The 144179-nt window shown below is 40.2% G+C and overlaps 1 protein-coding gene and 1 non-coding gene across 3 annotated transcripts; both read right to left on the bottom strand.

The window, feature by feature from the left end:
- Positions 1-49657: 49657 nt before the first annotated feature.
- On the bottom strand, positions 49658-135819 carry WIF1 (WNT inhibitory factor 1). 2 transcript variants are annotated; one of them, XM_004006493.6, is made up of 10 exons: positions 135319-135819; positions 134629-134768; positions 80533-80641; positions 71457-71597; positions 70466-70561; positions 64836-64931; positions 60272-60367; positions 54466-54561; positions 53857-53952; positions 49658-50511 (listed from the first exon to the last, which is right to left on the bottom strand). In XM_004006493.6, the coding sequence occupies exons 1-10, from the start codon at positions 135464-135466 to the stop codon at positions 50390-50392; spliced, it is 1140 nt and encodes a 379-aa protein (XP_004006542.1). In that variant the 5' UTR covers positions 135467-135819; the 3' UTR covers positions 49658-50389. The 2 variants fall into 2 exon arrangements, with proteins under 2 accessions (XP_004006542.1, XP_012030003.1); XM_012174613.5 differs by lacking the exon at positions 64836-64931.
- LOC114114191 (U6 spliceosomal RNA) lies at positions 61800-61911 on the bottom strand. Its single transcript, XR_003589028.1, has one exon. It is a non-coding gene; the product is annotated as a U6 spliceosomal RNA (small nuclear RNA).
- Positions 135820-144179: the final 8360 nt, after the last annotated feature.

The following is a 144179-nucleotide window of genomic DNA, read 5'->3' as shown; positions in this document are numbered from 1 at the left end:
GTATGCCTCAACTTCAACTCTAATGTCTCTCCCCACAAGGCTGCTCCTCTTGGAGCCTTCCAATGTCAGTTGTAGCAGTTCCATTCTTCCCAATTTCTCAGGTCGAAAACCTTGGTGTCACCCTGATGTCACCCTTTCTTTCACATTCCAAATCCTAATCATCAAGAAATCTGACTGACTACCTTAGAAATGTATCCCGAATCTGACTCTTCTCACCTCTACTGCTATCACTCAACCCAGTCACCCCCAATTTCCACTTAAATTATTGAAATATCCTCCTAATCAGTCTCCTTATTTCTAGTCTTGTCCTTTTTCCACTTTAGCCTGTTTCAAACAGCTACCAAGGTGGACTTTAAAACATAAATCAAATTATGCCACTTGTCTGTTCAAAACTATCCAGGACTCCCTATATTTAGAGTAAAAGCCTGGTATGGGCTGAATCATATCCCGTAAATTCATATGTTGAAGTTCCAACCCCCCAGCACCTCAGAGTGTGTCTGTATTTGGAGATAGAATCTTTAAAAAGGTAATTAAAGTAAAATAAGGTGGTATGGGTGGGCCCTGATCCAATATGATCAGTGCCCTTATAAGACGAGGAGATGAGGACACTGATAACACATAGGCCAAAGGACAATCGCATGAACACACAGCAATAAGACAGCCATCTGCAAGTCAAGAAGAAAAGCCTCGGGAGAAGCCAACCCTATCAACACCTCGATGTCAGAGTTTCAGCCTCTAGAGCTGTGAGCCAGTTCCTGTTGTTTAAGCCACCTACTATGGTACTTTGGTATGACAGCCCTCGAAAACTAATACAAAGCTCAGATCCTTTCAATGGCCCATGAGGACCCGCATGATTTGGTTCCCAGTTCTGTGTCTCACCTTGTTCCCTCCTCTCCCCCTCTCCCATGCTATGCCAGCCACACTGGTTTTGAGCAAGCCAGGTATACTCTTGCTTTAGGACTTTTGCTCAAAACTGTTCCTGCCTGGACTACTGTTCCTCCAAGTATAATGGGCTCATATACTTTCCTCTCTCTAGTCTTTGCTCAAATGTGACTTTCTTAATGAAACCTACCCTGAAGACTCTACTTAAAACTTCAATATTTCCCCTCTTCCTTCCCCAGTATTCACAAGCCATGTTCTCTGTTCTGTTACCTTCTAACATGATATAATTTACTTGTTATAATTTATCTTCTAACATGATATAATTTACTTGATGTTTGATATTGTGCCAGAAGTGTCTATTGCTCCTCCATATCCACTCTTTACCATTCTCCGTCCTGCTCTGTGCCCTGAGAAGGTGACATCTCTGGGTGGTATCAACAATCTTCCTTGCCCTCTGGCTTCTAGTTGAGTTCAGTCACGAGAGGCTCAGTCAAAAATTGGATGTGGGGAAAAGAGAGAGTTCAGGCTGTGTATTTCCCCCAATTCCTCTGTCAAAGGAGACTAGACTGGTCAGCAGTGTCCCCTTGCTGTTGGGGAAGCAAGGAGTTGAGGGATTGGCAGACTTTCAGGGGCTCTGGTGGGCTGACTTCATCTGTGGAGCCTGTTACTCACAAGAGTGTCATTAATTAGTTCACTCTCAGAGGTATGTTTCCTGAGTGAGTCTGAGCTTGTTCAGCTGACTTTCAGGATGAAGGCCTGACTATAGTTGGCTTGCAAAACCATGTTTGCTGAAGTGTGTTTTTGTTGATTATTTGAACTAGTTTAAAAGTGGTTCTGATGACTACTTATTACCATGGCTATTACTTTCTCTAACTGAGTGGCAGGTTCTGGATTTTCACCTCTCTGCCATGCTGTGCTTTCTTCTTTTCAAGCCTCCAGTAATAGCTTCCTCCTGTTGCTAACCTCAAGGTGCTTTATTAGGAAAGCATCATTGAGCTATGCGTATTCACTCCATTTGAGGGTATAGTCTATTTTCTGAAGGATCCTAATACACTGCTTGTTTGTTTCTTCTTCTGCCCCTCCTAGAAAGTACACTCCGTGAAGACAGGGACTCTTCCCCCTAGTTTTTCACCTAAGTGCCTGGAACAGTATCTGGCATACAATGGTGCTCAATACATATTTGTTGTTTACTTGATAGACTTATGCTAGAGTTCTTATCAGATATAAATCGATACCTCTCAATCCATACTCTACACCTCTCAATCACTTTTTAATATTTATTTCTCTTTTTGTTCTCTGTATAAATATCTCAGTACTATTTCCTGATTTTTATTTCTCTCTTCATCTTGTCCTGTCCAGAATTTATGTCATCTAATGAATGCTTTCTTTCAATGACTATATATTTAATTTTATTTCTAATGGTTCATTTTCTAATCCATCTGTTCTGTTTTCATTCCTGGCTGTTTCTGCATCACAATTCTTTGTTTTTTTTTATAGCTACTATGGCTTCTTTCTTCTCTCTTAGGCCCATAGACATACTTACATTAAAGTTGTTTTTAGTTCAATAGTATTTTGCTTGGCTTGATATTTTTTCTCTCTTGATTGTAGATTTTATCGACTACTTTTCTTAGTTTTCCTCATTTGTTTTCGAATTTTGGTATAGAGGCTCATCTCGAATTGGAATTTTCTTTTTATTCTTTGGTTTTGCTCTCTTTCTCTCTCTGGGCTCACCTTACCCTAAGTAGGTAGTTCGTTTTGTGGTTGACTCCATTCAATACTCAAGGGATTTAATAGAGAACCAGGTTGTACTTTGGACTCCAGACCTATGGTGATGTTAAAGAGAGAGTAAATCCTATCAGTAAGCATGTGGACAACTTGGCCCTGGATTGGGGATTATAGCTGCATTCTCCTACAATAGTAGATAAGTGGGCATAATTAAGGCACAGCTTCAGGATGTGGTTAACTGAAGTATTTTCAGCCTTTTTAAGGGCAGAAAACCATACTCCAGTCCCTGGATTTAAACAGTGATTTGGCTTGGGTCCCAGACTATCTACAGCTTTACCACACTTTCTGGTTTGTATTTCTATTCTGTCTGTGGTTCACAAAATGATAATATTCTATTTGAAGGAGGTTAGGCTGTTTCTATTTTCTTTTCAAAAAAATATTTTGTCTATCAATGCTGTGTGATTAAACTAGGGACAGTACTTTGAAGCATAGATTTCTAATACATCTTGATTAGGAGTCAAATTGTCTCCCATAACAATTTTTAATGAATACATGATATTTCATGGGGCAACTGCAGATTAAGCTTTGCAGACTAGATACATACATTTACTTCTACTTCTTCAAGTCTCACAAAATGACAGTTACGGTCCTATTTAAGAATGCCTGTGCCCAACCCTCCTATTCCACTTCTCTGCTTGTCTTTCTCCAAAGGGTTTATATATAACCTTTGAACAAACTATAAAATTACTATATATTTTATTTATTATCTGTCTCCTTCCACTAGAATATAAACCCCACAAGTGGAGGGCAGAGATTTCGACTTCTGATTCATATCTGTATTCTCAGCACATTGGATAGTGCCTGATATCCTGGTAGGTCCATAAATGTTGGTTGTATAAATGGATGAAAAAGGGAATTAAAAAAGCATAAGTCACAATGATGAGAATGAGAGCAGAAACAACTGATGACCATAAAGTCAACATCTTGGATGCTGAAAAACTCAGAGATACTGATACATTGATTGCAAAAATAACTACTTCTTCTTCACTCCCTTTATCTATGCTCATTGCAGTGTGACTTTACAGGTCCTTCCATGAAGAAATGAAGTCTATTTCCCTGTTTCTTAAATGTGAACTGGCTTTGTCATTTGCTTTGACCAATAGAAAGGGACAGAGTGGAATTTTACCAGTTTCAGCCTACACTTCAAAGGTGAAAGTGAAAGTGAAATTCACTCAGTCATGTCTGACTCTTTGCGACCCCATGGACTATACAGTCCATGGAATTCTCTAGGCCAGAATACTGGAGTGGGTAGCCTTTCCCTTCTCCAGAGGGTCTTCCCAACCCAGGGATCGAACCCAGGTCTCCTGCATTGCAGGCAGATTCTTTACCAGCTGAGCCAAAAGGGAAGCCCAGACTTCAAAAGGCCTGTCTATTTTTGCTCTGAATCTAGGAATCCCTGCTTCTGCCATAAACAGTTTAGGGTTAATCTGATGGAATATGTAGCCTATAACTGAGTTAACCCAGTCATCTTCATCAAGATGAAGAGTATATCAGTGAATTTAGCCAAGACTGGCAAAACTACCTTCCAGACTTGCACCTGACTGCAGATGTCTTAGAAAATCCAGCTGAAAGCAAAAACATTGGTTCATAGACTCACAAGTAATCATAAATGATTCTTGTGTTAAGCAATGAATTTTGGGGGGTAGTTTTTAATACAACGATGGCTAACTGATACAATAACTCATTTAGCAAACCAGGAAAGGCTGAAAACTAAGCCCACAGTGAGGAAGTCAACTGGTTCCTGTTGCCAGATTTCCCTGTAGAATCAGAGCTATCATGTTCCATTTCAACATAGAGAAGATGGTTCAAAGTCTTTATCTATTTTATGTTTTATTTTTAAATTTTATTTATTTTTTATTGAAGAAAAATTACTTTACAGAATTTTGTTGTTTTCTGTCAAGCATCAACATGAATCAGCCATTAAGTGAAGTTGCTTAGTCGTGTCTGACTCTTTGCGACCCCATGGACTGTAGCCTACCAGGCTCCTCCCTCCATGGGATTCTCCAGGCAAGAGTACTGGAGTGGGTTGCCATTTCCTTCTCCAGGGGATCTTCCCAACCCAGAGATCGAAGCCGGGTCTCCCACATTCCAGGCAGATGCTTTAACCTCTGAGCCACCAGGGAAGTCCAACAACAGGATTTTGTTGTTTTCTGTCAAGCATCAACATGAATCAGCCATAGATATACATATATCCCCTCCCTTTTGAACCTCCCTCCCATCTCCCTTCCCATCCCACCCCTCTAGGTTGATACAGAGCCCCTGTTTGAGTTTCCTGAGCCATATAGCAAATTCCCATTGGCTACGTATTTTACATATGATCATGTAAGTTTACATGTTAGAACCCTAGATCTTTTTCCCCAATGTATGTATCCAAACAAATATCCCTTTTGCATTTTGGCATAAGTTGAGAGGTTTACTTTCTGGAGATGTCTTTGGACTCAGACATATGAGGTACATTGGGCACCAGAGGTTGTGAAGGAATCATTCTAAAAACAAGAAACAATTAAAAGTCATCAGAGATCATGGTACAAATCTGAGCTCCCAATTTGTTTCCCAGGACAATAGCAGACAAGCTTAAACCTCTACATGGGATATTGGAGGGAAATTTGACCTGTCCATGGAAAAGAATTTATACACATGACCAGGTGCCACCCAATGACCCTTCAACAAAATCTACCAGTCGACAAGTTCTGGCTCTCTATCTAGAGGGTTTCTAATCAGTGCTTAAATATGAAATTTTAGTCAAGAATCATTGGCTATGTGAGGGAAGTCTTTTGTACGAAAGCCAGCTGCTGCTGCTAAGTCACTTCAGTCGTGTCTGACTCTATGCGACCCCATAGACGGCAGCCCACCAGGCTCCCCTGTCCCTGGAATTCTCCAGGCAAGAACACTGGAGTGGAAGCCAGGGTCCAAAACAAATAAACAGAAAAAGTGAATATGGACAAGATGGAGACACTGAAGGAAGCAGAATAAAACTTATAAAAGAAACCAAAATTAATGTCTAAGAGAGAGGAAAAAATATTGTACCCTCAAAACAAGACAGACAGTACTTAAAAAGAAATAATCAGATAATAAGAACAAGCTTTTAGAAATAAAATACTGACAGAAGAAATAAAAAATTTAATAGGGGAGTTGGATGGTAAAGTTGAGGAAATATTCCCAAAGGCAGAAAAAAAGACAAAGAGATGAGGTCATGAATAAAAAAAAGAGTGTTTAGAAGAGAAATCCAGGAGGCTTAAAATAGCATTCCATAGGATCAAAATTTATTTACTCAGCATTTTTATGGCTTAATATTAAAACTGTTTTCGATTTTTACAATTATCGGCAGTTCTTGCAGTGAATGCCTTTGAAGCTAAATTTTGATCTGTGCCATGATTATTTCCTTGGGATAAAATTACAGAATGAAATTACCAGATTAAAATATATAAACATGTTAAAGGCTTTTGATACGTGTTGCCAGACAGAAAGATTGTTTCAATTTATAATACCAGGATATGAGAACAGTTGTTTGTGACTTTTTCTTAAATTCAATCATCTTTGTCTCAATCTATCTGGTAATGGGTTCCCACTGTATCAACAATAGGTATGGGGATTGGCAGTTACAATTTACTTTTATTTCCCAACAGGATAAAACAAATTATCATTGGCTAAAATCCTGACTTGTCTGGGTACATTCTGCTTTGTTCTATAAATAAAAAACCTAGAGAAATCCAGTATTGCTTACAAAAAAACTCTGTGATGCCGAGCTTGCTTACTTTCACCATTGCTGTTTCAGTGTTTGTCTATTTTTATATTTCTCTATAAACTACATATTTTGAACTGCTTATCAGGGTTATGGACTTCTTATTGGTTCATAGAAAAGACAGAGCTCCTAGTTTAGAACAAGAAGACGAGGTCAGTCAAAAGGAGGTGACACAGGGGAAGGAAAGACATTCCCTGCATTTCCAAGTATTTAGTTTTTTTGGTAACTTTACCAGTGAAACTGACTGGAAAAAAGAAACTGATTAGACATGAAACTTGTAGCTTACCAACTGGTATCTGGTCCCTGGGAAATCACCCAACCAGCAACTCTTAACTCAGTAAATTTAATAAAAGGCAGACCTGAAAGGGCCGATATTGATGGTCTGTCCAGATGAGAAAATTGGAGTGCCCCTTCCCTTTAGAAATAAAGAGACTTTTGTTAGTGGGTTCACAGATGCAGAGAATAGTTGCTATACCAGTTTCACATTGGTTCCCATGTTTGAGCCAAAACTAATTTCCATGACGCTGGGTTTTTCCAGATAATTTTCCAGGAAAGAGAGATAGGATATAGGTTACATAAGAGGCTGTACTCAGTTGCTCAGTAGATAAACCTGAACATAACTCCCTGTTACTGTTAGGCCAGATTGTGACTTTAAGGCATCCAAAAAAACTAAAAACCCCACAAAAAAATTACACACTCACTCACCAAAAACCAACCAAACAAAAGACAACACCAACATGGCCAGACTATTTTCCTTGCTCCTGAACATACCACTCTCTTTAGTTTTTGAGCTTTTAAGACACACTGTCCCTCCTAAGCATCCTTCTTTCTGTTTATTTCAATCCAGCTTTCATTTCCACCATTCTGCCACGAGCGCTCTCATCAAGATCATTATAGATTTCCAAATTATAGATTGCCAAAGGCTGCATATTCTTTGCTCAACTTCTTGTTGAGAAATGAATGAATGGGCTACTTTAAAATTGTGGTTTATTTATTTTTAGCTGGAGGGTAGTTGCTTTACAATCTTGTGTTAGTTTCTGCTGTATAGCAAACTGAATCAGCCATACGTATACCTATATCCTCTCCTTCTTGGACCTCCTTCCCTCCCCCAGCTGCCCCCATCCCACCTGTGTTCATCCCCACAGAGCGCTGAACCAATCTCCCTGTATTATACAGCAGGGTCCCATCAGCTGCTTATTTTACACTCAGAGGTGTACATATGCCAATCCCAATCACCCAACTCATCCCACAGTCCTCTCCCCCGCCACGGTGTACACAAATCCATTCTCTAGATCTCGAGTCTGTCATACAGAGTGAAGTAAGTCAGAAGGAAAACAAACGTCATATATTAACACATATATATGGAAGCTAGAAAAACGACACCGATGGATCTATTTGCAAGGCAGGAATAAAGACAAACAGGCTGTTTTTCATTCATTTTTCCTTATTCTTACCTGTCTTTTAAGAAAATATAGGTTAATTGTGCATACTGATGAATCTCTTAATTCAAATTTGTGAGATGTAGTTTTGACTAATAAGTGACAACATTTTGTCCACCAAATCTCACTAATTTAGATGAAACCTTTTCCCCCTCCTTTGTCTCTTCCCTCCCTTCCTTCCTCCTTTTTTTCCTTCAACTTCCTTCTTACCTCCCCTTTTCCTTCCTCAGTTCTCTACTTTCTTCTTCTCCAAACATTTATAGAGCAAGAATACTTACTCTATAATACCAAAGCTACTTAAAACACAAACACTAAAACACTTTAAAAACAGAGCTTCCATATGATCTAGCAATCCCACTCCAGAGAAAACCATAATTTGAAAAGATATGTGCAACCCAATTTTATTGTAGCACTATTTACAATAGCCAGGACAGGGAAGCAACCTAAATGTCCATCAACCAAGGAAGGGATAAAGAAGGCGTGGTACATATACACTATGGAATATTACCCAGCCATTAAAAAAAAAAAAAGAAATAATGAGTAACTTTCATCAGTAGTGGCAACTTTCCAAAAGGACATTTTCATCGTGTCCAAAGAGAAAGTTTCATCATGTTCAGTTCTTGTATCAAGAAGGTAGTATTGCAATATATTTGCAGTGTGAATTACAGCTAATGTTCTGAAAAGATACAGGAATTTGGGGGATGCCTCATATGGCAATTAAGCTCTGGAAAGATTAACATCATGCCTCTATTTTCTGAAAAGTGCACTCACTTAAAAAAACTTTTAAAAATCTCCAAAATAATGCTTACCTGTTACCCATTACAACCAGCGGAGAAGGAAATGGCAACCCACTCCAGTATTCTTGACTGGGAAACCCCATGGACAGAGGTGACTGGTGGTCCACAGTCCATAGGGTGGCAAAGAGTCAGACATGATTGAGCGACTAAGCATAGCACATTGCAATGAGTAAAACCATGCAAAAATATATAAGTAATAAGTGTGAAATATCCACCTTTCCTATGCCCATCCTCTGGAGATGATGTTAATAGCTCACTGGGTATTCTTTATGATTTTCTCTATCCTTAAACAAAGATGTGGAGCCATATGGAGAACTTTTTCTTATTGGCTCATGTTTTACTAAAACTATAACATTACTCTGCTACTTGCATGTGTGATGGAATAATGTATCGTGTACATTTTCCCCAGATTAATGACTTTAGGTTGAAGTGTATACTCCAATGTATTAATTTTTTCCTTTTTTTAAAATAAATATGCAAGTTTGCTAGTGTTCTGCCTTAAAAAAAAAAAGCTTCAGCAAATGTCCTTGGATGTACCTTCTCATGTGTTTTATTTCCTTTTCATAACATCCCCAGAAATGCTCTTGGTGGTTTGTACTAAGAAAGCCCATTCTGGATTTCAGGAGCAGTGAAAAATGCATCCAACAAAGGAGCAAGTGTGGGATAGTGCTTCACACGGGGAGCAGCGTGAGAGGAGATCTGAAGTGGATCCTGAGCCGTGTTCTGTGTTTGCTGTGTGTTGGGAAAACCTCCATGACTCCATTCCTTCCTTTGAAATTAAGTTATTCATGCTTTCCTTGTCATCAAAATAGCTCCTCATTTCTGCTATATATAAAATGCTGCTTATTTATCACATATACATGATTATATGTAGAATACAAATGACTGCTTGCTCAATAGCTCCCACTCACATTTCCCCTAAACCGTTTACTTAAAAATTTTTCCAAAGGGATGCTTATATGCTGCTCAGAAAGCTGGCTGAAGAAGCTTTATGCTCACTTGCCATCATGAGGTGACAGTATTCTTGTCAAGGGGCTGACTCCAAATGCTCCATGCTTCCAGTCCTCTCAGTCCTTAAAGTCCCAGGATCTGCTGTCTGCCTTTGGGACCCCTGATGACTCTGCTATGTATAGTCACACAAGGTTTTTCCTGAACTGCACCCATGACTTTCTGGCTCTCTTGTTTCTCTAACCACTAGGCCTCAAACTCAAGGGACTGGATGGAAAGCAGTCACCAAACCACCCTTTCCATTGTTGATTTCTTCTTTTGGAAGCTCTTATCTTTGGGGCAATCTATTGATGATGTCCTCTTCCAAGACAAATTTCAGGATAAAGGTTTATATGCGTACAAGAGGAAGCAAATAGATGTATTTAGAGGAGGAGGGCAACCTCTTCCAAATGCCCAGTTACATACATACCTATGAGATATAACTATGTTCAATATTCTGAAACTGAAGTGTTCTGTTAATTAAATATGAGGGTTTTTTATGAATGATGAATAGGAAAAGAAAGAAAGAAAGAAAAGAAAACCCCAAATGGAAATCGTTACTTTTACTGCATTAATACAGGTGAAGAGCTTGTTTTCATATTTGGTAGGGTTTCATATGCAAACACATATACAATGAGAAAAACGTAAAGAAAAAAAGTATAAGAAGGGATTTTTGAAAATCTTACTTATTTTTATTTGAAGGTTAATTGTTTTACAATATTGTATTGGTTTCTGCCATACACCAACATGAATCAGTAATAGGTTTATGTATGTCTGTCTCCTCCCTCTTGAACCTCCCTCCCACCTCCCACCCTATCCTACCCCTCTAGGTTGGCAGCTTATTTCTATTTAGTGCCAAATAATATTATCTTATATATCCTCTGTGTGTGTGTGTGTATGTGTGTGTGTTAGTTGCTCAGTCATGTCCAACCCTTTGCAACCCAATGGACTGTAGCCTTCCAGGCTCCTCTGTCCATGGAATTCTCCAGGCAAGAATACTGGAGTGGGTTGCCATTCCCTTCACAGGGGATTTTTCTGAACCAGGTATTAAATCCAGGTCCCTTGCATTGCAGGCAGGTTCTTTACCATCTGAGCCACCAAGGAAGCCCATTCTTGGTATACTACAGTTTATATATCCATTCACCTACTGAAGGGCATTTTTGTTGCTTCCTAATTTTAGCAATTATGAATAAAGCTACTATAGACATCTGTGTTTAGGTGTCTGTGTGGATATCAGTTTTAAATTCCTTTGGGTAAATAGCAAGGAGTGTGACTGCTGAATCATGTGGTAAGTATAAACCACCAAACTCTCTTCCACAGTGGCTGTACTACTTTGTTGTTCCCACCAACAATGAATGAGAGTTCCTGTTGCTCCACATCCTTGACAGCCTTTGGTGTTATCAGTGTTCCTGATTTTGGTCATTCTAAAAGATATGTATGGGTATCTCACTGTGGTTTTAATTTGCATTTCTCTGATGATGTGTGATGTGGACAGTCTTTCTCAAGTGCTCATTTGCCATCTGTTTTTCTTCTTTAGTGAACTGTCTGTTAAGATCTTTGACCCAATTTTTGATTAGAGTGTTTGCTTTCTTACTGTTGAGTTTTAAGAGTTCTTTGTATATTTTGGATACTGTCCTTTATTAGATGTGTCTTTTGCAAGTATTTTCTTCTATTCTGTGATTTGTCTTCTCATTCTCTTAACATTGTGTTTCACAGAGAAGTTTTTAATTTTAGTGAAGTCTAGCTTAACAGTCATTTCTTTCATGAAGTATGCCTTTGGTATTATATCTAAAAAATGTTTAACATACCCAAGGTCATCCAGGTTTTCTCCTATGTTATCTTCTAGGAGTTTTATAGTTTTGTTGCTGTTCAGTTGCCAAGTCGTGTCTGACTCTTTGCAACCCCATGTACTGCAGCATACCAGGCCTCCCTGTCCTGCACCATCTCCTACAGCTTGCCTAAGGTCATGTCCATTGCATCAGTGATAGTTTATAGTTTTATGGTTTACATTTAGGTCTATGATCTATTTTGAGGTACTTTTTTTGAAGAGTGTAGGTCTGTGTCTAGATTCTCTTTTTTTTTTTTTTCCATGTGGATGTTCTGCACCGTTTGTTGGAAAGACTCTTTGCCTACTGTATTGCTTTTATTCCTTTGTCAAAGTCTGGATCTATTATATGGATCTATTTCTGGGTTCTCTATTCAGCTCCATTTATCTATTTGCCTATTCTTCCATTAATTCCATGCTGTCTTGGTTACTACTGTAGCTTTATGGGAAGTCTTGAAGTCGGATAGTGTCAGTCCTTCAACTTTGATCTCTTTCTATAATTATGTTGTATATTCTGGATCTTTTCCCTTTCTGTATAAACTTTAAAATCTGTTTGTCAATATCTAGAAAGAGACTTATTGGGCTTTTGGTTGGGGTTGCATTAAATCTGTAGATCAAGTTGGGAAGAACTGACATTTTGACAATATTGACCCTTCTTATCCATAAACAAGGATTATCTCTCCATTTATTTGATTCTTTGATTTCATTCATCAGAGTTTTGTGGTTTTCCACATGTAGATTTTGTACATACTTTGTTAAATTTATACCTAAGTATTTAATTTTGTGGGTGCTAATGTAAATGGTATTATATTTTTAATTTTAAATTCCACTTGTTCATCGCTGGTGTAGGCATACCTTGGAGATAGTGTAGATTTGGTTTCAAACCACCACAATAAAGAAAATAAGACAATATAGTGAGTCACATGAATTTTTTAGTTTCCAAGTACATATGAAAGTTATATTTATAAATTACTGTAGTCTATTAAAAGTGCTATAGCATTTCTTAAAAATAACCTATAAAATACTTTATTGCTTTAGTTAAAAATATTTTATTGCTAAACAAAATGCTGAACATCATCTGAGCCTTCAGTGAGTCATAATCTTTTTGACTCTTTTTGCTGGTTGAAGGTCTTGCCTTGTTGACAGCTGTTAACTGATCAGGGTGATGATTGCTGAAGGTTGGGGAAATTGTGGCTGTTTCTTAAAGTAAGTCAGCAGTGAAGTTTGTCACACTGACTAACTCTTCCTGTTATGAATAGTTTCTCTGTAGCATTCTACCAACAGTAGGACTTGTTTCAAAATTGGAGTCAGTCCTCTCAAACCCTGATGCTGCTTTATCAGCTAAGTCTATGTAGTATTCCAAATCCTTTGTTGTCATTTCAACAGTCTTCACAAGCATCTTCACCAGGAGTAGATTCTGTCTTCAGAAACCGCTTTCTTTCCTCATCCACAAGAAGTGTCTCCTCAACTGTGAAAGTTTATTATGAGATTGCAGCAACTCAGCCTCCAGTTCTAACCCTAGTTCTCACGCTGTTTTCACTACATCTGTAGTTACTTCTGCCACTGAAGTCATGAACCCCTCCAAGTTATTCAGGAGGGCTGGAGTCAACTTTTTCCAAACTCCTGTTCATGTTGATATTTTGACCTCTGCCCCTGAATCAAGGGAAGTCCCACAAATGTTCTTAATAGCATCTAGAATGGTGAATCCTTTCCAGAAGTTTTTCAATTTACTTTATCCAGATCCAACAGAGGAATCACTATCTATGACATCTGTAGCCGTATGAAATGTATTTTTTCTAAGTTAATTATCCAACTGAATCCATGGACTGCAGAATGGATACTGTGTTAGCAGGCATGAAACCAGTGTTACTCTCATACATCTTCATCAGAGACCAAAATAAAGATGCCCATCTTTATGAAGTTAACATTCGAACCAATAGACATAAAAAATAAGTAAATTATATAGTATACAAAAAGTTCATAAATGGTACTGAAAAGAAAGGGACGGGGAAGTGGGGTGGGAAGTGTAGGGCTGGAAGACAGGTTGCTGGTGGTTGTGTGACGGGCACACAGCCAGGAGATCAGCACTCCAGGGAAAGAACAGCAGTGACTGCAGTAAGAAAGCTTATGAAAATGGGGCAGGATCACGTAATCATCTGTAATCATTTTATAGAGCTCATTTTACCATCAAATTTTTAACTCTTTTAGCCAAAGTATGTTTAATATATTTTTTTTTTTTTGCTGGCACTGGACGCATTCAGTAATTACTGGTTTTTTAAAGTAAAAACACGTTATTGAAATTTACCATATTGTGTTAGTTTCAGCTGTGTTAGTTCCAGGTATACAGCCTGGTGACTCAGTCATATACGCATACACATATTCCCTTTCAGGTTCTTTTCCCTTAAAAGTTATTACAAGATATTGAATATACTTCCCTGTGCACTATAATAGGTCTTTGTTTATCTATTTTATTTATAGTAGTGTGTATCTGCTAATCCCAATTTCATAATTTATCCCTCCCCCCTACCCACCTTTCCCGTTTTGGTAACCTGAAGTTTGTTTTCTGTGTCTGTGAGTCTATTTCTGTTTTGTAAATAAGTTCATTTGTATAGTTTTGTTTTTTTTTTTTTTTAGATTCCACATATAAACCATATCTATGATTTTTTTTCTTTTTCTGGCTTTACTTAGTATAATAATCTTTATGTTCATCCATTTTGCTGTTTTTTTTTAAAAGTTAAAAAAAATAAACTTGGGGGTATTATTTGAGCATGGGTCTAGAGTGACAAAGTGACCAGCTAAGCTTTTTTTTTTTTTTTTTTTGCAATTCTACGTATCTTTAAATTCTGGATAAGGGTTGCATTTTGTTTTGAATTATGCTGAAACATCTTCAGTTTCCATTCAGATACATGTGTTCTGTTGGCAGAGCTTCAATGAGTCAGGTTGGAGTGAGAAGATACTCATTCAACATTGTGCCTTTATTCCATAAGACACTTAGGGACCACATTCTAGGAGATAAAGAAGTCATCAGGTTAACATGGCACTTAGCTCAAAGGCACAAAGGCTCATGGGTAAAATGTTTTTACCTAAACTAGAGCACCATTCTTATTTTACATTTAGGTAAAGAAGACAGCTGTTAATGGTCCTTCTGAGAAATTTATTGCAGATCATTCCTGACCTGTCCCACAGAGACACTTCAAGTCAGTGATATATATTTTATATCTTTGGAATTGACATCTGTATAGCAAATCTAACAAAAAGTAACAGGTGCCAGTCCTGTCCGGTTGATTAATACAATGTCTAGCCCCAAATCCCATCTTACGTAAATCTTTATTTGAGTAGATATTACTTGTTTTCTTAAGGGAATCTAAGTAAGAAGACAGGAACTGAGCATCTAAAAAGTTACTTTTATATATTTGAACAATTAGAGAAATGTAATGAGCATATTGGAAACAGAGGATTGCTCTTCAGTGTCTGTTGAAAATTAGCTGTCTTTGTACTGTATACAAGTACAATCTGTAAAATATCACACTCCTCAAAGGTGGATTAATGAAATTCTGAAACCATCTAAATATGATACACCTCTTGGGTAATCTTACACGTGTTAAAATTACTAGAGACATTTCTGCATCGTCAAAATGACCATTTGTGTGTGTGTGTGTGTGTGTGTGTGTGTGTGTGTGTGTGTGTGTATGGAAAAAAAAGGGAAAGAATTCATAAAAGTAATGTTAAGTCCTCAGCGTGTGGTAAGTCCATCAGCTACATGGTAAATCTTTTTCAGTGCTGTGCTCTATAGGGTGAGAGCACCTCTTCTCCTCTTCTGCTGCCTGGCTTTCAAAAACCCAGTACTTCAATATAAAATTGAGCTTTGCAACTAAGCAAATTGCCATAGGTGCCCAGTGAGCAGTTTGTTTCTTGCTGAGAACATTTTAAGGTTGTACTCTGACTTGTTTGCCCTTCCTCCCCTTGAAGGACATGAAAGAGTTTACTAGAGCAGAGATGCTTTTATGTGTCCTTTCTCTTTCATGTCCCTTGCTGGCTGGCTCTTCAATAGTGTGGCCGTTGGCATGAGCCGCAATGCTTGGGTAACTGGGCAAGCATTTAGTCGAGTCAGACAGATCTTCCTTTTTTTAGCCAGGCTCTCCTGGCTTCTCCAAACACAGCCAGAGAAACAAAGACCATGGGAAGAAACCAAACAGTAAGTCACTTGTTTCTTTAAGAGAAACAAACTCAAAACATCATTCACAATTGCCATTTTGTAGTTGAGGACAAGCTGCTTCAGGAACCAATGCCATGGGGATAATGTTGGAGGGAATGGCTAGATGCCATCCTAGCCCAGACTTTCCTATGCTGATTCCTTGGTGCCACCCTGCCTCCACTGAAGCACATCAGCTTGGGGAAAACATTCAGATTTCACATCACCCTATGGCTAGTGGGAGAAGCTTCCAGAAATCTCCACAGACATATAAGAAGCCAGCTTGAAAGGGAAAAACTCTGTGAGACACCTCTTCAAACATTTTAGAAACAGATGCCAGATGAGTGCTGGAGCTGTTCTGAGAGCCTGAGTAGAGGTTTCTTCCATCCTGGAAACTGAACCAACTAGAAGAAAGGGAAAAAAAATCCAGATGTAACTTATAGACACAAAAGGAACAGTTGAATTAGGAAGAGTAGGCAAGAGCTCAAAGGTAAATCGGGGCATGCATTCTTGTAGGCACAGGATCAGATGAAATGTATTTTTTTTTCAAAGCTTTTCAAACCTCTGAATCCTGTTGCTTTTGAAACACAGTTGAAAAAATGGAAAAAGCATAGCTAGAAGCTCAGTTGCAGCCAGGAGAGTGGAAATTCTTGGATCTAGCAGGCTGAGCTCGTTTCAGGGATGGGGAGTGAAGAGCAAAAGGAATTGTGTTCCCACATCATCCCTGTGGAGTACACGAGAGCTGGAGCCTCACCCGTCATCTTTGTAGACACCATGTGGGATCAATCTTGGTGACTGATATTTCCCTTTAAGATCATTCAGATTTGACATGAGACTGGGGTGGAATGGAAGGGCAGAGAAGAGGAGGGAGAGAAAGAGATCATTGGGGATGAAAGAGGGTAATGAATTTCAAACAAACCGCAGAAGGACAAACAATTGGACTCCTCAGAAAAGATTCAATACTTCCAAGAAAAGTAAGTTAGGGAAACCTCATGAAATGTGCTGCCCATAATTTAAGGTAGTAAAGGAAAGGGTTCTTTTGTATTGTGCTTTCTGAAGGCTGGAGTAATTCTGGTGGATACTTTTGCAAATAATGCTGTAATTCTTTCTTTCTCAACTTGCTGGTGCTTGCCACAAAGCAGCACACCTAGGATGAAGTTTTTTCATATATTTTTCCAGTTTACAAGAGCACTCATGAAGGGAAGAGCACCGAGTTAGGAGACTGCAGATCTGGGTTTCTGCTGTGACTTCTGCGACCTTAGGCTAGTCAGATAGCATCTTTAGACCTGCTTTCTAATCTGTAAAATGAAGGCTTTGTGTTGGATGACCTTTCGGCACCCTCTAAGGTCCTTACGCCCTCAGATATAACATTCTATGGCTTTATCTTATACCTTAGTTATCCCTCTGGCAGCTTCCTCGAAATTCTCTTGAAAAGCAAAATTTTGTATAAAATATTTCTCATATAGTGATGGCATCACTACTCAATGGACATGAGTTTGAGCAAACTCCGAGATATAATAAAGGACAGGGTAGCCTGGTGTGCTGCAGTCCCTGGGTCACGAAGAGTCAGACATAGCGACTGAACAACGAAAAACAAATATAGTGAAAGAGTTCAGAACACACCACCTCCAAATATGCTGATCTTGCATATTGGTTATTTTGAGTTAATGGCACTTAAAAAAAAGCTGATGGAAGAAAGGCATTCTGACCTTCCTTTTTCTTCCTGAAAACAGGAGATAAAACTTGCATATGGAAGATGTTCTCCATATACCAGGAGGAAAGAAATATTTTTGTCACCAGGGATGGAGAGAAATTTGTTCAAACTCTGCTAATGTCATCCTTAACCTCCTAGTCACTTCTCCACAATTAACTATTTAGTCCAAGCCCCTTTGCCTTGTCATTTTCACGATTTACTCCAATTTAATTGTCCAACTTAACAAATAAGCTTTCGGCTTTGGCTGTTTCTTTGGATCTTCATTTCTCTTGTGAGTCCTCCAATGTACAAGTTAAAAAAAAATGCAACTTGTGTGCTTTTTCTCTATTAATCTTTTGCAATTCTAATTATTTAATTAGACCCAACTGGAAACCCAAGGAGGGCAGAGGGGAAAGTTTTCTTTCCCTTCAATGGGCAGTGTATGGCTCTAGTTTTTATTTGCTAAAGACATGTGACATACGTTGCCATCCATAGGCATGTGCTTCTCTTCCCTGTCTTTCTTCTGGGGGCCAGGCTTCCTTCCTTTCTGTTCTTAGCAATTGCAAATGATGAAGTCCAAGTAGAACCCTTAAAAATAATATAGAGTGAAAGAAAGAGAAAGAAGGGAAAGGAAGAGAAAAGTGAAAAGGAAAAGTCTGGTTAAAATGAGAGGAAAAGGAGGAGGATATGAGGGAAGGATTGGTGAGGGAAGGAGCTCCCACCCTGCCCTAAGGAATGGACGTGGTCCCTGGGGACCCGTCAGGATGAGGGGAGCTCCACAGTGCTAAGTCCAGCAGCTCTCCAGTGGGTCAAAATTTCTAAAAAGAACTAGAGATGCTTTAACTAGCCTTTTTGTTGTTCAGTCACTAAGTCATGTCTGACTCTTGGCAACCCCATAGACTATAGCAGGCTAGACTTCCCTGTGCTTCACTATCTCCCAGAGTTTGTTCAAACTCACATCCGTTAAGATGCCATCCAACCATCTCATCCTCTGTCATCCCCTTCTTCTCCTGCCCTCAATCTTGCCCAACGTCAGGGACTTTTTCAATGAGTTGGCTCTTTGGGGGGCTCCTAAGACTCATGCAAGCCCCCCAATTGCTATTGGACCCATGGATAAAGCTCGCTCTGCCTCTCCATTCACTTTCCCAACCCAAACAACTCACACACTCAGGGTTGCCACTAGACCTTTGTATGAGATGGACACACAGTGTCCCGCCATGGTCTATCTGGGCTGACCACAGGGGCCAGGCTGGAGCTCAGCAAGGGCCCCCTGTTGGCAGCTGAGTTCAGCAGCCCTGCAGCTCTTCCATATGGGCATTCTTGTCCAAGTGCACGGGAGGCAAATCTCAAATCGCCACCCATTAATCAGCAACTCACGGTGTTTCAGAGAATTAGAATCTGGTAAAGCGCAGAGAGTACAGTGTCAGTGCTACTCCCCTGGAGGAGCAGCTCTGTTTGGAAAAAACCAGTCCTTAGTTTTCCTCTCTTAAATCTCCTTCAAAAGTGAACTTCTTTCTGTAAAACTTGGCTTTGTTAAAGGTCAGGAGAGTGGTTAACCTTGGCTGGGGGCCAGGGAAGGAGTGGCTATGACTGGAAAGAGCAGTGAAGCTCCTGAGTGCTGGTAATGTTCTCTTTCTTGATTTGGGTTCTGGTTACACACATATGTTTGGTTCAGGACAACCATGATTCATGTGCTTTCGTGTGTATATGTTACAGTTTAATTTAAAAGGTTTTGTTTAAGAGGTGCCCAAGTTGCACTCTTCTTGAGGCGAGGGACTATGATGCTATTCACATTCTATCCCCTGCTTTAAGCACAATGTACGGCTCATAATAAATATTTAAATAAATACTTTTTCAATGAAACCAGAAGGAGAGAATGTCTTTCCTCTGGTACCCCAGCAGCAACCATTTGCCATCCTTCGAAGCGTTGGCTTCTGACCCAGAGAACTTCTACACCCTTACAGTTTATAGAAGTCAGAGGGTGACAGCCTCACAGCACTACTTTGATAAGGAAACTCAATAGACAGGTGCCTGCCTTTTTGTGTTCCAAGTTCTCTTGAGCAGAGGATGGATTTTCAAGCCTGGAGAAACCATGCTGATTATATATGTAAGTCTTTCAGGGCAAGGGCGCCATGGTGGAAGAAAAACCAAACTTCAAGTATAAAGACCCAGCCGTTCTTGGAAAAGCCAAGAGAACTGCCCTGGGACGTTCTGTGTTACCCATAGTGGGTAGAGCGGCCGGACACCTGATGTTTCCAGGTCAGCCTTGCTGTCAGACATTGCGTTGTCACCATGGGACATATTTGTCCAGGCACACACACCAAAGTTACTTAGAATCTCATTGAAACAACCACAGACTTACAGAAAAGTTGAAACTATGGTATGAAAACACTAAAAAATGAAAACAAACCAGAAATCTATCAAAAGGTTAATAAATAAGCACATGGTGGCATATTCATGGCAATGAAGAACTACTTAGGAATAAAAAAGGAAGGCGATAAGAGGAATAAATCCCAAAAGGATCATGCCAAGGGAAAGAAGTCAGACCCCTAAAAGTACATGTTGTGTGTTTTCATTTAGACAAGAATTCTAGAAAAGACAAATCTGCATTACGAGACAAGCAGAACAGTGGTTGTCTTGTGCCAAAGGTGGGATTAGGGATCAAAGGGGATGGGCACAAGGGCCTTTCTGTGATGAACAAGATGTTTCATATCTTGATTGTCATGGTGATACTATGGGCGTATATATTTGTCAGAAGTTCTTGATATATATCTTAAATTGGTACTTTTTATTGTATGTAAATTTTAACTTAACAACATTTTTAAAAATTGCAAAAAGAAAAAGAAAGTTGAAACTGTGGTATAAAAGCATTTTTTTCTGAACTATCTGAGAGTAAGATGTGGATTGGATGCCCCTCATTCCTGAATACTTTAGTGGGTATTGCACGCAAACAAGGGCATTTTCCTGTCTAGCCACAGTACAACCATTAGGTTGGTATTAGGTCAGGGTATTAGCAGATACATCACTGTCACCTAAACTGTAGCCTCCACTATAGTTTCACCAGCTGTCTCCATAATGCCCTTTATTGTGTGAGGAAAGATCCAATTCAGAACCATGCATTGCATTTAGTGATTATACCTCTTTGGTTTCCTTCATTTAGCTGCAGTTCTTCAGTCTTTCCTTGACTTTCTTGACCTTCATACTTTAAAAGAAACAGGCCAGTGATTTAGTAAACTGTCCATCTATTTCGGTATCTCTGCTGTTTTCTCGTCATTAGATTTGGGTTACCATTTTGGGCAGTGAAATTGCAGAAGCGAGGCTGTGTTCCTCTCATTGCAGCTTATCAGAGGCACAAAGACTTGAATTTGTCCCATGATTGCTAATATTCACTTTGATTACTGGATTAGGGTGGTGTATGCCTGGTTTCTCCACCATATGGTTGCTTATAAGTATTTTGGGGGAGATAATTTGAGACTGTATGAAACTATTCCATTGAAACTATCCCATTCATCATCAAACTTTCAGTTTATTCATTTATGAATTAAGTCTGTGTGGACTCATCCTTTCTGTCCTCTTTACTCAGTGGGCATTGCTATCATTGTTCCTTTAAAAGCTTTAATTTTCAGGTCCCTCAATTTGATCAGTGGGCCTCCAAGCTGACTTCTATGTCCGTTTGACATGTAAGGCAATTGCAACCCACTCCAGTACTCTTGCCTAGAAAATCCCATGGACAGAGGAGCCTGGTAGGCTGCAGTCCATGGGGTCGCTAAGAGTTGGGCACAACTGAGCAACTTCACTTTCACTTTACACTTTCATGCATTGGAGAAGGAAATGGCAACCCACTCCAGTATTCTTGCCTGGAGAATCCCAGGGACAGAGGAGCCTAGTGGGCTGCCATCTATGGGGTCGCACAGAGTCAGACATGACTGAAGTGACTTAGAAGAAACCATTCTTTGAGTACTTTTGTTTTCTGGTATAACTTTTGTTTCTTCTAGGCATATCTTGTGTTTCCCCTGCTCCAGTGGGGAACATGCCTTTTCTCCTAGGAACAAGAACAACACACACACACACACATCTCTCTCTGACTTTGTGCTAGTGCTAAGTCGCCTTAGTCATGTCCAACTCTTTGCCACCTTATAGACTGTAGCCCACCAGGGGTTTTCTCCCGGTGGAGAAACTCCACGGGGGTTTTCCAGGCAAGGATACTGGAGTGGGTTGCCATTTCCTCCTCCAAGGGATCTTCCTGACCCAGGGATCGAACCTGTGTCTCTTGCGTCTCCTGCATTGGCAAGCGGGTTCTTTAGCACTAGCGCCACCTGGGAAGACCCTTCTATGACTTTGTATGTGCAAAACTATGAGTTCACATCTGTCAACTAAAAAACATATTCAAAACCTAAAAGTTGAGAGTTATGTTTTATTCGGCAGGAACTTTTAGGACTTCAGGCCCAGGAGGCAGCATCTCAAGTCACCCTGAGAGACCTGGTCTGAAGAGGTGGGGCAGGGACAGGGGAGCTAGGATATAAAGGAGTTTTGCAACAGAGGGCACGTTAGTCTGAACTAAATGAAGCCAGATATCTCAAGTTAAGGAATTTAGTGCTTTCCTATGTATGGGAAGATGCAAGAGTCTGGGCTCACTGAAATCATTCCTTTGATATTCCCTCAGCTATTTGGGGCCGTATCCTGTGTTTTCGCATCCTGAGTTTCCTCAGGGCTCACCTTAGGGTGTGGCTGCCGTCTGATGGCACATACTCTTTATTTTCTTCCTGCATTCCCTCAGGGCTTATGAGCTCACCAGCTCACCTTCCTGGTAGCTGCAGTCGCAGGTGACTGCGACATCCTCTGTTGACTGACAAGGCAGGAAATATTCCATTCATCATGTTCATGCCCCTAATTCTAGCCCCACACCAGCATCACACAGTTCATATCTGTAGTTTCCCTCTCCAACAGTGAGAGACTTGACTCATGAGCTTTAACATATTTGCTTATTTGATCTATCTTCTTGAAGATAACTGATCTCCTTTCTAGTCCATCTCCTTCTCTATAGGGTACCCCTTCAAACCATCACACCCTGCTAGGAACCCTATATCCTTTGCTGGGTCACCTCTCCATGTGGCCCTTCCTCACCCTTCTTGGGCTCTGACATCTACACTAAACCACCTCACATGGGATGCCCTCTTCTGCTACTCCACCTCTGGCCATCTGTGCTGCCCCCCATTTCATATTCTGTGCTGGACTGCTCTGCATGTGGGGACCCTCCTTACCCCATCTGAGCTATGACACCCTTACATAGCTGCATCCATGTACGGCGCATTTGCATCCCACCTGGGCACTGACCCTCTGCTCTGGGCTCTGCAGCTCCCATCTCTCTCCCACTGCCAGTGTGGAAGTGAGGCGGGAGACAGATGGGCCCCCCAGGGTAAAGCAGTTGGAGATTCATTCTCTATTGACCAAAACTCCAAAATATAAATAACAGGGCAATTAAGAGAGGAGACTGGGCCCTGCCCAGACTACATATTTCTTTTCTCAGAGTCAGGAGACCACCTCGACCACACATGCACAGAAAAGGCTCCCTGGAGGCCAAAGAGGAGTCATGTCAAGAGATGTTCTACTAAGATGGCTGTTTGGTTGGATCCATCTTGGCTATGAGAGGCTTGGACACACATGGGAGGATCCAGAGATATACCAAATATGGGCTGTGAACCAGACAAGTCAAAATGATTGGCCAAAGGAAATCCAGAAGAAATGCCCCATAAAAGTAATTCAAACTGCCATGAGGGTGTGACTCAGTAACTCAGGGACTCTCCCTCTGAGTCCGCTTGTGTGTCTGTCCACACACACTTGCTCTTTTTCCTCCTAATAAATACTTTGCTGCTTCACCACTTTCCACTTTTGTGGAAATCTTTTCTACAAAGTTGAAGGGCCAGGGCCCTTGTCACTGACCACTGGTCCAGTGGCTAGGATCTGGTGCTTTCACCACTGCAACCCAGACCCAGTCTCTGGCTGGGAACCCAAGCCCTGCTCCAAGCCGTTGCAGGCTGAGACACCTTGAGATCAGAAGCCTGCCTTGGTCTGCCCCACTTAATGGCTTTAGGATCAAATTCTTCAGGAAAGGAAGGAAAGAAAAATGAAGGGGAAGGGGAATTGGGGAGAAGGAGAGCTTTCTCCTAAATTTTGGCCCCCCTTAAAAAAATTTAAAAATGTGTTCAGCATAACTGTTTTAACAGCATATTATATTCAATTTAGATACTGAAGGAAGAAACAGAACAGGCTCCATCTTGAAAGCAGGACTCCATCTTGGGCTGGACTGTGGACTTTGAGCTATGTGCCCAGTATCTATGGAAACATACCAACTGGAAAACCAAACCCCCAGGATGGAAGAGCCCCAGGGCTCATACATAGACTCTCTGTTGCCTAAAAGACTACCCTAATTATCTGTGTAACCAAATAGAATAATAAATTCTATTATGCTTATTGGGATATGACCATAGGCCTATTGATAATTGTCCACTGTTAACTACCTAGGCTTAAGGCATACGAATCACAGGTTAACTTTGATTGTATCTTCCTTTTCCTTTGTTCAGACTAGTTTCAGAGAATGTGGGGAGGTGGGTTTGAGCACGTACACCTAGGGTATATAAGGTTCTCACAAAAATTGGTCGGGGTCCTTGGCTAAGAGGAGACTCTGCCTTGGGCCTGCCGGTGTAATAAACTGCACTCCGCTGTCTGCATTGTCCTTCTGAGTGAGTTTGTTTCCGGAACACGTGGCTACAATACTTCACCCATATATTTTGACTTATAACTGAGAAACAGATATCTTTTCAGACTAGGAAGGAGAAATATCTGATTCTTTTTATCATACTTTTCAGAAAAGAGTTTACCATGTAAGTCTTACTATGATTTCAAATAATCCTGATCAATCCATCCAGGCGGAGAAAGATTGAAGAAGTGGGTAACAATTTCAGTGAGAGCAGAGGAAGATGCTGCCTTTAATGTGTGGCTCTTAAATAAGAGAGTCGCTGGAACCCAGCTGGCCATCCTTCCTTCTCCCAGAGGGTTCCTGGTCATACCGCAGAATCTGTAGGCAGTGTCTGGGCAGGAAGGGGGTGGGGTGAGAAAGGGGTGGGGTTCTGTTCCCATGAACCCAGGGATTGGCATTCCAATGGCGCTGCCTTCCCACACACCTTACTTTTCCCTGCTTCTTGATCTTGTTCTATTTCAGAAAAACCCTTCCCACCTGAAGGCACTCCCCAGAAGTTTGGAGCCAGCTTTTGGGTCTTTTTTCCCATTTGAGATGTTTAATCTGGAGTCCTAAGAAAAAATATCAGAAGCAATGCCATCATCAACATTTCTTCCAGAGATCTTTTATGCCAAAGTTCTCCTGGAGACTTGTGCTAGTAAGCCAGAGGATCACGCTGTCTTCTCTAACTCTCCCTGTTCTTGTTGTTTAGTCGCTAAGTTGTGTCTGACTCTTGTGACCTCAAGGACTATAGCCCTCCAGGCTCCTCTGTTCATGGGATTTCCCAGGCAAGAGTACTGGAGTGGGTTGCTATTTCCTTCTCCAGGGGATCTTCTGCTTGATCAGGAAGGGATCAAACCCATGTCTCCTGCTTGGCAGGCTGATTACCACTGAGCCATCTGGGATGGCTGTAACCCTCCCTACATTTGCAATAGTCAGGAATATCAATACTGGTTTTAAAAGATGCAGAAATGATGTAGTAAGAAATCTCACAATGAATAATAACTGCATGGAAATAATACCTGCATGGGAAAAATGCAGGCAGAATGATAAGTAGTGACCTTGTTAATGTGTATTAGTTCCTTTTCCTTTAAGCCTACACGTTAACTAAAAATTGAATTCCTAACCATTTTTTTGGACTTCAGTTAACCATCATCTCTCCCCTGAATAAGGTTACACAGGGTCCATCACCCTAAACTTGTTATAATAGCTTACCTAATTGTAGTCAATTAGTCATACAATTGTTTATTTAATGGCTACGTTTTCTACTAGACTTTAGCCTTCTTGAGGGCATGAATTTTATTAGGCTTATTTACCACTTACAATCCCAGTGCTTAGCACAGCACTTTGCCCATAGAACTTGGAAAAAATATTTGTTGAATAAATAATTTATATTTTCTGAACTATGATATTGTTGCAGGAACCAGTACTCGAGAAAGCAAGCACCACACTCAGAGAGTTGGAGAACTCAGGTTTACTAAGCCGGCAGGCCCAGAGGAGTTACCATTCCAAGCTCTGAGCCCTGAACAAAGAGATTACAGAGTTTTTATAGACAGATTATAGTGGGCAACACTAGCTGTTAATAGGATGGTTTAAACTAAGGGGTTTCACACGCGTGGGAACAGCAATCAAGATGAGATGACCTTTACACTGACAGGCATGATTAAGCAGGTATGCAGCGGCCGGGTGATTGCAAAGAGTGGGACAAGGGTGAGTGAGATAAACTGCAGTTCCTAGTATTGCAAGTCCCCACTTTCTGAGACTACGTGACCTACGTGATCTAGACTTTGCAAGGGGCAAGCTGAGTTACAGAGACAGGAGAAGGAGGTTATGTAAAATTTTAACTCTTCCTCCTCAGTATTACTGGCTTCACATTATTTAATCCCAACAATACCCAGTTTTATAGATTGGTAGACAGGCTCTGAGAAATTAAGGAATTTATGCAAGTATGTGTAGAATTTAAAGAGTTGACTCTGAATTCAAACCCACTTAGAAAAAAGATAACTTGTAGTGATTAAGAGCATGGGTTCTGTAGCCACTGCCTGTATTCAGGAATTTTACAGGCTGTTATGAGGACTGGATGAACTAATGAAGGCAAAGCACGCGGAAGAACAGAGCTTGGCACGGAATCAGCAGTCAGGAAACATTAGAGATTAATATTATTTTGCTTCTTATCCTGTGTCTTTTGTGTTCTAACATGTTGCCTCCTCACCTTAGTGAAGAGACTAGCCCATGGGCTAAACCTCTTCTCCCTTATTATCTAAAAGACTATTAATCAAAATTAATATAAATCAATATACCATTTATGGGCAATAATAGAAAAATAATCAAAGTCTAGAGTCTAAACTAGAAGATGGAGGGAGCCTGGGTCCCTGAGTCACTGTGTGGAGGAAAATTACCATCCAGTAGGTGGGTACCCACCACCAATTAACTTATACAGGTCTCCAGATCTGTCTGTTTATTTGTTACAGCAACTAGTAATACCCTGATTAATACATCTTTTTTGTACAAACAGTGGGGTGGGTAAACTCAACAATAGTTGCTTTGAAAAATGTATTATTCCTGTCTCTGTTTCTCTCTCCCATTCATTCTCTATGTCTCTATCTTTGTCTCAGTTACTTTCCTGTGGAAATCTCACTTGAACATTATTTAGATATTGGAGGAAGTGGAGAAAGTAAGCAAGAAGTCCTATATAAATTTTCACATCCAAACAAACCCTATATTGGAGTATTGGGACTTGCATAGATTTTGTTCTAGTTATTAACTTTTTGCTATTATTCCCTGTTAGTATGAAAATTCTGCTATGAAGAAGGTGGTGGTTAGGGAAGGATTTGAAATTCCTGGATCTCCACTGGTAATATGATCAGAAAAACTCACCTCTAAGCTCCATAGGAAGAGAATTGCCTATATGTTCCAAAGAGGGAATTTCATTTAAAAGCTAGCTGCTTTCTGTTCCAATTAACCCCACATTTGGAAAAAAAAGATTATGAGATGATCCCACTTGTAGACTAACAACCCAGGTTAAAACAATTGGAGTCTCAGGCTTAGTACCACAAGTGAACTACAAGAGTTCCATACTTAGCCTGAATTACATTTATCACTAGAGGAAGAAGCTGCTTTCATAAAAACAAAACAATGGCAGTAACAATAAACCCAGAAGTATCAGGCTTACTGTGGGAATGTCTTACGTCAGACACTCTGAGAACCATCCTATTGTCTTCTCTTCCATCTGTCTAACTTGTTTAGGAATTCACTTGATTGATGGACATATTTCCTGACATTCACCATAGAAGTTACAAAGAATACCATGTGGTTATGGTAGGTTTTTAAGTACATATTTTTATTATGATTATAAAACTAATACATTATTATTATTTTAAGAAAATCCATAAATAGCCCTAAAATGCAACAAATACTATAAAAACATCTGTAACTTTACCACTTACTCAAAACCCTTTTGTATTTGATATCTCCCTGTGGTTTTTTCTTTTTTTTTTTGAAATCTGTTTCTCTATTATACATCTATCATCTACATACCTACCTATCTATTCAAAATTGGAGTCACAACTTACATATGATTTTAACCATATTTTCTCATTTAATATGCATAAGAAATTTTCCATGTCCTTGAATGGTTGTGTAATATTTCAATATAGATATATTTGTTCTCCAAATATTTTCTGAACTCCTACTCTGAACAAGCAAAGATTTGCTGTAATTTATTTAGTCATTTCTCTATTGTTTGAACATTGTTCAAACTTTTAAAAACATAAGTCAAATCATATCTGTCTGCGCCAAATATGGTTCCCCATTTTGCTAAGAGTAAAAACTTATGTTTTGAGTTCCCTGGTGGTCTAGTGGTTAGGATTTAATGCTTTCACTGCCATGGCCAAGGTTCAATCCCTAGTCTGACAACTGAGATCCTACAAGCTGTGTGGCATGGCCAAAGTTTAAAAAAAAATTTTTTTTCTCTTTTTTAAATTATTTTTTTAAATTTAAATTTATTTATTTTAATTGGAGGCTAATTACTTTACAATATTGTATTGGTTCTGCCACACATCAACATGAATCCACCACGGGCGTACATGTGTTCCTCATCCTGAACCCCTTAAGAGCTTACATCCTTATGACGGTCTTTGAGGCTCTTCACCAGTGCCCCCAACCCTTACCTCTCTGGCTTCTATTCCTCTCCTTGCCCAGCCACACCAAACACATTGGACTCCCTGCTGTCTTCCTAATTGCCAGACAGGCTGAGCTCCTGGGCCTTCACACTAGCTATTCTCTCTGCCTGGAATGCCCAAGGACCCACTAGCCAGATTTCTTACCTCCTTAGAATTTTTGCTCAGGCATTCTCTTCTTAGGAAGCAAACTGTTCCTTTTTGTCTAGCCTCTAGCCACTCTTGCTCTCTTTTGTCTTTTTAATTTTTCTTCAGTATCGATTATTTTCTCACATAGGATTCAGTTCAGTTCAGTTTGTCACTCAGTCACGTCCGACTCTTTGCGACCCCATGAATTGCAGCACGCCAGGCCTCCCTGTCCATCACCATCTCCCGGAGTTCACTCAGACTCATGTCCATTGAGTCAGTGATGCCATCCAGCCATCTCATCCTCTGTCGTCCCCTTCTCCTCCTGCCCCCAATCCCTCCCAGCATCAGAGTCTTTTCCAATGAGTCAACTCTTCACATGAGGTGGACAAAGTACTGGAGTTTCAGCTTCAACATCATTCCTTCCAAAGAACACCCAAGGCTGATCTCCTTTAGAACGGACTGGTTGGATCTCCTTGCAGTCCAAAGGACTCTCAAGAGTCTTTTCCAACACCACAGTTCAAAAGCATCAATTCTTCAGCACTCAGCTTTCTTCACAGTCCAATTCTCACATCCATACATGACCACTGGAAAAACCATAGCCTTGACTAGGCAGACCTTTGTTGGCAATGCAATGCCTCTGCCTTTCAATATGCTATCTAGGTTGGTCATAACTTTTCTTCCAAGGAGTAAGCGTCTTTTAATTTCATGGCTGCCATCACCATCTGCAGTGATTTTAGAGCCCCCCAAAATAAAATCTGACAGTTTCCACTGTTTCCCCATCTATTTGCCATGAAGTGATGGGACCGGATGCCATGATCTTCATTTTCTGAATGTTGAGCTTAAAGCCAACTTTTTCACTCTCCTCTTTCACTTTCATCAAGAGGCTTTTTAGTTCCTCTTCACTTTCTGCCATAAGGGTGGTGTCATCTGCATATCTGAGGTTATTAATATTTCTCCCAGCAATCTTGATTCCAGCTTGTGCTCTTCCAGTCCAGCGTTTCTCATGATGTACTCTGCATATAAGTTAAATAAGCAGGGTGACAATATACAGGCTTGACATACTCCTTTTCCTATTTGGAAGCAGTCTGTTATTCCATGTCCAGTTTTAACTGTTGCTTCCTGACCTACACATAGGATTATACTTTATTTAGTAAGTTTACCATTTAATATCTTATCCTCCCACAGTAATGCAAATTCCATGAGGGTAGAATATTTGTCAATTTTGTTCACCAGTATATTGCAGGTGCTCCAAACACTGCTTCACACATGGTAGTTAGTTGCTCATTAAATATTTGTTGCATGAATGTATAAATGTTTTTGCATTTTTAGCTACTTGTGAACAATGCTATATAGGGTCTAAATCTTTGACTGAATCTCTTGTGATTCTGAGATTTCATGGGGTTACTGAGTCAAAGGAACAAATTTTAAGGCTTTATGATATATATCATTAAATAGCTTTTTAGAAAAGTTGTTCTGATTTATGCTTTTAGCAGCATAAATATTCATCTCATTACATTAATACATGCAAAAGTTAACCTTTGTTAATCTGAATGCAGAAGAATGCTACTTATTTTAAAATTTTACATTAAAAACTTTCACAATTATCTGCCTACTAATAAATTTGAAGATTTAAAATTTAGCTTATTAGTTATTGATCACCTGGTCACATTCCTTATTGATAGATTGTAGCAAATATTAAGATTTATTTTCATTTTTGTTAGGGATAATTTGTGCACACCAAGTGAATATATTTAGGGGAAAAAATACTCTTAAACCCACCACCCAGTTTAAGAAGTAGGACATCATCAATTCTTTTGAAATCCCCATGAGTGCCTCCCAGTCCCATTTCTCACCATCTTTACAGAGAAACATTGCCTTTTTTATGTGTCCCAAATGGTATATTGTTTAGTTTTGCCTATTTTGAAGATGGAGTCATACTGCACTTCAACATTGTGTTTCTAAAATGTTTGATTTCTACAACTGCAATTCATTTATTTTTACTGCTTTATACTACTCTCTTATGTATATATACCACCATTTATTAATCTAGTGTCTTATCAATGGGAAGTAGGGTTGTTTCTGACTCTTTGATATGATAAAAGACACTGCTGTAAACATTTTGTTTATGATTTCTGAGCCATTATATGCAAACTCTCTGTAGGGTATATATTTAGGAGACAGATTTCTGGGTCATCGAGAATGTGGAGGTTCAACTTTTCAAGATAATGTGAAACTCTTCCAGTTTGGTTGTATTAATTTATGTTTCTAATAGCAGTAGAGGGCTTCCCAGGTTGCTCAGTGGTAAAGAATCCGCCTGCCAATGCAGGAGACCTAGGTTCGATCCCTGGGTCAGAAAGATCTCCTAGAGTAGGAATCGGCAGCCCACTCCAGTATTCTTGCCTGGAGAATTCTATGGACAGGGGAGCCTGTCAGACTACAGTCTGTGGGGTCACAAAGAGTTGGACAAGACTTAGTGACTGAGCATGCATGCACTAGCAGTTGACAATATGTTCAGTTCAGTTCAGTTCAGTTGCTCAGTCATGACTGACTCTTTGCGACCCCATGGACTGCAGCCTGCCAGGCCTCCCTGTGCATCACCAACTCCCGGAGTTCACCTAAACTTATGTCCATTCAGTTGGTGATGCCATCCAACCGTCTCATCCTCTGTCGTCCCCTTCTCCTCCTGCCTTCAATATATTACAGACTGTATTTCTTCCAAATGATGACAAACTGTATTTCTTCACATCTTTATAACATGTGACTTGAGACCCAAGGCTGCTGCTGCTGCTGCTGCTGCTGCTGCTGCTGCTAAGTCGCTTCAGTCATGTCCAACTCTGTATGACCCCAGAAATGGCAGCCCACCAGGCTCCCCTGTCCCTGGGATTCTCCAGGCAAGAACACTGGAGTGGAGACCCAAGGCTAACAGCGGGTAATTTGGCGGTGCATAGCTAATTTCTAAAGTTGACCCTAGGTCTTTCAGAGATTAAAAAAAAAAACACTGATAATTGTATGAAAGAAAAATTTCTAGAGTTAATCTCCAGAGCTATTTTCTTGTTATGTTAGCAGAAAGGAAAAGGTCAATGGCATTTTTGTCACTGTATCTAGAATGATTTAAGAAATCACTTACATATCAGAGTACCAGCTGGAGCAAGGTACAGCCCTCTCTCAGAGGGATTGTCTCCTGAAGAAACCTATTTTTTTTTAATGAATATTTTTTCCTGTTGGATATCCAAAGGGGAGTTGGCTGATGGTTATACAGGTCTGGAATTTTAGAAAAAGGGAATGTCATTATTGCTTCTTTTGAACAAATCAATCTGCTGCTTCTGCTACTGCTGCTGCTAAGTCGCTTCAGTTGTGTCCGACTCTGCATGATCCCACAGACGGCAGCCCACCAGGCTTCCCCCGTCCCTGGGATTCTCCAGGCAAGAACGCTGGAGTGGGTTGCCATTTCCTTCTCCAATGCATGAAAGTGAAAAGTGAAAGTGAAGTTGCTCAGTTGTGCCCGACTCCCAGCAACCCCATGGACTGCAGCCCACCAGGCTCCTCCATCCATGGGACTCTCCAGGCAAGAGTACTGGAGTGGGGTGCCATTGCCTTCTCCAACAAATCAATCTAATCAGCATCTATTTTTAGTCTGCTTTATAAAAGACCCTAAGACCAGAGATGTTTGAGAGAAAAGAGAATATTACTCCCATTTCCTCTCTGTTTCCTTTTAAATTCAGTTCAGTTCAGTTCAGTTCAGTTGCTGAGTCGTGTCCGACTCTTTGCGACTCCATGAATCGCAGCATGCCAGGCCTCCCTGTCCATCACCAACTCCCGGAGTTCACTCAGACTCACGTCCATCGAGTCAGTGATGCCATCCAGCCATCTCATCCTCTGTCATCCCCTTCTTCTCCTGCCCCCAATCCCTCCTAGCATCAGAGTCTTTTCCAATGAGTCAACTCTTCGCATGAGGTGGCCAAAGGACTGGAGTTTCAGCGTTAGCATCATTCCTTCCAAAGAAATCCCAGGGTTGATCTCCTTCAGAATGGACTGGTTGGATCTCCTTTTAAGTTAGAAGATTTCAAACTCTCAAAAATAGGATTCATTCACTTTTATTTATTGCAAACAAGTTTTTTGTCAATGATGTGTACCTCTGATGTGTAATCATTAAGCCAAGGTTAGGTTAGGTGGCCTGGTTGATCCCTAAATACATGGAAAGTCATCATTTTAAGAAATGTTTTCAATAATACTGTGTTAGAGTTAAGCAACCAGCCCAGAGCTTTCTGTCCATCTTCTTGTGAGAAAACCCATAGGAAATAACATGGAATTGATCCAAGGGGACATGGGAAAGTATTATCATTCAGCTATGGAAGGCTTGGGCTAGACCACTGCAGACTAACCATGTCTTGAGCCCCAGAACCCCCCTCTACCTGATGGAGGAGGCTCCAGCTGGCCTGAAGAAGAGCTATATATGTGGAAGTAGAGATGGGTGACTTGCTTTGCTGACACTCACCTTTGGGTCAAGCTAAGCTCAGTAAGTCCACTGGGCCACAAGACTCCTGGTCTGCAGGAAACTGGTCAAGGGTGGATATGCAGGCGATTAAGAAAAGAGCAGAGGAAAGAATGACCCCAGGGACCATGGGGCCAAATCTGAACCTGACCTTTCCCATTGCACCTCTGAGTGAGTCTTCTCCTCAGCTGTGCTTTTCTGCCAACCCAGATTACACACACAGCATTGACATACATATATTCCACACTCACATTCTTTTTTCAACCTTTATATCACTCACTTGACCTTTAGCATATGTGGCCTTGTGCTATATTCACTTCGAAAAATAATTTCATTGAAGCGTAATATGCATACCATGAAAGTTACCCATCTTAACTGTATAATTCAATGATTTTTCTGGGGGGTCAGTAAGTTTAAAGGACAGAAATGGTATGGACCTAACAGAAGCAGAAGATATTAAGAAGAGATGCCAAGAATACACAGAAGAACTGTACAAAAAAGATCTTCACGACCTGGATAATCACGATGGTGTGCTCACTCATCTAGAGCCAGACATCCTGGAATGTGAAATCAAGTTGGCCTTAGAAAGCATCACTACGAACAAAGCTAGTGGAGGTGATGGAATTCCAGTTGAGCTGTTTCAAATCCTGAAAGATGATGCTGTGAAAGTGCTGCACTCAATATGCCAGCAAATTTGGAAAACTCAGCAGTGGCCACAGGAATGGAAAAAGTCAGTTTTCATTCCAATCCCAAAGAAAGGCAATGCCAAAGAATGCTCAAACTACTGCACAATTGCACTCATCTCACATGCTAGTAAAGTCATGCTCAAAATTCTCCAAGCCAGGCTTCAGCAATACGTGAACCATGAACTCCCTGATGTTCAAGCTGGTTTTACAAAAGGCAGAGGAACCAGAGATCAAATTGCCAACATCTGCTGGATCATGGAAAAAGCAAGAGAGTTCCAGAAAAACATCTATTTCTGCTTTATTGACTATGCCAAAGCCTTTGACTGTGTGGATCACAATAAACTGTGGAAAATTCTGAAAGAGATGGGAATACCAGACCACCTGACCTGCCCCTTGAGAAACCTATATGGAGGTCAGGAAGCAACAGTCAGAACTGGACATGGAACAAAAGACTGCTTCCAAATAGGAAAAGGAGTATGTAAAGGCTGCATATTGTCACCCTGCTTATTTAACTTATATGCAGAGTACATCATGAGAAACGCTGGACTGAAAGAAAGACAAGCTGGAATCAAGACTGCTGGGAGAAATATTAATAATCTCAGATATGCAGATGACATCACCCTTATGGCAGAAAGTGAAGAGAAACTAAAAGCCTCTTGATGAAAGTGAAAGTGGAGAGCGAAAAAGTTGGCTTAAAGCTCAATATTCAGAAAACGAAGATCATGGCATCCGGTCCCATCACTTCATGGCAAATAGATGGGGAAACAGTGGAAACAATATCAGATTTTATTTTTCTGGGCTCCAAAATCACTGCAGATGGTGACTGCAGCCATGAAATTAAAAGACACTTACTCCTTGAAAGGAAAGTTATGACCAACCTAGATAGCATATTCAAAAGCAGACATTACTATGCTGACTAAGGTCCGTCTAGTCAAAGCTATGGTTTTTCCAGTGGTCATGTATGGATGTGAGAGTTGGACTGTGAAGAAGGCTGAGCAGTGAAGAATTGATGCTTTTGAACTGTGGTTTTGGAGAAGACTCGAGAGTCCCTTGGACTGCAAGGAGATCCAACCAGTCCATTCTGAAGGAGATCAGCCCTGGGATTTCTTTGGAAGGACTGATGCTAAAGCTGAAACTCCAGTACTTTGGCCACCTCATGCGAAGAGTTGACTCATTGGAAAAGACTCTGATGCTGGGAGGGATTGGGGGCAGGAGGAGAAGGGGACGACAGAGGATGAGATGGCTGGATGGCATAACTGACTCGATGGACATGAGTTTGAGTGAACTCCGGGAGTTGGTGATGGACAGGGAGGCCTGGCGTGCTGCAATTCATGGGGTCACAAAGAGTCGGACACGACTGATCGACTGAACTGAACTGGACTGAACTGAAGTTTACTGAATTTTGCAACCATCGCCAAAATCCAGTTTTACAGTAGTCCTGTTACCTCAGTAAGATCCTTCATGTCCACTGGCAGTCAATCCCTGTTTCCCACCCTCCAGGCCCAGAACCAACTACTAATATGCCTTCTTATAGATTTACCTTTTCTGGACATTTCATATGAATGGAATTGTGCAAAGTGTGGTCTTTTGTGTTTGACTTCTTTTCAGTTAGTGTGAAGTTCTTGCATGTTGTAGCATGTATCAATTTTTCATTCCTTTTTATTGCTGAGTGGCTGGTGTTCATTGTGTTTAATCACTTTCCAGTTGATGGACATTTGGGCTACTTCCATTTGGGGGCTGTTATGAGTAAGGCTGCTGTGAACATTCATGTGTAAGTCTTTGTATAAGCATAGTTTCCATTTCCCTTGGGTATATACATAAGAGAGGAATTGTTACATTATATGATAAGTCTGTGTCTAACTTTTTAAGAAACTGCCAACCTGTTTTCATATCAGCCACACCATTTCATGTTCCCTGTGGTTGACTTTTTGTGAGCTCTGTTTCTGTTGGTAGGCTGTAGCTTCCTGGGGACAGCACTTCCTGCCTGTAGCTCTGGGTAACCATAATTCTCAGCATAGAGTAGTCTGTGGTTCTTAATGATGATCACTGTAGTGGGTTGAATGGTGGCTCCAAAGATATATTCACATCGTGACTCTTGGAAGCTATAAATATTGCCTTATATTGTTGCAGGAAGGCGGACCTCTTCCAGGACCTGAGAATGGGCTTTTGTCTAAACTCGGAAATGAATTGTCCAATGAGACACATGTGCATACAAACCAAGAGGCTTAATTGGGAAGGGGCACCCAGGTGGAGAACAGCAGGGTAAGGGAACCCGGGAGGACTACTCTGCCACATGGCCACATGGACAGTCTACAGTCCATGGGGTTGCAAAGAGTCAAACATGACTGAGTGACTAACACTTTCACATATAAAGAACTATAAAGGCTGAAATTAAATTTTTTTCTTTATTATCCTGGAAAAGTTCTATCACTAGCTTAGGATCCTGTCTTGTTCCCAGGAATGATTAATTGCTGTTAGAGGAGACCCATATTTAAGGGCATGAGCACCCAAGAACACCAGTGATTGAGAAGCAACGTGAAGGGAATGCTAGCTGCTCCATCTCTTTATTAGAGTGCTTGATGCATTCAGAGCACTTTGGGCTTGAGAGCCAACTCTTAGGAATAAAGGAAGGGCCCAGAGAGGGGCATAAGCTGGGCAACATCTACCTTAAAATGTGCCATATTGGGGATCTTGGGTAAGAATGGCCTCCTAGAGAGTGACAGAGCTGGAGCTTTTTGTTCCCAGTCTATTAGTCTTTAGATGTTCTCTGTCCACCCCCTCCACCTCCAATTTAAGCTTGACTAATTTTTAAGATGCAGTATGCCAATTAAAAATTGATGAATCACCATAAACACAGTAGCAAGGCAACTGACTTAGAGACATGTGCTTTAGCTAGGTAATTCACGTGGGCTTCGTGAATGTTGGATGTTACTTAAATATCTAGAAAATTAATTCATGATAGGGATTCATTTATCCTTCTGTTGATAAAACTAGTTCTGTGAACTACAAACTTAAATCTAAAGTTTAAAGTACTTACAGTAAAGGAAGTGTCTTTTAATACTCCTTTAAATGAGTGAAGCCAGAATGCTCAATTCATTCTGGAATACATTGTGGGAAAATAAGCAAATTACCTAAAACCAACCGATTTATAATTTAAATTGGAAGTTCTTTGTGTTGTGAGCTATAAGTTTCAGTTTTCCTTGGATTACCTTCAAATAGATAGGATAACATTAAAAATTCTATGGGAACAAAGGGTGTGGTAGAGAACCCCCTCTGGAGTCTTCAATCTGTTCTAGGGTTTTGCTCCCCTAAATGTGCTGTGTGGAATTTTATTCCTGGGAAATGATTTAGGGCAGAAATATCTCTGATTAAATAAGTTTGGGGACTGCCACAGATTAGTCCCCTCTTGAAGGTATACAAGACTCATTAGTACAATCTCTGAGCAGTGCTATCATAAAGAAGTGAAGTGAAGTGAAGTCGCTCAGTTGTGTCTGACTCTTTGCGACCCCATGGGCTATAGCCTATCAGGCTCCTCTGTCCATGGGATTTTCCAGGCAATAGTACTGGATTGGATTGCCATTTCCTTCTCCAGGGGATCTTCCTGACCCAGGGATCAAACCCAGGTCTCCTGCATTGTAGACAGACGCTTTACCGTCTGAGCCACCAGGGAATTTCTGTAACTCTCCATCTCTTGGGCTTCCCTGGTGGCGTTAGTGGTAAGAAAAAAACCCACCTGCCAGTGCAGGAGATGCAGGAGACACGGGTTTGATCCCTGGGTCAGGAAGATCCCCTGTGTGTGAAATGACAACCGACTCCAGTATTTTTATCTGGAAAATTCCATGGACAGAGGAGCCTGGCAGCCTACAGTCCATGGGGTCACAAAGAGAAACAACTGAGAGTGTGTGTGCACACAAGCACGCACACACACACACACACACACACACACACACACACACACACACACTCCATCTCTTAGACTTATTTGACCCCAGAATCCTGTTTTCATGTAACTCTTATTAACATCTTGAGCAATCAGTGTTCTCTAGGACACGATTATTATTATTGCTTCTGAATTATTTTATGATCTTCAGCAACCCCTAGCCTCAGTTTCTCCTTTGAACTAATAACCCCCTCACAGACATGCTGTGAACCAAAAGTTCCACAGAAAGGTGCCCTAAAAACTTCGGCATGCGATTTCTGTGTTGGACTGAGTTCGCTTACCGCAAAGCCACCCTGTTGGTTCTCCTGTTACCCCATTCTGCCAGGACTGCCAGTAATGTCCCTCTGTGGAATGTCCATCTCGAGTTGGCACCCACATAAAAGCATGGACACACGGCAAAGCCAGGAAGGCTACAACTTGCTTAAATTTCAACCTGATGGTCCATTTCAAAGGTCATTCTTTTTTCTTCTAAAGGCGCAACCGCGGCAGTAATTTCCTTTTGAGCATTTTTAGCCACTTACATCGAGACGAGTTGTCATGGAATAACCTGTGTTCACATCCTCCTTTCAAGGGCGGCTTAAATGTGGAGCCAGGAAGGCTGTAGCCTTAAGGCTCACCTCGGCTGGTTACTCTGAAGCTGCTGTCTCAGTCTGGTTTTGGTTTAGAAACAAGGTAGTACGTAATCCAAGTAAACAAGCCAGGGCAGAAGACCCAAATGACTGAAGAGCAAACCAGCTTTAAAACTCCACTTGGATCCTCGAGGTTCAGCGCTGGTGACACAAGCCAAAGACCCATCCGTCACCAGCGTGCCCCGTGGACCAGGCGCCCGCGGCTGCTTTGCTTCCTTCCGCAGGGCCAGTGTTTGCTGCTTCCCAAAGTGTGTGATATTTTAGGTTTAAATGCAAACTTTGAGTAAATATTCATCTTTACAAAGTAAGAAAAAGATCACAGATTTGCTTTTCAGTTTTGGGGTGTTTCCTGGAAGTGAGGAAAGAATAATTTGGACTCTGAGGACATTTGTCTTTGGAGTTTCTGGAGCGTGTCATAAGGCTTTTCATTGAATCAAGCTTCCATGGGTGGAGATGAACTTAATTTTTATCGCAAGGCTTAAGATCTCAACTCCAGCCAGGTTTCTGCCTTCCTGTCTCCTAATAAAGAACACCAGTTAGAAGTTAGAAAAACCCAAGATTATCTTTTTGGTTAAAATGGATTATTCACAGAATTCTGAAATGCAGCTTTTCCTTGTGAGCTGTAAACTTAAAGCTGTAAATTCCTTCTCAAGCAGGAACTGAAGAACTTGTCTGGATTGAAGCATAAAGCAATAAGTATTTGTCCCTTAATTTGTCCTCTACTTTCCTTCCTGTTTTTGTGTTTGTGATATTAATACAAGGGAAATGTAGTAAATGGTCACTGACTTTGGTTTGATAGCTACCAAGTCTTTCATTCTCAAGGCTTGAGTTCTAGAATCGAGAGAAGGAAAGACAAAGGAAGAGCTCATTTGGTCAGTGTCTAATGAGGGGACGATGCTCTATGTTTTACTGAAACCGCCTTGTCCATGGACCCAAGGCCTCGCTCCAGGACAGGGCCAGCTTCCTGGGTACGCGAACTGTGCAATTGCGTGCGGACCCACACAGCGAGGGATCCCAGGCTTGGTTCAGTGCCCTGTTGTCCCCATCTTGATAGTGCTGATACTTTTTTTTGAACAAGGGGCCCACATTTTCACTTTGCTTTTGGTACCTCAAATTTCACAGCTGATTCTTGCCCTGGATTATCATTAAGGCTCTCTCCTCTCTCCTCTCCCTTCCCCTGCCACCATGACCCCAGTGAAAAGAAAGTGTTAAGTGTTAGTTGCTCAGTCATGTCCAACTCTTTGCAATGCCAAGGACTCTAGCCCGGCAGACTCCTCTGTCCATGGGATTCTCCAGGCAAGAGAACTGGAGTGGTTTGCTGCCATTCCCTTCTCTAGAGACCTTCCCGGACCCAGGATTGAATGCTGGGTCTCTCACATTGCATGCAGATTCTTTACTAACTAAACCACCAGGGAAGCGGTCCGTGACCCCAGATTCAGCCTCAAGACCATGCTCAAGGCTGGACTCTCCAGTGTCATATCCGTGAAACAGGAAGCCAAGTATTCACCCTGAGGTGAATCAACTTTCAGTGATCATCCTGTGGATTTTACAGATTATTTTGTCATTTCAGGGTAGCTCTTCTTGGTTTGCATTTTTGATACATGCCAGATAATTTCAATAGTCATTCAAGCCAAACACCATTAGGAAGAGAAATGCGTTACCAAGGAACAATCCTGTAATGCTGATGCTTAATACAGAATATCTTCCATTTGTAATTTTGATATTCTTAAGATAAACCAGTAAACAGGTGCTAAATCAATTTACGTTTTAAGTTTACATCAGAATTTTAAAAAATCTTGCTGAATACCTGAATACTTTATGATGTCATTTCCTGTATATGGTTTCTATTTTTTTTTATCTTGAGCCATATGGAGGACATTTATTCAATATGCCTATTAAACTTTTATATTTGTACCACTTGCATAAACTGCCTAAAATTATGATGATGAAACTCCTGTCTTTGGGTAGTCATTTGTTTTCCTTCCTTTTCTTTTTCATTGCCTCAGGAAATTCTTCTGAAACAGCCATGTTTCTCATTTATCCAATTTAAAAATTGCTCACCTGGCGGTCGCCCTTACCTCTTTACTACTTTGGTAGAAAAGTTCTCATCAAACTGTACTTTATTGTGATGATTTGTCCCTTCTTAAAGAATATGGAAAGAAAAAATCCTATCTATTGTTACTCTGTTGATATGACTGAGAGCGTTGTATATTACATCACATTCTGATCTCTTAGGAGAACCCAAAGGAGACATTGCTCTCTGCTCTCAGTTGGAGTTGGTATAAGTACAGGACCATCTAGGGCTATGCTAGCATCTCAGACTGTGTCATTAGGCACACTGGACATGCAATGAGAGAAAAAAATCTAGTTAATATGTGTCTTATTTTACATTCCACATATAAGTGACTTCATATGATACTTGTCTTTCTCTTTCTGACTTACTTCACTTAGTATGATATCGTTAGTTGCATATGTGTTGCTGCAAATGGCACTATTTCATTCTTTTTTATGGTGGAGTAGTATTTCATCAAATATAGGTACCACACATATCTACAAACAAAAACAAACCCACAGACATAGAGCACAGACTTGTGGTTGCTGGTGGTGGGGGGGGGGGCGGAGAGGAAGGAGGGGAAGGGATGGGCTGGGAGTTTGGGGTTGGTGCTTAGTTGCTCAGTCATGTCTGACTCTTTGTGACCCCATAGACCGTAGCCCACCAGGTTCCTCTGTCCATGAGGATTCTCCAGGCAAGAATACTGGGTGGGTTGCCTTGCCCCTGCCCAGGGATCTTCCCAACCCAGGGATGGAACCCAGGTCTCCCGCATTGTGGGCAGATTCTTTACCATCTGAGCCACCAGGGAAGCCCTTAGGGTTGGTAGTTGCAAACTATTACATTTAGAAGGGATGAAACAATGAGGCCTAATGTATAGCACAGGGAACTCTATGGAATATTCTATGATAAATGGAAAAGAATTTGTAAAAAACCGTAATGGAAAAGAATCTGTAACAAGAATATATCACTATGCGTTTTTAACTGAGGTACTTTGCTGTATAACAGAGATTGGCAACAACATTGTAAATCAACTCTACTTCAAAATAGAAAAAAATCTGATAAAACTTTCTAGGAGGAGTACTGTATATGGTCAGAGGAAATACTTTTGTGAAGCCACTTGCAGAGGTGTTAAAAATTTCAAGGGGTGTGATCAAGTAACAGTATGCTCAATAAACTCCCCTCTGAGTAGTGTGGCTGGACTTAACTAGAGAACTTTTGTCTGCTGGGTGGGGCACAGAATTCTACAGTCAGGGACAAATTGCCTGGGATACTGGATGAGAAGCTGAACCCTGTCAGCAACCCTTATTTAAAAACCTGTCATACATGCAGCTCCTCTGTGGAAATTTTAAAGACTATCAGCTTGAAGGTGTTCCAAAAAGTAGCTTTCCAGCACACCTACACATCTTGATCTAGTGCTAATGTGAATTCCGTGCATAGTTTAACTTCCCCTGAGCAACTAGCTCATTTTTGCGTTATGATCTTTGCCCGTCATTACCAATAATGGTTTCTCCTTTGAGGTGCTGGAGCAGAGCTTAGAGCCGAGTATATGGTCCACCTCTCTCAAGTGTGAAAAGTCCCTGTATACCTCTGTCCTAAGCTCCTCCCTCTGGGTCCATGTTAGTGTCTAACTTCTTTATTTCCTTTTGCCTCATTTCTCCTAATCATTTTATCTTACCAAATGGTGTATATCTTCTCACACTGCCTTCACTCAATCCTACTTCAGCTTTTAAATTATTATTTTCATGCATGCTAAGTAACGCTGAAGAAGCTGAAGTTGAATGGTTCTATGAAGACCTACAAGACCTTTTAGAATGAACACGCCAAAAGATGTCCATTCTATTGGGAATGCAAAAGTAGGAAGTCAAAAAACATTTGGAGTAACAGGCAAATTTGGCGTTGGAGTACGGAATGAAGCAGGGCAAAGGCTAATAGAGTTTTGCCAAGAGAACGCACTGGTCATAGCAAATACCCTCTTCCAACAACACAAGAGAAGACTCTACACATGGACATCACCAGATGGTCAACACTGAAATCAGATTGATTATATTCTTTGCAGCCAAAGATGGAGAAGCTCTAACTATATAGTCAGCAAAAACAAGACCAGGAGCTGACTGTGGCTCAGATCATGAACTCCTTATTGCCAAATTCAGACTTAAATTGAAGAAAGTAGGGAAAACCACTAGACCACTCGGGTATGACCTAAATCAAATCCCTTATGATTATACAGTGGAAGTGAGAAATAGATTTAAGGGACTAGATCTGATTGACAGAGTACCGATGAACTATGGATGGAGGTTCGTGACATTGTACAGGAGACAAGGATCAAGACCATCCCCATGGAAAAGAAATGCATAAAAGCAAAATGGCTGTCTGAGGAGGACTTACAAATAGCTGTGAAAAGAAGAGACGTCAAAAGCAAAGGAGAAAAGGAAAGATATAAGCATCTGAATGCAGAGTTACAAAGAATACCAAGGAGAGTTAAGAAAGCCTTCCTCAGCAATCAATGCAAAGAAATAGAGGGAAACAACAGAATGGGAAAGACTAGAGATCGCTTCAAGAAAATTAGAGATACCAAGGGAACATTTCATGCAAAGATGGGCATAATAAAGGACAGAAATGGTATGGACCTAACAGAAGCAGAAGACATTAAGAAGAGGTGGCAACAATACATAGAAGAACTGCACAAAAAAGATCTTTACAACCAAGATAATCACGATGGTGTGATCACTCATCTAGAGCCAGACATCCTGGAATGTGAAGTCAAGTAGGCCTTAGGAAGCATTACTATGAACAAAGCTAGTGGAGGTGATGGCATTCCAGTTGAGCTATTTCAAATCTGAGAGATGATGCTGTGAAAGTGCTACACTCAATATGCCAGCAAATTTGGAAAACTCAGCAGTGGTCACAGGACTGGAAAACGTCTGTTTTCATTCCAATCCCAAAGAAAGGCAATGCCAAAGGATGCTCAAACTACTGCACAATTGCACTCATCTCACACGCTAGTAAAGTAATGCTCAAAATTCTCCAAGCCAGGCTTCAGCAATACGTGAACCGTGAACTTCCAGATGTTCAAGCTGGTTTTAGAAAAGGCAGAGGAACCAGAGACCAAATTGCTAACATCCGCTGGATCATGGAAAAAGCAAGAGAGTTCCAGAAAAACATCTATCTCTGCTTTATTGACTATGCCAAAGACTTTGACTGTGTGGATCACAATAAACTGTGGAAAATTCTGAAAGAGATGGGAATACCAGACCACCTGACCTACCTCTTGAGAAACCTATATGCAGGTCAGGAAGCAACAGTTAAAACTGGACATGGAACAACAGCCTGGTTCCAAATAGGAAAAGGAGTACGTCAAGGCTGTATATTGTCACCCTGCTTATTTAACTTATATGCAGAGTACATCATGAGAAACGCTGGACTGGAAGAAACACAAGCTGGAATCAAGATTGCTGGGAGAAATATCAATCACCTCAGATATGCAGATGATACCACCCTTATGGCAGAAAGTGAAGAGGAACTAAAAAGCCTTTTGATGAAAGTGAAAGAAGAGAGTGGAAAGGCTAGCTTAAAGCTCAACATTCAGAAAACTAAGATCATGGCATCTGGTCCCATCATTTCATGGGAAATAGATGCGGAAACAGTGGAAACAGTGTCAGATTTTATTTTTCTGGGCTCCAAAATCACTGCAGATGGTGATTCCAGCCATGAAATTAAAAGATGCTTACTCCTTGGAAGAAAAGTTATGACCAACCTAGATAGCATATTAAAAATCAGAGACGTTACTTTGCCGACTAAGGTCCGTCTAGTCAAGGCTATGGTTTTTCCAGTGGTCATGTATGGATGTGAGACTTGGACTGTGAAGAAAGCTGAGTGCCGAAGAATTGATGCTTTTGAACTGTGGTGTTGGAGAAGACTCTTGAGAGTCCCTTGGACTGAAAGGAGATCCAACCAGTCAATCCTAAAGGAGATCAGTCCTGGGTGTTCATTGGAAGGACTGATCCTAAAGCTGAAACTCCAGTACTTTGGCCACCTCATGCGAAGAGTTGACTCATTTCTGGGAGGGATTGGGGGCAGGAGGAGAAGGGGACGACAGTGGATGATTTGCCTGGATGGCATCACCGACTCCATGGACATGAGTTTGAGTGAACTCCAGGAGATGGTGATGGACAGGGAGGCCTGGCATGCTGGGATTCATGGGGTTGCAAAGAGTCGGGCACGACTGAGCAACTGAACTGAACTGAAGACACTTCAGTTTTGTGTCTGATTCTTTGAGAGCCCTATGGTCCATAGCCTGCCAGACTCCTTTGTCCTTGGGATTCTCCAGGCAAAACTACTGGAGTAGGTTGCTGTGCCCTCCTCCAGTGGACCGTCCCAACCCAGGGACTGAACCCACGTCTCTTAGGTCTCCTGCATTGGTAGGCAGGTTCTTTTCCCCTTCCTCTTCCTCCTCATGGTCTTTTCCCTCTGCCTCCAACAACAAAAGAGCTGACCTCCGCTGTTGTGATTCTACATAAATTGACAGTGACCAAAGGGGATATAGTTCAGATGAAAATTCATAATGCATATGGTAGAGGGTAAAAGGGAGGAGTGGCTCAATCAATTTGCCCAGTAGTAAAGGCCACATTGTTATATAAATAAACAAAGCAAAGTATGTTAGATTCTACGTAGAATCTAAAAACACAATAAAACACAAGTCATATTGCACCTCACCAAATAAAGCTATTATGTATATTGTTATTGAAAGTATTTCAATAGATAATGAGTATCCTTCATTTATAATATGACTACTAGTCAACAAATTTTGGGGCCTAACCTCCTAGCTAGCTGTATTTCCAAATGTCTTAGCAGACAGTTCCACCAAGATGTCCTAAAGGCACATTAAACTTTTCTTCAAAACCAAACTCAGCATCTCTGGAAAGGCACATGCCTGCTCACTCTTGTTCCTCCTTACTCTTTAGCATCACTGTCCAGGTTCCTTTCTTTTCTTAACCCTTACATCCAATCAGTCATCTAGTCCCCTGATTAGATTTGATGTTTCTTTTGAGTCTAAGCTCTCCTCTCTGATGCTAAAGCCATTTCAGGTCCTATTATCCTGAAGTCTCCTACGGGGGGGTATGTGTGCTCCAGGTGTATGTAAAGTTACCTTTGAGAGTAAGTGAAGGAAATAATATATTAGAGATGCTACATATATTTTTACCTGTTCCTTTCAAAAAATTTATTTTTATTGAAACATGTTTGACTGTGTGTGTGCTAGTCGCTCAGTTGTATCCGACTCTGTGACCCCATGGACTGTAGCCTGCTAGGTTCCTCTGTTTATGGGATTCTCCAGGCAAGAATACTGGAGTGGGTTGAATGCCCTTCTCCGGGGAATCTTCCTGACCCAGGGATCGAACCTGGGTCTCCTGTGTTAGCAGGCAGATTCTTTACCATCTGAGCCACTGGAGAAGCTCAGCCACTGAGGAAGTACAGGGACTGTAGTGTTGTGTTAATTACTGCTATGTTACAAAGTGATTCAGTTCTGCACACACATACATATGTGTATATATACACACACACACACATACAAACATTCTTTTTAAAAGTATTCTTTCCCATTATGGTTTATCACAGGATATTGAATATAGTTTCCTGTGTGTTACAGTAGGACCTTGTTGTTCATTCATTCTATATATGAAAGTTTACATCTGCTAATCCCAATCTCCCATTCCATCTCTCCCCCAGTTCCCTTCTCCCTGGCAACCACAAGTTTGTTCTCTTTGTCCGTGATTCTGTTTCTGTTTCATAGTTAGGTTTGTGCTGTGCTTACTCAGTTGTGCCTGACTCTTTTGAGACCCCATGGACTGTATGTAGCCTCTGATTCTTTGTGACCCCATGGACTGTAGCCTGCCAGGCTCCTCTGTCCATGGGGATTCTCCAGGCGTGAATACTGGAATGGGTTGCCATGCCCTCTTCCAGGGAATCTTCCCAACCCAGGGATCAAATCCAGGTCTCCCACAGTGCAGGCAGATTCTTTACTGTCTGAGCCACCATAGTTAGGCTTATTTTTGTCATATTTTAGATTCCACATATAAGTGATATCATATGGTATTTGTCTTTCTCTTTCTGACCTACTTCATTTAGTGTGATAATCTCTGGTTCCATCCATCTTGCTGTGAATGGCATTATTTTGTTCTTTTTTATGGCTGAATAGTATCCCACTATATATATGTACCATATCTTTATCCGTTCATCTGTTGATGGACATTTAGGTTTTTTCCATGTCTTGGCTATTGTGAATAGTGCTGATATGAACATAAAATCTATTTCTGACCAAAACAAATAATCCTTTCATATGTGAGACTCTGGGAGAGAAAAGTAAAAGTGCTTCAGAACAAGTTTGAAATGTTTCATTCTTCTAAGAGCTATTTCTCCCAAGGTTTTAAAATTGTCAAATAGAGTTCTTCTGTTTGTTTAAAAAACACCACCTTCTTAAGCAATAGATTTCTCTTGAAGGGTGTATGAATCTTTTTGAATTATAGTTTTTTCCAGATATATGCCCAGGAATGGGATTTCTGGATCATACGGAAATTCTATTTTTAGTTTTCTGAGAAAACTCCATACTGTTTTTCATAGTGGCTGCACCAGCTTACATTTCCACCAACAATGTAGGGTTTACCTCTTCCTTTTAACATTTCTGGCTTTTATAATGTACACGGTGGTACAGTTATACATGTAAATAAATAATAGTCATATATAGGACTATGAGGGGCTTCCCAGACGGCACTAGTAATAAAGAAACCCCCTGCCTAGGATAAAGAATCTCCTGCAGGAGACTTCAGAGATGTGTGTTCAGAGGAGGGCATGGCAACCCACTGCAATATTCTTGCCTGGAGAATTCCATGAACAGAAGAGCCTGGTGGGGTATGATTCATAGGGTCACAAACAGTCAGATACGTATGAAGCGATTTAGCATGCACGCACGCAAAGGACTATGAACTCAAAAATTTCTGCCGGAGTGTGCAGTCAAAATGGTTTGGAGATGACTAACCTAGACTATTGCAGTTTGTCACCACGCCTTCAGTCCAGCTTCCTTGCAATTCCATTATTCATTGTGAGTTAATACAAGTAAAGTGTTCAGAATAAACTAAGTGTCAACTATTATTATTATTACCCTATTCCCAAAATTAACTTTCTGCTGCCTCTTAGATACCCATAATCATGCATCTGGACTTTTATTTAGAAGTCTTTAATAAATAAGCCAGTTCTTATATTAGGATCTCCTGGATTCTGGTCTGCTTTGTCAAATCTTTGTGAGCATAGGCTGACACTGGGCTCTGGCTAGTTAGAGCAGAAAGACTGCTGTGGTCAATCACCTCAGTAAGATGTGATCACTCTGCTCACAGCCTCTCCCTTGATCTCTTCCCCTAACACGTCACTTCCCTAAATCACACAACTGATTATGTCAGTGTCCAGTGCAAAAAAGCTTGTGAACTTTATAAAATAAGGTCCACATTCCATTGGGAGAATGAGGCGAATAATTGGTCGAAAAGTTGCTACCTAGGATTTGTCGAGTTTTGCGTTCTGCTGTATTTGCTGAGAAAAGGAGAAGAGCACAGTGTCAGGGCTTCAGAGGCAAGTGGCATGAATTCAAGCCCATCCCTATTATGTATAGTTTCGGGTAAATCACTTCCTGTCTCCATGACTTGGTTTTCTTCTATGCAAAACTGCATAATGATACCTGCCTCATAGGATTGTAAGATAACACAGTTCATATTCTTGGGAACCAATAGGTTCTTAATAAACGGTAGCACTTAAAAAAATTGAAGTATAGTTGAATTACAATGTATGGTAGTTTCTGATATATAGCAAAAGAATTCCGTCATATTCTTTTTCAGACTATTTTTGGATAGTTATTACAGGATATTGAATTTAGTCCCCTGTGTTATATAGTAGGGCCATTGTTTATCTGTTAAATATATGGTAGTGTGTATCTGCTAATCTCAAACTCCTAATTTATCACTCCTCCACCAGCTTTTCCCTTTGGCAAACTAATTTGTTATGTCTGTGAGTCTGTTTCTGTTTTGTAAATAAGTTCATTTGTATCATACTTTAGATTCCACATGAGTGATATAATATGGTATTTGTCTTCTCTGACGTCATATAGAAGGATAATCCCCAGGTCCATCCATGTTGCTGCAAATGGCATTGTTTCACTCTTTTTACGGCTGAGTAATATTCCATTGTGTACCACGCGTTCCTTGTTTAAATTTTTATTTTATATTGGAGCATAGTTGATTAATAACGTTGTGTTGGTTTCAGGTGTACCATAGAGCGATTCAGTTATGTATATACATGTATCTATTCTTTTTCAAATTGTTTTCCCATTTAGGTTATCACAAAATATTGAGCAGTGCTCCTGTGCTATACAGTAGGTCCTTGGTTACTTTTTAAATTTTTATCGGAGTACAGTTGATTTTCAATATTGTGCCAGTTTCCACTGCACAGCAAAGCAACCCAGCGGCACACATACATACATTTTTTCCAGTTCTTTTTCCATATAGATCATTATAGAGTACTGAGTAGAGTTCCCTGTACTGTACAGTAAGTTTCCATTAGTTATCTATTTTATATATAACAGTGTGTATATGTCAATCCCAATCTCCCAGTTTATCCTTCCCCATATTTCCCCCTTTGTTACCATAAGTTAATTTTCTACATCTCTGACTATATTTCTATTTTGTAAATAAGTTCATTTGTACCATTTATTTTCAGATTCTCCATATAAGAAATATCATTGTTTATCTTTGTCTGATTTACTTCACTCAGTATAATGATCTCTAGGTCTATCCATGTAGCTGCAAATAGCATTACCTCATTCCTTTGATGGCTGAATAATATTCCACTGTGTATCCCACATCTTCTTTATCCTTTCATCTGTTGATGGACATTTAAGTTGTCTCCATGCCTTAGGGATTATAAATAGCACTGCTATGAATGCTAAAATGCATATATCTTTTTGAATTATGGTTTTCTCCAGATATGTGCCCAGGAGTGGGATTGTGGGATCATGTGGTAACTCTATTTTTAGTTTTTTAAAGAATCTCCATACGGTTTTCCGTACTGGCTGCATCAATTTACATTCCCAGTTGGTAACACTTTCATTTGTAATATTTTCACACCATTAAAAAAGTCTTCACTAATGGGATATTTCACATATTCTAGTTAGAGAAGATTTTTTAAAAGAAATGACAACAAGCTGGGAGCTGACATAAATAGGAGTGTTACAAGCTCTGACAACAGAGTGCAGTGTGGCCTGGCTGAAGCAGAGACAGAACTGGGAGGGAAAGATGAGGCTGGAGAGCTAGTCCAGAGTCAGGGAAAGAATGTCTTCTCTTTTTTATGATTTTGCAAAGTTTTAACTTCTATTCAATTGCAACCAACTTTATTTCCATAAACTAGCACATGCGAAGACCACTCCATACCACACTCAGAAAACTAAAGCAGCATCTTTATTTTATACATACAAATAGTATAAAATGTTTTTGTAAGAGCTGTGTTTTGTTTACAATATATTATATTGCTTCAAGCCAATGCCAACAGTTCATACATATATTCCCTATCTTATTGTGTTTACAATATATTATATCATTACATGTCACTACCACAGTGTTATTTCTTTCTCTCTCTTTTTTAATACTGAATTCTCTGGAATCATGGTAAGGTCAGGGTAAAGGTAAAAAGTATTGTGAGTTTAAGGGGAGTTTTAAAAATGTGACAAATGTCTAAATACACGACAAAATAAGTTGAAATGCTAAGACTTCAGCACTTTTAACTGCTTAATCCAAACCTTTGTGATTTATGCTTTTTTGTTCCATTTATCTTCTCCAATGTTGCCCAGCCCCTCAATACCAGGAGTGCATTGTACTTTTGGCAATTATCTGCCAAGTACACACTGAAAAGACAAAAATTTAACCTGAACAACTGACATAACATAAAGTTGGTCCCAAAGCACTTAAACAAGAAAATCTATACCATTATGCTACAGATGTACTTAGAAAACTTAAAAGGAAGAGTAAATATCAGCTCAGTAATTTATAATAAAGCTAATAAAATTCAGGCCAGTATTCTTAACTGTAATAAACATTACTTGAACATTGAACACATGAAAGGTTAACAAAGGCTATGAACTTGGTGTAACTTAAAATGTTTCAGATGTCGAAGTTCACCAGATGTAATTGGATTCAGGTGGGTCCTGCCGCTCCTCGGCCTTTTTAACTGAAGGCGTGTGCTGCCTGAGCTGGGCGCCTGCTGGCCTCAGGGCATGCAGGAGGCTGGCTCCATACCCTGCAAAATTATTCACAGCTTAAAAGAAAAGAAACTACAAAAACAAGCTCTTCAGATTCATTATTCACCATTCAAATAAAATCCATTTTCCCTTTCCAACCCAGAGTGAAAGACCACAGTGACCACAAAAAGCTACCTGAATGATGAGATGTTACAGGTTCAAGAACTCTTTTAAAAGAAACTCAGTTTGCTAACTCCATCAAATCTGGCTTCCATTGAATCTCTGATTCACTATATATTTTGGTCATGCCACGCTTGAAGCAAACTCGGGATGAATGTTATTGAATGGAAGGATTTTCTCCATCCAAGGGCTTGTAAGGATCGAGCACTGAGGTCTCATTGCAGGAGTGCTTCTGCAGAGAATGTTGTCATTGATCCTTTCATTGCCTTGCAAAACCACCCTCCATCATTATTGATCTAGTTCAATAATAACAACCCCCATTCTTCATACAGATCACATGATTAGGCATGGCTCTTGCATTTACACAAAACAGGAATTTTATAAGAATTAAGGACTTCCATAAGTCAGACAGAGAAGGAGAATTATTGCATGACATCCCTTGTATGTGGAATCTAAAAAGAAATGATACAAACAAATTTACTTACAAAAAAGAAAGAGACTCATAGACTTAGAGAATGAACTTATGGTTGCAGGGGGTGAAGGAGAAGGATGGGTAGAAGGGATAGCTAGGGAGTTTGGGATGGACATGTACACACTGCTATATTTGAAATGGACAACCAACAAGGAATACATAACACAGGGAACTCTGCTCAATGCTATATGGCAGCCTGGATGGAAGGTGAGTTTGGGGGAGAATGGCTACGTTTATATGTGTAGCAGAGTCCCTTTGCTATTCACCTGAAACGATCACAGCATTGTTTATTAACTGGCTATACCCCAATACAAAATAAAAAGTTTTAAAAAATGAATCAATCTAAAAGAATTTAGGAAAAGAGAAGCGTTTAAAAAAAAAGTACACCAGTACACATTATTAGAGAAGGGTTAGGATTTGAACTGACTCCTTCTCAGTGGGCTTTTGTGAGCTTTGGTCAAGATGGGTGTCTACTGATACCATTTCCAGTTCATCGTAAGAGGAGTGTAACACAATAATACAATGTGAGTTGTGAGTTACACAACTCAAGACTTCTTTTCATATTACTTATGGACTTCTGAAGATGCCTGGGTCACTGACTCACTTCTGCTGATTTCCTGGAACTGATCTAAGACAGCAGTTAAAAATCTGCCTCCATCTTCCTGTCCATTGGAGTCAAGTTTGGCATTTCATTTGTTCCCTGCGGTTTTTTAATGCAAGCATGCCATTAAGCAACTGCTGAGAACAGAATACTTTGTTCCTGAATGCTTTTCTTTGAATTGTCAGCATGTAGGCTAGTAGCTCATGGACTCCACCAAGACAATGAGCCAACAGTCCCTACCCTTCTGCTCACCCTGCCACCCATGAAGCCCAAACCTCCCTGGTGAGGCAGAGCCTGAGCCAGGAAGTCTGTCTCCAGTATTCTCCTCCCAACTCAGATGTCTGGGTGCCTGGGACCTCCCAATGTGTCGCCTCACTGGGAATCTGTTCTTAGCAGAATTCGGTGCCTCACAGCTTCCTTGTCATCTCCTTTTAAGCAAAATTAACCTCATTCTTTCAGCCTGATTCTCTCAGCCAGTGTACACAATGGCTGGGGGGCCTCTCCTGTAAAACAAGCTTGCATGTTAATCAAGCACCAAGGCATCTTCTTGACATGCATGCCTGAATCTGAAGGCGGCAGAGATGACAAAAGCTTTCAGCAGCAAAGTCTACAAGTGAGGGTGCTACTGGGGCTGGGAGACCTGTCAGAACTGCTCATCTAAACTGCGTGCATGAGGGCCTCTCACTCGCCTTCTTGGAATGGTTAATTTTCTATAGGTCTTTTACCTGAAGGAAGGTCCCCTTCTGCCCCATTTGGTACCATTCCATCATTCCCACCTGGGTAAAGGAGCCATTTTCCAGAGGAACTCCACTTTTTGTTAAGCTATGTCCACCTGAAGTCAATTCAATCTACCATCCAGCCAAGGCAATGGTGAAAAAAAGGCTCAGATCAATGGCTCAGTGTAGCCTAGGCCAGACACCAATATACTTTAAAACAAACAAACATATAAAGCTACACATAACTGGTTTTATACACATCAGAATAGTACAATGTATGTTATAAAATATGTACAAAAAGTAGGAATTAGGGATTGAGATATATAACTATACATATAAAATTTCTACATAAATGTAATAAAAGAACATACAATTTTTTTTTATGTCTTCAAACTAATATTTTCCCTTAGCACCCAGATGAGTATCCACATTCACTGGGCTATATGCATCACCCTTTGGAGACCACTGATTTAGAAAAACACCTGATATGAAAGTGATCTGTTCACTTCGTGTACATTATTTTGGAAACAACTTGATAGGCACAGTGTGGACTTCTATTAATCAAGGGAACTGCATGACTGAATGAAGCCTTCCTTTGCCCACAGAAAGTAGCCAGTGGGTCCATCCTCAGCAGATAGAGTTCAAGCTACAGGATGAACCTGCAGAAATGCATTATTTTTTTCCTTCACTTGCTGATTGACTGCCCCTCCCTCTTGAATCTGGGCACCACCAGGAAGGATCTTTTCCGTCTGTTCACTGGTATGTTTCCAGTGCCTGGATTCATGCTTAGCACAGAGACGATAGCAATCAAAACAGAATGACTGAATTTAGCAACTTTAACTTTTATTTTGTGTATAAAATAGACCAGTGGTTTATTATCCTATAGCTAGTCCATTTTTGGTGGTCAGTAAATGTGAAAAAAAATACAACTCCACGTTAACATCTCTCCTGTACTTCACAGACCTTTTCTCTCCCTCGAAAGAACCCATTTAAAGCATCCCCAAACCAACACAGTGTAAAGATTTTACAAAGCAAAACTCTTCATGTTCTAATGCTCCTGGATCAATCCTGAACGATAAAATGAGAACCATGTAGCTACTGATCTACATTTGATTTAGAAATCTTACTTTTACTCATTTCTATCATAGTTAACATACCATATTACCAAAGCAACCTAGAGTACTAATTTAACCTGGAAAATATTTGTGGTGATATTTTACAGATGTGCTGGTATTTTATAGTGATGCTTTCTTTCCTCTGCACTCTAAAGCTTAGAGAGTTCTGGCGGTAGTGGGGACCACTGGAGAGAGCAGGAAGAGGAGAAGTTGGTTTTATGCAACGGAAAGCAGAGTTGAGTTATGGCTTGTCTGTCCTGGCCTTTGGGGCCAGGAAATAGACATGCAAGAGTCTGGCTCCCCAGACAGTTCCCACTCACTTTTATTGCAGTGTCTCCCATGCCAGCCTTCCTGACACTGGCATTTGTTGGGTTCGTGGCAGGTTCCGTGTGTGCCGCAGCCGGGTTTGCAGACAGCTAGAGTCAAAGGAGATAAATAGAATGTTTCCTGAGCTTTCACTGGTTAACAGAATTACGCAGCTGTCTTTCCTGCAGTTCTTTCGAATGTGTTCATTTTGGCTTCATCCCTTCATGTGTTTTTCTAAGTTAATCTCCAGCTAGAAGTCAGTTTGGGACTCTTTTGAGTCAGTCCTGGAAGTGATCTAGACTTGATGTTTCCCATTGACAAAAGACACTCAGGAGGACTTTGAAACTGCCAGGCAATGGAAGTTTATCTTCCTTAAGAAAACTCCTAATAGTTAAAAAGTTTGGTGGTGTGTGCAAATGTGTCTAAGCTTTTTTTTTTTTTACATGCATGGATTTCACACGTCTTTGGTCTACCTCAAGAAACATAAATGTCAGTGAAGAAAGGTTAATTGTGATGCCTCAGCAACATGCAGTAGGTACAGAAGTTAGGAAGTAAGAGAGGAGAGATCCCTGCTAGTTTAACTACCCCAGAACATAGGTCGGCTGTGTGTACAGGGTACTTACGCTTTGAACAGAGGTCTCCTTGGTAACCCTTGGAGCACTTGCATTTGTTTTTACCAATGCATTTGCCTCCATTTCGACAGGGCTGTGGGCATTTGCCTGAAATAGAAGAATGCAAATAAGCAAGGAACTCTGTTCTCCTTTCAGAGGCAATTACATTTTTTCAAAGGAATTGCAAGGCTTTGAGAGGATCAAAGCTTTTAAGGGGCAGTTATTTCCACTTATTTTGGATCAACCCTGGCTTTATTACTGTTTGAGCTTCATTTTGGGGACAAATAGGCTCATATTTTTACTTATAATTTTGGATGTGAATCTTCCACAATGAGTATTGTTCAAATGCTGTATTTACGTCACTTTTTTGACAATGTTTTAACTGATTCATAAAAACTTGTAATTTAAGATATATTAAAAGTGAAGATATGGCCCCCTAAGTGATCTTTGCTCTGAGTTCTGATTTTTGTATGTCACTATTTCTGAAAGCAGGTCTATACCTAGACATGATGACTTCTGCCTTAGCCTAGGATTCTCCAGAAATCAGGACCCGCCTGCAGAGTTTATTTGGGGAAGTGATCCTTGGGATGAGGAATAGGGGGTAGGGAGAGTCAACAGCAGAAGAGAAAAAGCCAACACAAAAGTATGTTTGTAGGTTGTTCATCACTACAGGCAACTGGGCTCTATTCTGCAGCATCTTTCTGAGGAGTCAGGTAGATGGACTGCTTCTCCAAGTTGCCTGAAGGAAGAGAGAAGGAATCGTTTATTCATCTGCACCAGTGTCCGCTGACGAAAGGTCACCCCATGGAATAACTTTCTTGAATTTCTAGTCTGTGACTACAGATTATATACGTATAATCTGTATATATGTGCAGTTGCTCAGTCATGTCTGACTCTCAAGAGTCTTCTCCAACACCATAGTTCATCAATTCTTCAGCGCTCAGCTTTCTTTATGGTTCAATTCTCACATCCATACACAACTACCGGAAAACTATAGCTCTGACTATACAGACCTTTGTTGGCAAAGTAATGTCTCTCCTTTTTAACATGCTGTCTAGGTTTGTCATAGCTTTTCTTCCAAGGAGCAAGCGTCTTTTAATTTCATGGCTGCAATCACCATCTGCAGTGATTTTGGAGCCCAAGAAAATAAAGTCTCTCACTGTTTCCATTCTTTCCCCATCTATTTGCCATGAAGTGATGGGACTGGATGCCATGATCTTCGTTTTTTGAATGTTGAGTTTTAAAAGCCAACTTTTTCACTCTCCCCTTTCACTTTCATCAAGAGGCTCTTTAGTTCCTCTTCACTTTCTGCCATAAGGGTGGTATCATCTGCATATTTGAGGTTATTGATATTTCTCCTGGCAATCTTGATTCCAGCTTGTGCTTCCTCCAGCCCAGCGTTTCTCATGATGTACTCTGCATATAAGTTAAATAAGCAGGGTGACAATATACAGCCTTGACGTACTCCTTTCCCAATTTGGAACCAGTCTGTTGTTCCATATCCAGTTCTAACTGTTGTTTCTTGACCTATATATAGGTTTTTCAGGAGGCAGGTAAAGTGTTCTGGTATTCCCATCTCTTTAAGAATTTTCCAAAGTTTGTTGTGGTTATATATATTTATATTCAGTACTCAGGAGTCTCTGGTGGTAAGCGAGAGACATGTGGCTCAGCTCAGGTGCAATTAGACTATGTTTGTACAGATTAGGTCACAGCAGTGATGGAGGGAAAGGCTGGCTGAAAAGGACATGAGGTGGGGCACACAAAGTCCTTGATTCCACACTTGGGCATTTTTCTGGAATGTCTCAGATCCTAATAATACTTCATGCTTTATCTCTGTGCCAAATGAGGAGTGCTGATATTTTCACAGATCTCTGCATCCCAGGATTTTAGAGCTGGATATAGATGCAAAAATCATATTTTTTGTCTTTCTTTCTTCTGAAGCCATTTATTCTCCATTTGCAGTCTAGAATTTGCCATCCTGAGGCTGAAGTTTTTTCCGGGTAAGCATTATGCTTGACCGACATGAAGTGAATCCCATATGAAAATCATTTTGGTAGAAACACTTTCTTTTATTTATCCAAAATGACGTTCCTCACATATAAATAATCCAACATGTACTCACTGTGGAGATTAGAGAGACAATTGAGATGTTAGTGTCTCTCAGAAAATTGAAATGCCATTAGAGCTGTAGGCTTTTCTGACACAGGGATGTTTCACAGAAAGGTATTAAAGCAACCTTAATACTTGAATGCCACCTTTCTATCAACCATTAAAATCCAAAAGAACCCTTTTTGCTAGGTTTGGACACAAAGAATAGCATTTACTTTGTGGTCAAGATCCAACTTCAATTTAAGGAAAGGAATATCTAACTCTGAATTTCCATTTGTATCAAAGGAACATCTGATCCCATCATAAGCTCAAAATTGGATACTCTGAAGTGTACTGGGGTTTTTCAACTAAGCAAGATGTGGGACAATAATTATATGGCAGAAAAGATACAGGATGTATTGTGAATTACTTGGGGGGCCCAAGGTTCCCCATATTCCATGAGATGTGAACTTAGTATCCAGAGAGAAGAGAGAGAATGGCTGATAGAATCTTTTCATTGTCCCCAAGGATGTTTTTGTTCCCTTGGCAAGAGGGAAGTGAGGACCCTGAGGCTCACTGCAGCCAACAAGGAAGACGTTCTTTCGTGGTTATCACAGAATAGAAATCTCTTTGCAGGTGACTGTTAGAAGACCATTCCTAGATCAAAGCTCATGGAACCAAAATATCGTGAAGGGATGACTGTTTTAAAGTTCAGAATTCTATAAATGTCTTTAATATTGACTTTCTTTTCCTAAAACTATATTGTGAACAAATTCTTATCGTTGGATAGTGGAACCCTGAGTCAACGTGAGAAATCACAGCTTTTTACCCAAATGAGACTAAGCACTGCCTGAAGACAAGTAGATTTGACGAATTCTAAAAAATTCAAATTTTAGCTATAACCAGTGAGGACAGTGAGATAAGGTATTGACAAAATAAAGATATTAAACTTCCTCCACCCATCAGATTGTGAGGTAAATTTGTGACTATCCTTCACATAGAAAAAAGATGAAAGTGGTTTACCATAAGTGCCAACAACCACCATCTCTGAGTCTTAGAATTTTACAAGTGATTTTTAACTGTTTTATCCAATATTCTAATTTTTTATGGCAAACATTTTATATAGATTACCTTTACAATGATAAAATCCATTAAGGTATTAAAAACCCTCTTTTGGTACAGTATAAATAATTTGGTTTTTTAAACTAAAGGTTCATTAAGGAATCTTATAAAGTTTATGAACCTTAAAGAACAAGAAAAACATATGTACATATATCCAGATACTTCTAACCATTGTCTTAGTTGTTAACCTGCAAGCATATCTCACAATTAAGTCAGAATGAAGTTTGAAAAGCCATCAACTTTGATAGAGGCCAGGAGAAATTATAATAGCATCAGAATATATATTTTATCTAAAAAAGAATAACAAATATTGGTAAGGATATGGAGAAATTGGAACCCTTGTACATTGCTGGTGGGAATGTAATATGGTACAGCCACTTTGGAAAATAGTTTGGCAGTTCCTCAAAAAATTAAAGAGTTAACGTATGGTCTAGCAATTCCACTCCTAGGTATACTCAGGAGAACTGAAAACATGTTCACACAAAAACTCGTACACAAATATTCATAGCAGTGCTACTATTGGTAGCAGCCCTAAAGTGGGAATAGCCCAGGTGCCCATCAGCTGACGGATGGATAAACAAAACGTAGTTGGTATATCCACACAATGGAATATTATTTAGCAAGTAAAAGGAAGTAATGATATATGTAACAATAGAGGCGAACCTTGAAAATATGCGAAGAGAAAGAAGTTAGACATGAAAGGCCGTCTATTGTATAATTCTATTTATATGAAATATCTAATACAGGCAAATCTAAAGAGACACAAAATACATTAGCGGATTCCAGGGGTTTGGGGTGAGGACCATGAGGAGTGACTGCTGATGGGAATAGGGTTTCTTTGGGGGATGGTAACATGTTCTAGAAGTAGATGCTGTACAACTTTGTGAATGTAATCAATATCAATTGTATGCTTTAGAAAGTGAGTTTCATGCATGTGAATTATGTCTCAAGTTAAACATAAGACATATAATTCAACTTTTTGTCTCTATTACACTATAGGTACTTTTCAATACAAGGCCCATTTTAATTTTTCCTGGTAATATGGTTCTGGTGATAGAAAAAAAAATTTCCTAAAAGGATTTGAGTATAACTTGTGGTGGCAATAATCAAGAGCTTTCAGAGGCCCACATTTTTGGTTCAATTAGGGGGAAAAAAAAAAGAATAGAAAACATTATCTCTGCCAATGGAAAGGTCATAAACCTAAGGGCATGAAAGAGCATATGTCCATGAAGAGAAAGGAACCCATGAACAAAGATTCATAAACATTAACCAATTAAGTACATAAAGTCTGAGTGTAAGTGTGTGGAGAAAATTGAGGGGAGTTAGTTCAGAGATATCTTTATCAGGGCAGGGTAATTAACAAGAACAGAAGCCACATCCTGACAATTAAATTACACGTTCTATGAAAACTTCAGAAGTATTTCATTTGAACTCTATTAAAAAAATCATCATTTCAGCTATTACTCATTAAAGTGAAAAAATCCCCACAAATAAATTAGAGGTTGAAAGTTAAAATAGTAAGTCAGTATTATTTAATTCTGAACCCACTACCACTTCAGAAACTATGGCTAGAGCAAACACAGTGGTGTTTTATGGACATAATACAGCTGGAGGTGAAAATGCCATATTCCAGAACTTCCAGCAAAGTAGGGACATGCTCACTCACATTCCTTTTGTTTCTTCCTGAGCCAGGCTTTGGTGTTATCTGTTTTGTGGGTCACAGAGCAATCTAGGGTGAGGTTGGCTCATTTCTGAGTTGAGCAGAGAGCTTCAGTGACGGGAAGATAACAGGGCCAGGGCAAAGAGTTTGGTATCCTGATTCCCAATACAATGATTATCTACCACATTCCACCCTTAAATTTGTATTTTTTTTTAACCATAAATAAACACTCAAGAGACACTTCCTCAATCTAGATACAGAGCATTGTAGACACACCATGAAGTTCTGTTGTGCTCCCAATCACTATTCTGGTTTCTATGATCTCCTATTACTTTTGCCTGCTCTTGAACTTCATAAAAATGGAATTGGCCAGCGTGCATTTCGTGTGTCTAACTTCTTTTGCTTAGCATAACCTCTGTGCAATTTGTTCACGCTGTTGTGTGTGCTATTAGATGCTTCTGGTTTTTATTGCTCTTTACCTTACTTCCCTCCTTTTTCTTGAGTCTATCCTTTTCTCTGAGACGGATTACTAGGCTCTGGTTGGTTGGGAAATGTGGCAGTGAGTGCCAGAGGCGGGTAAAAAGACTCTATGCCTGCAGATAAGTGAACAAATTCCAGCTGTCCTAAAGCTCTGGTCTACATTTCTAGTCTGAAACTATGGACTCTTCACAAGAAACAGTGCAACAGGGTGAACAGCGCCAAACCAGACGTAACCAAGTCAGAGAGTGTTTAATGAGTCAGCTGAGCTGATCTATGTCACTCCTCTACCCCGCTGTTAGCCAAAATGGATGGCGGCTGAATCTAGTAAAAAGAAACCCCTGGCCTGAGACCTTAGACAAGCTATTCATTGTCTCAGGGCTTCAGATCCATCATCAATAAAATGAAGGGGTTATTTGGTGCTTCTAATGTTCCCCACCCCAAACAAAGACAATGCAGATCAGTACTCACTTGTTTCACACTGTTCTCCCTCTAGTCCTGGAGGGCAAATACACTTTCCAGGGTAGAAACAGGTCCCTCCGTTAAAGCAGGTGGCTGAGCAATTTGCTGTTAGAATGAATAATAGGGTATTGCATTAGGTAGTCACTTAAATCTAACAGCAACATTTCATTAAGGCTAAGTGATACTTCTTAGGCATCTGCTACTTGCCCATTTATTTATTTAATAAAATAAGCCATATTACCCAGACAGCAGTGGTAATCAATTGCTTGACCAATTGCAGATTCAGGCAATATAACAGGATACCACACACATGACACCGGACCTACCTCTAGGGGTTTGTTTGCCTCTTAGTGAAAAAAGGCAACAGTGGGTAAAAACAAATATCTTTTTAATTTTATTGTAAATATCTATGCTCTTAAAAGGAGAAGAATGCTATAAACCCAAGAGAAATATTTAAGATGAATGAAGAATAAAAGGAGAAAACCTTCTTTGGAACAGATAAAAGGGAGAGAAGTCATAAATATTAGGGTTGGACAAAGGAGAAAGCAACTTTTTTCCTGATTAAGAAGAACAGGGATGCATCTTATATAACAGAAATTTTTGAAAAAAATAAGTTTTTATGAAGCTTGCAAGAAAGAATAATTATATTCAGGAAAGGGCAGCCTATTCCCCTTTATGAGATCCCGTAGACAGGGAAGTGGAGGCAGCATGAGCTAGAGGGATGAAGAAAGTGGGTGTGTGATTTTGGGAGTCCAATAAACTAGATTTTCCAGGTGATAATCATACTGCTGGTAATTCATCCTAAAGCCCCCTTTTTAGAGTCAGCTTCTGGAGTTTCACTGCTCACTGGAACCTAAAATAGAGGGAGGACAGAAATGAAAACGGGGGAGAGCAAGTATCTAAAAATAGACAAGTTGGCTCATTCTATAACGGAGATGAAAATAAGAACTCAGCTATTCCAGTTTTATGGCTTATTTGTTCTTGTCCTATATAAAACAGGCCAAAATTGGCTGTAGGTGAATGAAAGCTGGAATAAGCATCCAGGAAGAAAATCAGACAGGATTTCCAAAAGTTCTAAGTGTGTGCTTTCTTTGCGGAAATGAAATCCAACTAAAATATTCTATGAATATCATGCTTCCTAAATGATAAAGCTTTGTTAAAAATGATTATCATAAGTATCTCCTAGCTTAAGGCCATGCTGTACTTGCCTTGGCAAAATCAAGCTTCCTGTCATAGAGAGTAACAGCAGCACTGGAGGACGGGATTTAGGATTTAGGAGAATCCGTTCTTGAGCTTCCTCGTTGTTACTTGCAACTAACATTGTTGAAAGTGAAGTGTTGCTCAGTGCTGTGTGACTTCGCAACCACATAGGCTGTAGCTCACCAGCCTCCTCTGTCATGGAATTCTCCAGGCAAGAATATTGGAGAGGGTAGCCATTCCCATCCCCACCCAGGGATCGAACCCAAGTCTCCTCATTGCAGGCAATTACCATCTGAGCCACTGAAGCTAATATTAGGGCTGGATCTTTTTTTTTATTCTTATTATGGAATGCTTCACACATTTGCCTGTCATCCTTACACAGGGGCCATGCTAACCTTCTCTGCACTGTTCCAATTTTCTCATGTGTATTGCCAAAGTGAGCAGAGGACAGTTGTTTCTGTGAGCATGTCCTATCTCCCCACTTGCCCCTGTTTCTCCTGGGGATAATAGGAGATGAGAAAATATCAGGATCTGTGTCCACTTGGCCTCTCGCTGGCCACTATCCTTCCTAACATGTAGAATGCAATGAACCTGGGAGTTTAATCAAAAGTCACAGAATGGGACAAACATTACAAATGTGACAAAACTTGAATCTGGCCACACCCTTAATGACTGCATAACACTGGAGCTTCTCTCCATCTCTGTGTGCGATGATTCTTGACTAAGAAAATGAGGCAGAGACTCCAAAGGACTTTCACTGGGGCTGAAGGTTTGCTGGGCCAGTATTTAACCACTCAGCTGTTAACGTTTACAACAGATGTCCCAAGAGCCAATGAAAGTCAGTCTTTAGTGTTTCTTTGAATCTGTAGTGCTAAGATCTAGTTCTATGCCAGTGATTAAACCATTTTTCAGAAGCTCTATACTCCCTCCTGGATAACAAATGCATCTTTTGGTTGAGATAGTAAAAAAGAAACATTATTTCTTTTAATGTTCCCAGATCTCCAGTGAGACCAAGTGGAATTTCAACAGACTTTCCAATAGAATAAGAAAAAGTTACCGGAGTCTAACAAGAAGGAAAATCTTTTATCTGAAAGGTAAAATATTACCAATGTAAAGGGAACTGGAATACACATAGATATTTTCCTTCACAGGACCATGCAGTGTTGAGACACCCTGGCATAAAGAAGACATTATAGTTGACAGTCAGTCACTGTGCATGCTACACCAATAGTAAGCCTCACAAATGGTCTTTTAAAATCTGATAAAAACATTTGTTCTTCATCCAAATTTCTGAAGGATTGGCTCTATTGCCTAATAAATTTGAGATAATATGAATTTAATTCTGCTACTATAATTAAATTCTGCACAATTCTGAAGTAGCAGAAGGGCTGAATGCTAAATTTAGACAAATGAAAAGAAGCTGTGCAAGAAAGAATGTTTTACTCACTGGCTATTATTATCAGTGTCATTAGTGATTAATCTTTATGAATATAAAATTTTAAAGTCATTTTCATTCCAATGCTGTAGTTTTTAAAGACCACTTACAAATAAAAGGTAGAGATGTGAACATGTGCTCTCAGTTAGCTTAGAAATGGGGAACCAGGGGTCAACGGCTTAATTTCTATTTACAGTTGGGAAAAGCATGGCCCACAGAGATTGGTTTCTCTACTCAGAGTCACTTGTAGAGGAACCGGGTTCTGAAACAGGTAGCCTGAGTGGCAATGTGGTACAGTGGAGGATGTGAATTTGGGTCAAGCTACTCAAGGTCTATAAACTTTATTTTGCTTATCTGGGACTATGATGAATAATTATTTACATATCTCAAAAGATTGTAGAACTAAAGTCAGGTAATTTTATGAAGGTACTTTGCATATCACAAAATAACAGACAACCATAAATGATTATTCTGACTCATGCTAAGGGCTCTTTCCTTTAGGTTTTCTTTCATTTTAAAAAAGCTGCTTATTTCAATCTTAATTGGTACTATCTGTATTATCACTAAAGAGACACTTCTCAAAAATAAGCACATCATTTCATTTTGGCCAATCCAATATTTATTTTAGAAAATAGTGCCTTACTCATGCAATCGGCTTCTCTAGTGGCTCAGTGGTAAAGAACTCGGCTGCCAGTGTAGGAGATGTGAGTCAGTCCATGGGTTGGGAAGATCCCCTGGAGGAGGAAATGGCAACCCACTCTGATATTCTTGCCTGGAGAATCTCATGGACAGAGGAGCCTGGCGGGCTACAGGCCATGGGGTTGCAAAAGAGTCGGACACAACTGAGCAACCAAACAACAACAACAACTCACACAATTAGCATTTCTGACTAAAGGATAATTTCATTAAATACATACACTTTAAGGATGTTAATTTTTTCCCATCGTACACTTTACAGATGTTAATTTTTTTCCATAAAAGATGTGAACCAGGCAAAGTAGACAGGTGTCTTGCAGGACTATGAATCACACCATTCTACTCTAGAGCCATGTTTGAATCTACTTTCTGAAAGTAAAATCTGGCTCTGCTACTGCTTCACAGGAAGGAGGGACTCGAGCTCTCAGGGATGTGATCTGTGAGCAGAGAATTAAATGGGTGATCAGTGAACTTCTAGGTCAGGCAGTTTGGAAGAGATTGTTTTAGAAGCTCACCCACAAAACTGATTTGGGACATACGAAAACAGCAATGGGCCAGGAGCAGCTAACTGTCCATGAAACTTCACGCTCCCCTCCCATAAAGGGAGATAGCTGTCCAGCCAAGAATGACATTTCTCCTGCTTGCATCCAGGTAAGTAATGAGGCTAATTCCTATCCATGGAATGTGTGTTGAAAGTTTTTTGGGTCACTTTAGGACTTTTTTTATTTTTCTAAGCAGTGCCTATTCCAATCTGTGTTTGTTTATTGGCTGGAACCAGAGAGCTCCTAAGCTGTCAGCAGGATCATCAGTGCCTAACTGCCTTGCCCACTGACCAGGTTCCTGCACTGGAGCATTCTGTGAGTGAATGTAAACTTGTACTGTGTTAAGCGACACTAAAATGTATGGTTAATGTTAAAGCAACCAGTGAAGTGATACACCCTATTTATAAATCTGTTATGAAGAGTGATGATATAGTAAATATACTTCTTTGAATTGAAACAAATATATTACCGTATATAAAATAGATAGCTAGTGGGAAGTTGCTGTATAACACAGGGAGGTCAAACAAGAGCTCTATGATGACCTACAGGGGTGGGAAGGAAATTCAAGGGGGAGGGGACAAATGTGTACTTATGGCTGATTCACCTTGTTGTACAGCAGAAACCAACACAACATTATAAAGCAATTATCCTCCAGTTTAAAAAAAAGAAAGTAAAAAGAACCTTGTTCTTAGGAAGTTACCTTTATCGCAATTGACTCCATAGAATCCAGGTGGACAGATGCAGAAACCGGGAGTAACACATAGCCCGCCATTCATGCATCGTGGTGAGCAAAGGACTAATGGGGAGAGAGAATTCTAATTATGGCCAATAGGGTTTTAGAAACAGGACCATTTTGGAAATGTCGATAATATAACAGGTCTACATTTTCAAGCTTTGTGGTTGACTCTAAAGTGGTTGCTCTGTAAAGACAGAAGTTTGCTATATTAAAATTATTTTTGTGCAGTAAATAAGGTTATATTTTTAACCAATTTCATAGAAGAGAATTTTGGAATTGTTCCACTTGAATGGCTGATTAAATTTTCCCAGAATCATTATTTTAAGTAAGATGTGGTCTTCTTAAGAAGTATCTTTTTCTGCCTTAGTTCCTCAATTTTTCAATTTCAATCTATCTTGTGTAAATATCTTTTTCTGCCTTATTTCCTCAGTCTTTCAATTTCAAAATCAGTCCAGATGGAGCTCAGGACAAGATGGTGGAATAGAAGGACCTTGAGATCACTTCCTCTCATGAGAAGACCAAAATCACAACTGCTAAACAATCATTGATTTAAAAAAGACTGGAACCTACCAAAAAAGATATTCTACATCCAAAGACATAGAGAACAAACCACAACAAGACGGCAGGAGGGGCACACTCTCTACACAATCAAATCCCATATCCCCTGGGTGGGTGACCTGCAAACTGACATCAGTTGCAGAAGCTCTCCCACAGGAGTTAGAGTTCTGAATCTCACATCAGCCTCCCCAGTCTGGGGATCTGGCATCAGGAGGAGGCTAGACTTGAGCGCAGGAGCTCCACTGGACTCCAAGACTCCACTCTTGGAGGGCATACCTGGGTCTTGTGTTACCAAGACTCAGGGCAAAAGTAGTGACTTTACAGGAGCCTGGGCTAGACCTACCTAGTCTTGGAGGGTCTCCAGGAGAGGTGGGGGGAAGCTGTGGCTCACTCTGGGGACAAGGACATTGGTCAGAAGATTCAGGGTATTTTCACTGGCATGAGCTCTCTTGGAGGCCAGGCCAACATTTTGGCACCAAGACCTGAACCCACCCAACAGCCTATAGGCTCCAGTGCCTGTACACCTCAGGCCAAACAGTAAACAGGGTAGGAACACAGCCTACTCATCAGCAGACAGGCTGCCTAAAGACTTCGTGAGCCCATAGCCACCTCATCTTGTTCAGTCACTAAGTCATGTCTGACTCTTTGCAACTCTATGGACTGCAGCACAGCTGGCTTCCCTTTCCTTCACAATTGTTTAAACTCATGTCTCCGTCTCAATGATGCCATCCAACCATCTCATCCTCTGTCGCCCCCTTCTCCTCTTGCCCTCAATCTTTCCCAGCATCAGCCACCACTAGAGACCCCCTTGACATGGCCCTCCCCACCAGAGGGCCAACACCCAGCTTCACTCACAAGGCCCCTCCCAACAGGAAGCCTACACAAGCCTCTAGACCAGCCTCACCCAGTGAGGGGCAGATACCAGAGGCAAGAAAATCACAGTCTGAGGACCTAGCCCACCCACAACAGGCCAGGCCCTACCCTGGGACCAACTGGGCCCCAGACCTGCAACTAGCAAGCCAACACAAGCTTTGGGACACCATGGAAACAATCCCACTTACCATCACATCAAAAAGAATAAAATACCTAAGAAGAACCAATCTGAGAGACAAAAGATCTATACTCCAAAAACTGCAAGACACTGATAAAGATTGAAGACGATACAGTCAGATGGAAAGATATACCATTTTTTCAGATCGGAAGAATCAATATTGTTAAAATGACCATACTACCCAAGGAAGTCTACAAATTCACTATTCAGTTCAGTTCAGTCACTTGGTCGTGTCCGACTCTTTGCAACCCCATGAATCGCAGCATGCCAGGCCTCCCTGTCCATCACCAACTCCCAGAGTTTACTCAAACTCACGTCCTCCATCGAGTTGGTGATGCCATCCAGCCATCTCATCCTCGGTCATCCCCTTCTCCTCCTGCCCCCAATCCCTCCCAGCATCAGAGTCTTTTCCAATGAGTCAACTCTTCGCATGAGGTGGCCAAAGTATTGGAGTTTCAGCTTTAGCATCAGTCCTTCCAATGAATACCCAGGACTGAGCTCCTTTAGGATGGACTGGTTGGATCTCCTTGCAGTCCAAGGGACTCTCAAGAGTCTTCTCCAACACCACAGTGCAAAAGCATCAATTCTTCGGCGCTCAGCTTTCTTCACAGTCCAACTCTCACATCCATACATGACCACTGGAAAAACCATAGCCTTGACTAGATGGACCTTTGTTGACAAAGTAATGTCTCTGCTTTTGAATGTGCTATCTAGGTTGGTCATAACTTTTCTTCCAAGGAGTAAGTGTCTTTTAATTTCATGGCTGCAATCACCATCTGCAGTGATTTTGGAGACCAAAAAAAAAAATACAGTTGGCCACTGTTTCCACTGTTTCCCCATCTATTTCCCATGAAGTGATGGGACCAGATGCCATGATCTTAAGTTTTCTGAATGTTGAGTTTTAAGCCAACTTTTTCACTCTCCTCTTTCAGTTTCATCAAGAGGCTTTTTAGTTCCTCTTCACTTTCTGCCATAAGGGTGGTGTCATCTGCATATCTGAGGTGATTGATATTTCTCCCAGCAATCTTGATTCCAGCTTGTGCTTCTTCCAGCCCAGCGTTTCTCATGATGTATTCTGCATGTAAGTTAAATAAACAGAGTGACGGTATACAGCCTTGACGTACTCCTTTTCCTATTTGAAATCAGTCTGCTCCGTGTCCAGTTCTAACTGTTGCTTCCTGACCTGCATATAGATTTCTCAAGAGGCAGGTCAGGTGGTCTGGTATTCCCATCTCTTGAAGAATTTTCCACAGTTTATTGTGATCCACACAGTCAAAGGCTTTGGCATAGTCAATAAAGCAGAAATAGTTTTTTTTTTTTTTCTGGAAATCTCTTGCCTTTTCAATAATCCAGTGGATGTTGGCAATGTGATCTCTGGTTCCTCTTCCTTTTCTAAAACCAGCTTGAACGTCTGGAAGTTCACGGTTCACGTATTGCTGAAGCCTGGCTCGGAGAATTTTGAGCATTACTTTACTAGCGTGTGAGATGAGTACAGTTGTGCAGTAGTTTGAGCATTCTTTGGCATTGCCTTTCTTTGGGACTGGAATGAAAACGGACGTTTTCCAGTCCTGTGGCTACTGCTGAGTTTTCCAAATTTGCTGGCATATTGAGTGCAGCACTTTCACTGTAATCCCTATCAAATTACAAATGGCATTTTTCACAGAACTAGGACAAATTTTTTTTAATTTGTATGGAAACACAAAAGAACAAAGAAATCCTGAGAAAGAAAAACAGAGCTGGAAGAATCAGACTCCCTGACTTCAGATTATACTACAAGGCTACAGTCATCAAAATAGTATGGCACTTGCACAAAACCAGACACAGAGATCAATGGAACATGATAGAAAGTCCAGAAATAAACTTATGCACACCTATGGTCAATTCATCTGTGACAAAGGAGGCAAGTCCATGCAATGGAGAGAAGACGATCTCGTCAATAAGTGGTGCTGAGAAAAGTGGACAGCTCCATGTAAAAGATGAAATTAGAACATTGTCTAACACCATACACACACACAAACATAAAAATAAAAATGAACTGAAGACCTAAAGATGAGACCAGATACTATAATACTCTTAAAGAAAAACATAGGCAGAACACTCTTTGATACATACTGCAGCAAGATCTTTTGGGATTCATCCCCTAGAGTAATGGAAATAAAAACAAAACCAAATAGGACCTATTTAAAGTTAAAAGCTTTTGTACAGTAAAGGTAACCATAAACAAAATAAGCAGACAAGTTGCAGAATGGCAGAAAATGTTTGCAAATGATGTCACCAACAAAGGATTAATTTTTGAAGTGTACAAACAGCTCATACAGTTCAATATCAAAAGAACAAACAACCTAATCAAAAAATGGGCAGAAGTTCTAAATAGATGTTTTTCCAAAGAAAAGATAGAGGACTAACAGGCGCATGAAAAGATGCTCAATATCACTAATTATTAGAGAAATGCCAATCTAAGCTACAATGAGATATCACCTCACACTGATCAGACAGGCCATCATCAAAAATTCTACAAATAGTAAATGTTGGAGAGGGTGTGGTGAAAGAGGGACCCTCCTACACTGATGGTGGGAATGTAAATTGGTGCAGTCTCTATGGAGAACAGTATGGAGGTTCCCAAAAAACTAAAAATAGAGTTACCATATGATCCTACAATCCCACTCCTAGGCATATGCAGAGAAAACCAGAATTTGAAAATATACATGCACCCCAGTGTTCATTGTAGCACTATATATAATAGCCAAGACATGGAAGTAACTTAAATGTACATTGACAGATGAATAAAGACATGGTATACATACACATACAATGGAATAATACGCAGGCATAAAAGAATAAAATAATGCCATATGCAGCAAAATGGATGGACTTAGAGATTATCATACTAAGTGAACTAAGGAAGGGAAAGACAAGTATCATACGGCATGGCTTAGCATATGGAATCTAAAAACATGATACAAATGAACTTATATGCAAAGAAGAAACAGACCTATAGACATAGACAGCAAGCTTATGGTTACCAAAGGGAAAAGGAGGCCCAGAGAGGGATAAATCTGGAGTTTGGAATTTATGTATTTATACCACTATGTATAGAACAGATAATCAACAAGGACCTACTGTAGCTTAGGAAACTATACTCAGTATTTTGTAATAACACATAAGGGAAAAGAACCTGAAAAAATGTATATGTATGAATAACTGAATCATTTTGCTGTACGCTTGAAGCTAACCACCTTGTAAATAAAATGCTTCAATCCAAAAAAAAAGCATACAAGAAAAATTCTTATTTTTTTGAAGATGAAAAATATTTTGCTTATTCTTGTTAAATAAGTCCAGTATATGTGAACTTGAGGTTTATATACCTTTATGGTTGAGAGCTGGACACAACTGAAAGACTAAGCATGCATCCAGTCATGTGATTAGTAAACATTTTCATGTTCATCTCTTTTTTTCATTTAACTTTTTTAGTAGTAATTTCACCAAAACAGATATATTTAATACACAAATGATCTTCATCCTCCCTTTTTTGCCTAGAGCACCTTCATAACTCAGGTGTAGACTTAATTGTGATTCAAGCTACTTTTCATTGGAGTAGATACTTTCAAATTGGTCACAGTACTATTTTTAAAACCAATTTTAGTGGAGGGAGAAAAACTCAAAACTTTTGTAAGATTATGCCAAAGAAGAGTGTATATAATAGTGAGCCCGGGTGTGGGGATGGAGGAGAGTAAAAGTGGCCACAAAGAATGTAGACATTGCCAGTTTTCTGCGCCTGTTACCACATATTGGATTTAACAGAAAACCACTCCTAGAAGAAACACTTTCCAATAGCTTTCCTGTGGCTTTTTAAGGCTGCATGAACCCATAAAATGTGACCAGAAAGATAATTTCAGGGGATGTGCTAAAAATACATGTGGGGCTCCTGTGTGACACCCATTTCACTAAGAAGCAAGCCAGGGAGCTGGCTGTCTGTGTTCTTTACCTTTTTCACAGTGAGGGCCGTAGAATCCATCAGGACATTCGCAGACCCGTCTTTCATTACAAAAGCCTCCATTTCTGCATCCTCCTGGGCACTCAGCTTCACCAAAGAGAAACAAGTTTTGTATAGACACTTTTCAAAACATATTCAGTGAATTACGGGGAGCGTGAAGAGGTTAGTGGTCACATTTTCCCCAGCACACTGATTGTAATTTATTGAATACCAATATTTCCACTTCATTCTCTCTACATCACTTGTACTTCCTTAAGTTTTCAGGAAAAGTTAGACTTTGCTTCTCTCAATCCTATTTTCAACAGTTAAGGGGCTTGTGGAAGAAGGCAAAGCAAGCTTTATGTTCTTCCTTCATCTCACCTATCAATTTACTGCACTGGACCTTCAATTCACATTGAGACAGACGATGGATATTGCCCTCCATATTCATTGTCAGAGTGGGTAATGACTTTTTGGTACATCCCTAGGGCACTGAAAGCCTCCAGAGCTAAAATTCTGTGCTGGAAGAGCTTATATCAGAACAGGGAAGGGGACAGGCCCTCCCATTCCCTGGTTACACAAGTGTGGTGGGAGGTGACTTTGCCTGGCAGAGATTGCTGGTGAGATGGCAGCGACCTGTTTTCCATGAAAGTCAGAAGGATCAAGCGTTTGGCAGTGGGTATGGGTAGTGGTAGTTGCTGGTGATGACTGGTGACCTTGCTATGAGGTTGAGGACTCCCAAAGACTATACTGGAAGAGGGAGAGAAAGAGGTGGAAGACAGAGCATTTTGAAGGGTACTGGAGTCCCTAAAATTGTGAGTGGGGTCAAAGTAAAGCAAGTCTATCTTAGTACTATTCCTGGACCCTGCACTTAGCAGCCCCTCCTCCCACTGGTATGGTTATAATTATACAAAATAATTATCCAGCCTAGCTAGCTACAATTTTTTGTTCAAATCACACCTGGAAGTTTTATGTCTTCTCTGGAATCACCATCACTGATTACCTTGTTGACAGGTTTTAAAGAAGATGGCATTTTGAGGTGTCTGCAAGATGGTGTTGCCTTCAGAATTCATGACAATCACGTTCACTTCAAATGCTGCCACTCCATCTTGTTTGCCGAGACATGGGAAACCAACTTGAACAACTAAAGAAAAAGGGAGTATGGAGAAACAGTTTATCTAGTTGATTCCAGTTTTACAGACACCTCAGCAAGAGAGCAAATAACAAAACAAAAATGTTCACATTCTGTTATTTGACATTCTTGTATCTCCACTAAAGTAAGGGCTATATTTTGATTACGTGGGCATTCTCCCCAGAACATGTACATCATGCGGGGTAGAGAAAGGATTAATGACCCTCATTAATTTGTACCCTACTAATATAAAACTGAGGATATTCTGTTCATAGTCTGAACTTGTATCATCTTGAAAAAAAGATGGTAAAATTTTCTCTGAAAAGTAAAGGTGCAAATAGGTAGCATAGATTAATTAATTAATTAGGAAAAGAAACTGTGTGAGCATCTTTACCAGCCTCCATATAATTCAAAAAGAGCTAAAAATCAACATTCCAGAATCCATTAAATAAAGCTCTATAAGCCACACCCCACTGGTTTATTTTTACTCTCTCTGCTTGAAAGTGACAAAATATCTCCTTTGGAAATACACCACAACTCAGACTAGACCCTAGTCATTGGACTGAGTTAATGAAGTTAGTATTTCCTCAGGCTAATTGTCAATATTAAGAAGTGTTCATATCCCAGGGATTTAGAAGAGAGTTCATTGTGGTGAAATAATCTCACAATAGACTTATAACTAATGGTTTAGGTTCCTAAATAGGAGCTACTTCTTTCCAGTGAGACGAACGCTCACTTGGGGTGTCTAGGTGTGACTCAGCAGAGAGTGGGAACTAACAGTGTTGCTGTACAGAGGAGGCGAGGGGGCCACCAACTATGAAGCCCACAAGTCATTAGGTAGAAACGGGCTCAAGCCATTGGGTGAGAGGCTGACTACATAACATTTCTGAAATCCACGGGATTATCATCACATATCCACTGGGGATCTAGCTGATCCACTAGATTCTAGTTCTTCCTTATGAACAGAAGAAACATTACTAAGAGACATACATATGAAATTCTGTTTCATTTGGTTTCCGTATGGCAGGTTATGGTTATTGCCAAGCTTAGGAAAATCATACCACGCCAAGAAAAATTCTTTCCCTGAAGAGTTTTTCTAAACCTCCTCCCTAGGTTTGTAAGAAGAAATGAGTTAGAAACTGATCTTCTCTTTTCCATGAGGCACTGCACACCAGCTGGTCATAAAATCTTCTTAACATGCTTGGCAACCGAAAACCTACTCTCAAGGCTTTGGCATTGTCAGTGTTCATTACTGTGCCCTTCTCCAAATAACATGAATTTCTTTCCTGAATCTTGAGATCTGATCATTGCAAATAATCAATTAAATGGCGGGGGGGAGGGGACGGTGGTACAGTTTAACAGAACTAAAAACGAGAGGACAAACCAAGATTGTGTTTGAAGTTCCAAAGTAAAATTGTCACCGTTGAAAATCTTGGTTGAATGAAATCTTACATATGAAAATGTAAGTTTACAAAACACTAAAATCCATTGTAGGGATTTCCATTTCAAAAGGAGGTGAAGGAGCTGATAGGTAATTTCTTTCAATTGTTAACACTACAATGCATTTTCACTTTGTTTAGATATAAAGTGTTTTTCTCATGACTCTTGCGCAGATGGGTAGGCCAATAATTGCCCTGAGGCATAAAAACATGGAAGAACCTAAAAGATAGAACTTCCAGAATCTTCCTTACCACATCTTTCAGGTTTATCTTTTTCTTGGACCTTATTGAGCCTCTACTTTGCAGCCCACCTAATTCTCTTCAAGGCACTTCAGAGTTTTTTTAGCTTGCAAAATCTTGGTATGGAAGAGAAGATCTTTGTATGCAAACTCATCTTCATTTCTGTTTATCAGCATTGTCAAGTTGCAAAACATATCTCAGATATCAAATATCAAAACATGTCTTATAATATGTATGGGAAATTCAGTTAAGATTAATTACTAGTTTGTCCATATTTCCAGATGTGCTAAAAGCAAACCATTTACAAATCTAAGTTATGACTTCATGTCCACATGCTCCAGTCATCAGGGGGTCTTCTAGACAATTTGGAATGTTCTCATGTAAATGTGTGATTAGTTAACATAGCCTCTAAGTTCAATGTAGGTACCAAGATGCAGAGTTCTCTGGCCCTAAACAATATGAGTGAGTGTCAGTAACTTAGTTGTATCTGACTCTTTGCCATCCCATGGACTATAGCCCACCAGGCTCCTCTGTCCATGGAATTCTCCAGGCAAGAATAGTGGAGTAGGTAGCCATTCTCTTCTGCAGGGGACCTTCCTGACCCAGGGATAGAACCCAGGTCTGCATTGCAGGCAGATTCTTTACCGTCTGAGCCACAATAGTCCCACCTAAACAATATGGCTCTTAGCAAACCCAGGGAAGAAAAATGAGGATATAAAGTCCAAACGGAAAGAAAACACGTCATAAGTAACTTCTTTAGAATTTTCAAGATGAATTTTTTCCTTTAAATGGATAAATACAAATTTGAGTCAAAATACAAACAGTTCCCAGGTGGCACTAGTGGTAAAGAATCTGCCTGCCAACGCAGAAGAAGCAAGAGACTCAGGTTCGATCCCTGGGTCAGGAAGATTCCCTGGAGCAGGAAATGGCAGAGTTGGATACAACTGAGCACACACAAAGAGTTCATCCATTCAGCAAATACTTACTGATATTACCATGTGACACCGTTCTAAGTAGTGGGGGTGCTTTAGCAAACAAGACAAAAACCCCAGGATTTTGTGGCACTGAGGTCTCAATGATTTATTTTGGAGATATTTTGTGACAGTTAGATATTTCAATCATTTAAAATGTCTAGAAAAATAAAGCAAACATTCTCATGTTTAAAGCTATAGACCAGTTAGAATTCAAAGTAGCTGCAATGTTTGAGTCTGCAACTACTGGATTCTTTGGGTCTCAACTTTTATAACCTAAGTTCAATTTGCCTGTATTTTAACTTCACAACAGATGCATAAATGTCTTCTGAGCATATTGTCTAATGCTTAAAACAGGATCAGGTGGAGAATTGCATTTGCTATGATCCATTGATTCGGATGGATCATGTGGTTTAGTTAAACTTCTCAGGCCTCAGTCTCCTTCTTTAGCCATAAGACCAATAATAATACTACTAAAGTAGTTAAAAACATTTCTTTTGTGTGTGTGTGGAAAGACCTGTCATTTGAAAGGTTAAAACTGTAGTGTTAAATGTTAAAACATGTCTTTCATTGTAAAAAGTCATTAAAAAAAACTCACACATCTAGCATAGTTCTGCAAAATTATGCCAAATGCAAATAGAGGAAAAGAAAGTCTTTTATCTTTTTGAATAGGAAAACCTGAGGCAATCTTGGCAGAAATCTAAGGATGTGACACCTTCATCTTCTCAGTAAATCAACAGAAAAGAATTATTTTACCAATCTAAAATTATGCTCAATGAACATTAATATAATATGAAGTATTTTCTATCTTCATCATGTAAAGATCTAATAAACTCTAGGTTTAAAATTATGCTTATTTTACTTATATATGTGTAATTTCAACCTGACAAATTCGACTTCCAGTGAAAGATGAACACATGAAAAATCCTCTCACCCTAGGTAAAAATATTTTCCCATATATATTCACCTCTTTTGATATAGGAGGCATGTAAACATAACTGTTATCTTAACCTCAGCACAGAATGATTTGAAAGGAACTAGGAAATAACGATCAGAAGTTAGGAGATACATAGTTTATGAGTTTCAATAAATTCACTTTTAAAGTAAAAGTAGAAATGAAAGATGTATAAATTGTGCTAATTACACTTGCCCACTTTTCAGTTTTGAAATGTGAAATAGAAATTTTATTCCTGTTCTGCAAATTCTACTTGTCCTGTTTTCTGCTTATAAATTTTATCTGTAAGACCATTCAGGTAATAAGAATTATAATTGAACACCTTTTAAAACATATTTCAAAGAATTTTGCTTAGAAAAAAAATCTGACTTTAGTTAGCCTCATTTTCAGGGACTTGTCTATAACCTATGCTCAACTCAAAATAGATTTCTTTCAGTTCCCAAACATGTGGTGCATGTCCGCAGTACCTGACTCTGCACACCTATCCTGCTGCCTGGAATGTTTTTTCTCCTCTTTTTTGTCCAGTGTTCTCCCCCTCACCTCTCAAAACCCAAATTAAACAGCACTTGTCCTCTGTAGGTTTCCCTAACACTGCCCCCCCATGACATCATTTCACATATACCTCTGTATACAATTGCATTATAATCTAATGATTTGATTATGATTCTGTATCCTTTGCTAGGCTTCCCAGGTGGCTCAGTGGTAAAGAATCCACCTGCCAATGCAGGAGATGCAGGTTTGATCCCTAGATCAGGAAGATCCCCTGGAGAAGGAAATGGCAACCCACTCCAGAATTCTTGCCTGGGAAATCCCATGGACAGAGAAGCCTGGTGGGCTACAGTCCATGGGGTCAGAAAAGAGTGAGACATGACTGAGCCTCTAAACAACAACAAACAACAAATCCTTTGCTAAGAACGTGATTTTCAAAGGGAAGGACCATATGGTATGTGTTTTTATAACCTTAGCACCTAGTACATTGTCACAAACTAGGCACTGACAGTAACAAAGATATATGTTATGGGAGACACATCCATATAACTTTATACACACAGACACACACTTGCACAAATACATGTGCACACCTGCACACATACACAGAAAGAAACAGAAATACCCCTTTGGCAGTGGGAGACGGAGTAAAATATGAACAACGTGCACTCAGAAAACACGCACGCAAAAAAAAAGAAAAAAGAAAAAACACACGCATAAAAAGACCTCAAAGGGAGAGAGAGCACAGGCTATTTCCAAGGAAAAACAGAAAGGTGAAAGTTACCACATGCTTTTGCAGCAGTAAGCCTATGAGTAGAGAGCCACTTTTACCAAAAGCTAGGTGGAAATGAGGCCAGATGTTGTGAATTCCAGTGCCATCTAGGTTGTATAATCGAGACCAGGGTAAATTACAACTCAGAAAAACTCAAGTAGATTGAACATAACTCACATGGCATTCAAGTACACACTGATGTGCCACCAACTGCACGTAAACTAACTCTTCTATAGACGTAAACAACAAACTTATATTGATTAAATAGCTCTTCTACACTGAGACCGGCACAGTGCTCACACAGCCTCAGCCTTGGTCATGCAAGCCACTGCCTTCCAACAAAGGAAGAAATGAGAAAGGCAGGCTAGGCCAGAGCTCATCCTCAATATCACATGATTATATGCTGCTCCATGAATATAAATCATTCAACACAGGTAGTCATCCATGCTCCATGCTGTGCTGACAGCCATTCATTCCCCCAGCAATACTTACTGAGCATCTACTCTGGGCTTCACTTTCTGGTCAGAACGGGGGTCACTGAGAAGAAGATGGTCCTCCCAGCATTAACACCTATTGACAGTTCCTACTCATTGGATTCCTGATGGTCTTGGTTGAGAAACATTCCTGCTGCCTTGGTTTCATGGGATGACAGAGACTGAGTGTTCCAACAGGACAAGCCTTGGCTTGATGGAAAATGTTTTTCGTTATCCAGCTCAGGTATTTTACTGAACCATCCAGTTTGTTCCCCACCCTCTTTTTGTTCCCTTCTGACGCCAGAAGGCAGGCACTTCCTAACTGTTAAAGATCAAGAGTTTTCTATTTCATGCAATGCTTAGGCACATAGGAGTCTGTAGGAGAAAAGAACACCTTAGCAGCTTGAAGATATTAAATAGACCAGCAGAGTAACGAATGTTACCTGGATGCTTAGGAGCAAGACACATTGATTTGATTACTTTTTAATAATTCAAGTTACCCTCATTGCTCAGGCTGGGGGTACTGAGCTTAATGAGGCAATGAATAACGCCCTGCAATGGACTAAAATTCCCATAAACTTCCTGCACCTGCATTTCTGCAAACAAATCCTACATCTGCTTCCAAAAACCTATGGGGTAAGGGGAGGTTATCTGTGTAAAGTGTATGTGTGTGCGCATGCACACACAGGCATGAGTCACCTCACCCCAGGTTTGCTCTTTTTAGTCCCATCTTGTCTAATGCATCATCTACTTTCCCCTCGACATTTGATTTATAAAGATTCTAAATTATTAGTAAATGATGTTTTCTCTAAATGTAACCGATTGAAATATATATTCAAAACCTTACAGTTTCAACATCCCAAGAAGTAGATTTTCAGTAAGCTTTTTTTTTTTTTCCAGCAGACACAAAAAATTAATAAAGCTGGGAAGATTTTGGAGACAGCATTTGATTAGAAATCCAAAGATACAAGATTAAGTTGAACAGGTGTCACTGTGCAATTAATTTAATTAATGCATTTTCAAAGGGTTAAATGAGTTTGCAGTTCTTTAGTAACAGAAAAAGATGAAGGAAAAATTCAAAAATATAAAATGGAAATTGAGAGACATGTTGTATATTTATCTTATTCCTGATCACTTCTTAAAAGATCAAAAAATATCGAGAAAATTGTATAGAAAATTATCTTTGACCAAAAAAGAACATCAACTGACATGGCACAAGACTGAGTAACACCCTATTCTAAGAATTTGGTGGTCATATTAAGAACTTTCTTGTCTCCATGATGCAGCAATATGCAAGAGAACAGGTACGATCACCTGAGCAGAATTGGGGTTTTCCTGTATTTGGAAAGGGATATTCACATCCTTGGGTGAGTGTATCTCCGGAACCCAAGGACTTTTCCTTCATCGGAACTTCCATCTCGATTGGAAGCAAATCCTCCGAGAGGGCCGTGAGTCATAGCAGCAGCATTGTGAGGACCCACGAGAAACTCAGATTCACTCTTCCTGTCTATACTCATGTGGGCACCTATGCCAGAAAATTAGAAAAACTCTGTGCTTAGTTAGTCCTCAACTCTTACAGTGCTGGGATGCATCAATACAGATACATTTGGAAGTAGTAGATAATCACAACCTGAAAATGGACTCTGTAAGGGTGCCTGATTTCCTGTTTCATCAATTTAAATGAGCTCCTTAGGGAGGAAACCATAGACAAAATGAAAGGGCAACCCATGGACTAGGAGACAATATTCACAAATGATGTGACTGACAAGCGGTTAATCTCCAAAATATGCAAACGGTTCATACAGCTCAATATCAAAAAAAAGAACAACCCAATCAGAAAATAGGCAGAAGATTCAAATAGATATTTCTCCAAAGAAGAGATACAGACAGCCAACAGGCACATGAAAAGATGCTCAACATCACTAATTATTAGAGAAACACAAATCAAAACTATACCACCTCACATTGGTCAGAATGGCCATCATTAAAAAGTCCACAAATAATGAATGCGATCCATCACAAATGAAAAGATAGTTTTGACCACACAGGATTTTAAACCCTCCTCAAAAAAAAAAAAAAAAAACAAACGTAAATGATAAGTTGAAAAAAACTACAAATACTTTACAGTGAGCTTTGCAAATTAATGAAAAGAACCACAAAAAATGAGCACAACATACAGACATTTTACATTGTCTAACAGATACAAGAAAATAGTCTCCTACCTCAATAGGCATTTAAAAATCAAATTAAAGAAACATTGAGAAACCACTTTTCACTTTTTAAGCCAGCTAAACAGCTAACTAACATGATTAATAACCCATGTTGATGAGACTGCAGTAAGTCAGGCTGTCTGCCACATTGCTAGCCAAGGTACCAACGGGTGCAACCTTTGCAGAAAGTAATTTGGGATTTTGGCAATTTGGTCTAAGAGCCTTTAAAAAAGTTCAAGTTCATATCTTTTGACATGATAATTTTACCTCTAAGAAACTATTTTAACAAAATAATGAGATGAATTTTAAGATTCTGCTACACACATTAATCCAACAAGTGTTTTTTGAATGCCTGTTCTATGCAGGGCCTTGTATTGACAGTCGTGGTGTATTGACCATCTATTACTTTAAAAAAGAATGGTTACTGTGATATTTTTAGTATGCAAACCCTAAAAACAATCTATGTAAGATACAATAAGGGAACATAAATTATAGTATGTTCATAAAATAGAATATTATAAGCACATTAAGAACAACTTTTGGAAAAATCTACAGTGACATGGGAAAATGCTTAGGTAAAATATTAAAAGCCAGAAAAACATTATGTAAAAACAATTATTACTACAATTATGTAAAAACACTAGACTCAAGGCAGAAGGAAATATTGGAACATTTTAACATAAGAGAGCTCTGTATTTTTCTAAAAGTCATTAAAACTGGGCTCTAGTTTCAGCTTCGCCACTTACTACTAATATATGACTTTGGGAAAGTCAGTTAAACCTCACAATCCTCGATTTTCTAATTTGTAAAATGGAGATGTAATTCAAGCCTTGATTCTCTCCCAGAACATGAATTAGATAATGCATGAATTGGTGCTTTGTAAGATGAAAAGTTCTAAATACCTAACTGCATACTGTATTTTCTAAGCAGAGAAGGATGATTAGATCTGAAAGACTGAACCCTTTTCTCCCACTTTTGCATGTCTCTTCTCTACTTCAAATTCCTATTTAATATAATGTTCATTTAGGGGAAGTTTTTCTTGATTTATTCCATTCCCTCTCAATCACTTAGTTTGTATCTTTGCCACATTTATATGCATTACATTAATTAGCACTTGTTGGCCAAGTATATTTCATACAGTGACTTTCATTTTTTAATCTGGAATCATTTATGAACTGAATTTTTAGGAAATTCTAAAACTTCCATTTCTTCACACCTATCCTAATCTTTTGTCCAAAGGAAATTGGGACGTAACAACTGATTTCCCCTAAAATCAATAGCTCTCTTCAAGAAAATATCCTGCAATCTCTCTGATGGATGACATTTGGATCTAAAATAGTATTCCCACCACTATTATATTTTAAGAATAAACCTTTGTCTGAGGCAAAGACCACCCACCTGATGCCTTGTGAGGCACTGTTCCCAGAAGAGGGACATTGACGGTTGGGTCTGCCATGATGCCTTTATCCAAGGAGCGCAAGGACAGGAATTCATAGAAGTATTCTGCCTACAACAGAAGGCATTGACAAATCAGTACCATGGAAACCACAGAGAGTGGGAAGGCACTTCTCAATTCATCATCCCTCTGATGGAATACTGACATTTTTCACCATAGGAATTCTGGAACACATGACACCTAAAATATTGTGTAGGCATAACTCTCTCTTCTGGGTTTTAGAACTCTAGAATTAGACTGCTTGGAGAGAAGTGATTCTTCCAAAACATTAATAACACATATCCAAGATATTTACAAGGTAGCCTTTCAGCTTAAAAGGATTGAGAAAAATGCTCTGAAGGAAATAGGTGATGTCAAAACAATCTTCAACTAGCCCTTATAAAATCCATCTGTTTCTTGGGTCATTTTTTAATTCTTTTCAAATGTGAAGTGACTTTTTGGATCAGAATTTGGAAAGACATAATAAGTAAGTGATAACAAAGGCAAAAACCTACATGCAAAAGAAGATACGAAAGTCCAAAATTTAATGATCTTGTGTTAACATTTATTTTTCAGTATCATTTCCTTTGGAAGGTTTATGTAACATCTCAATTTAATTATGGAGAGAAAAGTCTAAAAATGTAAAAACCACCTCTGCAATATGACAATAAGCCATAAAACTTTGCATTGTAAACATTTTTCACTTTCCCACTGAATCTAGTTGAGAAGATGATTCTTGTTACTTGAATGGCCATGAACTACTGATAGTAGTAATGTATAATCTCACTGTAGAACTTTGATGCTTAACTGATTCTCATCTGGGTTATTAAAGGGACTTGTAATGGAAACAATGTGTTCTTGCTTAGGGATAAAGAACAATCAATAAATCATATAGATACCAAAATGAGAGTTAGGCAGACTAAGCGGTTCTGCAGTTATCTGCAGAGATATCCAGAATTTGGATTGGTTAATTAAGCTGATTACATAAACATGGGCTAGGAAGAGGTTTAAAAAAATACAGCCTTTCTTTCATGCAGTATAAAATATTTACATGCATTATAAAATATATTTTCCAACATGGAGGATATAAGAGATACATGGTAGACACTGACACAACTTTCTGTTTTAAGTCACAGTATCAACGTATTAGGCATTAAGAACTTCATGAGTAAGAGAATGTAAAAGGTTAATCTTAGAAGGTAATCTGTAGGGATATTGTCACACCTGTATCAAGCTGAAAAGCACTTCAAGGTTTTACCAGGTCAAAAGGAGCACCTTTATTAACCAAAATTCCACTGCAACTGTTTCTTTGACTTGTGGCAGTGGTTCCATAAGACCACTGGGAAGGGTTTCCTGGGAGGGTAAAAATGTTGTGTGAATTAATTTTACTAAATTCATTCATTAGGAGGGCCTTGAGGATAAAGAGTCATCAAGGAGTTAATTCCTACCCTGTTTAAGGGAAGGCAGAGAATTGCAAGAAGTCTGATGAAAGGAGTATCATCAGGAGAGGTCATTCAATTGAAAGAATTCCTTTGAAAGCAAGAACATTAATTATGTCCCTTCAAGAAAACCAATGATTATTAAAAATGGGCTACTTCTTAGATGGCAGTTCATGAATTTAAGTGTTTTAAATGACTTCTACCAGCTGTAGTTCCCTCTACACTTTACTAGATTATATTTATCATTTCACATTTTGTTCTAAAACATATCTTGGTTAGCATTATAAAGGATTTGGTGCTGTATGCCTTTATAGTTAGTAACTTTTGGTTATTTATATTACCAAGTACAGTAATAATAACTACCAACAATAAAACAACATCACTCACGAACGGCATACTACAAGCCAAGACTTACTCAAAATATTTGTATTTGTAGTACATTTAACATTGGAAAAGGGTTGAATGAACAGAGTACAGATATGTTGAAAACAATTCAGTTTTATTGAAAATAAAACAGTTTGAAGCTATATTGCTTCAAATACCACATTATCATTTGCTGCTCCATAATTATACCTTTGAGCTTTATCACATTATACACTAAATCTATGTTTATGTGGATGATATATTTTAAAATTGCATTTATAAAAACAAATATAATTTCAGCAAGTTTTAAAAATTATTTTTTGGGTTAATAAGAAAAAGGATGAAAGACGAGAAATGAAGATTAAAAAGAATGACTGCATAGGATTGATGGTAACTGATTTTTTGCCTTTTCTCTCTCTCCCAAATTTTCTACATATGGTTCCATGCCTTTCATAGTGAAATAAATACACTTATTTAACAACAGACATAAATCATATACTCTGCTTTCAGTTCTGTGTGGCTGATGATAATCACCCGCTCTACTTGTATAAATCTCTGATCATAGATGAAATATTCTTCTTAGCCTTCTATTTAGCATGGCTGTGCTCAGGTATTCAAATCTCTTGCTCTTCTTCCCGAAACTGTGCTTCAAGAAAACAACACTCAGTATTTAAGCAGCTTCTAAATGTCTCTTTCAGAAGCTTTTGATGATGTTCACCCAATGTGGGAAAGAATTTCACCGAGTCCAAAAACGTAACTTCATAGAACCTTTGGGTCTCCTGTTATTATCGTTTCATAACAAACATGACCTTTGCCAGTTTCTTTTTATTTTTTTTTAAAAATTATCATTTGTCATGCTTCAAGTCTTAGTTATGGCATGTGGGGTCTTCGTTGCATCCTGCAGGATCTTTCCTTGTGGCGTGCGGTCTCTCTTGTTGTGATGGGCAGGCTCAGTAGTTGCGGCACGTGGGATCTGGAACACACAGGCTCCGTAGTTGTGGTACACAGGCTTAGTTTTCCTGTGGTATGTGGGATTTTAGTTCCCTGACCAGGGATTGAACCCGAGACCCCTGCATTGCAAGGCAGACTGTTAACCACTGGACCACCAGGAAAGTCCCTGCTGTTGCTGTTTTTCAGTATGATCACGTAAGGTGGGTTGGGAAGCATGAATGTGCTATATTCAGTCTCAGAGAGTTTATAATTAGCGTTGGCATGACTCACTGCAGGATGTAGCTGGGTTTAATGAACTCATCTGGCCAACCAATACTCTGATCTTATCAATCACAAATTTCACAGTAGGGTGACCCTTTGATTTCTTTGAGAATCAGTAAACATCATGGCTTTTCTGCTACAATTCTAAGACTGTATCACAAAGTAGGAACTGGTTAAAATGGCTTCTTCTTTGGATTTTATCAGCAAAAGACAGTTGCCAGAGAAAACCATTTTTATTTGTTTGGCTTTCTTTTTAGAGATATTCATGCTCTAATCTCTAAAATAAACAGTTTTCTTCATAATGTTATATTTGTTTTTAAAAGAAGTTTATGTCCACTGCTTTCTTAAAAACTCTAAGTTGAAAATCACTTAGCAATTGACCAATTCTTTGTCTGATAGTGGAACGGACTTCTTTCAAAGTTTCACTGTCATTATAAAGCAATCTATCCAAACCACCAATACCATATAAATGTTTTTACAAATAAACCATCATCACCGTGAGGTAGAGATGAAATAAATTCCTCATTTAAATTAAGGGCTTAAGTACTTCCCTCAAAGTCACAGAAATGGTTGATGAAATAAGTGATAGATTTATGAATGTTATAACTCCTAGATAGGACTTTCTGCTTTTACTTTATTTATAATATAATAACTATTCTTAGTCCCAAACTCTCTCCTGGAAAAACTTATCTGGGGGCAAATAAAACCTAAATTCTATGCCAAAGGGAACAGAGAGCTAGCTTTAAAGTTTGGGAACAAGTCTTACAAATTTCAGATTTATTAGTAAGATAAAAGGAGCCCAGAGTATGAACTGTAATAGGGAGGTAGCATGCTGGAAAGCATAAAACCTCTATTAAGAAAAAGTACATTTTGTTACGCTAAGTGACACTAGTGGAAACTCAGGTAGAGGTAACTAGGGTGCTTATTTGGAAAACACATGAAAAGATTGCCTTGTACTCAAACAAAGAATGGGTCTATTCAGAATAATTCACTTCTAAATTAAGTTGCTGAGAATCTTGCTGGCCTGGTTTGCCACGCAGTAAATTTTCTTTTCATAGAGAAGTACAAAAGACACCCAAATATTATCAAGAAAGGAGTGCTAGAGCCCATTTAACTTGCTTCCAAGCAACTTGGCTGAATATTCAGGTTGTTCCTTCCAGAAGAGATGAAGACATCAATTAAATAACAAATGGGACAACTCAGAAGGCCTTCACTCTGGCACTCTTTTTTGGTTTGACATAGAGAAAGGAAGCAGAGAATTGCATTAACCTTTGGAGGGAATGGAGAGAATCCAGTATTTCTTTTTTACCTTTGAAGTTCTGAGTTTATGGTGTACACTTAATCTAATAAGCACAATAATTGCAGGAACCCCTGAGTTAAGAATCAAAGGTTCTTCATAAAACCATGGTTCTCAAACCCCTTTCACGTATTATGATGTTGGCCTAAGCATTCACGGGAAAACACTAAAACAGTAAAGGCATCGTATCTGTCCCCTCTAAAATTTCAAGTAATTCAAAAATACAGAATATAGTGCTGTAAAGTTTGAAACTTTACAAATAATTTTTGCTAAGTGTTTGCTATACTCCAGTCACCGTTCATTTAATTCTCACAACAACCTACTACTATTATAGCATACAAGTATGTTCCGATTAGCCAGGCCCTGAGCGTGAGAATTACTAAAGGAATATAAAATAGCTCCTATACAGTATGTGAAAGCCAAGAAGAAATCTACTAAAATAAGAAAGGAAAATAGTTCAATGTGGAAGTTCCAAACAAAATGAATAAGCATGCCTAATGCTTAAAATAATCTGACGCCTGAATGTCTAGACGTAAAATTGCCAGATCTCACATTCTTCCTCAGCATTCTTCTTGTCACCTCTCTGCAAAATTTCATCCGTCAGATTCACAACTCATTATCCTTGGATTCTGTGACCGTCTGCTGATTCTTCTCCCACATCTTGCTTTTCCTTCATTTCCTTATTAAGGCTCCTATCAGCTCAAAATCTCGGAAAAATCATTAGGACCCAAGCCTCAGCTCTTCAATTTTTATATTGTCATAAAACTCCTGCACTTGCACAGACTGAACTTTTTCCTCCTGAGCAACGAGATGCTCGGTGTGAATAGTTCACACCACCTCATGGCCGTGCTTGTGCACACAGAGCCTCTTTCATCGCCTCCCCAAAACAGCTTCCCGACCTCTTTTCTTAATTTCTGTTGACAGTATTATCATTTTTTCATGACAAAGGAACTGAACCTCAGAGTTGTCATTTCTTGCCTCTCCCAATAGTCTCTCCAGAATCTCTTCTGAGTCTGTCTCTTCCATTCCCATTGCTTCCACCTTAACTCAGACTTTATTTCCTCAAGGTGGCATTACTGTAAAATTTCTGAAATATCCTTCCTCCCTGTCTCTTCAATGCCATAATAAAAGCTAATATATCTAACTGAAACATCACTTTTTTAACATCACTTTTTTATTAAAGTATAATTTACAATATCGTGTTGTTTTCAAGTGTACCATATAGTGATTCAGTATTTTTGCAGATTATATTCCATAAAAGGCTATTACAAGATAGTGGGTATAATTATCAGTGCTATCCAGTATATCTTTGTTGCTCATCTATTTTATATATAGTAGTTTTATATTTCTTAATCCTATACTCCTAATTTTTTCTTGGGGATGGTCTTGATCCCTGTCTCCTGTACAATGTCACGAACCTCTGTCCATAGTTCATCAGGCATTCTGTCTATCAGATCTAGTCCCTTAAATCTATTTCTCACTTCCACTGTATAATCAAAAGGGATTTGATTTAGGTCATACCTGAATGGTCTAGTGGTTTTTCCCACTTTCTTCAATTTAAGTCTGAATTTGGCAATCAGGAGTTCATGATCTGACTATGCCAAAGCCTTTGACAGTGTGGATCACAATAAACTGTGGAAAATTCTGAAAGAAATGGGAATACAGACCACCTGACCTGCCTCTTGAGAAATCTATATGCAGGTCAGGAAGCAACAGTTAGAACTGGACATGGAGCAACAGACTGGTTCCAAATAGGAAAAGGAGTACGTCAAGGCTGTATATTGTCACCCTGCTTATTTAACTTCTATGCAGAGTACATCATGAGAAACACTGGGCTGGAAGAAGCACAAGCTGGAATCAAGATTGCTGGGAGAAATATCAATAACCTCAGATATGCAGATGACACCATCCTTATGGCAGAAAGTGAAGAGGAGCTAAAAGCCTCTTGATGAAAGTGAAAGAGGAGAGTGAAAAAGTTGGCTTAAAACTCAACATTCAGAAAACGAAGATCATGGCATCTGGTCCCATCACTCCATGGCAAATAGATGGGAAACAGTGACTGACTTTATTTTTTTGAGCTCCAAAATCACTGCAGATGGTGATTTCAGCCATGAAATTAAAAGATGCTTACTCCTTGGAAGGAAAGATATGCCAAACTAGACAGCATATTAAAAAGCAGAGACATTACTTTGCCAACAAAGGTCTGTCTAGTCAAGGCTATGGTTTTTCCAGCGGTCATGTATAGATGTGAGAGTTGGACTATAAAGAAAGCTGAGCACAGAAGAATTGATGCTTTTGAATTGTGGTGTTGGAGAAGACTCTTGAGAGTCCCTTGGACTGCAAGGAGATCCAACCAGTCCATCCTAAAGGAAATCAGTCCTGGGTGTTCATTGGAAGGACTGATGTTGAAGCTGAAACTCCAATACTTTGGCCACCTGATGCGAAGAGCTGACTCATTTGAAAAGACCCTGATGTTGGGAAACATTGAAGGCAGGAGGAGAAGGGGACAACAGAGGATGAGATGGTTGGATGGCATCACCAACTCAATGGACATGAGTCTGGGTAAACTCTGGGAGTTGGTGATGGACAGGGAGGCCTGGCGTGCTGCGGTTCATGGGGTCGCAGGGAGTCAGACACAACTGAACTGACTGATACAACATGGACTGAACTGAAGTGAACTGGACTGATACTCCTAATTTGCCTTTCCTTAATCCCCTCTGCCTTTTAGTAATCACAAGTTTGTTTTCTCTATCTGTGAGTCTGTTTCAGTTTTAGATATAAATTTTCCCTGATGGCTCAGATGGTAAAGAATCTGCATACAATGCAGGGAACCCGAGTTTGGTCCCTGGGTTGGGAAGATCCTCTGGAGAAGGGAATGGCAACGCATGCCAGTATTCTTGCCTGGATAATTCTATGGACAGAGGAGTCTTGAGGGCTACAGTCCATGGGGTCACAAAGAGTTAGATGTGACTGAGTGATTAACACTTATTTGTATTATTTTTTTCAGATTCCACATATAAGTGGTATCATATAGCATTTTTCTTTTCTTCTCACTTACTTCACTAAGCATAATATTCTCTAGATGCATCCATGTTGCTGAAGATGGCAGTAGTTCTTTCTTTTTTATGGTGGAGTAATATTCCATTGTGTTAGTTGTTCAGTTGTGTCTGACTCTTTGTGACCCCCATGAACTGTAGCCCACCAGGCTCCTCTGTCTATAGAATTCTCCAGGCAAGAATACTGAAGTGGGTCAGCCATTCCCTTCTTCAGGGGATCTTCTCGACCCAGGGATCAAACCTGGGTCTCCTGCATTGCAGGCAGATTCTTTACCAGCTGAGCCACCAAGGAAGCCCTGGATTTAGAAAAGGCAGAGGAACCAGAGATCAAGTTGCCAATATCTGTTGGATCTTAGAAAAAGCAAGGGAATTCCAGAAAAACATCTGCTTCATTGACTACACTAAAGCCTTTGACTGTATGGATCACAACAAACTGTGGAATACTCTTTAAGAGATGGGAATACCAGACCACCTTACCTGTCTCCTGTGAAACCTGTATGCAAGTCAAGAAGCAACAGTTAGAACTGGATATGGAACAATGGACTGTTTCAAAATTGGGAAAGGAGTACATCAAGGCTATATATTGTCATCCTGCTTATTTAACTTCTATACAGAGTACATCATGTGAAATGCCAGGCTGGATAAATCACAAGTTAGTATCAAAATTGCCAGAAGAAATATCAACAACCTCAGATATGCAGATGACACCACTCTAATGGCAGAAAGCGAAGAGGAACTAAAAGGCTGTTGTTGAAGGTGAAAGAGGAGAGTGAAAACCTGGCTTAAAACTCAACATTCAAAAAACAAAGATTATGGAATCTGGTCCCATCACTTCACAGTAAATAGATAGGGAAAAATGGAAACAGTGACAGACTTTATTTTCTTGGGCTCTAAAATCACTGCAGACAGAGACTGCAGCCAGGAAATTAAAAGATGCTTGCTCTTTGGAAGCAAAGCTAAGACAAACCTAGAGAGTGTATTAAAAAGCAGAGACATCATTTTGCCAACAAAGGTCTGTATAGTCAAAGCTACAGTATTACCAGTAGTCTTGTACAGATGTGAGGGTCGGACCATAAGGAAGGCTGAGCACTAAAGTAGTGATGCTTTCAAACTGTGGTGCTGGAGAAGACTCTTGAGAGTCCCTTGGATAGCAAGGAGATCAAACCAGTCAATCCTAAAGGAAATCAATCCTGAATATTCATTGGAAGGACTGATGCTGAAGCTAAAGTTCCAATACTTTGTCCTCCTTATGAGAAAAGCAGATTCACTGGAAAGGACCTTGATGCTGGGAAGTATTGAGGGCAGGCAGAGAAGGGGGTGAAAAGGATGAGATGGTGGGATGGCATCACCGAGTCAGTGGCTATGCTGCTGCTGCTGCTAAGTCACTTCAGTCGTGTCCGACCCTGTGCGACCCCATAGATGGCAGCCCACCATGCTCCCCCGTCCCTGGGATTCTCCAGGCAAGAACACTGGAGTGGGTTGCCATTTCCTTCTCCAAAGCATGAAAGTGAAAAGTGAAAGTGAAGTTGCTCAGTCGTGTCCGACTCTTCGCGACCCCATGGACTGTAGCCTACCAGTCTCCTCTGTCCATGGGATTTTCTAGGCAAGAGTACTGGAGTGGGGCCATTGCCTTCTCCAGTCAATGGACATGAGTTTGAGCAAACTCTGGGAAATGGTGAAGGACAGGGAAACCTGCTGTGCTGCAGTCCATGGGGTCACAAAGAGTCGGACATGACTGAGCAGCTGAACAACAACCGTATTCGGTTGTATGTATGTACCACATCTTTATTGACTCCTCTGCTGGACATCTAGGGTGCTTCCGTGTCCTGGCTATTGTAAACAGTGCTGCTATGAACACAGGGGTGCATGCATCTTCTTGACTTAGTATCACTTTTGTCACATCACCATTCCCCTATTTCTCCTTATCTCCAGGATAAGGCCTTTAGCCTGTTTGAATGCTCGCCACAATTTGGCTCCATGTTTCTCTTATTTCTTAATATTCCACAGCAGGGACGTGCTGCTGGAGCTCAACTGGCCTGCTCTGAACATACCAGAGCCATGCCTGTATTCCAGTGTTTTCACTTACACTGACCCGTGTGTGTGTGCGCTAAGTTGCTTCAGTCGTGTCTGACTTTGCAAGTCAGACTGTAGCCCACCAGGCTCCTCTGACTGTAGGACTTCCCAAGCAAGAATACTGGAGTGAGTTGCCATTCTCTTCTCCAGAGGATCTTCCTGACCCAGGGATCAAACCTGCGTCTCCTGCAGCTCCTCCATTGCAGGCGGATTCTTTACTGCTGAGCCACTGGGAAGCCCATACTGACCTGCGATAGGACTTAAACCAATTTGGCCCTTAAACATGTACCACCATGTATTATTAAGAAACTTTTCACATGGGTATATCATGTATTCTCATGTACATCTTGGATTCTTTGTGTTAAGAATGGGATTATATTTTTTTTCCAGCACTCTACTGGAGATTCACTCAGCCTTGTACACAGCACAAGGGATTTAATAAATATTTGTTGAATGAATGAATGACCTACCAGGAAGCATTCAGATGTGTAAGCCCAGTGCATCCAGAACACTCTGTTGTGGTGAAGTGGCATTAGTGTCTGATTCTACTGACATGCGGCAGCTTCTCTGTTTTGGCAATTGGTAAATTACTTTTACGGGTCGATAGAGTCTCTTTTATTTTGCTGTCTGGCCAGTCACCCGAGCATACACAGAGAATAGAGAAGGTTTTGGAAGAAAAGATCAAACAAACATTGACATTTGATATCCAGCCAGTCTGGGCATAGTTTGTAACTGTTTCATGCTTGTTTAGGGACAAAACCTTGGCAATCAGGCTCCCAGAAAGAATACAAGCAAATAATATAAATAAGGTCCAGTTCTAAAACATGACTTTGTCCAGTGTTCTTCTGGTTCATATTTTCCACTTGCGTCTCTCCTATAAGTTACATATGTATAATTATAAAGACAAGTAGTTTGTATAAATTTTGTACAAGTTAATCTTAAAATTTTGGTGATCAAGCTCTGTGCTTTTGAAACCAGTCCTTTTACAGTTCCCATGGACTATACAGGCCATGGAATTCTCCAGGCCAGAATCCTGGAGTGGGTAGCCTATCCCTTCTCCAGCAAATCTTCCTGACCCAGGAATTGAACCAGGGTCTTCTGCATTGCAGGCAGATTCTTTACCAATTGAGCTACAAATTTGTAAAGTTGTATAAAATTTACATAAACTTTGTGTTCTGTCAATTACAATATGCAATTGCAATGTCACTAAAATATCAACAATGACTTTTTTCCTGCTTTCTTTTGAAACTGGCCCTAAGAGGAATTTGCTTCAGAAACAAAAAGGAAAACACCTTCTCATGCAGGGTAGTTATTTCATCATGTCGCTGGCTTGGATGAAATTGACACTGAGATTAACAAGGCTTAAAGAGAGAATTTCGATCTGCCTAGTTCTTCTATTCTAGTAATCATTTTTTATACACCCTAGACTAGACCACAGTCAGTGGACCGGTTGAGGGAGTGAAGTTATTGGAATATAATGGTAATACTAAAACTTAAAGTCCAAGTAAACACACCCGGGACCACAAGAGTTTTGTAAACTAAAACTGGCAGGAGATCACACGGTTTGGCTTCACATGAATCTGAAATATCTAAGACATTTTCCATTTTTTCCTCCTAGGGTTTGGAACTATCCTTGCTCATGCAAACCAAAAACAGACCTGGTTATCCGACAAATCCCTGGCTAGTCACTCTCTTTTAAGAATCCTAAAGATAGGAAAGCAGTGCAATAGAGAATTAAATTGCTATTTTGTATTAGATAAAACCAAACGTTAGGATTGTTTATTTGTTTATTTTTTGTGGGAGAGTTAATAAGGAAGTAGAAAAGCAAAGCATTAAACAATGAAAAAGGTTTTCTTAAGTTCTTTTGAAGACTGAAAAAATGGGTATCAGCGTAAAGACCATGCCCAGCTTCCCTGGTGGCTCAGTCAGTAGAAAGAATCTGCCTGCAATGCAGGCGACCTAGGTTTGATCCCTGGGTTGGGAATATTCCCTGGAGAAGAAAATGGCAACCCACTCCGGTATTCTTGCCTGGGAAATCCCACGGACAGAGGAGCCTCCCAGGCTATGGTCCATGGGATTGCAAAAGTTGGACACAATTTAGTGATTAAACCACCACCACTAGCACCATAAAGATCATGTAGGCTCTAAACAAAATCGTGTTCAGCACACACTCATCAGACTCCCAAAATTTTCCTTGGAAAGAGCAATGGAGGTGAGGTAAGAAATAGATGGGTCCCCAGACTGAACAGTTGGTTTTTGTCAAGTGGAATAAAATTGAAGATTTGTTCTCATTCAGACACTCAAAGGACAAAGCTAATGGCAGAAGCTGAGCTCTGCTAAAGAGATAAGATGACCTTTTCTGAGGTCAAGGAAAACTTCCCTGTCTTAAACATGTGCAGGAAGGCTCTTTGGGGGTTAAAAAAGGAGGGGTCACTACCCCATAATAAGTGTGGACATTTTCCAACAGGCCTCTGCAGGGGGACCCATCTTAGCAAAAGGTTGCACACGTGTATTGGGCAGGGTCAATCAATCAGTCGGGTATGAGGAAAAAAAATAATTGGCCAAAAGTAAACAAAGACCCAGAAGTACTATCCTATATAAGTGATTTAAATCACTTCTTTACAGTGCCCCTGCTTAGAGAGGAGGCCCATATGCTTTCTCTCTGGGTGTGCATCTCTGCCTAGCTTCTGACTTAGCTGTGCTTCTCATTCAGGATGCCCACACTCCTCTCTGGGTGTGTATTTCTGCCTTGCTTCTGTCTTAAACAAACTGCTTCTGTGCTCTCACGTTAGGCTGTCTCTGATGACAAACTCTGTGCCTGTTTTTACAGTTTTTGCCTCTATGAAACATTCTTGCTTTCAAAGGAGGTAAGAGCCAGGGAAACTTTGCCTCTAGCCCTGGGGGACTAGCAGCTAGGATTCCTGGTTGGTATCTAGGTTACCCAGTTCAACTCCTGGGCAGGGAACTAAGATCCCACTTTAGGACTGTTCACTGCTATCTTTCTGAGATCACATGCAGCAGTGGGGCCTCTGACCTCGAGGATTCTGGGACAAGTACCTCCTTCTTAGAATAATCTTGCCCTGATTCAAACATTTGCAAAGTTATGGGTCACTGCCAACCTAACAATTGGGCCCTAAGAAGGAGGACTGTCTGGGGCAATATTGAGTGGGGTAAGGTAAGGGACTGAGGAAAGAAAACATCATTCCAAGAGGTGCAGATGGCACTTCGGAGACCAGGGACAGTCTTTAAGTATGGGAGAAGAACAGTGTGGAGGAACTCAGGAGCACAGCTACAATTTCTCCCAAGTACTAAGACAGAAAAGTTATTGGAGACTGTGGAAGGGCTAATAAAGCAGTTTGAATGCAGGTGTCCTAGAGGAGATGGGAGAGGGAGGGTTCAGTTCTAACAAAGAAAAAGGAATACTTTTTCTATTTTTTCCTCCACATCTCAGGATTTATATTTGAATATATTTTTCTTAAAGCTTCAGAAGCGTCATTGGGTATTCACGCATTGGACAGGGTGGGGGAGAATGTACTAAGAGTTATTCCTTTAATAATTATTTAAAAACTGAGCAATCACACTTAGACCTCATTTATTCTTCATCAGCATCTCATCTCCTTGTTCTCCCCTTCACACAACTCACATGGTAGTGTATTTCAGCACATCACATTTTGCAGGGGGGACATAATGACACTTACAAAATGTACCAATAAATTTGGGGAGCACATCTACACAGCAAAGTTAATATTGCATTTGTTTCAGAGTTCTTTAGAATATATAGTTATCTCTAGAGGTATACATATTTCAGTCTATTGATAAAAAGTGCAAAATTTTTAATGGGCTTAAAAATATTGGGAGATATTGTCAATGATGGCTTGTACCATATTTAATATTAGGTCTTATTTTTCTTAGCTTCAGCTTCAGGTAATTTTCTTCAATTATTTAATATATTTTTCTTGAATCCACATGGACAGTATTAACTCCTTTGATGAAAATCATAAAAACCAGACATCTCCCCTTAACTTTATGTTTTAAAAAAGATGCATTAAACTACCTTGGTAATGGCTGTGAGATATGCCTTAATTTGACTTCTTTGTTCATATAATTTCAATTTCATATACTAGAATACTATGTGACAAGATATCTTCCAACGCCCAGTTTTTCTGTTCCTAAGAGCCAAACAGAAAAAAAAAAAATCTGTAACCTCATAATTAGATTTTCAGAGGCCAAAATTTACAGAACTAGTCGAGTAATCAGTTCAGTTCAGTTCAATCGCTCAGTCATGTCTGACTTTTTGTGACCCCATGAACTGAAGCATGCCAGGCCTCCCTGTCCATCACCAACTCTCAGAGCTTGCTCAAACTCATGTCCATCAAGTTGGTGATGCCATCAAACCATCTCATCCTCTGTCTTCCCCTTCTTTACCTGCCTTCAGTCTTTCCCAGGATCAAGGTCTTTTCCAGTGAGTCAGTTCTTCACATCAGGTGGCCAAACGATTGGAGTTTCAGCTTCAGCATCAGTCCTTCCAATGAAAACCCAGGACTGATTGCCTTTAGGATGGACTGGTTGGATCTCCTAGGAGTCCAAGGGGCTCTCAAGAGTCTTCTCCAACACCACAGTTCAAAAGCATCAATTCTTCAGTGCTCAGCTTTCTTTATAGTCCAACTCTCACATCCATACATGACCACTGGAAAAACCATAGCCTTGACTAGACAGACCTTTGTTGGCAAAGTAATGTCTCTGCTTTTTAATATGCTGTCTAGGTTGGTCATAGCTTTTCTTCCAAGGAGCAAGCATCTTTTAATTTCATGGCTATAGTCAACGTCTGCAGTGATTTTGGAGCCCCAAAAAATAAAGTCTGTCACTGTTTCCATTATTGCCCCATCTATTTGCCATGAAGTGATGGGACCAGATGCCATGATCTTAGTTTTCTGAATGTTGAGTTTTAAGCCAACTTTTTCACTCTCCTCTTTCACTTTTATCAAGAGGCTCTTTAGTTCTTTTTCACCTTCTGCCTTAAGAATAGTGTTACCTGCAAATCTGAGGTTTTTGATATTTCTCCTGGCAATCTTGATTCCAGCTTGTGCTTCATCCAGCCTGGCATTTCGCATGATGTACTCTGCATATAAGTGAAACAAACAAGGTGACAATATACAGCCTTGATGTACTCCTTTCCTGATTTGGAACCGTCTGTTGTTCCATGTCCAGTTCTAACTGTTGCTTCTTGACCTGCATACAGATTTCTCAGGAGGTGGTCTGATATTCCCATCTCTTTCAGAATTTTCCACAGTTTATTGTGATCCACACAGTCAAAGGCTTTGGCACAGTCAATAAAGCAAAAGTAAATCATTTTCTGGAACTCTCTTGCTTTTTCAATGATCCAACAGATGGCAATTTGATCTTTGATTCCTCTGCCTTTTCTAAATCCAGCTTGAACATCTTGAAGTTCACGGTTCATGTATTGCTGAAGCCTGGCTTGGAGAATTTTGAACATTACTTTGCTAGCATGTGAGATGAGTGCAACTGTGCAGTAGTTTGAGCATTCTTTGGCATTGCCTTTCTTTGGGATTGGAATGAAAATGGACCTTTTCCAGTTCTGTGGCCACTGCTGAGTTTTCCAAATTTGCTGGCATATTGAGTGCAGCACTTTCACAGCATCATCTTTTAGGATTTGAAATAGCTCAACTGGAATTCTATCACCTCCACTAGCTTTGTTCATAGTGATGATTCCTAAGGCCCACTTGACTTTGCATTCCAGGATGTCTGACTCTAGTTGAGTGATCACACCATCATGGTTATCTGAGTCATTAAGATCTTTTTTATATAGTTCTTCTGTGTATTGTTGCCACTTCTTCTTAATATCTTCTGCTTCTGTTAGGTCCATACCATTTCTGTCCTTTATTGTGCCCATCTTCGCATGAAATGTTCCCTTGGTATCTCTAATTTTCTTGAAGAGATCTCTAGTCTTTCCCATTCTATTGTTTTCCTCCATTTCTTTGCATTGTTCACTTAAGAAAGCTTTCTTATTTCTCCTTGGCATTCTTTGGAACTCTGCATTCAGGTGGGTATATCTTTCCTTTTCCCTTTTGCCTTTTGCTTCTCTTCTTTTCATAGCTATTTGTAAGACCTCCTCCGACAACCATTTTGCCTTTTTGTATTTCTTTTTCTTGGGGATGGTCTTGATCACTGCCTTCTGTACAATGTCACGAACCTCTGTCCATAGCTCTTCAGGCACTCTGTCTATCAGATCTAATCCCTTGAATCTGTTTGTCACTTCCACTGTATAATTGTAAGGGATTTGATTTAGGCCATATCTGAATGGTCAGTGGTTTTCCCTACTTTCTTCAATTTAAGTTTGCATTTGGCAATACGGAGTTCATGATCTGAGCCAAATGATCTGAGTCAGTTCCTGGTCTTATTTTTGCTGAAAGATAAGACACTGAAAGATGAACTTCCCAGGTCAATAGTGCCCAATATGCTACTGGAGAAGAGTGGAGAAATAACTCCAGAAAGAATGAAGAGACAGAGCCAAAGCAAAAACAACAGCCAGTTGTCAATGTGACTGGTGATGGAAGTAAAACTGGATGCTGTAAAGAACAATATTGCATAGGAACCTGGAATGTTAGGTCCATGAATCAAGGTAAATTGGAAGTGACCAAACAGGAGATGGCAAGAGTGAACATCTACATTTTAGGAATCAGTGAGCTAAAATGTACTAGAATGGGTGAACTTAACTCAGAGGACCATTATATCTACCACTGTGGGCAAGAATCCCTTAGAAGAAATGGCGTAGCCCTCAAAAGAGTCCAAAATGCAGTATTTGGATACAGTCTCAAAAATGACAGAATGGTCTCTGTTTATCTCCAAGGCAAACCATTCAATGTCACATTAATCCAAGTCTATGCCCTGACCAGTAATGCTGAAGAAGCTGAAGTTGAACGGTTCTATGAAGACCTACAAGACCTTTTAGAACTAACACCCAAAAAAGATATCGTTTTCATTATAGGGGACTGGAATGCAAAAGTAGGAAGTCAAGAACTACCTGGAGTAACAGGAAGTTTGACCTTGGAGTATAAAATGAAGCATGGCAAAGGCTAACAAAGTTTTGCCAAGAGAACGCACTGGTCATAGCAAACACCCTCTTCCAACAGCACAAGAGAAGACTCTACACATGCACATCGCCAGATGGTCAACACCAAAATCAGATTGATTACATTCTTTGCAGCCAAACCTGTAGAAGTTCTATCCAGTTGAGTAACAGTCACCACTATAAATGTTTTTTATACTTCAGGAAAAACCATTGCCTAGAACATGTAACACAATTAGCCTTTTTAATTTTCTAGGCTCCTCTGGATATTTATATTTTAAATTGTTACTCATACATACACCAATCATCCCTCTTCAAGAAATGAAATCAAAGGAATTTCCTGGAGAATACCAATGCTGAAAATCCATAGTCTGAGGACTAGCTAAATCTATGTGGCCAACTCCAGTAGTTTCCAAGGACCCCTGAGCAATTCTTTTAAACATCTCTTCTCCTACACACATTTCCATAGACGTCCTCTGCCCATTTCTACTTTCTTTACTCAAATGATGACAATATCTTATCCACAAGACTGTTATACAGGAATACTCTCCACTTTCCTCCATCCATCTACAAACAGGCACATCCACATTCCATCTTGCTTCCTTCCCATATCCTGAGTCTGGCAGCATCAATAATGTCATCTTCTCTCTTTTATATTAATGCAATGAAAAGGGTAAAAACCCGACCTTGTCTCTACCGGGCTATCTTTCATCCTTCCTGTCATTACAATGCTGCCAGAGGACGGGCTTGGGCCATACTCATGGGCTTGGTTTTCTTGCCCATCAGTCTTCTGCTCACTACAGTATGGCTTTTGCCTTCATTACTAATAACATGCTTTCTTAAAAGGTCACTGATGACTTCCAAGTTGTTAAATCCATTGAGAGCTGGACCTTGCTCCTTGGAAGAAAAGCTATGACAAAAGAAAAGCTAGGCAGCATATTAAAAAGCAGAGACATCACTTTGCTGATAAAGGTCTGTATAGTCAGAGCTATGGTTTTTCTAGTAGTCATGTACAGATGTGAGAGTTGGACCAGAAAGAAGGCTGAGCACTGAAGAATTGATGCTTTTGAACTGTGGTCCTGAGAAGACTTGACGGTCCCTTGAACAGCAAGGAGATCAAACCAGTCAAACCTAAAGGAAATCAACCCTGAATATTCATTGGAAGGACTGATGCTGAAACTTCAATACTTTGGCTACTTGATGTGAAGAGCCGACTTTTTGGAAAACAGCCTGATGCTGGGAGAGACTGAGTGCAGGAGAAGTGGGTGACAGAGGATAACACGGTTGGATGGTATCCAAATCAATGATATAAGTTTGAGCAAACTCTGGGGGATAAGGAAGGACAGGGAAGCCTGGCATGTTGCAGTCTATGGGTGACAAAGAGTCCAACAAGAATCAGTGACTGAACAAACAAAAATATTCTCTTAAATGTTTTTTATTACAATCAATTTCTCCTTCTCTCTCTTTTTTTTGATCTATACATTACAACAATTTCTCTTCTCTCTCTCCTTCTCTGATGTCTTTCTCTATGATCTTCACATGCTTCTCCTTTTGTAACTGCCCCTTACAAAGAGTCCAGATGTGGGCCTAGACACCATTAGAGAATCCATAGCTTTTGTGTTTCCATAAATGTGACTGTTTTTCTGGGGAGAGTAGACCCTAGCTTTTATCACATTCTTAAAGGAGTCCATGACTCAAAAAAAGGGTTAAGAACCACTGCCTTCAAGGTTAATGTTTCCAGGATACAACTTCTGGGCTCCTTTTCCTGCTTTTGCTCTCTTCTTGGGGTATCTTATCTGTTTCTCTGTCTTCAACTTACACCTATGTTTCCGTGATCTCCACATTTTTATCTCCAGTTTTTACCCTTCTTCTGAGTTCTAGATTCATATCAACAACTATCCACAAGACAGCTCCCCTTAGACTTAACATGTTTGAACCAAACCCATTATCTTCCCAAAGAACCTCTTCACTTTTATTTCTTAAGATAGCAAGCAGTCCATAACCAGCTGTCCAACCTATTAATGTGTCAGTCTTTATAAACTATTTTTTCACCAATCACCTCCACAAATCCTCGTTGATTTTTCAGATCTGTCCCTTTCTTTTCCTTCCCATTGTTACTACCAAAATTCAGACACTTCTCACCCATGCTGCTGTTAATTGTCCCTGACCCATCTCTCTATTAATTAATGACTCCCAGATTTATCCCCTCCAATCCACATTATCATCCAGTTTTTCCTCTTTCATGCCAGCTGGACCACATCACTGTTCCCACTTAAAACTCTTAATGATTTCTGATCACAAGGAGGAGTTCAGCTACAGCTTTACATCAGGCTCTGCCCACAACCTCTTCTCTCATGTCTTGCCTCACAAGGCTTTGATCCAGGGACAGCGAGTTGTGAGTCCATTCAGCTGCCATGCCTTCACACAGACCCTGCTCCCTTCTCTGTGTCTGAAATGTTTACCACCTGCCCTTGCTGGAAATGACTGCGTGACTGAGCATGCACACTTTTGTCTACCAAGCAAACTTTGACTTAACCTTCCAGACTCAGGTACAATGTCACCTCTTTGGCAAAACTTTCCCATTCCAGATGAATCTTTCCTGTACTTTCCCTTATCTTTACTATTGCATTTATACTAACAATCTATTTACTTGTCCTCCCACTCTCCTCTGTGGCAAGAACTTTGTCTCGTGTCTGTTTTTATTTGAATCCCCAATGACTAATATTAGGTTAGCCAAAAAGTTCATCTGGAGTTTTTCAAAACATCTTACAGAAAAACCCAAATGAACCTTTTGGCCAACCCAATATATATTTTTTGTGGCTCAAAAGCTATTCTTATTTGAATCCCCAGTAACTAATATATTTTTGTGGCTCAAAAGCTTTAGGTCCAATTAGTTATATCCTTTAAAAAAAAACATAGGTAAATCATGTCTTACCATGTCTAGTCCAAGTCATGAAATTTCTGATTTTAAAGGAAACAGAAGCCCCAGTATACTTGTGAAGCTTTGATTGAGAGAGGTGGACTGGGATTCCAATCACAACTTAGCAGGAAAGGGTGACAGTGAGGCCACACACAAGGAAGCTACGCTGGTCCCGAGCCTGCTCTCCATGGAGATAGCTAGCAGTCCAAATAATATCATCCAGAGGCTGGGGGGAATTTGTGCTACAGTCAGACCAGCTTGGCTTGAATTTTCATCCCACTGCTTATTAGCTGGCCCTGAGCAAAGTCTTAGCCTCTTATTCTTTCAACCCATCTTCCTGAGTGTGCCAGGCACTGGGCATCGGGTATGCCTACAGTGCCAAGGTACAAAACCAGTATTTGTCCTTATGGAGTTTGCAGGCTAGAAGGAAATTGATCAAATAAGTAAGACTGTGATAAAGTACTTCAGAGGAGACGTGTGTAGTGCTTTGAGAATAGGTAATTTGACTTCGCTGGGCTTCCTAGGTGGCACCAGTGGTAAAGGCGGCATGGCAGCCCACTCCAGTATTCTTGCCTGGAGAATCCCATGGAAGAAGAGCCTGGTAGGCTACAGTCCAGAGGGTCGCACAGAGTGGGACACGACTGAAGAGACTTAGCACGTACACACAGTGGGTCAAGAGAGGCTTGCCTGACTTCTGCTGCGTGAGTGGAAGCTAAACAGGAGAAAGAGGGGACAGCGCTGTTGGCAGAGGAAAGGTCAGGTAAGGAAGCTCTGACAGAACTTTGGCAAGCATGAGGAACTGGAGGGAGGCCAGCCCCTCCTTTACAGCACTGTTGCAAGGATTAAGATAAATAACGTGTAAAGTAAGGAGCCAATGTTGGCACATAGTAAGCATTCAACAAATATTAGGATCTACGCGAGTCCCTTATTGATGGGGTGTGGCAGCAAAAGTTTCTAGACAGTGGGAGAACCCACAGGTAGAAAGCAGCACTCTGGAGGTTTCTGGATGTTCGGGGTGGGAGGAATGAAATCAAACCATCCTGAAGGACATCAGCCATGAGCTGAGGTGACAGAAGAGTTCAAAAGGGAAGCAGTGGCTGAGAAAATAGTCTAAAAAACTTTTCCTTTTTTGCTTATTGCAGACATGCATTTATAGTCCATGTTGTCATACATGGCCAAATTGCAATTACATTTCTTCTTTAGCTTAAAAATAAGTTAGAAATTCTTATCAAAGTATTAATTTAGACATGGTTAAAATAGGATGTTTTATATTTTATGTGATGTTTACCACAATAAAAAATTTTTAAACTTTTTTCCTACAAATTATAATATATCTGTAAAATGGCATATTATGTTTCTATTAAACACACTAAGGTATAGCTACAAAAAAATATTAATTTAGAAAGCAGAAGAGCAAGTGAAACTACACCACAAAGATGTAATCTACAAAATCTAGGTTATGGGAACCTCTATAGGCCAAAAACCTAGTCTCCTCAACAAAGATTTGAAGCAATTTTTAAAAAGAGAGCAACAAAGGGCAAACACAGATTACAAGAGACCTAAAAGACTTAGTCCCACTCTCACATCCATAATGACGACTAGAAAAACCACAGCCGTGACTAGACGGACCTTTGTTGACAAAGTGATGTCCCTGTTTTTTTAATAGGCTGTGAGAGTTGGACTATAGAGAAAGCTGAGCACCGAAGAATTGATGCTTTTGAACTGTGGTATCAGAGAAGACTCTTGAGAGTCCCTTGGACTGCAAGGAGATCCAACCAGTCCATCCTAAGGAAGATCAGTCCTGGGTGTTCATCGGAAGGACTGATGTTGAAGCTGAAACTCCAATACTTTGGCCACTTGATGCAAAGAGCTGACTCATTTGAAAAGACCCTGATGTTGGGAAAGATTGAAGGCAGGAGGAGAAGGGGACGACAGAGGATAAGATGGTTGGATGGTATCACCAACTCAATTGACATGAGTTTGGGTGGACTCCAGGAGTTGGTGATGGACAGAGAGGCCTGGCGTGCTGTGGTTCATGGGGTCACAAAGAGTTGGACACAACTAAGCAACTGAACTGAAAAGATTTAACCAATCACAATGTGTGGACCTTATTCTGATCCTTATTCAAATAAACAAATCTTTAAAAATGTATGACGTTTCTGAGAGATAGTAGGAAATGTAAACACTAACCAGATGTTTGTCTATATTAAAGAATTATTTTTAGTAGTTTTGTAGGGGAGTTGTAGTTATCTTTATAGCTACATATGAAAATATTTGTGGATGAAATGATATACCACCTGAAATTGCTTCAAAATGCTATGGGGAGAGGAAGTAGGTACAGAGTATAGATAAAATAAGACCAGCTAAAGTTAATAATTCTTGAATTTGGATGATGGATACATGGGTGTTCATTTTACTATTCTGTCTATATTTGTATATTTTAAAAATTTTCCATAATAAAAAGCTTTTTAAAAAAGGAAACAAAATCTCATATTGACATCTGTGTGGAATGAATAAGCTTCAATTCACAGAGAATAACACATCAAGTAACACAGCAGAGTTTCCCTGGCAGTCCAGTGCTTCCAATACAGGGGGCACAGGTTCGATCCCTGGTTAGGGAAATAAGATCCCACACGTTGCACGGCAAAACACACACACACACACACACACACACACACACACACAATGAAACTTCATTCCCAAGTGCTATAGCAGTGCTAACCATCTGGCTGGATGTTCATAACCAAGGCTCCCCACACACTCTCGTCCAGACACACCAGCTTCCTTGCTGTTGCCTTAGCATGCCAGGTACCTTCCCGCCTGGGGAGCTTGGCACGAACTATTCCTTCTGCTAGGGTGCTTGCCCCCCAGATATGCACACAGTTACACCCTGAATTTTATTCTGGTTTCAAGTAAAATGCCATCTCACCCAAGCATACCTCCTCTCTGAAATAACAACTCCCACCATGCATATTCTTATTTTCTGCTTTAATTTCCCACAGAACACTTATCATTACTTGACCTATGTCCACTTACATTTTTATAATTATATCTCCTTCCATTTACCACATGGAAAGTCAGCCCCACGAGGGCCAACACTTCACCTCTCTTCTCTGCTGCGTCCCTACCACCTTGAGCAGTGCCTGCCGCATTGCAAGTGCTCAGTCAGCTCACAGGATGAAGGAGAGACGGAATGAATAAAGATCAGCTACATACAATGACCTATTCTTCTGTTTATGTTTCAATCTGGAGAAGATTTTGTTATTAACTGATCAGAATTAGTTTACTTTAAAACCTTTGCCATCGTCAGAGCTGTTGGCTGAAATGGAGCCGTAAGATAAAAGGCAAGGCCTAAGAAAATCAAACATGCTTTTGGAAATATACACACAGTGTAATTTAACCACAGTATCATTTTTATCTATTGTGTGCCTTCTTTCTGTTCAAATTGAAATATAGGAAATTGGTTGTATGGGAGAAAACATTACATTTAGTTTAAGCAGAAACAAGACAATCGACCCTCTGCATCCATTGGTTTTGCATTCCATCACCAACCACTGGTGGAAAATGCATGAAGCTGCAGATATAGAAGGCCAACTGTGTTCATTGCACTGTGCCATCATATATTCTAAGGGGTAGAACATCATCAGATTTGGGTGTTCATGGGGGCTCCTGGATACTCCCCAGGTGGTGCTGGTGGTAAAGAACCTACCTTCCAAAGCAAGAGGCGCAAGAGTTCGATCCCTGGGTCAGGAAGATGCCCTGGAGAAGGGCATGGCAACCCACTTGAGTATTCTTGCCTGGAAAATCCCATGGACAGAGGAGCCTTGTGAGTAGTAGTCCATGGGATCACAAAGAGTCGGACATGACCAAAGTGACTTAGCACATGCAAGCAACACCCTGTGCATACTTATACCCTTAAGTAAGTTGAGTCAAGTAGTAGTTTCTTGAAGACAGAGGCAAAGACGACTTCTGTAGTTGTTACCTTGTCTAACACTGTACTATACACTAGACAATATAGGCAATAAATACTACTGGCAATCATGATGATGTGATCACTAATCTAGAGCCAGACATCTTAGAATGTGAAGTCAAGTGGGCCTTAGAAAGCATCACTAAAAACAAAGCTAGTGGAGGTGATGGAATTCCAGTTGAGCTGTTTCAAATCCTGAAAGATGATGCTGTGAAAGTGCTGCACTCAATGTGCCAGCAAGTTTGGAAAACTCAGCAGTGACCACAGGACTGGAAAAGGTCAGTTTTCATTCCAATCCCAAAGAAAGGCAATGCCAAAGAATGCTCAAACTACCGCACAATTGTACTCATCTCACATGCTGGTAAAGTAATGCTCAAAATTCTCCAAGCCAGGCTTCAGCAATACGTGAACCATGAACTCCCTGATGTTCAAGCTGGTTTTACAAAAGGCAGAGGAACCAGAGACCAAATTGCCAACATCCACTGGATCATCGAAAAAGCAAGAAAGTTCCAGAAAAACATCTATTTCTGCTTTGTTGACTATGCCAAAGCCTTTGACTATGTGGATCACAAGAAACTGTGGAAAATTCTGAAAGAGATGGGAATACCAGACCACCTAACCTGCCTCTTGAGAAATCTGTATGCAGGTCAGGAAGCAACAGTTAGAACTGGACATGGAACAACAGACTGGTTCCAAATAGGAAAAGGAGTACGTCAAGGCTGTATATTGTCACCCTGCTTATTGAACTTCTATGCAGAGTACATCATGAGAAATGCTGGACTGGAAGAAACACAAGCTGGAATCAAGACTGCTGGGAGAAATATCAATAACCTCAGATATGCAGATGACACCACCCTTATGGCAGAAAGTCAAGAAGAGCTAAAGAGCCTCTTGATGAAAGTGAAAGAGGAGAGCGAAAAAGTTGGCTTAAAGCTCAACATTCAGAAAACGAAGATCATGGCATCTGGTCCCATCACTTCATGGCAAATAGATGGAGAAACAGTGGAAACAATGACAGACTTTATTTTTCTGGGCTCCAAAATCACTGCAGATGGTGACTGCAGCCATGAAATTAAAAGACGCTTACTCCTTGGAAGGAAAGTTATGACCAACCTAGATAGCATATTAAAAATCAGAGACATTACTTTGCCGACTAAGGTCTGTCTAGTCAAGGCTATGGTTTTTCCTGTGGTCATGTATGGATGTGAGAGTTGGACTGTGAAGAAGGCTGAGTGCCGAAGAATTGATGCTTTTGAACTGTGGTGTTGGAGAAGACTCTTGAGAGTCCATTGGACAGCAAGGAGATCCAACCAGTCCATTCTGAAGGAGATCAACCCTGGGATTTCTTTGGAAGGACTGATGGTAAAGCTGAAGCTCCAGTACTTTGGCCACCTCATGTGAAGAGTTGACTCATTGGAAAAGACTCTGATGCTGGGAGGGATTGGGGGCAGGAGGAGAAGGGGACGACCGAGGATGAGATGGCTGGATGGCATCACAGACTCGATGGGCGTGAGTCTGAGTGAACTCCGGGAGATGGTGATGGACAGGGAGGCCTGGAGTGCTGCAATTCATGGGGTCGCAAAGAGTCGGACACGACTGAGCGACTGAACTGAACCAAACCAGTACTATATATATATATGTATATATATGTGTATATATATATATATATATATATATATACATATATACCTGTTGTTGTTTTTGACAGAAAAATGCCTATATCAATCAATACAAGTAGGTAACTATGAGGCTGAGAAATCTTGTAAATAATTGAACAAGTATCTGGGAGAAGAGCACATCAGCACAAGGAATAGTTCCTGCCAAGTCCCTCGGGTGGGATGGGACATGGGACAATCAGGAAACAGCATGGAAGCCAATGTGGCAAGACCAGAGCAGACTGGGCACTGCAATCATGGGAGCCCAGGTGGGAGGGAAAGCATTGCCTGGCACAGGCAAAGGTGCCAGATTCTCCCAGAGGAGGGACTCAGGAAATCTGCCCTTAATAACAAGATCAGCTCTAACCATCCTCTGGAGGTTAATTGCATTTGACTATGGGTGATACCAACACCCTGCCTTGCATCTCGTCTCACTCTTCTGTGGCCCTCCCACCTGCACCCTGGTCATCCAGCCTGGGAGGAGGTCTAGTGAGAACAGTCAGCCATGGTGCCTGTCAGGTCCCAGCCAAGGGCGGGGAGGAGTTTTAATTATGAATACATGCTTACTACTACACAGAAATGGACATTTTTATTATTGAAATAAGAACAGTTTTAGCACTAATCAGAAGACATTTTATTATCTCTGGCTGGCGAGCAAAATTCCAGGATCTGCCTGAGGATTTGTCCAAAGGCCTAGGAGAAAGAAACCTACATAGTAGATTTGGAGGTGCTGTTGTGAAAAAGACTGCTCTATGGCATTTTGCTTATTTGCTGTAATAGTTTTAAGTCCTTAGATCCTTACAGAAGGATTTTTAAGAGCCAAAGACAGGACAGCACATTTTCCATCCGAGTGTAAGCCAACCTCACAGCCTCTCATTTTGCCCACTTAAAACATGTCAGAAGATTAGCACCATTCTGAACCCTCCTTTATCACTATCTAATGTTATGTTACACAGTTGCTTTTTCATTTCTAAAAGTTATTTCCTGTAGATTATTTAGTAATCTACAGGATAATAAAATGTCCTCTGATTAGTGCTAAAACTGTTCTCATTTCAGTAATCAAAATACCCATTTCTATGTAGTAGTAAACATGTATTCATAGTTAAAACTCCTCCCCGCCCTTAACTAGAACTTGAAAAGCACCATGGCTGACTGTAGTTCCTCTTCCGAGAGGGATAAGCACTGTCTTCCCAAGCACAGTGAATGAGCGTGCTTTACAGGTAAAATAAACAGTTATGAGGCAAATGCAAGCAGACACCACAATTAGTCAAGCGGATTCATCTAAAAAAAAAAAAAAAAAGCACATTAAAGCTGAATCAACTGTCATCTTTCCATGATGACTGTTGATCTGATGTGATGAGAGAAAGTTCACACACGTGGATGAGTCCATTGGGCTCCCTGATGGTCTGGGACGTTGTTAACTCATACAGACTGATTCTGGCCCTGGTTCAAACTTCTAAGCCTTTGTTCTTGGGGCTCAGAGGACGGCTTTGAAGTTCAGGATAAAGCTCTTCTAACACACCATTACCAAAGAATAACCTTTTGATTATGATCTCATGAAAGTCTAATCAATAACTTACATAAGTTAAAACCATGGCAGTGACGAACCTGTAATTGGACCTTTATGAATTCCATATGTTACAATCTCGGCATTAGCTAGCAGTCTTGCGTAATACATGTATCTCTTCCCCAAACACAGCCGCTGAACTTTTTAAAAAGGCTATGAAACTTTTCACAGCTACCGAAAAGAGTTCAGCCTTGAACTCTCTGGGCCCTTAAACTAGGGTGTAGGTACCTAACGGGTGGGAATTTGGGGAAAGCTTAAAAGGCTACTTCCTCCAAATCCAACAGACACTCATTTGTGTAAAGCAATTAAATCAAAGCCAGTAACTTTTTACTTAATTGCATGGCTTGTGTGCTTTGAAAAAAATATTATCAGGGGAATAAAAGACTTCTCCAACAAATCACTGTTAAAACATAAATGGAAACTATATTCACTCAGCAAAAGGCATGCTCTCATGTAAAGTTCTCAAATAACCTGGACCTGGCAAGGAAGCCATTGTCATTATTTATAGTATCTAAGATTCATATTTACTTCTAGCTCTCTCTCTCTCATTAAAGCTAAATTACATTATTACTAAATTTTAAAATGTGGGTGTTCAGTGTAGCTTCAATAGCTTCAATTTGGGTGGAAGGGCACGTAGCAAATGAGAGAAGATTTGGAAAGGAAAGTACCTAACCCAGAGCCATGGGAGTTAAACACAAACAAAACAAATCCAGAGTTTTCTGATCTATGTAAGGGGACAAGGAAGTCTAAATTGAAGGAACACTTAATGACAGAATAAAAGATATCCAAAGATCAGTCCTACCTCTTTGGACTAAACATCAGATCTTTAAAGAGAAATGAGAATATAAAGCCAAAAGCAATAGCAAAGAGAGGACACGTCCAAGGAGTTAGTTTTGCATGTTGGCCCCTCCCTCAAAACTGTTACTACCCAGGCCCAGAGTCACCTATTCGGTTTCATTACCTGTAAGCACGATTTTTTTCCCTTTGCAATATATTTTAAAGTTGCCAAATCTATTTCCTAGCAAATGTATATATGCCTTTAGATACCTTAGTTCAAAATAGCACTGCTAAATCTTTGTAATTCTACTGCTATTGTATAGAATGTCTCCACTTGCAAATGTAACTAGCTTTCCAATTAAAATTTGAATTACTAACTCACAATGCATTCACTGTACCCATCTACAAAGAAATATGATATCTGGCTTCATATCTCCTCTATTTGATTACAATTCCTAAAGGCTGAGACCATAATTGTTTAGCAATCTCTTTTAAATAGTTTAATGTCATTTTATAACAGCAAATTCAAATATCTTGTGCATGCACACACACACAAAGCAGGCCATAACATCAAATGGAAGAAGGATCAGGCTTTTAACATCTTCACTTTGATTTTTTTTTTTTTTTAAGAAAATATCAGTGAGCTGATTTTGGTCCAGGTTCAATTCCTGGGTAGGGAATTAAGATCTTGCTTCATGGCCCCTCTCATTGCTGCTTTGCTGAGGTCAGTCCCCAGTTGTGACAGAGGATAACAGGTTACCTAAAGAGGAAAAGAAACAGACCAATAGGAGAACTGTATGTATGCAATTCAGCAGAGCTTATATGATCTGAATCATGATTTGTGTGAATGTGTGGAAATTAAAAAATACTGAAAAATGGGTCTCCGGTATTCAGGAGGGGCTCAATTAACTTCAGAAATGTCCTTGGTTCTGGGCTCCACTTCTGTGGCACTGGTACAAGACCTCTCACCTGTTGCCTGGGGGCAGGACTTGACACCATAGGACTGCCCTGGGGGTCCAGTGACCAAGACTCCACGCTCCCAAGGCAGGGGGCTTAGGCTTGAGCCCTGGCAGGGAACTAGATCCCATGCGCCACAACTAACAGTTTTCATCCCCCAACTAAAAGATCCCACGTGCTGTAGCTAAGACCCTTTCAGGAGGGGAAAAAAGGGTGGCTCTGGAAATTACAAACAGATCAGCATCAATCTCTCTCTTTTAATAGCTAAAGGGATAAGTTAGACATCAACGTAGAGTCACAAGACACAAACAGTGCCTGACTTAACTGATGGTTTTCCTTAAGAGAGAGCACAGGAAACAATGGAGAAAGTCTACTTTTACTTCAAAATCACTTTGGATTCCTTCCCACAACTGGGACATCTAGCCTTTCTATGATGCTATGGAATGGTGATACAATCAAACTAAGAGGTATGGCCAAAGCTTAAACCTATAGAAGGCTAGTCTGCACACTGGTGTTTCATTCAAACTGATCTTGGAAAACCAACACTTAGATATTCTCATTAGTGACTTTTAGAAACAAAATGTGAAGTTGCTCCCAACAGCTGTAGACTTTCTTAAATCAAGTAGATTTTAATACACTGCAGGACAGAGTGTCCACATCTTAACCTATTTTAATTGGTTAAATTAAATAAAAACACTATTAAAACTAGAATAAAATATGCCAACCACTAAAGCATAACAGGGCAACCGAAACTAGGCAAATCAATCTAGAAAATCATAGCTTATCACAACCTGAATTTGAGCAAGTAATTTCATGCTATGCAAAAAGTCAACTTGATTATGAAACCTATTGCGTGCAAAAATCCTTTCATGCCATGCATTAAATACTACTATTTATTTAAATGATATGAATCCAAAATTTCAGAGAAACATACAAAAAGCTTACTAAAGCTATTTAAAATGGCTTATGAAAGCTGCTTTTGAAAATTAAGTATTACTTTTCTAATTTTGTTTTTTGTCTTTAATTCTTAGTGGGGTTTTTTTCTTTCTTTTTTTACATATCAGTATGGGAAACTAGTCTCTGATGTCAGTGACTTTTTGCTAAATGGCTGTTCTCAAGTCCTTAAGGGTACAACAAAAAGAAGTGAGATTTCATCGTAGCAAGTGAGATTCTGGATGGATAGGACGTGTGGGCCATCAACATGACGAAAGTCTGGATAGCCAAAATGATGGGGGAGTTCTTACCAAAGGCACTTGAAGATCTACCCTGCAATGCTTCCTGTGAGAGGCTGAGCTCCCTGCCAGCTCTGCTAATGAATGATTGACCTTGAAAGTGTCTGTTCACAAGCAGCCTCTCTGTCAACATCTCCTCCCTACTCCTGTCTGGACTGGTGCACTGGCTCCTTCTTGTTTCGACTTTTTCCACTCCCGAACTTGGTAATTTGTTCATGCTACTCTTCCTGAGCTCCCCTCACCCCAAACTGCTTTATTCTGGGGGAAAAAAAAATCCTCCCATACATTTATTTCTAAGTTATCTTATTCCCACAGAACTCTTTCCATCAGCTTTTTTTAAGAGTCATCTTGGCATTATCCCTTCTATTTCTGTCTTGAATGTTTTCCCTCAATTTTCTTCGGTTGTGCCATATCACTTTTCATACTATTAGAGGAAATGAAAGTAGCAGAAGTTCTAGTACCATGGGGGAAAATCATGTTTATTAAATGGAAGAAGGAAGGAAAGGGAGAGAGGATGTAAGTCTAAGATTGGTGGATTCTAGGGAAAAGAATTTAGCCCCAAGAAAAGCCAACATTCTAAAATGAAATGAGAGAAGGACAATGGAACGTAAGGGTCAAGGGTCACTACATGTTGTGCTGACATAATGACTTTCTTCCTTCTTAGGCAGTGGACAAAAGACAAAGCCTATCTTTTGCTTTTCAAAGTCAAGTAAAAACAGTGCTATGTTTAAAGATATATATTATCTATTAAAAACTTTTCAGCTCTCATTGAAAAATCTATATCTATAGTTTAATTTGATGCTGTTGGAATCTCCACAATTCAGGATCTCAGAGAGCTCTGTAAACAGGTCAGTCTTCATAAAGCCCCTCTAAGGTAAAATGGTAGAACATGGTAGCTTTGAGCTGGAAGAATTCTAGGAGATCATGTGGGGAAATTGAAGGTCATAGAGGTTAGGTTATATTTCCAAGGTCAGCACTGGTGGAACTGGACCAGCATATTTTCCATGATATCACACTGCCTCCCTAACCATTTCCATGACGCTAACGTTGAAATGAAAGGGGAAAAACCCACACTGATACTAGCCTGGGATTTAGGGGACTGCCATCATTAAATATCCACTGAGTCCTAGGCACTGTGCTGGATGAAACATACCATGGCCAGAGCTGAGCAGCGTCTCTAAGGATTCCATCCAACTGCTGCCCCCAAATTGAACTTTAAAGTGTGTGTGTGTATGTGTGTGTGTCTGCTGGACTGGATAACACAAGAACAGATCAACAGATTTCCTTGACTCCATCCTGGAAGAAAAATTGTAGGCAATTCTTTCCTTCCACATTTTATGGGACCACTGAATTGTGATGTGGTGATGCTACTACACCTTTTCACAGCTTAAAGATCCAGACTAAAGCAAAGTGGAAAGCTCTGCTCCGGCTGTCAGCTGATGCGTGCTCTGTGGCTAGCTTTCTCTGTGATCCTCAGAAAGTCAGTCATCATCCCTGGTCTCGAATTTTCTCATCAGAAAAATAAGGCGTCTGAGGAATCTTTAAGAGTCCTTCTCTTTTAAGAGTTTATCATTCTAGGTGGAGGCAGCCCTTGACAAATTCTTCCAGGGTTTAACCTAGAGTCTGACCACTTGGGAAGAATGTAGTTCATCCTGCATAGATAACTAGATGGAGAACTGGGCTCAGTGAAGAGTTAGTTCTTGAACTTACAGTTACCAGGGGAAGGATAGAGGGGAAGGGATAGTTACAGAGATTGTGATCAACATGTACACGCTGCTATATTTAAAATATAAACCAACAAGGTCCTACTGTGTAGCACAGAGAATGTTGCTCAGTGTTATAGGCAGCCTGGATGGGAGGGGAGTTTGGGGGAGAATGGATACACGTATATGTATGGCTGATTCCCTTTGCTGTCCACCTGAAACTATCACAACACTGTTAATCGGCTATGCTCCAATATATAATAGAAAGTTTTAAAATATGATATATATATATATATATATATGTTTTAAAAAAATAGTTCTCAATGTTAAAGCCATGGCATATTAGCTCTGTGCTCTTAGTGATTGGAGACTCATGATTCATTAGCATCATCCTTGCAGAGCATATGGAAACATGGATATTTGACACCCAGACATCCTTGTTTGCACATTTTTGTCTTTATCAATGTCTGAGTTCTTCAAAGTGCAGAGATACATTTTGATAAGCAAGTAAATAGATAACTTAGATCGAGGAAGCCAATGGGATGGCTGAGAATGCTTATGCTCACTTCAGTTCAGTTGCTCAGTCGTGTCCAACTCTGCAACTCCATGAATCACAGCACGCCAGGCCTCCCTGTCCATCACCAACTCCCAGAGTTCACTCAGACTCATGTCCATCGAGTCCGTGATGCCATCCAGCCATCTCATCCTCTGTCATTCCCTTCTCCTCCTGCCCCCAATCCCTCCCAGCATCAGAGTCTTTTCCAACGAGTCAACTCTTCTCATGAGGTGGCCAAAGTACTGGAGTTTCACCTTTAGCATCAGTCCTTCCAAAGAAATCCCAGGGCTGATCTCCTTTAGAATGGACTGGTTGGATCTCCTTGCAGTCCAAGGGACTCTCAAGAGTCTTCTCCAACACCACACTTCAAAAGCATCAATTCTTCGGTGCTCAGCCTTCTTCACAGTCCAACTCTCACATCCATACATGACCACAGGAAAAACCATAGCCTTGACTAGATGGACCTTAGTCGGCAAAGTAATGTCTCTGATTTTTAATATGCTATCCAGGTTGGTCATAACTTTCCTTCCAAGGAGTAAGCGTCTTTTAATTTCATGGCTGCAGTCACCATCTGCAGTGATTTTGGAGCCCCCCAAAATAAAGTCTGACACTGTTTCCACTGTTTCCCCATCTATTTCCCATGAAGTGATGGGACCAGATGCCATGATCTTAGTTTTCTGAATGTTGAGCTTTAAGCCAACTTTTTCGCTCTCCTCTTTCACTTTCGTCAAGAGGCTTTTTAGTTCCTCTTCACTTTCTGCTGTAAGGGTGGTGTCATCTGCATATCTGAGGTTATTGAGATTTTTCCCAGCAATCTTGATTCCAGCTTGTGCTTCCTCCAGCCCAGCGTTTCTCATGATGTACTCTGCATAGAAGTTAAATAAGCAGGGTGACAATATACAGCCTTGACATACTCCTTTTCCTATTTGGAACCAGTCTGTTGTTCCATGTCCAGTTCTAACTGTTGCTTCCTGACCTGCATACAGATTTCTCAAGAGGCAGGTCAGGTGGTCTGTATTCCCATCTCTTTCAGAATTTTCCACAGTTTGTTGTGATCCACACAGTCAAAGGCTTTGGCATAGTCAATAAAGCAGAAATAGATGTTTTTCTGGAACTTTCTTGCCTTTTCGATGAGCCAGCAGATGTTGGCAATTTGATCTCTGGTTCCTCTGACTTTTCTGAAACCAGCTTGAACATCTGGAAGTTCACGGTTCACGTATTACTGAAGTCTGGCTTGGAGAATTTTGAGCATTACTTTACTAGTGTGTGAGATGAGTGCAATTGTATGGTAGTTTGAGCATTCTTTGGCATTATTTTTAGATTAGAAGTATAATTTTAATTAATATCTATCTGAAGAGTTATTTCCACAGTTAATAACCACCCCTATGCAACAGTGTTTACCTTGGAGGGCTTCACATCCCTGTGTGGAAAGGAGAGTTGCTCACTGCTCCCCCACTACCCCCTACAGTAGGAAATTCCCACTGAGGTGAATTGGTTAGAATTTAGCAAAATGCAGGCTAAAATCAACCTCCATCAGTACCATTTAGAAAACTTCATTTGGAGGTTTAGAAATAAGCCACAAAAGGATACTGAAAAGGACACGCTTGCCTAATTGTGTTTGAAATGTGTAGCTCTGACAAGTGCTATCTTCCTTCCACAGCCACAGTGTATGTGCCAAGAGCCTGTCCAAGGATATCCCAGTTGCTTTGACACAGAATTCCACTTGTGGAACTCAGTCCCAAGGGACAATTTTATTCATACTATTAATCCTAATATGGAAAAACTTTTATGCATCAAGATGCCCTTCACAGAGTAATTTATATAGTGAAAAACTATCTAGAGACATAATCAAAATAGGAGAATATTTAAATAAACCAGAGAACAAACGTAATAACCTGCGAAACTGCTCCCACTTGTCCTTAAGCAAACAACAAACAAGTGAAAGTCGCTCAGTCATGTCTGACTCTTTCTGACTCCATGGACTATGCAGTCCGTGGAATTCTCTAGGCCAGAATACTGGAGTGGGTAGCCTTTCCCTTCTCCATGGGATCTTCCCAACCCAGGGATCGAACCCAGGTCTCCCACATTGTGGGTGGATTCTTTACCAGCTGAGCCCACCAGGGAAGCCCAACAACAAACAAAAAAGGACATAAATTGTTACTTCAGTGCAAACAACTAAATGAAAAAATATATATATATTTTATTAGTTTTTATTGGCGTATAGTTGCTTTACAATAGTGTCTTAGTTTCTGCTGTACAGCAAAGTGAATCAGCTGTACGTATACATATATTCCCTCTTTTTTGGATTTACTTCCCACTTAGGTCACCAGAAAGCACTGAGTCGAGTTCCCTGTGCTATACAGTAGGTTCTCATTAGTTATCGATTTTATATGTAGTAAGTGTATATATGTCAGTCCCAAGCTCCCTATTCATCCCACTCCTTCCCCACTTAGTATCCATAAGTTTGTTCTATAAAAATCAGCACAATATTAACATTTCTTAACATAAGTTAACCATACATGACTTCCCTATTCTTCTTTCTCTTTTTCTATATTTTCCAAAAAAATTTAGAGCGTACTAGTTTATGACGGAAAAAAGTAACGAAGTTAAAATTAGACTATAAGCATTCAAAAAAAGAAATAGTTACACCCAGGAAATTAAGTACTACAAACTTTAATGAAGTCTAGTTTACATTCCTGAGTATTGGGTTTTGCAAATTATAATTACTATAAAGACAGCTTGCAATGAAAAAAAAAAATCTCAATTTGTAACAGTGAGACAAGATCTGAGTTGATTCTCTATTCTTTGCAAAGAGCCAAGCCAGGAATAAATGTTATGATTTGGAGAAGCTCTTAAAGGATAATCAATAGTAATACTATAGCTGCCCTGGCTTACCTGCCTCTGAGTTTAGCTCTCAAAGTCAGTTTATTAGTCAAACTGAATGGGCTAAAACCAAGCTAATAAGAAAACCAGAGAAAAGTTGTCTAAAATAGATTTTAGGAGATTTGATCTGCATTCTGAAGGCAAACAGGATTTTGAAAAGTTAATTCTGCTTAAAATTTATTTTTGTTGTTGTTGTTACAGTTGTAACAGTCCAAACTGTTTTTTCTTCCTGTGATTTGAATTCAGACATAAAGCTAAGAACAATGCGGAAATGGTAATGATGAATAATAAATCACAGACATTTTAGAACTGAAAGGAACTCTTATTTTACAGATGAGAAAGAAAATGAAATACTTGTCTGAGGAACCAGATAAATGGTGTGGGGGCCAGGCCGGAAGCCAGGTCTCCGGAGGCCGGCTCAGTGTGACACTCTTGAGTTGAGAGAGTGAACTGCCATGGCTTGGGGTGGAATCTGGGCACCCGGCCAGCACGCTCCCTGCCTGGGATCTGGCTGACTACCTTCCTTTGGCTTCATCACTCCCATTTAGCACTAACAGCTCATTAATACAAAGGGAAGAAAAGGCCTTACTTTTTCAGTGTCTACTACGTGTCAAGTACTTTGTACACATTATGCAACTGCATTTTGCTGCCACAGTACAAAGTAAATTAATTCTTTTCTTTTAGTACTTGAAGAAAGCAAGGCCCCAAGAGTTTAAGTAGATCAGGATTTGGCCGAGGTTTTCATTTGTCTCTTTTTGATGGTAACTTCTCCCACTGTTAGGCAGCTGACATGGAAAACTAGATGTGTTAGAGTTCTCCAGAGAAAAGAAACCAAGAGGATAAATAGATTGACTTGCTACAAGGAATTGGTTCATATAATCATGGAGGCTGACAGTTAGCAAGCTGGAGACTAGGAGAGAGAGTGGTGCTATTCCAACCAGAATCCAAAGGCCTGAGAATGAGGAGCATCAGGGGTGTACATTCCAGTCTGAAAGAAGGCAAGAAGAGCCATTCTTTCTGTATGAAGGCAGCAGGTAGGAGGAGTTCCCCCCTCTCACTCCTAAGAGGGTCAACCTTTTTGTTCTATTCAGATCTTCAACTGATTGGATGAGGCCCACCCACATTGGCCCTTAGTCTACCAATTCAAATGTCAATCTCATCCAAAACGACTTCACAGATAAAGCAAGAATAATGTTTGATCAAATGTCCGGGTGCTCTGTGGCCTGGTCAAGCTGACATATAAAATTAACCAGTATACATCATATTCTTCAGTGTGTTGAGGACCTGGGCTAGGGAGAGGTAAGCAAGGCACCCAGATCATGGATTTACAGAGGAGCTCACTCCCAGGTTCAACAAGCAATCTGGAAGCCTTGCCTGTCTCGCCCTAGTCCTGGCTTTATGCTCCACTCAAAAGGGCAGATTCAATTACCTTTCTTAAACTGTAGTGTTTTATATTATGAAATAACTTTCCAGAGTCATACAAACACCATCCTAGAAAAGTCCTGGGTAGGCAGAATTTCTTAAGGAATTGAAGGCAAAAAATATCTGGAATACCAAAAGAAAACAGATCTGGGGGGATTCCCTGGTTGTCCAGTGGCTGAGATTCCATGCTCCCAATGTAGGAGGCCCAGGTTCGATTCTTGGTGACGAAGCTAGATCCCACATCTGCCACTGAAGATCCTGCATGCCACAACTAAGGCCAGCACAGCCAAATAAATTAATATTTTAAAAAGGAAAACAGATGAAAGGTAATTATTTCTATGCTTACTATGGAATGGAATGATAACCCACTTACATTTTCCATGGAAAATATTTCCTTATAATTTAAACAGTATTCTACTGCACAGATTGTAAAGCCGTTCTACAAAATCACACACAGATCTGTGCATTATAGAAAAATGCATAGCTATTCAAGATTAGGCTTGAATTATTTTACTTTTGGCTAAGGCCACTCCCTGTAAATTATAGTTATCCCTCATATTCAGTTATCTGCAGTTACATTAATGCATGATTTTTTTCAGTTTTTGGAAGGACTGAATAAACCTAATGAGATCATATAAATGAAAATGTGTTTTAAACTATTAAGTGCAATAAAGAAAGGCATCACTGCTATTAATGGGATGATAGAGTAATCTCTTACCTCAATTTAGGAGCATGTGTGTGTTAAGTCGCTTCAGTTGTGTCCGACTTTTTGTGACCCTACAATCTGTAGCCTACCATAGGATTTTCCAGGCAAGAATACTGGAGTGGGTTGCCATTTCCTTCTCTGGGGAATCTTCCTGACCCAGGGACTGAACCCACATCTCTTATGTCTCCTGCATTGGCAGGCAGGTTCTTTATCACTAACCTGAGAGCTGTACTAATTTATACACTCTCCTTCCGTTAACAAGCAAATGTTTCCTCAAACTCTAGACACCATAGGACATGCAATGATAATTCTCCAAACTCAAGCCTGTGGGTATCCAAGAAATCAGATTAGTTTAATAATCAAACTTTGGGAACCAGAGACGATCAGCCAGTCTGGAGTTAAGTTCTATTTGGCATTTGAAATAGGTCTTGACTTAGATGACTTGTTATTTGCCTTGTAAAGCAAGACTCTAAATGGCATGGGTTACAGGAACTCAATATTGATGTCTTCTGTTGGGGTCAGGGTCTTAAGCTGTGCTGCATTAGGTATCAAGTGACAGATTTCAGTGCTAAACTTTGGACAGGGGCAGACTTATTTTTGCACAGAACACCGAGCTGCTTTGAGGCAGTAAGGCTTGTGAAGAATATAGCCCAGCTTGGCCTCTTGAGTTTGTATAGCTTAGCAAGCATGGAGAGGCTGAACCTGGACCTGAGGAGGCGGCTTCTCTCAGCACCTCACTGCAGCAGCAGAGGTCCCCTCCAGGATGGTATGGGTACAGCCTCTCTATGAACTCACAGAAATAGTTGGTCTTTGCTAGAGAAGAAGTAGGAGTAAATGAACCAGAGGCCCTACATCAGCAATGGCAGGGACGAGTCAGTAAATTTAAGGGTGCAAATGCAAAGCAGGACTCACCAAATGTGAATGCACAGACTGCTGGAGTCTTGGAATATTAAAGTTACAACAGGAAGACACGTTTTGGACCATTACGAAGAGCAATTTTCTATGATTAACATGATCAAAATCACTAAATAAAATCTGCCATAATAAGTTCACTGCCACTGAGCATGTTCAGATAGAGGTAGTGTGACCATGATCATGGATGCTTCAAAGAAAGGTTGGGATTCATGGGGTAGATGAGCTCTGAGATCTCTTTCAACTCTGCTAGTCTGTGACTTTTAAATAGAAACCAAAGAAAAAAAACTGGATGAACATGGAGAGATAACTCAAGGCTTGACTCCTGTCTGAAACTGAGCAGTTGTTTAAAAGGAAGAAATGGGTAATCAGTATATCATGAAATCGTTCCCATTTTTAGTTATTTAGGATGAGTTCTCAAACATCTGATGAGTTTTAATGTTTACAGGGACGCTGAATTTGGGAAAGTTGTTTTCTAACTTCCTGAATATATGAATGATCTAATGAGATGAGTTACATACCCTGAAACAGGTCTCTGTGAGATAGAGAGCACCCCTACAGCCTTTAAAAATGCTGGGGTGGAAAACTCCACAAAGAAGTAACCTTTACATTGCCATCTGCTGGCTACTGCTGTAAGTGCAATATAATACAACCTGAAATGTCCTAATCAGATCCAACTGGAAATAAGAATACTGATTGAACTTACAAATGATAGGAATGGCTTCACTAAGTACTCAAATGGCAAATAAATACTAGAATACTTTTATAAGTCTGTTGGCGATCCACCTGGTTCTTGCCTTAATTAGATGTCCTACTTGACTTGTGCATTCTCCCAGTGCTACATCCACGACCAGTACTGAACCAGCCCTTGGAAACGAGGCATCCTAACAAGTCATCTTCAGCTCCCACAGATAGTTTCCTTTGGGAGAGCTGACTTACTCTATCCCCTAGTAGTACAGTGACATTTGTTCTATTCATTTCCAAATATATACATATATAACATATATGGCAAGTGGAAGGCAGACTACATTAGGCCAAATTATCTCAAGTACATAAAAGTCATGAATTCAAGCAGAGAAGCTGTTCCAAATGCACATATCTTAACCTCACAGGTCATAGGCTAGGCTGTGAAGAACACAGGGCCCCTATGCTGATAATTCACTCCTCTCCCAACAGAGGTAATGCGCCCTCTTCAGTACTTTCATAGCATCTTGTTCATTCTCCATTTAAAACATGGTTGTTGCTGTATTATTGCTATTTTGGTTCATATCTGCTTCTGTACTAAATTGTCATCTCCTTGAAAGCAAGCATCATATACAATTTACATTTCATTTTTTAGCATTCAACACATGCTTTGTCATATTGAGTTGAGGTCACAAGAAGGAAGAAAGAGAGGAAGACAAGAAGGATCCAAAGTGTCCAAAATCAGTATTTCTATTCTATACCTCATGTCTTAGCTCTAGACTCTAGTTTTCAAATGCATACCAGACTCTGCCATCTGAGATGTTCAGCAGAAATTTCATCTTCAGCAATTTCCAAATGAACCCTACTATCGTTGTACCTCAAACTGTTCTGTAATTAGTTTACCAGTTAAGACCTAACTATCTTCCCAAACATGTCAGTCACCCTCTATTCCCCCGTTTCCAGAATACCCACATTCAATAAGGTATCCAATTATACTGAAAGAGACCTATCAGTGGTATCTTCCTATTTCCTCCTCCTTCTCCCAATTACCTGCTTTGGTTCACATCCTCGCCACCTCTTGTGGCATCTTAAATAACTTCCTAATTTGCTCCTGTCCTCAGTCAGCTACCTCATCTACCCTTCATCTGCCACCAAAGTTATCCTCCATACAGATACCTCATCATCTACTTTTAAACTTTCAATGGCTTGCCACTTTTTATAAGACAAGCCAACAGTGGCATACAGTAGTCATCATAATCTTCTCAAACTTACTTTTTGAGATATTCTGTGCCATAAACCCTAACAATTCTGAACAAATTGTCTTTCTCTAGCCACTCCGATGATTCTTAATCCTGTGTGCCTTCCCACAGGTCATTCAGTAGACCTAGAATGCCCATCCTAACCCTACCTGGCTTGGTCACTGTCTTCCTACTGAACAGTTTGTGACCCAGTTTAGATGCTACCTCCACTGTGCTGTTTACCCCAGAAGATAAGCAATTGCAAATTTACCTATGACAAGGTAGGTAAATTTGACAATGACAAGATCCTCTGGTTTTATATTCCCCTAGTTCTTGCCTGGAGAATCCCAGGGACGGGGAAGCCTGGTGGGCTGCCGTCTATGGGGTCGCACAGAGTCGGACACGACTGAAGCGACTTAGTAGTAGTAGTAGTAGTAGTAGTAGTAGTAGTAGTAGTAGTAGTAGTAGTAATAGCACTTTCCTTAGGGCATTTAATGGGGGCAACAGCTAGCCCATAGGAAGGCTCTGTGCAAATTAGGTAGAAGTGTCCCCTCTCAGCAGAGGCAGCTCTGTGTCAGGCTGTAAGACTTGACAAGTGAAATATGGGCTAGATTTCAGCTTAGTCAGGTTGAACTTGCTGCTTTGGTCAGATTCCCTCAAGCAGTGAAAAACCTCATCCAACTAAATGTGGTAGCCCAAGAACTTACCACAATGATTATGATTGCCTTTTTGATTTGGGGTTTTTAAAAAAAATATTTATTTATTTGGCTGCACCAGGTCTTAGCTACAGCACGTGGGATCTTTTAGTCGTGGGATGAAAACTGTTAGTTGTGGCACATAGGGATCTAGTTCCCTGACCAGGACTCAAGCCCAAGCCCCCTGCCTTGGGAGTGTGGAGTCTTGGCCACTGGACCCCCAGGGCAGTCCCAGAATCCTGCCCCGAGGCAACAGGTGAGAGGTCTTGTACCAATGCCACAGAAGTGGAGCCCAGAACCAAAGACATTTCTGAAGCTAATTGAGCCCCTTTGTAACCGTGCCCAAAAGCCCATGGTCATCACTAATAAGCTTCCCGACTCCAAATTAGGCAAAGATGCCCACTCCAGTAAACACCTTATAACACTCTAACCAATCACCTAACACGAATCTTCCGGCAGGAATTTTCTTTGTCTTGAGGCTATAAAAACTGGTTATTAACCCACGAAAACTGTTGACTCTCCCTAGCCTGTGAGGAGGTCACCCACTGTGCTCATAATACCCCTTTATCTCTGCTCTTTGTCTTTAATAAACTCATTTTCTTCTAAAACGCTCTATGTGTGGAAATTCTTTAGCACCCAGCACTTGGATTGCCCCAAGACATAATGGCCTTTCTGATGCCAGTCTTTACCACCAGCTGATGAATTCCTAGAACGCAGGTAGATCAATCAAAAATTTGTGTTCTCAGAACCTAGGCCATGTAAACATTGATAAGTATTGTTTGAATTGCTATTTTTTGGCATGAGGAGATATTCCAAAAATTAACAAAGATCTCTTAAGTATATAAATGTATACATAAGTGTTCTTAGTTGTGTAGTCTTGGGCAAGGAATTTGACTTTCTTATCCCCTGGTTTCCTCATCTGCGTAGTGGAGATAAAAATAGTACCTACCCTAGGATTGTTGTGAGGATCTGATGAGATAGTATCTGTAAAGTGCTCAGAAAAGCAGCCAGTCCAGAGTATGATTTATTAAGTATTGACTGTTACTATTAACATAGAATAAAAAAGAAAAGATTCTGAGATGAATCTTTTTAACATTGACAATGAGACAATTCTGGAGGAAGAATTTTTCTGCTTTGATTTAAAAAATATAGAGACATTGCAGTTTATATAAAGATATTACCATTAATATTAAATGAGTAAAGATATTTTAATATTAAGGTATAGGATACTAATAGTTCAGAATTTGGAAGGAGTTTAGAGGTAACCCAACAGCTTTTTGTATAGATATAAGAACTGGTCAAGTGACCTTTCTGTGGGTTCTAGTGTTTCTCCATTGGACCCTTACCAAGTATCCAGCATCATTTCTTCATCTCCCCTCTTCCAGAACCCCCAGTATTCTCCCTTCCACTCACCTAGCCTCAGTCTCAGGTACCATTAGCCTTGCCCAGAATGCATTTTCACAACTTTTTTTGCCTCTGCCTGTGATACCTTCCTTCCTGTGCCTTGCTCCCATCTCAGAGGATTTAACCCCTCATACACATTCTTCAAGTCCCACTTTGAATATTAGATCTTCTCTAGTGAAGCCTTCCCCTGCTTCCCCAGCCAAAGCCAGCTGCTTCCCCCTCTGTGTTCCCAGAGCTCGCTCTGTGTTCATACCCCTGTTTAGCACGGATCAGAGTAAGGACAGGACTTCCCAGGCAGCTCAGGGGTAAAGAACTCATCTGCCAATGCAGTAGACGGGAGAGACATGGGTTTGGTCCCTGGGTTGGGAAGACCCCCTAGAGAAGGAAGTGGCAACCCACTCCAGTATTCTTGCCCAGAGAATTCCACGGACAGAGAGGAGCCTGGTGGGCGACAGTCCCTGGGGTTGGAGAGAGTCAGGCGTGACTGAGCAATTACGCACTGGAGCAAGGACTCTAGGTTTAAAGACCAGCCCCGTCACCCTTCACTTGCTCTTCCTTTGCTCTTCTCAGTTGTTTTCTCTCTCAAATGGGAACAATAATGTATTCATTCATTCAACAGTTCATTATTGATTGCCTATTGTGTGTCCAGAGAAGGCAATGGCACCCCACTCCAGTACTCTTGCCTGGGAAATCTCATGGAAGGAGGAGCCTGGTAGGCTGCAGTCCATGGGGTCTCGAAGAGTCGGACAGGACTGAGCGACTTCACTTTCACTTTTCACTTTCATTCACTGGAGAAGGAAATGGCAACCCACTCCAGTATTGTTGCCTGAAGAATCCCAAGGACGGGAGCGTGGTAGGCTGCCGTCTATGGGGTCGCACAGAGTTGGACACGACTGACTTGACTTAGCAGCAGCAGCACTGTGTGTTAGGAGCTGTTCCAGGACCTAGAATTGTATGGCAAATAGGTCAAAGTCCTTCCTGTCACGAACATTTATGGGGAGAGTAAAATAATTAAAAATGAACAGTGGTTTGGCCAAAAAGTTTGTTTGGGTTTTCCATAACACTATATGGAAACACCCAGCTCAGAGGCATCCCCCATTCTGCTGACAGGGTGATCTAAATTCTAACTCTGCCTCTCTCGTACTCTGGTGGGTTAGTCACTAAGTCGTGGGTGACTCTTTCAACCCCATGGACTGTAGCCTGCCAGGCTCCTCTATACACGAGATTCTCCAGGCAAGAATACAGGAGTGGGTTGCCATTTCCTTCTCCAGGGGATCTTCCCAATCCAAGGGATCCACCCCGGGTCTCCTGCATTACAGGCAGATTCTATTGTACTCTGTTTCATACTTTCTCACGGATTGACTCAACATTACCTATAGAGTAAGTTTTAGGTGCCTTGACATGAAGGATGAAGTTGTGGAGACCTAGCCCCTGCCTTCCTCTCCACTGCCTACCTTGCACATACACTCCAGCCACACCAAAGTACTAGTTCCCCAGATAATGTATGCCTGGTCTCTATGCCTCACTCTACATTGTCTCCTTTCCCTGAAAATCATCCCTTCTTCCACGTTTGTGCTTGTCCAACTCAGACTCAGTGTCAGAGTCCATTCTAACCTGGGAATGCTTCAATACTTCTACAACACTGCTGCTGCTGCTGCAAAGTCGCTTCAATCGTATCTGACTCTGTGCGACCCCATAGACAGCCTCCTACCAGGCTCCTCTGTCCCTGGGATTCTCCAGGTAAGAACACTGGAGTGGGTTGCCATTTCCTTCTCCAATGCATGCAAGTGAAAAGTGAAAGTGAAGTTGCTTGGTCATGTCTGACCCTTAGCGACCCCATGGACTGCAGCCTACCAGGCTCCTCTGTTCATGGGAGTTTCCAGGCAAGAGTACTGGAGTGGGTTGCCATTTCCTTCTCTGACTTCTGCAACACTGCTGCTACTGCTACTGCTAAGTCGCTTCAGTCGTGTCCGACTCTGTGCAACCCCATAGACGGCGGCCCACCAGGCTCCCCTGTCCCTGGGATTCTCCAGGCAAGAACACTGGAGTGAGTTGCCATTTCCTTCTCCAATGCATGAAAGTGAAGAGTGAAAGTGAAGTCGCTCAGTCATGTCCGACTAGTAGCGACCCCATGGACTGCAGCTACCAGGCTCCTCTGTCCATGGGATTTTCCAGGCAAGAGTACTGGAGTGGGGTGCCATTGCTTACCAGGAATTCTTAAAATGATCTGTTTCCATATAGCTGCCTCTCCAGTTGGTTTCTAATTTTCTCAAGGGCAGGGACTGGGTTCTTTTGGTTTTTTGTCTATGTTGTTTTATTCTGGTTGTTTTTTTTAGTTTGTTTTCTTTTTTTTAGAAACATTTATTTTTAATTGAAGGATAACTGCTTTACAATATTGTGTTGGTTTCTGCCATACCTCAACATGAACCGCCCATATGGGACTGGGTTCTTAATTATGTTTTGTACCCAAGGCATGATCTGAGTTTTGGCCAAGAGCAGCTAAGCAGGGACTGGGTTCATGTCCTTTATTTCACTGTCAGCTAAGAATTCACTCCCCAAATATGTCCCTTTGTCCCAGGCCCACAACACACTGCTGCCTGGGAGGTTTGTTCAGGTGAACAGGTTTCAAAAATGCCTGATATCTTCCAAATGTCTTTCATCAGATTCATCCATAAAATCTAAAAAGAAGATAAAATGTATCTCTCAGAGGCAGAGACATTTGTTCCTTGATCCTAGAGTTTTAACTCATAGGATTTGAAAGAAAATCAAATACTTGAAGAATCAGGCATAGTTTGAATTCATCCACTTACACTGTTCAACTTATTATTTCAACTGCAAGATCACCTGCCAAGTACAATTCCTATTATCTTTATCATACTTTTTCTTGATACTTGGAAAGTTTTTCTTGATAATTAGAAATGTAATATGAGAGTTGAGAATGCTAAGTCAATTCCTCTTTGAACATTATTTTTTTTACTCAAGCACCCTTCTAGAGTAAGTTCAAAGTTCTATATTCCATTAGCAAATTTTTTTCCTATGCACTCACAGAAAGTGATTTTTTTTAATATAAAGTGATTTTCTTTAACAGTTCTATGCTCTAATTACCTAAAAAAATTTAACCTGGAGCTGAGACTAATCATCACAAACTTTCAAAAGTTTAGTAAGAAAAACAAGAGCTAAATTATAGTTGTAGAAAAGCCATTGTCACATAATCTAAAATACGACACAAATGAATTTATCTATGAAACATGCAGACACAGAGGTTGCAAACATGCAACCACAGGCTTGTGGTAGCCAAGCGGGGAGAGGGTTTGGGGAAGGGATGTTTTAGGAGTTTGGGATTAGCAAATGCAAACTATTACGTATAGAATCGATAAACAACGAGGCCCTACTATATAGCACAGGGAACTGTATTTCATATCCTGTGATAAACCATAATGGAAAAGAAAATGAAAAAGAATGTGTGTATATCTATGTATATGTATATCTGAGTCACTTTGCTGTACAGCAGAAATTAATACAACACTGTAAATCAACTATACTCAAATAAATTTTAAAACAGAAAAGCCACTGTCTACTTAACAGAGAAACCAGATTTACTTAATACGTCCCTAGGACAAAGCTGCAAAGTGTTTGAGTCCATTCTCTTCATGGTAGAAAAGAGAGAAACCTCCTTGAATTGTTTCTACCTTCTTCTCCCCCAAAACACTTGTCCATTGTTTGACCTTGACATCCCCTTTACTGAATTTCCATAACCTCTCAGGTAAGATACAAGGTCCAGATAAGATACAAGGTCCACTGTGATCACCTAAAAGATGCCTTCCCCTTTAAGACCTCCATGCCCTTGAACAGCCTGAGCTCTTCACTTGAAAAGCACTTTCTTCTCTTGCTGGTCTGATGAAAGGTTACTTATCCTGCAGGAGTTCAGCTCCTGGTGTCCTTCCTCCTCCAGACAGGGAAAGCGGTGGCCTTCTTTGTGCTCTCAGCCAGTCCTAGACTTGCTAATCTCATTTGCCTGGGAGTGATGGATATTTGTTTCCTAGACTATGAGCTCCCTGAGGGCAGGGACCATGTTTACTCCTCTTTGTGTGCTCCAGTGACTAACTGAGTGTCTGTATCTGTTGACTGACTGAGTGCCAGAGGCAGAGAGAAACACTGCATGGGAGAACAACTCCTCATCCAGAAGTGTTCAGGGGAATGTAACTAAGTTCATCCTAGGCTGGCAAATGGACAAAGCTGGCTAAAACCTGCAGCCAAAGAAGCCCTGATCTGACAATACCTCTTCCAGAGACCTGGCTGAAAGATGAAGAGCATTTTCACTATATTCTTGTTAGGGGAAACACTGACTGAAACTGTTATCTACCCTGGTTAGGCACCGTAGTAACTATCTGCATGAGTCATCTTACAACAGGAGGTCTGGTAAGGAACAGGGAACTAACAAGTCACCACCAACTGGAAGAATTTGGGAAAGGTCAAATGGAGACGCCACATGTCCTACCAACTTCCCAGAACCCTCCTCGCTGGAACCCCTCTTGGCTGAGCAATGCATGGGCCGTGAGAAAGAACCCTCAGTCAGAATGAGACAACCCAGAAACCAATCCCATCACCATAAAACCCAAGACAGCAAGCCGCATGGCAGAGCAGTCCTCCTGGGTTCCCTTACCCTACTGCTCTCCACCCGAGCACGCCTTCCCAGTAGTCTCCTTGGAGACAATTCATTTCAGAGTGTTAGACGAAAGTCTACTCTCGGGCTATGGAAGGTGTCCCCCCTTCCTGTAACACTCTTTAATCCTCAAATTCTTTCCTTACAACACTCATCCTACTCATCAGGGACATTTAAGTTAAATGAGCTTAATCCAAAACAAAATGCTTTATCGAACATCATTTCTTTCCACCTCACCACAAAAATTTAAAAGATTTCTATTGGTGCAAACATTTAAAAGTCAGGAATAAACATAGAGGATAACAGTAAAGGGTTTGTTTATGTATGTTGACACCACCGTGTGAGGAAGACATAGCAGGGTTTACATTTATGCCATGTAAATCGCTCTAGAACCAGATGAGGCTTACAAGGTACCTTGCAACTCATCTCCTTTAAGCTATAAAGTCTCTTTTTTTTTTTCCCCTGGAAAAAGTTTGAGAAACTTACTGCTGTTTTCTATCAGTGGATACAACAGATGGCTGGCACATGCCTGCTTGCTAAACGAAATGGGCCCTCTGCAGAATTACTCTTTGATCCCTGGTGGCATGTCCACAATGCCACAATGCAAAATACCACAGTGTAGCAGAATCTAAACACTAAAGGTTTAAAGTTGTGCTTTTGATATGAGCACCTTCTTTTTTAAAAAAGAAATCCTGCCCACAGTATGTAAACGTTTCCACATTTTCACTTGGAAACCATGAAACAGGGGTAAAAAATCAAGGCATTTCCTTCATTTGGTGACATAAAACTGCTGCAGACTCCAAGAGTGCAAAGGGATGCAGCTACTTGGGTTGTAACTACCAACACAATCATAACTCCATCAGGAAAAAGATGCGGACAGTACACATTAAAGGATTTAACCAATAACAATAAGTACTACCATAACTTCAGAGTTGGGAGGAGGTGTTTAAGGGCATTTGGCACTCGCTTTGAAGAGAGAGAGGAAGCAGTTGAATGAAAATTCACTCTCTATTGTTTTTCTTTGATTTTTGTCAAGGGGAGAAAGGAAGGAAAATACCATTTTAATACAGGTCTTCTTAACTCAACCAGTCCGAGGGGAAATTTGAGACTTGGAATTGCAACCAATTTAAGGGGCCCAGTGTTACATCATATCAACCACCATATTGCAAAACAAGCTCTCTAGGGGATGATCCAGTTGACCTTATACCTGTCAGTAGAGTGATCCTATTTAAAAACAAACAAACAAACAAATAAAACTTGGAAAAATGTGAGTCAGTTGTCAGGAAAATGGTCTGTTTCTGACATTTTTTCCCCCTCAATGGTACTTTCTTCATTTTAAAGCTGAATTTGGATACAAATACACATATACAGGCTTTCCAGGTCGCACAGTGGCAAAGAATCTGCTTGCCAATAAAGGAGACACAGGTTTGATCTCTATGTCAGGAAAATCCCCTGGAGAAGGAAATGACAACCCACTCCAGTATTCTTGCCTGGAAAATCCCATGGACAGAGGAGCCTGGCGGGCTAGAGTCCATGAGATCGCAAAGACACACATTATGCCTGCATGCACATTATGTTACACACTGCTACTACTACTAAGTCGCTTCAGTTGTGTCCGACTCCGTGCGACCCCGACACTATTATATATAAAATAAAAAACAAGGACCTACTGTATAGCACAGGGAACTATATTTAATAGTTTGTAATCTATAATAGAAAAGAATCGGCAAAATATATATATACATGTATAACTGAACCATCTGAAAAATAATATATATATGTATAACTGAACCACCTTGCTGTACATATAAAATAACACAACATTCTATAATAAAACAACAATGCTTCACTCAAGAACAACCAAAAAAGGCTAAATTTGGGTGCTAACTGGAATCATTTACAAAGACACAACAATCTAGGCAAAAGTCTCAGGCTTTCCTTATATTTGGCTTTGTATTATTGTTATTACTTCTGGCAGTTTTCAGTAATTCAAGAAGTGTTTTTAATTGCAGAGAACTAGTAAAAGTTATGAACACATTTATATTTAACCTTACATTTGGGAAGATATTTCACTTTATACATTGTATCTTCAGCATATCTAATATTTTCTATTTTCAATGTTCACACATTGAACAAAGAAGCATGTTCCTGCAGTTTAATCCAATAAAGTTAATTTTCCACACCATACACATGTCCACCCATTTCCCCAGGGCAGCAGGTAAAATGTTCTTCCTTTCCTGTATCCATAGCAATATTCTAAACTTTTGTTTTTAAGCATCCTAAAACTGAGAAAAATGAATATATATATATATATGTATGTATATATTAGTGACTTCTAGAGGCTGCAAGAATTATGACCACTATACATGACTACTATACCGGGCTTCCCTGGTGACTCAGTGGTAAAGAGCCCGCTTGCAATGTAGGAGATGTGGCAGGAACCTCAGGTTCAATTCCTGGGTGGGGAAGATCCCCTGGAGAAGGAAATGGCAACCAACTCCTGTGTCCTTGCCTGGGAAATCCCATGGATAGCCCATAGGGTTTTAAGAGTCGGACACGACTCAGCAACTAAACAACAACAATACATGACAAAAAGCTTACTCTAAGATCTGGACCTGTTGGTACAGATCATCAGAGCTTGCTTAATAATCCAGGTGGTGGATTTAAAGTTAATATTGGCCCATCATCTTCATCCGGAAGATTTCTCTTCCACAGACACCAATTTCATTCCAACCCTTGCCAAACATCACAAAGTACAGGCATTTGGTCGTAAGAAGATAGGAAAACTAGCATAGATGGCTCAGCATAAATTCATCATCACTGCTAAAAGAAGCCAACAGAAAAAGGGATGCCCTATTAACTAGGGACCAGGAGTTATAGTACCTTAGCATCTTTATGCAGGTGATAGAATATAGTAAAGTGATTAAGGTCAAGGCTATATAATCTTTATAAACAAAGATCTATTTACATGATTTCTAGAAATAAAATATTTGGCCTAATACCAAATTTCTTCTTATGGAAATCAACAGTGGTGTCTCAGTATTAGAATTCAGATTTGTCTAACAAAACTTCTCATTAAAGTTTTATTTGAAAGCCTTTAGGTTTAGAAAGGGTTATTTTCCAAATAAAATATTTAATTAGTGCGTAGTGTAGAAAACCAAAGTAGTTGCTCTTGGCCTCTACTTGCCTCAAATTTAGGGAAAAATTAGAATAAAGAATGCCTCATTGAAAAATATCAACTATTAAAAGTTATATACAGTAATAAAGACTATTCTCTCTTTAATTACCCAAAATCTTTTAAGTTTAAGCCTCTTTGGTAGAAATTCTCTAATCTAAAAGCCTTGAGAAGGTGCATGTCAGAAAATGAATGAATATTTTCAATGGGCAAGCAAGTAGAGACAGGATTTTTAAGAGAGAGGAAGAGGTCAAGGAATCTGATTTCAGGCAGGAAAATTTAGCAAAGCAGACATTTGAAGATTTCACAAAAAAATAGTCAGTGAGGATCAGATATACATAAGCAAATTCTTTGGGATCCATAGGTTAAGATCAGCCATGGAAACAAACTCTTTTACCATTTTACCATTTTGTTGAGTGCTCTGCTGTGCAAAAATGAAACTGGATTAAAATATAAGTAAACTATTTATAATATAGAACATCACCCAGTTTTAGATTCTGAAGTATAACTTTTTACACACATTTAATGTAAAATTATTTTTAAATTACAAATCAAAACACATTCACTGTGGAAAAACCAAAACATAGTAAAGGTAGATATAACTAATGTTAACACCTTATGGCAGAAAGTGAAGAGGAGCTGAAAAGCCTCCTGAGGAAAGTGAAAGAGGAGAGCGAAAAGTTGGCTTAGAGCTCAACATTCAGAAAACGAAGATCATGGCATCCGGTCCCATCACTTCATGGCAAATAGATGGGGGAACAGTGGAAACAGTGTCAGACTTTATTTTTGGGGGCTCCAAAATCACTGCAGATGGTGACTACAGCCATGAAATTAAAAGACGCTTACTCCTTGGAAGAAAAGTTACGACCAACCTAGATAGTATATTCAAAAGCAGAGACATTACTTTGCTGACTAAGGTCCGCCTAGTCAAGTCTATGGTTTTTCCTGTGGTCATGTATGGATGTGAGAGTTGGACTGTGAAGAAGGCTGAGCGCTGAAGAATTGATGCATTTGAACTGTGGTGTTGGAGAAGACTCTTGAGGGTCCCTTGGACTGCAAGGAGATCAACCCTGGGATTTCTTTGGAAGGAATGATGCTAAAGCTGAAGCTCCAGTACTTTGGCCACCTCATGAGAAGAGTTGACTCATTGGAAAATACTCTGATGCTGGGAGGGATTGGGGGCAGGAGGAGAAGGGGACGACCCAGGATGAGATGGCCGGATGGCATCATGGACTCGATGGACATGAGTCTGAGTGAACTCCGGGAGATGGTGATGGACAGGGAGGACTGGTGTGCTGTGATTCATGGTGTCTCAAAGAGTCGGACACAACTGAGCGACTGAACTGAACTGAGCTGAACACCTTGGAGGATCAGACATTTATCAGACATGTTTTCCTATAACTGTCCATATATTTTGTAATGAAACTAAACAGAATATACTATTATAGGCTATTGCATAATTTGTCATGAACATCTTTCCATTGCATTGAGTAGATGTCTAGATATTCTTATTAATGCTTCCTGCCATTATCAGAGACTTATAGGTTCTGCTCATTTTTTTTTTCTTTTATTAATAGCATGACCACAAACAGGCTGGCACCAAAAACTTTATTCATATCCATGATTATTTTCTCAGGATGAATCTCCAGGAGTAAAATATCCTACCTAGTCAAATGATCTATGTCAATTCTTCTGCCATCAGAGTCAAATCGCCCTACAGAAAGGCTAACATGCATCAGAAACAAATCACTAAGGATAATCCTCCACAAACTAAAACTACTTTAAAAAACTTGACCAACGTAGTGTGAAGAAATGAATCTCACTGGAATTTTTATTTGCATTTGTTTGGAGTTGAACTTGAAAGTCATTTTAAATGGCCCCAAGAATAGCTTGGGTTAGTGAACAAATACTTTATTGGAAGTAGATAACATCTACTGGATCTTCAGTCCTAAAATTTTTAATTTTCCATGGGTTACCGAAACATTTAATATTTAAGCTTAAATTTTCATTAATAAGCTATGTGTCTTGCTTGTGCTGAAATCCCTAAATGTTTGACATTTTGAATGAAATAACTAGATAAAGGAAGGAACTCTTCATTTTTCCATGTAGAAGTTTTGATGTGGTTTGGATTTAGCCAAAGTTGCCTTTCTAAAATCTTAAAGTATTTTTTGGTATTGAAGTCATATTTTTTCCATATTCAAAATTTCCATGCATTTCAAAAATTATGGTGCTGGAATCACAGAGCTTTACTGGCATTAATCACATCTAAATAATATTTTAAAACATCTTGCTGTGTGGCATCATGTAGATCCTTTCCCCTTTCTCAGTATCCCCCACTCCTCCAAAACAGAAACCTAACAGATTTCACACAGTTACCTGTGGTAACCTATCTGGAGTAAACTGAACTGAGGTGCTAATATTGGCCAGCATAATCCACAAGAGGAAGCAACACCTAAACCACAGAGAAAAAGACTCTCGAAGCTTCATCTGCATACCAGTTCCACCACCCTCCCTAATCCTCTACAAGAAATATTCCTCAGAGTGTTGGATATGCAATCCATTCTGTACTCAACAATATGCCAATGTTTGCAAAGGGGAGAGAGCATGGAATTTAAGCCTTTGCTTCAAGTTCCATTCTTCAGAAGACAAACTCATAGGAAAAATAAATAGATTGATAAATCAATCAAATCAACTAACCAGAGCTACTAATATTTTCTACTTTGCCTGAAGTTACTGATCACTTTCAGCTAGGGAAGGCTGCAAGTCAAACTAACTAATGGTTCTTTGTTGTTGTTTGGTCACTAACTTGTGTCCGACTCTTTTTTTGACCCCCATAGACTGTAGCCAGGTTCCTCTGTTCATGGGATTTCCTAGGCAAGAATACTTAAATGGGCTACCATTTTCTCCTCCAGGGGGTCTTCCCAGCCCAGGGATCAAACCCTTGTATCCCACGTTGACAGGTAGGTTTCTTACCACTGAGACACCAGGGAAGTCCCTAATGGTTCTTACAAATCTATAGAAGTATAAATAAAGAAAATGTTCCTTTTTAAAATCACAGTATCAATATTGATCCCAGCTGACAAGTGGTCAAACACAGTAGATTCAGGTGAAAAATAAAAGGTGACAATAAAAGGCCATTCATTAATTTATCACTGGGTTTCACAATAATTCAAGATTAGCTGTCCATAAAGTATCTATGAAGAGGAAACTGTAGCGGGGAGAAGAAAGGAATACCCTCCCCAGAGAGCAGTAGGAGCCTCAGTGAGCTTATCTGCAAAATGGGGGTATTAGAATAGATGACCCTCCTATTAGGAACTCTGGTGGACCCAAAACATCTATTCCTTTCTGACAATGGAAGTGTTGAAGGATCTAGAGTTGAAAGGAAAAATGAGAGAACAGACCTGTGGAAAAGACAGCTTAAATAATCATGCCTATATTACAGCAGGTAATTAGAGAGAACCAAAGTAGTGTCTCAATTCAAAGTAACTAATTTTTATAAAGTGTTTTCTGGATCACAGTCTTTATGAAAATAGCCCTTTAAGCAGCTTTAGAATAAAAGACCTAAAATGTGATTTTAATTACAATGATTTTCATAAGTAGACACATTTTACTCCCTAATGAGTGGAAGAATTTATTAACTTACCATTTGTCCTCTAGAGTAAATTCTCCAATTGAACAAAAGGAACTAAGCTTACATTTTATCCTCCCTTTCTTTTCCAAATTACAGGTCATTTATGTAATACTGAAGCATAAAAAAAGATGCTAATATGCTAAGAAATAAAAGAAGTGCTTCTTCATAAAAATACAGGGTAGTTTTCTTTTTCATGTGAAGGTATTAAAAAACCAATAGCTTCCAATATTTTGCAAACATTCTCTTATGACACTTTGAGTCTATGAACTTGTACCAGAAATATGTAGTGTTATCATTAGTGAAAAACACTCAATATGCCATTTTTTCAAAGTACAATGTCAAAAGTACTTACAGACTTTAAAAATTGTTTTAAAGTGTAAACAATGTCACAGGTGGTTGGTATATATCGATACTATGGAGAAAAGAGCCTTTTAAGTATTATGTTTAATTTTAATGTCAATGAGCATGGAAAAAAGTAATGCTGCTATTTGAGGTCATTATATTTCCAGCAGTCTGAAGACACTGAGACTTATCAAAATAGTGATCTTAGGCACTTTGCCTAGCTCTTTCTTTTGGGAATCTTCAATTTATGTGACATATTTAAATAAATGGGAGTTAACTCTTTATTTGCTTTGGAGATCAGATGAGAAATCACTCTTGAAAATTGTAAAAAAGAAAAATGTAGTCAACTATATGCTATATTGTCTTATTTCTATCTGCCATCAGGTGCTGGAAATATTAAAGGGTGATTTTCTCCAGCCTTCCTGGTTAACAGGACTCACCTGCCCTGCAGCTTGCCAGGTGAAATTCATAGAATGGATATTGACAGGAATAGCTGGCATTCTCTGCTGTGCTCTTCTGAAATCATGTGTAAAGGGGGCCATTTTCCCCTCTGAAACAATCAAGATATCTTCTTCAAGTCCTGGTTTAAAAAACACACACAAAGAAATAAAGCTATCAAACTAGCTGAACTTAGAAGAATCCAAATCAGAACTTGCGTGCCAAAAGAACACCGAAGAATTAGTAATGGGTCATTTCTTTTCACAAAGCACCTGCCTTCAAGTACCAGTTAATCTTCCTGTGTATGATAAGAATGATGGCAAAGACGTATGCTTTCAGTGAAACGGAGTGAACTGTGGAAAAAAACGGTGCCAACAAATGCTCGGTCCACGGAAAAACGCTGGATTGCAGAAACCAACAACAGCATGATCAGAACATTAGAACAGCTTAGATTTATGGAGAAAAAAGCTTAAACACTTTAGATGGAAAAGCGGTAGTCCATAGGATCGCAAAGAGTCCGACACGACTGAAGGGATTTAGCAAGCACGCAGCTAACTAAAAAGGGGACAATCTGCCTTGAAAATAAAGTTTTAAAACATTCTAAATGCATGTCTCTCTCCTTTAATAGAAGAGCTGGAGAGAGTGAAGACCCAGGCATTTGGGAAGAAGCAGAAGCTCCCGCGAAAGCTTACCTATAAGCACTCTCGCCTGGTGAGCGTCGATCCACAGGTACAGGCTTTCCTCCGGCTGCTGCCCGACCTCCGCTCGCAACACCAGCAGGCACGGGAGGATGCTCCAGAGCCAAAGTGCGCCGGCAGAGAAGGCGCTTTTCCGGGCCATGCTACTCCAGACCTCCTGGACCGTGGTTCTCGCAGCTGAAACTCCTCCCGCACCTACCCGACCCTTGTCTCCCAGCCGGAGCAGTTCCCCGCGTAGACGGCTGGGCGTGTAGCCTCTTGGCTCTGGTACGAGTGAGCCTGGGTGTGCCGGAGAAGGAGTAGGAGGAGGGAGAAGAACTGGCGAGAGCGGGACAAGGGAAGCGGGACCAGGTGGGAGAGGAGGGAGCAGAGGCGCAAGACTGGCAAAGCAGGAGATGCCAGCCCGCCGAAGGAGACACAACGGTCAGAGGGTTAAATATAGCGGGAGAGTTAAGAGCGGGAAGGGCAGGCGCAAGTGCGGTGCGAGCAATGAGTGACGGTGCCCAGTCGGTCGCCACTGGGGGGCGCTGGAGGGACGCGCGGGGGTGGGGCGGCGCGGAACCTCGGAGGCAAAGTCCAGCCGCCGTGCGCCGCTGGGGAGCAGACGCGGAAAAGGGCGCTCCAAGGGACCCCTGAGACGTCACTTGCGCTGCCTCTGGCCAGACGAAGCATGAACGGGGGGAAATGCGGTGAACTGACTTATTACGGCTTGACTGAACCCAGATGATAATAATGATGATGATAAGTTTCATTGGTACCCCGGTGTTAAATGAAGGCTCACATTCCTCCACTTTCCCCACTGTCCCACTTCTCCCATATTCCGCCACTGTCATTCTTCACTCTGCAAACACTACCCTCTCCCATCCGCCACTGTCATTCTTCACATCTGCAAACACTTGGCGCATTCCCATCCATTTAAAACCCGAGAGTCCACTGTCCAGAGGTGTCCTGGTTGCTGGAGCTGGGGCTGACCAGGGCGTGGGGCTTTCACTCCTCACTTGTCTCACACTGCGGAGAATGCTTTTTACAGCTGTGGAGGCTCTTCTCCCTGCTCACCGGCAGCACCCTGAGCTCTGGATGACAGGCTTACCTAACGTGCTGGGGTCGGGCTCCCAAAAGCCATGACTATCTTCGTAGTTGCGGGTATATGGAGAAATTTGGAGGCGCGCCGCGCTGGTACTAAAATCGCAGGCCCTTTAGAGCAAGCCAAGGCTCTGGCCTTGCGTATGGGAAGAGTAGTTGGCCGGCAATGGGCTCTGGCCAGCCACACCGATTAAACCCCAGTAGGGATTTAATTTGCCCCCTGCCAAATCCCTTGGATGTGTGATGAAAACGGAAGCAAAAGGGGGTTTCTTGTTTTGTGTAGATTTCAGACTCAGAATAAAGTTGTTTACTTCTGTTTTTTGGCATCCAAATGCTGCGACAGATGTCCCAAGGATTGAGCCTGTGGGGATGGGCGCGTTGTTTGACTCAATCCCTTGTGGGGAGGGGCTTCCCTCGCGGCTTAATGGTAAAGAATGCACCTGTCAGTGTAGGAGAGGCATGGGTTCCATTCCTGGGTCAGGAAGATCCTCTGGAGAAGGAAGTAGCCACCTACTCTAGTATTCTTGCCTGGGAAATCCCATGGACAGAGGAGCCTGGTGGTTGGGGGTCACAAAGAGCCGGACGTTACTGAGCACACAGGGACAAAGGTGGGAGAGCAAACCTGAAGTGGAACAGGTGCATGCATTTAAGTACTGGGTCATGAGTTACTAAAGAACATGCATTTCTAATTATGAAATATTTTCAGTTGTACCACTGTGGATCTTCGAAAAGAACAAGTGTTTTGCTGAAAGTTCTACTTTCATTTTAGGTTTGAAGGATTTGTTGACAAAAGAAACCACTGGTCACACACAATAAACAATTTCAATATTTAATCAAGGACTAATTGACTTCATTTCAATTATACAGTCATTAAAAGAAAACAGAAAGGTCCGTCTAGTCAAAGCTATGGTTTTTCCAGCAGTCATGTATGGATGTGAGAGTTGGACCATAAAGAAAGCTGAGCACAGAAGAATTGATGCTTTTGAACTGTGGTGTTGGAGAAGACTCTTGAGAGTCCCCTTGGACTGCAAGGAGATGAAACTAGTCAACCCTAGAGGAAATCAGTCCTGAATATTCACTAAAAGGACTGAAGCTGAAGTTGAAACTCCAGTACTTTGGCCACCTGATGCAAAGAACTGACTCATTCGAAAAGACCCTGATGCTGGGAAAAATTGAAGGCTGGAGAAGGGGAAGACAGAGGATAAGATGGTTGGATGGTATCACTGACTCAATGGACATGAGTTTGAGCAAGCTCTAGGAGTTGGTGCTGGACAGGGAAGCCTGGTGTGCTGCAGTCCATGGGGTAGCAAAGATTTGGACGCAGCTGAACAACTGAACTGAAAAGAAAAGAAACAATGAAGAAAAGTAAAAGCACATACATCACCAAATTGTGCCAACCAACATCCAGGCTTGAACAGCCCTAGGAAGTCCCTCATCAATAGCAATCTAGAGTCCCATTTGGGACAAGGTCCTGGGCAATGCGTCCATCCCATGGGTGAGACTTCAAATTATAGTTTCCAGGGCTCCCACTTACAATCCTGGGCTACAAACATATCATCAATTTGCACACAAAAGTGCAGCCCTGGTTCTTTTTTAAACTTTTACAATGCTGTTTATCTTGTGAGTCATAAGATTTTGTTAGATCTGGGGTTGGGGTGTGGGGATGCTGGCCAGACCCTCAGGGGCTCAAGAATTCCAGACCCACTTGCTTTTTTTTTAATCTACAGTGCCACCTGACTTGTGTTTGCAGGCAGGCACAGAATCCAGGCAGTGTCCAGGCCAGTCAGAAGCAGGTCAGAACCTGCTCTCCTGCTTCTGAAGCCAGAACAAGACTTCCTCTATTTTAATTTCCCTAACAACAAGAAATCTCCAATGGATTTGAACTTCTTAATTGTAAAAGTAAGAGCTTACTTAATTCTCACAACACTTTAAAATAGGTAGGTGCTATTTTTATTCCCACGTTACTGATGGAGAAACAAGGCTCAACAAGGTCCAGTAAGTTAGCTGACTGTGGTTACCCAGTGGTAACTATGGTTACTTACCTGGTCAGTGGTAGAGTCAAGGTTCAAATCCCAGTCACTTTGATTTCAAAGCCTATTCTCTTAACCAGTATACCTCACACTGACAAGTAAATCATGATTAAGTCTGTTTGCAACCAAAGCTTCACAGCCATTCTAGCTTTACAATAAAATTCACATCTATTCAAAGATTTCACTATTTTTTATTTCAGTGAATATTCATTTATGTAATGCATTCATATACATTCAGCAATACTTACAGCACTTTAGCATTGTAATGCCAATTGTTCCCCAAAGATAATAATTTCACAACACAGTAGACATTTTCTTTACTCCAGAAAGATGCAGTTTTAGTTGAAAATATTTTTTTCCCTCAATAGTGCTCTAACCCCTCCAGCTCTTGATGTAAGGACGCCCTCTACAGGCTGTTCTAATCAAATAGTAATTGAGAAATATCCTTCATAAAATTCACTTTTTGGTAGAGAAAAAGAGGCACAAGAAGGCAATGGCACCCCACTCCAGTACTCTTGCCTGGAAAATCCCATGGACGGAGGAGCCTGGTAGGCTGCAGTCCATGGGGTCGCTAAGAGTCAGATATGACTGAGCGACTTCGCTTTCACTTTTCATTTTCATGCATTGGAGAAGGAAATGGCAACCCACTCCAGTGTTCTTGCCTGGAGAATCCCAGGGACGGGGGAGCCTGGTGGGCTGCCGTCTATTGGGTTGCACAGAGTTGGACACAACTGAAGTGACTTAGCAGCAGCAGCAGCAAACTCCCTCCTAACTCAGCTTCTTCTGAGGGAGGTTCTTCTGCAACAGTTGAATCTGGTACTGGTGACACTGGTAATATATACAGCTGTAAGGAATTTTTTTCTCTGTTTACTTCTCCCCAGCAGTGGACACTTAGAGAAATTACATTTTATAGTAGAGAAAAGTGTTATTTAAAAATATTGGATTTGCTTTCTTTTGGTTTTTGAAGGGAAGGAAGGAACAGATGTTATATGCTAGTCAGCTATTTTCAAGAGTAAGAGGGTGTATTTTGGGGGAAGAAGGTCCATCTAAGATTGAATCAGGCTGGATTTTCTTCTGATATTAAACAGCACAGAGGCTTTTTCACTCAGAAAAAAAGTCATATTTTAAGATTTCTCTGCTCAAATAAAAATGTAATGTAACAATATTTATTGGCACATGATAAAATTCTGGAAATAATGTGCTAGGAGGTATTACAAGTCAACTTCATTTAGTTTGAAAACTCAACCATTTATTTTCCAGTCCATTATCCTTGCTTTCCTTGTGTAACTCACTCTCATCAATTACATTTGCAGGCAGTTTCATGTATTTGTTCGCTCATTTACGCATTCAACATATATTTATTAACGCCTATTTTGTGTAAGAAACTGTCCTAGAAGCAACAGGAAAGACAAAGGCAATGAAAAATATCATGAAACTACATAAGAGACAAAACACAATCCCAGCCCTCAAAGACCACTGGGGCTATTAAAATGAGCAAGATAAGAACCAAGTAACCATAATTCAAGGCAGAATACAGTGATTATTGATGAGACAGGATCGGAAATTCAAAGGAGAAATCTCATATCTGGGATTCTGAAAGTTTTTTAGTTCATTCATTCAAAAAACAGTGTGTCTGATGTATGCACTGTACAGGTACAGAGGATAGAAAGGCACGTGAAAAGACAGCCCCGGCTTTTGAAATCAGTCTAACAGGGGAGATTGTTAATGAACAATAGGGGAAGAATAAGCACTGTGATGGGTTTGTGCACAGGGTCGTTTGGGACTTTGATAAAAGTTCCCTAATGCAGACTGGGACAAACGATGTCCAGCAGTAGCAAGAACCAAGAGATGAGAGAAAGAATGGTATGATCTAGGCCCTGCAGGTACCGATCTGCAGCGTGATGAGCCTGGAGTTGGGGAGAGAGGGATGGATGAAGCCAAAAGGGTAAATAGGAGTTGGTTATGGAAACTGTGCTGAGAAGAATTCTCAATAATTTATGGAGACACACTGTCCTCAGGAGCTTCCCCAAGGGCTCAACAGTAAGGAATCTCCCTGCCAATACAGGAGACGCAGAGACACTGATTTGGTCCCTGGGTCAGGAAGATCCCCTGGAGGAGGGCATGGCAACCCACTGAAGTATTCTTACCTGGGGAATCCCATGGACAGAGGAGCATGGTGGGCTACAGTCCATGGGGTCACAAAGAGTTGGACACAACTCTCTTGCTGGCCAGTCTGCCTTGTGGTCTCAGCCAGAGCTATTTTGGTGACCACAGGGATTAGGACCGAGAATAGGGCATATCAGCTGCACTGTGAGCTGCATTTGGAGAATGGGAAGCAGGCACCCTGCAGCACACTGGTCTGGAAAGGGAGCCACAAGATTGTAAGTGAAGAGAACAAGTTGCCAAGCATTATTTTTTAAAAATGTTTATTGACATATAGTTGGTTTACAATGTTATGTTAGTTTCAGGTGTATAGCAAAGTGAATCAGTTGTACGTATACATACGTCCACTATTTTTTAGATTCTTTTCCCATACAGGCCATTATAGAGCACTGAGTTCCTTGTGCTATACAATAGGTCTTTATTAGTTACCTGTTTTATATATAGTAGTGTGTATATGCCAATCCCAGTCTCCTAATTTATCCATCCTTCTCTTACCTCCTGGTAACCAAAAGGTTTTTTTTTTTTTTTTTCGACATCTGTAACTCTTTTCTGTTTGTACCCTTTTTAAATTAGCACCATGCTCCAACCAGCTAGTTAGCTGGCCATGACTGTTTGTACCCTTTTTTTAGATTCCACATATGATAGAATATGATATTTCTCCTTGTCTTACTTCACTCAATATGGCAATCTCTAAGTCCATCCATGTTGCACCAAGCATTATTTTAATGCAGTCCTGTTTTAAAAACCAAACATGGTATCTATCTATCAAGTTAATGTGCATATAAAATCAAACATAGAAAATATCTAAAAGATTACATACTAAAATATTTCCAGGGCTTACCTATGAGGAGTGAGACTTGGACTAGGGAACGATTTTCACTTTATGCATATTTTCTGATTTTTTTTTTAAATGGGCAGATGCTCTTGTAATTAAAAAGCATTTTGAAGAAGAAAGGTTGTTTCTCTCCTGCTTCAGTCAGTTTCTCTCGAAATAGGCAGCTGTCAGCACCCTGAGCCAGCACCTCTTACGACATTGCTTGCATACTTTATCACTTAAGAACTGTACATTGCAACACATGACAGCTCATTACTGAAGCACAGCACAGCTTGAGGATTCCTCACCATCGCATGTCACACTCTTGCTCTTCTTCCCTACCATGAGGGCACTGCCAAGCAACCTAGCATATCTTGTCTTCCACGAACCGTACCCATTATTTTCTCTTCATCCATGCCGTTTTATCCCTATGACATTTAACATTGCTTTTTTTACTTTTAAAAAATGCTTTAATTGGTGGAAAATTGCTTCACAATGTTGTGTTGGTTTTTGCCATACAACAGCATGAATCAGTCATAATTATACACACACACACACACACACACACACACACACACATCTATCCCCTCCCTTTGGAGCCTCCCTCCCCTCCTTGCATCCCACCGCTCTAGGTCATCACAGAGCACCCGGCTGGGCTCCCTGTGTCACACAGCACCTTCCCACTAGCACTCTGTTTTACACATGATAGTATATATACGTCAACGCTACTTTCTCAATTCGTCCCACCCTTACCTTTCCCCACTGTGTTCACAACTCTGTTCTCTACTAGGTTCATCAGTACCATTTCTCTAGATTCTATATGGTACTAACAGTGCTATTTTTTATGATAGAGAATAAAAGGAAAACAATTGCATTATCCAGTAGTAGAGAAATGGAAAACAAATTTGAATAAGATGAATTATTACTGCACTGTTAAAGTTCTGACCTGTGAGTTCAACCAAGAAATTATCATCAGTCAAGATAATATCCATTAACCATCACTCCCAGAAGTTGAACAAATCATATACACTTCAAATATGTGCAGTTTATTATATGGCAACTGCATTAAATTAAATAAGCTTAAACATTTTTAAGAAATAAAAAAATAGTGATGTTTCATCAAGACATGAACACTAATCATAAAAGAAAAAAATTGGTAAATTGGGTGATATTAAAATTAAGAAGTATTTTTTAATCAAAGGGTAGCAATGAGAGTGAAAAGACAAGCTATAAAGTGAGAGAAGGTACTTGGACATATACGACTCTTATCCAGATATGTAAAGAAGTTCTATAAATTAGTAAGAAAAAGGTCAAACAATCTAGTAGAAAAATGGTCAGAAGGCTTGAATAAGCACTTCGTAAAAGAGCATACCTAAATGGCCAATTAACACAAGAGAAACCACTGAACTTCATTAGCAATCACGGAATTAAAACTACAGTGAAACCAATTCATGTCATCAGAATGGTTAAAATGAAAAAAATAAGACTATGTGAAGCTGGTGAAGAAGTGAAACATATATTGCTGGTGAAAGTATAAATTAGTACAATTATTTTGGAAAACTGTTTGAAAATCCTAGTAAGGCTCAGTGATTGCACTTCTATGGAGAAGCCCAACAAAAAAAATTGTGCACCTATTCATCCAAAGACACGCACTATTCTGGACTTCCCTGGTGGTCCAGTGGTTAAGGCTCTGAGCTTCCACTACAGGGGGGCATGGGTTCCATCCCTGATAAAGCTCCTACCTGCCACAAGGCACGGTGTGGCCAAATAAACAAATATATAATAATAGTAAAAAAAGACATGCTCTATTTATCTTGGCCCCCAAGTGAAAACAACTCAAATACCAACAGTGGAATGAATTAATAAGCTATTATTATTGGTACAATGGACTACTTACACAGCAATGAGAATATGCAAACTAAGATCATGACATTGGTCCCATCACTTCATGGCAAATAGATGGATAAAAAATGGAAACTGTGACAGACTTTATTTTCTTGGGCTCCAAAATCACTGTGGACTGTGACTGCAGTCATGAAATAAAGATGCTTACTCCTTGGAAAAATGCTATGACAAACCTAGACAGCATATAAAAAGCAGAGACATTACTTTGTCGACAAAGGTCCATTTGGTCAAAGCTATGGTTTTTCCAGTAGTCATGTACAGATGTGAGAGCTCATGTACAGATGTGAGACGTGACATCATGTGAGATGTGGACCATAAGAAAGGCTGAGCACCAAAGAACTCATGCTTTCGAACTGTGGTGTTGGAGAAGACTCTTGACAGTCCCTTGGTCTGCAAGGAGATCAAACCAATCAATCCTAAAGGAAATCAGTCCTGAATTCATCGGAAGGACTGATGCTAAAGCTGAAGCACCAATCCTTTGGCCATCTGATGTGAAGAACCAACTTGTAGGAAAAGACTTGATTCTGGGAAAGATTGAAGGCAGGAGAAGGGGACGACAGAGAATGAGATGGTTGTATGGCATCACTAATTCAATGGACATGACTTTGAGCAAACTCTAGGAGACAGTGAATGACAGGGAAGCCTGGCGTGCTGCAGTCCATGGGGTTGCAAAGAGTTGGACACGACTGAGCGATTGAACAACAATTACATGCCACACAGATGACTCCTGTAGACCTCAGGCTGAGCTAAATAAGCCCAAAGGGTACATACTGCATGATTCCATTTACTAAAAATCTCAAAACAGGAAACACTATCCATGATATTAGAAGTCAAAACAGTGAAGGGATTGACTTTGGAAG

The sequence above is a fragment of the Ovis aries genome, chromosome 3, assembly GCF_016772045.2.
Source record: "Ovis aries strain OAR_USU_Benz2616 breed Rambouillet chromosome 3, ARS-UI_Ramb_v3.0, whole genome shotgun sequence".
NCBI lineage: Eukaryota > Metazoa > Chordata > Mammalia > Artiodactyla > Bovidae > Ovis > Ovis aries.
This window is presented reverse-complemented; position numbering and strand designations above follow the sequence as displayed.

Coding starts and splice junctions, on each gene's coding strand:
- WIF1 (XM_004006493.6), bottom strand. CDS start 135,466: ATGGCCCGGAAAAGCGCCTTCTCTGCCGGCGCACTTTGGCTCTGGAGC. Junction 60,368..64,835: donor TGGAGTCAATTGCGATAAAG/GTAACTTCCTAA, acceptor TCATTCTAACAG/CAAATTGCTCAGCCACCTGC. Junction 54,562..60,271: donor GGGAGAACAGTGTGAAACAA/GTGAGTACTGAT, acceptor CTTCTATTTCAG/GCAAATGCCCACAGCCCTGT.